Below are 118,955 nucleotides of genomic sequence, written 5' to 3' on the forward strand. Positions count from 1 at the left end.
TTCTGGATCTGGTCTCTTTCCCATTGGGAGTCTGCTACCTAGCATACCAAAGCTAGGGATGAGACATGAGGGATGCTCATGGAGGATACCTATGGAGACCTAGCCTCGCAATAGTGAAGTGATGCCTTTGGAACAGGAGATAAAATAGCAGAATGCGTGAGAATGAACTGTATTAACAAGTGCAGATATTGTATCTGGGAGACTCAAAGGAATGAAAGTGATTAAGACACAACATATAATACTGTGGGCCATTAAGCACAAGCTAATTTACTTTCCATTTAGATAACTTGGGTAGCTTTTCAATCTTAAAAAACACAAGGGGAGGGGGGAATCAGCCTGGTCACAGGCTACAAGTCTATTTTGAAAAGACCAGGTCACTGTGGGGGATAGAGTCCAGCCCCAGATTACCTGTAGGTCAAAAGAGTGAGGGGCACGCCCTGACTCGCAGTTGACTCTTTAGCTCCCCTACGCAATCTGGTCATTACATGTGGTGCTTTGGAAGATTTTCTTGTCAATATGTGGCTAGGGAAAGGTGTCAGTGCACCAAAGGATTTGTGTGTGTTTGCATGAGTGTGTTGTCCCAGGAGAAGGTTCTCCAAAGACAGACTGTTGGGGCTTTTGGGCTGTCTGTTCTGGTTTATGTTTATATGTGCTGGCGAGTCACAACTGACTTATGGTGACCCCAGCAAGGGGCTTTCAAGGCAAGTGAGCAGAGGTGGTTTGCCATCGTTTTCCTCTACAGAGACCTCCTTGGTGGTCGCCCATCCAAATACCATCCCTGCTTAGCTTCTGAGAGCTGATGAGATCAGGCTACATACCCTGTTGCCTTCCCTCCCTGTTCTGGTTTAGACTCTGCTAATATTCATGTGCCTAGAAGTCATGCTCAGATTATAGACTCCCAGTTCCTCTCCTCAATTTGGAATGGCCCCTCTTAGGGGTCAGAGGAGACTCGTTTGGGGTTTCCTAGCTGTCTTTCCACTGGAATGGTGTAGTAGTTAGGGTGTCAGACCAGGATCTTAGAGACCCAGGTTTGAATCCCCACTCCACCACATTGGAAATTCACTGAGTGACCTTGGGCTAGTCACTCTGTCTCTCAGCCTACCCTTCCTCACAGGGTTCTTGTAAGGATAAAATGTAGGAGGGAAGAATATTAAACAGTGAGGGTCGGGGTAAGGCTTGTGGGTTTCATTAAGAGCCCACTTATTCAACCTTCTCCTATAATCTGAACATGGCCTGAAGGAAAGGTGTGAAAGTAAAATTAAGTTTATCTAAACATTTGCAGGGGAGGCATTGGAAAGATTCAGCATGGAAGCATACATGGTTGAATGTGGGTCTTGGTTACAAACGTTGACACAACTGAACTTTGGGGTCCTTCCAACACATACAGTGTGATCCTGCGCATGTTTTCTCAGCCTCACTGAGTTCAATGGGGCTTCTTCCCAAAACAAGCATGCACAGAATTGCAGCTTGAGGCCAGCAAGTCCATAAAATCCCGCATAGTAGAAGGCAGGCTTGATCAGCTTGGTTGCTCCAGAAATCAGATTCCCATTTCTCTTCCAGGGAAGGGATCACCAAGCCAGCCAGCATTAGTGGACTGCCTGCAGAATTCTGCAAAAAGCAGTCGTGGTTTATACCGCAAGGATTCTTGAGAGGGGGAAGGTAGTTGCAGGGAGGAAGAGGGTGATTGCAACATTACTGTCCCAACTACCAGATTCTATGGAAGGTGTGCGTCCGCTGGAGAAGGTGCCACACATTGCATTTAAAGGCTCAGGCTCACAGGTGAGATCCAGCCCAAGTTAAGCCTCTTTAACTTATGCTAATTATTTCAATAGCAGAATTGAGCACAAGCTTAACTCTCACTAAAAAAATAATAATAATTGTGACTAGATTGGGTCCCTGCCAGATCTATGCCCCCCACACATTATAAATATGGAGTAGAGCAATCCTCAGCAGATCTTCCTGGAAGTAAATCTCATTGAGTTCAGATTGTGGTCCTGATCCTGTAGCACCAAGATTTGACAGATTTTGGCATCTGAACCTTACTACCTAAGATGTTCTTACGCACCATGCCACACTGATGCTTGGCTAAGAACAAACCATGGCAGGCTCCAACAGGTGACCGCATTCTTCTAAGACAGGTGTACTGCCTGGTTGGCTTCAGTTGTGAATTCTAGATCTGGGCCCATTACAGTAGCGAATAGACTATCTTCCCTTGCTGATTATGGCACTATATAATTTGGAAGTGAAAAAAAAAACTATGGCAGTGGAAAAGGAAGAGTAAAAACAACAACTTCGTTTATAATGGCTTTTTTTTTTGGTTCTATCTGTATTTTTAACTTTGCTTTTATATTTTCAGGTAATCTGCCCTGGGTGCTCCTGTAACAAAGAATGGTTATAAATATTGTAACTAATGGTTTAAAAATAAAACAATAAGCCATTCTCTACCCAAAGCCTTGTCCTTCTTGGCATAGCCTGGAAGAGCCTTTTAACACACAGCATTTTTAGGTAGAAAAGAGTAAGAGTCCAGTAGCACCTGTATAACAAAATTTGTGGTAGGGTATGAGTTTTCATGAGCCACAGCTCACTTCTTTTGATACAGCTAGAATGCGAGTCCATCTGTCCTTATATCTTGGAGAGTGGAGTGATTGCAGAAGTCAAATGATAATAGCCGGTGAGTGACAATGGAAGGCGTGATTAAATAGGGTGTGGTATGCAGAGGGGTAGTTGCTGTGGAGAAATTAGCATTGGTAATGTGTCTTGATTCAGTCCAGGTTGATGCATTGTCTTGAGTTTAGTTATCAGTCACAATTCTGCAGTCTCTCTTTCTAATCTCCCTTTGAAATTCCTCTGCAGGAGAACTGCTACTTTTAGGTCAGCAACTGAATGTCCTGGAAGGTTAAAATCCCCCCCCCCCGTTTTTTAAATGTTTTGGTTGCTGATGTCAGACTTATGTCCATTAATTCTTTCTGGAAAGGACTGGTCAGTTTGTCCAATGTAGAGAGTGGAGAGGCATTGCTGACACGCGATGGCGTAAATCACATTGAAGGATGAGCAGGAGTATGAATCGGACACTGTATGGCTGATGTGGTCGGGTCCACTGATGGTGTTGCTCGCATTTTTAGGTATTCAACCCAGACGAATGCAGCCACCCTCCTCCCATTCCATGTGAAAAGGGGGCCCTTAATATTTATCTATTTATTTACAGCCTTTCTCACTGAGACTCAAGGCGGATTATAAAATACAAAAAACAATTCCGCCAGGCGGCAGGAGGCATTCCGCGTCAATCCTGCTAAGAATCAGCCCAGCCTGCCCAACCGTAAAAGAGTTCTGTGTTGCTCTGGAAGCTTGCGCACTCCTCCAGCCTCCGGTACAGGGGCGAGCCACGCGTGCTGGCGCGCTCCGGAGCCTTCGGGGCCAGTCGAGGAAGCGCCCCCACCCCCCGAGTCGTGCCGCAGCGGCCGGGAGCGAATTCCCGCCGCGCCGCGCGCTCGAGGCTCCGAGGCGCCCGCCCCGTTCTCGGGCGGCCCCTCCCCAACAGGTGCGGTGATGTCAAAGGCGAGGCCGCCGCTCCAGTGACTTGAGCCGCCTCTTCTGGCGCAGACTCCGTCCGCCTCCCGGTGCTGCCCGCCGCCGGCTTGCGGCGAAGCGCATCTGCGAATCAGGTCACATTTCGGCGGGGCTCCAGCCGCGACTCGAGTCGGGAGAGCGCCAGGCGGCGGCGGCGGCGGCGGCGGCTCCTCGCTTAGCTCTGCTCTGCTCCGCTCCGCTCCGCTTTGCTGCAAGCCAGGCGGGCCGAGGGACGAGCCGCGGCGCCGAGATGAGAGCGGCGGGCGGGTGCCTGGTGCCGCTGCTGCTGGCGCTGGCGCTGGCCGAAGGGGACGGCCGCGGCGGGAAGGACGGCGACAGCCCGGGCAATTTCATGGAGGACGAGCAATGGCTGTCCTCCATCGCGCAGTACAGCGGCAAGATCAAGCACTGGAACCGCTTCCGAGACGTGAGTGGGCCGCCTCCCTTCCGCGCCGGGTCCAGCCGGCCGGCGGCGCGTTGCAGCCCCCGGGCGTGTGCCGGGCCGAGCCGAGCCGGCCGCCCTCTCCGCCGCGGCCGCTGGCCAGCTCGGCGGCTTCTGCCGGCGGCGCGGCACGAGCGGGCAGGTGCCGGCGGCAAGCCTAGCAGCGCCTGCCCAGCCGCCGCCCCGCCACTGGGGGGCTCGCAGCCCGCACCCGCCCGCTCCCGGGCTGCGAGGCGAGGCGGCGGGCAAGGCCGGGAGGGCCCGGGCCGGCAGGCGCGCCTCCCTGCCGGCCAAAGCAGAAGCCGCCCCAGTTTGCAGAGGCGCCGCCGGGCGAGGGAGGCGAGGGCTGCGGTCGTCGAGCCGGGCAGCTGCGGGCAGTCCGGAGCCGGACCGCTGGGGAGACTTCGTGGGCTTTCCCAGCCGCCTCTGGGGTCTCATCGCCGCCGGGGAGCTGTGGGAGCCTCCCCCCCCCCCCAATATTACAAAAGAAGTCTTCCCGGAGGGAGGGAGGGGTGTGTGTGCGCGTGTAGAGGGGGGTGCGGGAGAGTTGCACCTTTCCCGGTCTTGTTGCTGCAGTATTGGAGCCCCTCTCCGACAGAGTCCTCTTTTTGAAACGGGGGGATCAGAACACGCCAAACCAGCAAAAACCCTCCAGAGAGGGAGGAAGTCGGGGCAACTGAAAAGCAGCAGAGCAGGGGTGTCAAAACGGCGAAAAGCCCCCCCCCTTCCTCTCCTTTCAGAAAAGATCCCCGGGGTGGGTGGTGATCCGTGCAAGGGCAAGGCTTCCTCTCAGCCCCAGACAGCGGAGGCAGGTCAGGCTCCTGGGCTCCGCAGTCTGGGGTGGTGGCTGCCCAGCTGTGGGGATGGAGGGGGTGGACTAAACGTGGATGCATCACTTAGAGGGAATCATGAACAGGCTTGGAAGAAAAATGGAGGGTGCTGCAATTCCTCAAAATGGGGCTGCCTCTAGTCAAGGTTTTGTACTTTCCAGTATTTGCATGGAATGAGAATTCCTTTCAGCAGGTGCATCTGGGCCCTTCCCTTCCCTGCAGAAGGAGAAAAATTGCACCTGCTGAAACCCCTTGGACAATACAGCACAAGCCATTACTCCCGTCCACTGCCTGCAGTTGCCATAAGCCCAAATCAGCCTGCAAGGGATGCCCTCTGACCAGCAAGCCCAGTCCTGGGTGCTTAGGAAGCTGGCTGTCGCTGCAAAGTTAGAATGCACCCTGCCGATGTTTAGAGGCAGCCTGTTCTTGTTGGCTTTCACGTCTCCCGGTGAAATCTGAACCGGGATCTGTGCAAAATGAGTGGCTGCGGGCATTCAGTTTGAGGCACTCTTTCCCCAGATTGGCAAAGTGGTCTCTGGCACATGTATGCCCAACAAATCTGTTCGTCTTTTCTGGTGCCACAAGATGTTTTTTGTTCTTTTCCCTGTCACTGCCTAGCACAGCTGGAATAGGTTTGTGGCAGCCCAAGCTTGTGCATATTTACTGAGAAACAAATTGCATATGGTTTTTCCCAAGCCGACACGGTCAGGGTTCCCGTCACAGCCTTTAAGGTGCCTTTTTGTACAGCAGAACAGTGCATTCCTCAGCAGAGTTGCACCCGTCTTTGACTTCAGTAGACTTAGGCTCTGCATAAGCTTGCACAGTTGCACAGGCTCTGAGTTGGAGTAAATGCACCTGTCTGTCTTTGGAGAGCTCCTCTTCTGTTGCCGTTGGGACAATGGGTGGATGCTCAGCACTGGGCAACAAAATTGGTGTTTCTTTTTTCCCCTCCTCAAAGATTTATTCTATGGGGATCCACATGAATGTAGAAACAACCCCTGGGAGATCTACAGAAAACAATTCTAGGGAATAGCTGTGTTAGTCTGTTGCAGCATAGTTAAGCAAGTATCCAGCAGCGATGAAACAAAGCAGTTAGGAAAGGGGTGGTTATTGGCGCCCTCTGTTTTAGGCAGTGTAAGGTATGAGGGCGGTAGATCAGAGAGGAGAAGAATTCAGGATCCTTTACTACAGATCAGTTTCCCCAAAAACATTTCAACCCTCCCTTTTTATACAGGGTGGAAAGTAATGAATGCTCCCCTCTCCCTTGCAACACACACATTCAATGTGTTCTTATAGGCGCAGTAGGAATTTTAACCTGTGTTAGTGATTTTGAATCCGTAATCGGGGTGAAAGTTAATCCAGATGAATTCGTTCCGAGGAAAAGGCTGTGAGCTTTCAAAGGAGGTGCACAGCTTTTCTGACAGAGGCCTGCCATCTGCTTTGATACATCTAAAAAGAGGTGCGGACAGTTGGTGGGAGGGCGCCTTAAGAAGTGGCTATTGGTTCACCTAATGGCTATTCCATCAGTAGCAGAAGCAATTTCATTAAGCAGTAAAAACTCCGAAAGGCTGGCTTTTGCCCTCTTGACATCGTCTGAGGAGCCACTTTGTTCTTTCCACCACCCCTTTGGAAGATTTACTAGCAAAGGCATTAAATAAAGGTCGAGCCCCCCCCCTCCCAAAAAACATACCACTATCTGACCAGATTGGCTGGCTCAGGCTAGAAACAATGCATTCGCTAAGGATTATGTTCTGTCTGCTTGTAGCTCAAGTAAATAATGCAGAGCCTCCCGGGTGATTTGTCTCTCTCTCTGTGTGTTATTTATGTATATATACATGTACAAACGGTAGTATCTGGGGCCACCCAAATATTATCGATGGGCAAATTCAAGGCAGACAAAAGGAAGTGCTTCCAATGCACTATTTTTTGCCTCAAGGGAATGGCAGTGTTCACCATGGCTTTAAATGCAGGCTATTTATGGAGGCTAATGGCTGTCAGTGGTTATTTGCTGTGATAGCTCAGTGGGACCACTTTGCATGCTGGTGGACACATGGTGGGGCCTGGGCCTGTATGGCCTGCTTGTGGGCGCCTGACTGGCTGCACTGGACAAAAGGATGCCACCCTAGGGGAGGTTTTGATCTGATTCAGCAGAGCTCTTATGTCCCTGTACTGTACAGCGACTTACATGAAAAATACATGCTTTGGCAAGTTTGGATTTGCTTTGGGTGCTGATTCTTCCTGGCAAAAGAAGAAAAAAAAAGAATACTGTGCTGCTAGTATAGAGATCTTCTATAATGGAGAGGCCAAAGCAGCAATCCTAGGCATGCTTACTTGGGAGTAAATCCTATTAAGCTCAGCTGGAGTAACTTCAGCGTAACATACAATCCTGTGCCGTTTCTCCAGTCTAAGCCACCTGAGGTCTATGGGTTTAGACTGGTGTGAGGGTGCAACCCACTTACCAAGAAGTAAGTACCATTGAATGTTGTGGACATTACTTCTGAGTAGACATGCTTAGGATCTCACTGCATCTGTACATAAGATTGTGCCGCAGATGTGCATCAGACCGGCTTGCGAAAGGTAGCCTTAGGCAAAATACCATCTCGCTCTCTCTCACATTCTCTCAGTAATAATACTGCTCTATCTTACAGGGCTGCTGCTGGTGTTATATTAATTCTAAGTTTTATGATGATTGAAACATTCCACAACATGTAAGACAGTCCAGGGGAGTTACATGCTTTGGTTGAATGCTCGGCAGCATTCAAATGCTAGCTGCTGAGACTGGTTTAACTTTGTAGCATGTGACTGTGTCATGTTCTGTGCTTTGAGCATCTGTCTTTTCTACACCTCCCTTTGTGCACATTTGCCAAGATGGATTTTACTCCTCATTGCTTTGGGCGACCTGCGTTGTCCCCCCTTCTATTTACTTTAATTTGAGCGCAAACTGAATGCATTGCCATTTTAATGAAACGTTCAAAATGCACGCCCTCGGGTGTATATGTGAAACCTCCCAGAACAAGCAACCCTGTACATTGCAGGAGAAAACATGGAGGATGGACCTGCCAATAGTAGGACACGGAATTTTCATATTCAAAAAAATTTGGAATCTGATCCCCAAAGCAAAGCCAGGTTCAGATGGTTCACATGTTATATGGTCATGTAGCCACCCGTGTATTTAGATGCCCATGTGAAGCAGCACCTGTCATTTGGATGATTTGCTGTGACTCAAGGGAGTGCATGTATGTCCCTCGTAATGTGCCTTACTAGCACAAGGGATGTTACTGCCGCTTTGCCATTAACTGGATTCAGTCATTGTATCCAATGATGCTGTTGTTTTTGGTAGCTTGCCAATATTTTTTTCTCACTCCTAAAGGAATACAAAGGGAAACAGCAATGTTCTCCTTTGGATACGAGCTCTGTGTCTCCGCCAAATGTGCCTTTCTGCAAGATTGCAACCATGGCACGTGTTTGAAGCAGCTACATGTGTCTGTCTTTACGTTTAGTAGGGAACTCTGACAATCTGTGGCTCCCCGTTGCGTGTACAGACATTGAGGTGTGTGCACAGATGCTTGACATGACCATGTGCGCTCTTAACCAACAACATACAAACATATGTAAAGCCACCCTGAGGTGTGATAGGCTCTCATCAAAGCTATATTTGAAACAGGAACTGGTAGAAAGTTTTTATTTGCTTTCAAACAAGGTAGGTGGGAATGCTGGAAGGGTAACATTAACAACAGGCCAAATGAGAGCTCCCGGTGATGTTGGGTTGGCTCCCACCAACCGGATGAGTAGTTCACATGCTGTGGGCTGTGAAAGAACTGCTAGCAGGCTGTGGTGCATCAGTGATTAAAGGCTACTGTGAGCCCAGAGCACCTGGCAACAGTGGAGGCTGCCCTGTGCGTCTCTGTATGATCCAGTGTTCTTGCTTAACTTTTCTTCCCTGCAGTCAGCCTCTGCTTATAGCTGTGTCTGTATCAGGTGACTGGATGATTAAATCCTCCCTGATGCAGACTCTTCCCAGCTCTAAGAGGAGATTGCCTGTTGCCACTTTATCTTGGTTATTTTTTAAAAATGCAATTTAAATAAGGAATTATTGCTTAGATTATGTTTTAATTGCCTGAAAGATGCCTCAGGCGCCTTTGGTGGAGAGGGTGGGATAGAAATTATTAAAAGAAATACATACATAAATAAATTCTGCATGAGTCAGCGCTGTGAGCTTTCTTCCTTTCATTCAGCATGCAGGCTTTTAACCTGTACAAAAATACAGGATTGAGATTCTCCAATGGCAGGTAACATTGGGTTTTTCCCCTGTCTAAGCAGAAATCTTTTTGTATACCAACCTTGATTCATGAGGCGACTTACAGTGCAAATTAAAAATGACAGCCAAAAATAGAAATGGTCATAAAGCAACTAGCAGGAATCATGTGTTTTTTTTTAAAAAAACAAAACCCTAGGAAACAGGAAGGCTTAGAAGCAAGGAGTAAATCAGCCCTCAAAGCGTAAATGTTTTAAAACAGCAAGGCTGAGCAGCAAGAATCTACAACAAGGGCAAGTATATAAAACATCAAAGCCCCGCAGAATTTATCACGTCAGTGGACCAATAAAAGCAGTGATTAAAACTGATGAAGCAATAAAACATCTTCAGAAGAACCCAGAACAGAGAAGAAGGACACAGAAAATTGGAGGGGGTCGGGGATTAAAATTTTGGGATGGTATGAGAAGGGCAGGCGTCTTCCCTAGCAGATGTTCAGCAACCTTGACCGTTTTCACATGTCTCGGCATAGCGCTAAACTCACAGAATGAGGGCGTCTGGCAGGATTTCTGATGACATCGTGCCATGATTCCCTTGTTCTGTGCCCTTGTTCTGTGAGTTTAGTGCTATGCCAAGGTGTGTAAAAATGGCCCTTGTCAATTTTATCTGACTAACCCCCTCCCCCCCAGTATTTTGATGAACAGTCTCTCACGCTGGACACTGAGTGGGGCACCCGACTACTAATTTCAAAGGATGGATCCACTATCACCATATCTGCTCTTGTAAGGGCTCAGAAATGAGTCTCCAGATGATTTGGTCATTTGCGTGGCAACATGGGCTACACTGGGGGCCTCTATAGGCCGTTTTGCCTGTGTAGCGCCTCAAGAGCAGAAGACAAATAAAAGCACCATGCTCCTAATTGCATGCATGTATGTCTCTAATAATTGTGGTGCCTTATGTTTAAAAATTAATAGGAAAGGACTTGAGACACATTCAAGATACAGCTGGCTTCTGGGATCACAGTGCAGGAGCCAGTTTGGTGTAGTGGTTAAGAGTGCCGGGACTCTAATCTGGAAAACCGGGTTTGATTCCCCACTCCTCCACTTGAAGCCAACCTTGGGCTAGTCTTGGCTCTCTGGAGCTCTCTCAGCCCCACCCACCTCACAGTGTGTTTTGTTGTGGAGATAATTAGTGATTCCGCACACATTGGATAATGCACTTCCAATCCTCTTTATAGATCATTTGGAATGGATTTTTTCATGTGTGGAACAAAAAATCCACCTCAAACGATTGAGAAAGTGCTTTGAAAGTGCATTATCTAACGTGTGCGGAATCAGCCCTTAATAACATACTTTGTAAACCACTCTGAGTGGGTGTTAAGTCATCCGGAAGGGCAGCATATAAATCGATGTTGTTGTTATTATTATTAGGAGCTTCATGATAGGTAGGGGGCGTGGTTTTGTGGTAGAGCATCTGCTTGGCTTGCAGAAGGTCCCAGGTTCAATCCTTGGCCTCTCCACTTAAAATGTTCAGGTTGCAGGGGGTGTGAAAGACCTCTGCCTAAGAGCCTGGAGGTCTGTTACAGGTCAGACTAGACAACACTGGCCTTGATGGACTGGTGGCCTGACTCAATAGAAGCCAGTTTCATGTGTTCACTTGTGTCCTTCTAATGTGTGAAAAATGGATTGTGTTTATTGGCCTCTGGCTGTTCCAGAGATTAGCAGCTTTTTAAATTTAAAAAGTATATTGTCTCTTTTGCAACGTGCAGATGGATTTCCTTGAAGTGTTTCTGTTGTGAGGATGCTGCATTTGCTCAGCACTCTTTTGCTCTGTAACCAAAGGAGGTCTTCCCTGAGCCAACATATCCGTTGCAGTGTTGGAGGGAGGCTGCATGAATGTCTTGTCTATCCATTCGACAGAGCTTCTGAGATAGGGCAGTCATTGCAAGAGTGACAAAGGCTCCCCCAAAGGCCGGCTTGCCTTGCCACTTGCCCGTTCAGCCAAGGGCTGCCCAGCTTTGATGTCTTGCTTCTTAATACTGTCGTCCAATAGATTCATTGGATAGCATTTGCGCAGAAGGCAGTTAATAAAAGTTGCCCCAAAGTCTATGGAATTAATCACAACATTAAGAAAATTAAATCAATAAAACAATCATTCTAATTATATAGAAGTGGCAGTAAATACCCACTGGATTGATATGGTTTCCCAGGCAGTTTGTGGCACAGTGGTTCAGCTGCGAATCAGCACTCTGCTAGTTCAACTCCCACCACTGCCATGAGCTCTGCAGGTGGCCTTGGGTAAGCCACTCCTCTCAGCCTCAGTTTCCCAGCTGCATTGTGGGGGTAATAACAACACTAACTTGTTCACTGCTCAGGGTAGGGCACTAATCTGTCTAGAAGAGTGGTCTATAAGTACAGTTATTGCTATTATTGTTGTTATAAAAAGTTTTGTTCCTTGCGCCTGGTTGGACTTACTGTCCACTCCAAACCACAAAGGGAGCAAGCAACTCCAGAGTCTTCTCCTCCTTATGGCAGTAACTATTTTCCTTTCCAAGGGTTTTGTTTTTGTGTTCACTGTCAGGAGCTTCAGCTTTGGGAAACCTGTTGACTCTGAGACAGGGAGGCAGTGGGGAAAGGGAGCAGGCAACTGTCAGGTCTGGAGTACAAGGTCTCCCGGCTTCTGCTACCTCAGGCTTTTCAGTGGTACAGGAGCAAAGCTAGAAGGGCTGCTTTGTGTTGCGCATTCTCAGAATGCTGGGAAACAGGTGGTCTTTTATTTTTTAAAAGAATCATTTAAAGGTAACTCTGAAAGGTGCCATTTGCCCCAGCAAGAAGATCTGATCTTCAGTTCTAAATTTAATAAATAATTATAATAAACAATAATAATAATAATATTTGATTTATATACCGCCCTTCAGGACAACTTACACCCACTCAGAGTAGTTTACAAAATATGTTATTATCCCCACAATAATCACCCCGTGAGGAGGGTGAGGCTGAGAGAGCTCTGGAAGAACTGTAGCTGAACCAGGGTCACCCAGCTGGCTTCAAGCGGAGGAGTGGGGAATCAAACATGGTTCTCCAGATTAGAGTCCTGCCGCTCTTAACCACTACACCAACCAGCCCTGAAAGAAAAAGCTCAGGGGGCATACCGGATTCTCCCCTCCTCCATATTATCTTCACAGCAACCTTAAGAGGTAAGTTAGATTGAGGGTGTGGGTACTGGTCATCCCGTCTACTTCATGGGAGGAGCCTGGGTCTCTGCAGTCTGACTCTCCAACATGTAATATTCAGAAGTCCATTTCATGTTTTATCATAGTTCGAAGGTACCAGAATCTGCATCAAATTTCCAGACCAGGTTTTACTATTTCAGGTTCCAGGTAAGCAGCTAGGCAAGCTGCTAGAAAGCATTCTGTTTGGCCTTGAGTTCCTTTCTTTCTTTGTTGTGAATAAAGTTATATTCTGTTTACTTAAGAAGACCCTCTGTATATTCCTGAGTGATAGCAGCCTCTTCCACTAACCTCTGCTTCCCATTGGCTTGCTTTGTGTTTGGGGGCAGGCTGCAGTTCTGATTGCGGGAGCTTTTCTTTTGTATATACACGTGTGCTTCTTCAAAGAAAGAGTAGTGGAGCAGAGGGGTTACCAGCGAGCAAGGAGGATGGCGGGGGTGGGGGGATAAAACCAGCAGCACTGAGAAGACATTTCTTTTTCTATTTACACCATGCAATTTACGTTATTGTGAGAGATGGGGTTGTTTTACTTATTTCTACTGAGCATTGTGTGACTATAAATACTGGTTTATAGCCAACTCCAGAATAGAGATGAGCAATGTAAAAGCTTCTCATCAAAGAGACTACTGATGCATTTCTAACATTTGCACAAGGGCAGCAATCTGTGAAAGGTTAGTGAGTTCCTTCTGTCTCTGAAGCAACTGAAATTGGATTTATTTAATGTCCATCGCCCGCTTAATTTATTCTCTTGCCGTTTAATCTTGAAAGCTGTCAATGAACATACCAGCCGCCCGCTTCTCATTAGCTTGGTTCAAAATAGAGGTCTCAAGGTGCGCATCGTTGATTGTGCAAATAAAACATCTCAGAGATGAAAACTCCACTCCCAGACCAGCTTGACCCCAGTCCAAATAGTGTTCTGGTCATCTCCCCCTTCCCCAGCTGCACACCCATGGCTGATCGAAGGTTTGGATCCAGAGCTCTTGTACCAAGTTCAGCATTCTCCATCCACTTTAAGGACCTCTTTATTCCCTTTATTGCAGTGCTACAAATTAATTCAAAATAATGTAACAACAACAACATTCAATTTATATACCACCCTTCAGGACAACTTAACACCCACTGAGAGTGGTTTACAAAATATGTTATTATCCCCACAACAATCACCCTGTGAGGTGGGTGGGGCTGAGAGAGCTCCAGAGAGCTGTGACTGACCCAAGGTCGCCCAGCTGGCTTCTAGTGGAGGAGTGGGGAATCAAACCCGGCTCTCCAGATTAGAGTCCTGCCACTTAACCACTACACCAAGGAAGGAAGGAGCTCAGGGGGCATATCTGATTCTCCCCTCCTCCATATTATCTTCACAGCAACCTTATAAGGTTGGTTAGATTGAGGGGGTGGGAACTGGTCATCCAGTCTGCTTCATGGTAGGAGAGCAATTTGGACCTGGGTCTCCACAGTCTGACTCTCCAACATGTAATATTCAGAAGTCCATTTCACGTTTTATCATAGTTCGAAGGTACCAGAATCTGCATAATTCCAGAGCAGGTTTTATTACTTCAGGCTCAGGGTAAGCGGCTAGGCCTGGGTGTGAAATGGCCCACCCTTAAGGGATGGCTCTAATTGTCACGCTGTGGACCATGCTCCTTCAAAGACTTCCTTGCTTTACACCACCAAGCCGAGAAGCCCTTAAAAGGATTACACTCCTGAGGCCGCCTTGTGTTGAGCCAGAGAGTTGGTCTACCAAGGCCAGTCTAGACTCCTCTTGATTAGCAGCTGCTCTCCAGCAGCTCTGTCAGACCACCCGTTGCCTGATCTTTTTAACTGCTGGGGCCTGAACCTGGGGCTTGCCGCATGCAAAGCAACTGCTCTACCGCTGAGCCATGACCTCTCGCTTAATTAGGGTGGGCTGCAGCCCACAACACATACAGAAGCACACAGAAGAACTCCTTTAACCGGGCATCCAGCCGGGCACACAGTCCTCTGTGACAGTGAGATGCAGTAGGAAGCTTAACACCTGTGTGGGGAAGTACTTAATAGCAGGGTCATTTGTGACTGACACTGCTGATGTCGCTGCCTTGCACGGCTGAAGGGACAAGCCACTGAAAAGTTCACTTGAAACGTGCCTGCCCTCTTCAGCATGTGGCAGACACTTCAGAGGGATTTCTGAGTCATCTGCTTTTTCTCCCCTCACCCTGTTGTGCTTCATTTTGTCTCAGGCTTCAGAGAAGGACAGTTTGGTGTCCTTGGACTGCTGTTTAGGCCTCAAGAGGGCCTCAAGAGCCCAGTGGCTGCGTTTCCATTACAGGTCGAGCGTCTGTGGGTGCAGCTGGTTCTTGCTGCCCTAGGCTGATGCCCACCGTGGCGTTCTGTCACTGCTGATAACACTTGCTGACAAAATTTTCCTCTTAAAAAAGGGGAAGGGGAACATAACCCACAACTGTTCCCAGCAGCACAACATGCCAGCACCCCTCTCCGAAATATCCCTCCTGACAGCCAGCAAGGCTCCGGCTGGAGTGGGCCTTCATGAATATGAATCGGAGCTCTCAGTGAACTGCCGAGGGTGGGCTGTAATTCTCTGTTAAATAAACCAATTAGTTTAATAGATAAAGGGTGAGGATAAAAGCGAGAGAGACGGGGGGTGGGGGGAGTTCCCCTGCTTAATCCTCTCCACTAGGGACCTATTATGAGTACCATATAATGCAGACTTAGCAAATCTGGTTTGCTCAAGGAGGGCCTCTTCAGTGCAGGGTTTCATATGTTGACAGGAGTCCTGGTTTTGCTGGGGATGTGCTAAGGGAGAGGGAGTGAGCTCCTGTTCTCTCTGTAGTTGTGTGTGTGTGTGTGTGTGTGTGTGTGTGTGTGTGTGTGTGTGTGTGTGTGTGTGTGTGTGTGACATAAGAGGCAGGAAAATTATGACATTCCCTCTTCAAGCATGAGAACTGGCCTCTGCGTCTCCTTAGGTTTAGCTGAATAGAATGAATAGTATTAGCTTTGTCAGTTGCGTCCTACTATCATGTGGTTCATCCAAGGTTCATGTACAGAACAAGGAAGATCATGAACAGATCCTAAAGAATAACTAGGGTTTTTCTCTGTAGTGCGTTCTGAAGAGGAAGCTGTTTTCTTCCATAAATTGGAAAGGTGTGTCTTGGAAAGAGGAGGAGCAGACCTTACTCTAGTTTGTTTATTTACGTCCTGCTTTTCTCTCCAGTGGGAATCTTAAGCAGCTTGCATCGTTCTTCCCTCCTCCGTTTGATCCTCACAACAAGCACCGTGCGAGGTAGGTCAGGCTGAGAGAGTGCTTGGCCCAAGGTCAACCAGCGAGTTTCTGTGACAGGGTGAGGATTGGAATGTAGGTCTCCCAAATCCTAGTCCAGCATTAACCACGGCACCACATTGATTCACAGAGGGAACCAATTCAGAAGAGGGGGTCTGTATTCTTAATTGAGTGGCATACGTCTTAAATGGCCCTGGGACCCGCTCTGTCAGCAACAACTAGAGATGCAACCAAGTAAAGCTTTCCTCATCGCTGCCCCTGAAAACTCATCTTGAGACGTTTCTTTGCATTTGGCTATAGTCGAAGGCACAGGAGTAGGACCTCTAAAAATGCCCTAGCCATCCTTACTCTTCAGACCTCCAGTATATTCTTTAACTCCTTCCGGAAGCAGAGTTAAAACTTCCTTGTGATCTGTTTGCCTGAAATCTATGTTTATGCGTGGATGGCCTGGAGATGGCAACATGGCGATGTGTCAGGCAAAACAAAAGTCAAATTGTCCCTTGGGACACTGGGCTTGACTCAAGGCCCTGCCCCCTCCTGTTCATAGCGTCTGTGCAGCCTTTGTGCTAACAGAGAGAGGCAGATGCGGTAGGGCTTGAGCCATATCCTGAAGTGGACTTTCTAAATAGGCACAGATTTTAGATTTTGAGCGGAATGTACTGAATCGGTTCCCGGTGCTGGAGCACATCCTTCAGATTCAGCAATCTGAGTACCAGCTTTCTTGCTCAGGTACCAGAACTCACAAGTCCCTTTATACATGCAAACACACATGGCATGTGCAAAACTATTGAGGAGAGAGACAAGGCAAAGCCACTCCCGTCTTCTTTTTCAACCTTTGGAGCGTCTGTTTTAGAAAAAAAAGAGCAAAAATGTTGATGGTGCAGTGGGAAAATAAGTAGTTCATTAATATTATTATATGACTCCCCTACGCATTTCACTCATTGCTTTGTTGGGACCTGAAAGTATAATAGTCTCCAAGGCTTTCTTTTGCTCTTCTTTGTTTCAGTGTCTGGTGTCGCCCTCCTTTTCAGATTAGTATTTTTTAGTCCACTCTTCCTCCAGTGAGCTGAAGGGGGCATGCCTGTTTTTCCCCTCTTGGAAAACCATCCCATGAGGTAGGCGAGACAGAGGGAGTGGCCTGGCCCAAGTTCGTCCAGGATGTTTCATGACCATGTGGGGATTTGAACCCTGATCTCCCAGCTCCTAGACTAATTACTACACCACAGTGGCTCTCCAACCATACCAGTCTGGCTTCTGTTTGTCCACAAGGCGCAGTTGATGGCTTCCAGTTCCCCCTACATGCTACAGCCTCCCAGGCTTTATAGCTTTTTGTCCACGTGGATCTACATCCGCCCATGTCAGTGTTTCTGAGGTCTTGGAGTTGTTGGGGAAGACTGAAGAGAATGATATCTGCAAGCACCATTCGCTCGCATTCCATGATCTCCAGTCCTGCATGTTTGAGACACAAGAGGTGCCTATGTATTTCACAAAAGTACAAATGTGTGGTATTTTACTTCCCCTAAAAGGGATCTTTTATGGGGTATTTGTGTATTACTCATTCATTACAGAAAATTCTATGCTGTCTCTCTACCATTGGTTTCTAGGGTTCTAGGGCAGCAGACAGAGAGAGGGAAAGAGAGTAAAATCCAACAATAAAATAAAATCATCTGGGCAAAACCAGCAGTAAATGCAATCAATAAATCATAAAATCCCAGCAATACTAAACCAGAAAAGAAAGAACTGTGGATCTGATTGTAAAGGAAAGAGTGAAGAGACTGAAAACTGATATTAACAAAATCAGTCAAATGCCTAAGTAGATTAGTATGGTTTAAACCAGCGTATGAAGCTAAGAAGTTCAGACATCAAGTGACTGCCTAAAGAATGGCATTTCAAAGATAAGAAGCCACCAGAAAAGACTCTCTTGCTGGTAAATACCTCGTTTCAGAAGATGGAAGCAGGAAAATGTAGTTTAAAGCAGAGCATATCAAACTCTTTCATACAGCAATCCTAAAAAGGAACCGGATCACATGGAAACAGGTTACTGCTTTGTATCCCATTGAGAATATATGAAGCTCCCTTGTGCTGAGTCACGTGGCTCCACCTATCTCCCAGTGTTGTCTGCTCTGATTGGCAGCAATGCTCCAAGGCTTCAGAAATCCTTCCTTGCCTGGTTCCAGGAGATCTTTCTGCTGCTGCCGGGAACTGATCCTGGGCGCTCTAATGCTGAGCTCAAAGAAAAGCCCTGTTAAGCCACTTCCCATTCAGATAAGCTGTTTTCACCCAGGTTTTATGTATAGGCAGTTATTGAAAATAAGAGATTTGAAGGTGGTACTCAAATGCCCCCAAACACACATTTACTTCCCATCTCTTGACATGATCCAATTGATCTTGTGAGTTTTCGTAGCTGTAACTTGCCTCCTGAAGTATAACCAACACTGTTGCAAGGCACCCTGCTGTAAAGTGCCAGCAGTGAACAATACCATTCCTCTTTCCTATGTCTGGAGATATTTTAGCCCCGTTTTAAATGCTGATATACTTTCAGTAGGTGAAAGGATGGGTGCATATTTCCACAGGTACTCAGATAGTTGGGGGGGGGGTTAGAAAGGGGAAAAAGGAAAAGGTATAAGACCATAACATTCTGTCTCAGCAAGATGTTACCATTGAAGAGCTCTTTAAAAAGTTTCTGGCCTGGCAAACTTAACCAGACCAAAAGAGCTAGTCAATTTCATCATTTCAGTTGTATAGGAAGCAGATACAATTGGGAGTTGAGTAAAATGTTGCAAATAGATTTTCCCCCATTGTAGCAGGGATCTACTTTCACTATATTTGTTCAGTTGCTGAAGCTGGATCGGGTCTAGTGCCACAATAGTGGTAAGAGGGAAGTCACCAAAATAATAATTTATGTGCAACCTCAGCATAAAGCACGCACACCTATTTTTGTTTGCTAATTGTTAGATCTTCTACAAATGTGTGTTGGATTGCTTCTCATTGTTCTCCTAGCAATGTTTGCACTGCTCTGTCATTTTCACAGTGTATTTGCGCTTCTCCCATTGACAAGGGGAAAAGAAGTTAAACGATGCACCATGGTGTGTGTGTATGCATCTTGGTTGACAAGTTGATTTTATGACCGTCTGTTGCTCTTCACTGTTATGGAAGGCCAGAGAGCATGGGAGGATGGGTCTGGCTCAGCAGTTCCTTAGCCCATATGCATGCTTGAGGGTGCGTGGCTTTTTAGTCTGGGGGACAGTGAGCATTGAATATAACCTGTGTGTATTTCTGGCCCTTTAACGATCTGATCAGCCGCACAGTAGGCTCACACTGCAACATAAAGGTCTCAAGGCAGCCCCGGAAGCTCTTGCAGTAATGCAGGATTAATAAAGCAAGTCTTTTGGAACACGCTTCTCTGCTGAGAAGTGTACTGTGCGCGGTGAGTCACAATTAGCTGTGTCACCGAGAGCCATTTATGTGGCATGGAAAAAAATCCCAGCTAAGCTGACTGGCGCACGGTGCCCTTGTCCTCTGCAGTGCAGGATCCAAATGCAACGGGAGAGGAGCCATTTAAGAAGCACAGGCAGGGAGCACAGCAGCTCTGAAGACCCCTCTTCTCTCCACCTGCCACTCTGGGTAAACACCAGCCCTCTTGTTCCTGCAGTTGCTGGGGGGAAACATTTTTTTTTTGGCTATGTTAGATATCGTGCAATTCTCTTTCTGCTCTTAGAGAGCCCCTCCCTTGATCTGGGCTCGCTTTGAAAAGCTGCGGAGGCATCATGCCACAAAGCCACACCCTCCCGGGGTTGCTGAACGCAGCACTATGAATAATTAGGGCCTGGGAATGGACTGGATCGATTTTTCTTTTTTCTTTTTTGCAAGGAGAAATTAAACTTGGTTTCATTGTCTGCAGCCATCATTCTCCCTGCTTGGCTACAGTGGAGTTCCAGTCTCTCTAAACAGGCTTAGCTTATGATCCAGAAAACACTTAAGCTAGCATACTTGTCTGGCTTCTTTTATTGAGTCAACGAGATGGCTTGACTCAATAAAAGAAGCCACGCCTTCCAGTTCTGTTAATGATAGGACATTTTGGAAGTCTTCCCTTCATAGGGTCACCATAGGTCAGAGGCGACTTGATGGCACATAACACACACACACACACACACACACACACTTGTCTGGAAGCCTCCTGTCTTTCATTGATTTCCGTGGGAAGGGTGTTTATGGGTCATTTTCTCCAAACAGATGCCAAGGAAGAGAAGATTCCTGTCCCTTTTAATAGTTGTGAAGGGGAGGGAATTTTTGACAGATGCAGCTTTTACCACCACCCAAAATAAGCCCATGCTCAGTTGTCTTCTATATGTGATACATTCAAATGCTGATAAGTTTATAAGGTCTTCAATCCAGTGATTTACAGGACGTGGGCTTTTGTCTTTCCAGTGTTGTAGCAACTCTAAGGGCACGGTGAGTCCGTTTCTGTTGACCATTGGTTAGATTTTAAGAGACAGGCAAGTAGTTTAACAGTACATGAACATTCTCAAAAATAAATGAGTTTTCTAACACAAAATTATTATGACTAAACTTCGTCTCAAAAGGGCTGAATGACTAAACATGACCAAAGTATATGCTTAAGAGATGCATTATGTGAATTTCACTGACAACAGTTAGACTTCATGCTTAAACCTTTAGTAAAAAGATGCTGCAGTGTCCAATATTCCCTAAAACATCATTTTTTGCTGAATAAGTTGCAACTTGAGATCCATAGTAACAATAGGTATATGGCTTAAAGCCTTATCCCATTGCTGTGGCAAAATTGGATGCTCCAGATCATTATTCCATTCGTCTCTAAGACTCTGTGTATCATACATATTAACCAACCTCAAATATTTATATACAGATATTGTAGGTTTCGCTTTCAGTATTGATTCAATAAGAATCTCCAAAAGTGGAGGAGGTTCTGAAGCACTCAAAGTTGCCGGATCATATTTGGCAGCAGACAGTGGTATTTTCTTTATATTTTCTTTATATTTCAATTTATATACCGCCCATCCCCTGGGGCTCTGGGCGGTGAACAGTTTAAAATCAATAAAAACAAGAAAACAACAATACTAAAATCAATATACAAAACAATAATGAAATAAATTAACCAAGTGCAATGGTGGGGAGAACCCCCACCCCGAAGGTGCACCACCTTCATTGGTGCAATCTGGGTACAAGCTGAGCAGACTCTGAGGGGCCACCAGCATTGTAGGGTCACTTGGGCCAGCTCTCTGCTAGGTGGAGGCCCACCAGAACTCGCCCGGAAAGTTAAAGGGCCAGTTCACGCCTGCCTGTATGCACAGTGAGATCTGCAGCATGCCTGTTCCTTGGGCAGAGAAAGAGACATCTGAATTGGGGCACCTGGATCTATCTGGTTATACTGGTGGTAGGACTCAAATCTCTTTCCAAGTGTGGGCCTAGAGCTCTAAGGGTGAGATCCAACAAGCCTGTTCGTAGTCCTAGCTGCATCCATCAGCAAAGAGGCATTTGCTCATCCCATTTCATCCCCATGCATGGAGTTTTGCCTGTAGCCTCCCAGTTTCTTCCCTTTTTCCTGCATCAACCCCAGACGCATGAATGTGCTGAGCTGTTGGCAGGACATTGCCATCACTACTGGTCAGATGTGCCCAAAAGTAAGTAGTGAGGCTGAGACCCCAGGGAACCTCTATGAGGCAAAGATCCAGAGGAGTTAGCTGTGTTCGTCGGTAGTAGCAAAATAGTAAAATGTCTAGTAGCACCTTTAAGACTAACCAACTTTACTGTAGCATAAGCTTTCGGGAACCACCGTTTTCTTCGTCAGATGCATGGAGGGCATGAAGAAACTGGCTAGAGATATATAGGTGGTGACCCTCACCACCTATATATGAGCCAGTTTGGTGTAGTGGTTAAGAGCGCGGGACTCTAATCTGGAGAGCCGGGTTTGATTCCCCACTCCTCCACTTGAAGACAGCTGGGTGACCTTGGGCTAGTCACAGTTCTCTGGAGCCCTCTCAGCCCCATCCACCTCACAGGGTGTTTTGTTGTGGGGATAATAATGACATACTTTGTAAACCACTCCGAGTGGGCGTTAAGTTGTCCTGAAGGGTGGTATATAAACTGAATGTTATATATAACATATATAATATATATATTACCCTTGCTCATGCTTGCAGCAGAAGTTGAAGTAACATTCCTTCTTCCACACTTGCCTCCAAATAACCAAGGTCATCATCATCTTCTCCTTTGAGAATTTTTTTTTTTAAGAGGCATTTCCAAGGAGTATTTCTTTGATTAACAACACATGGATGAACCAATGTTGATGGTGGCAAAAAGGCTAATTCTATTGTATTAATCGCAAGGGCTTCATTTTCAAGCCCTAGAAAGCTGAACTCCACTTAGCACAGTGTGACCTCATTTGGAGGATGGTGTTTACTGCTGGGCCCTAATGTCTCAGAAGGATGCTGACAAGCTGAAATTATTGTGAGTGAAGCTTTGAGTGTGATCCATGCTCTAGAAAGGAAATCATGTTGGGGTCAATGGGGTATAAGTGTCAGAGACAGGGTAGTGTTGTGTGATTACCCAGCCTGTCTCCATCTTGGTTGTAAATGTGTGTTGTATGCTCAATTTTACTTTAATAAAAGAGATCATGGGAGGCCAGCTTGGGCTATCCTTGTTATCTATCCCAGCTGAGTTGTTCCTTAAGGGAACTGAAATGCTACTGGAATAAGAACATAAGAACATAAGCAAAGCCATGTTGGATCAGGCCAGTGGCCCATCCAGTCCAACATTCTGTCACACACAGTGGCTAGAAATCCAGTGCCATCTAAAGGACTGTCAGTGAGGCCAGGACACCAGAAGCCCTCCCACTGCCTTCCTTCCAGCACCAAGACAACAGAGCACCACCTCCCCACAAAGAGAATACCATCTATCTCCTGTGGCTAATAGCCACTGATGGACCTCTGCTCCATATATTTGTCCAGTCCCCTCTTGAAGCTGGCAATGCTTGTAGCTGCCACCACCTCCTGTGGCAACGAATTCCATGTGTTTATCACCCTTTGTGTAAAGTAGTATTTTCTTCTATCTGTTCTAACCCGACTGCTCAATAATTTCATAGAGTGCCCACGAGTTCTTGTATTGCGAGAAAGGGAGAAAAACACATCTTTCTCGACCTTCTCTAACCCGTGCATTATCTTGTAAACCTCTATCATGTCTCCCCTCAGTCGTCTTTTCTCCAGGCTAAAGAGCCCCAAGCGCCTCAATCTTTCCTCATAGGGAAAGTGTTCCAACCCTTTAATCATTTTAGTTGCCCTTCTCTGTACTTTTTCCAGTGCTATGATATCTTTTTTAAGGTGTGGCGACCAGAACTGTACACAGTACTCCAAATGAGGCCTCACCATCGATTTATACAGAGGCATTATGATACCGGCTGATTTGTTTTCAATCCCTTTCCTAATAACCCCTAGCATAGCATTAAATGATAGTCCTTAGAGGGCAAATGGTGTATTCGGAAAGTTTTTGAAGAGCAGTTCAGGGATGGAATACACTGACGAGATAGTTGCTGAACTTGAGTTTATTCACAAGTTCAGAATGATGGAACTCCTGGGGCTGAATAGAGACACAGGATTCTTACCTCACTACAGATGCTAATTTCTGCTCTAATCAAGCTTCATTGTACCTTTGTATTCTGACTCCCTTCTTTGTGTCACCCCTCCCACCTCATTGTAACTTTGACTCTCAAAGGGAACTTTGACTCTCGGAAGCTTATGTCCTGAAAATCTTGTTAGTCTGTAAGGTGCTACTGGACTCAAATCCTACTGACAGGGGAGAGGGAAGAATTTTAATTCTAAGAGACTGTAAAGGTGGCACTTGGGGGGGCTTTTGGAATTGGAAATCCTATCTCAGAATAGGTGTTATGCTAAGTAATGCATTCAGTCCATCCAATTATGAAATTCATCTGTCAGGATCTTTGCCTAGCGACTTCGGGAAAATCTAGACATGGCTCAGGATGCAGCTATATGAACAAGACTTTACTACATTTTCTTTGTAAAACAGGGAAGAAAACTGAAGTTGATGCACAGAAATGAGAAAGAGGTGAATGTTTGAGTTTCTTTCCAATGACAAAGGGCTACAGTGCCCCCACTTTAATATAGGGGTAAAAGTGACATGGAGACGTGCATTTATAAAATTTTTAGGAGGGCTGAAAGATTGAATGGACAGGGGTTTTCATTGCATAATATTAGAACCCAGTTGGATTTATTTGGCTTGTATACTATGGCCACACAGAAGGAAGGACTTCAAACATCTCATGGTCAACTACGAAATTCTCTACTATACAGGGTGTGGAGGGTTCTAAAAATGGAATGGGAGAGGTTCCCAGGACCTGCAGTAGCCAAAGGGACTGCCTAAACTCTTTGCCTTCTGTGCTGAGGTGGGTTTTTCTTAGTGCTGTCTGTGGTGGGGATACAGGAGCCAGAGTGAACTGTAACAGAAGTCGTATTTCCACGTGGGGCGTTTTGGAGACTGAATGGGAGGTGTCGATAGGTGGCTGCAAAGAGAAGCGTCCGCAGGAATGAATGTTGGTTTCTTTGTGACTAAGAACCCAGGATCCAAAGAGGTTTGCCTTTGCAAATGGAATTTAACTAACCAAACAAGAAAGCCCAAGTCTTGCTGCCACTGGCTTATCGGCACATTCTTGTTGCGGATGTGAAACACTTTTCATAGCGAGTGAAATGACCCCCTTGCCCCTCTTTTGAGGGCATTGCTCACAGCTTTCCAGGAGAGGTCCAAAGCAGAATGGATTTAATCTTGTGTCTCCCCACGTAGAAAGATCACAACTTTTGGCCTCCCTTTGCCACCCTCCATCTCCTACTGTGCTGTCGCTGTCATCTCGTGGCTCCCATTTTTTGATACTAATAATCTGTATGCATCTCTGTGGTTGCCATGACCTAGAAAAGTAGTAAAGAATAGGGAGGTGGCTCATTATCTTTTGTTTTGAAGGTGGGCGATATCCTGCACCTCTCAGAAGTAACTCTTCTTAAAGATAGTGACAACCCCTGTTCTAGTCTATAAAAGCTTATGTTTCTGGGAGAAGTGTGGACAAGGAACATGGTGGGGTAGTTGAAAAGTTTATCTCCCATCCCAGATTGTATTCCTTTGGAGACATTTCTCTCTCTACTATATATGGCCCCAAGGAAGAAAGCAGCAGCGTGGTGTCCTCACTGTTTCCCGTAACCCCTCCCAGCCTGCAGATCTAATGAGTTACTCTGTTACTCCCTCCTGCTGAACCATTAGCAATGATGCAAACACCAGACCTCCCTCTAACCTCCCCGGCTGTCTTTTCTCCGCTTCTGTAATTCAATAGACTCCCATTTGCTGCTTCTGTTCATAGTTTTTTCCCAACTGTGTGACTACGCATGTTTCTAAGTTTGCATCAGCCAACAGCACCGTGAACATTACAAGCAGGAGGGAGATACCAACGAGAATTAGGGGGCAATATTTCATGGTCTCTATTGGAAGAATATTTCTGGTCAGCACCACAATTACAATATTTCCCAATTAGCATTGCTAATCACTTTAGTACATTGGTTTATCTTTTCAAGGAACATCTCTTTCCTCTCTCACACTTTCCCATTCATAGGGTTCTCCTTATTTCCTGCCCACTTGACAGTGTAACATTTTGCCAACTGCTTCTAAGTGTCACTTCAGCAACCTTGTACTATACAGACAGAGATTGTTCCCTTTTGGGTATTGTGGGAGGGGAGCAATCTCCCGTCTTTTGGACAGGGCCGGCGCCACCATTGAGGTGGTGAGGTGGGCACTGCGGGCACTGAGGTGCCGAAGGGGGAACCAGAGGGGTGCCAGGGGCAGAGGTGCGTGCCACGGAGCTGGCGTGCCAGGCCCGCAGCTGCTGCAGCCGGCCAGCCGGCCCCGCTCCGCCACCAACACACATCCTGGACAGGCACAGCAGCTGCGGGCCAGGCACGGCAGGCATCCAGGGCAGTGCGCGGAACCTCCCCAGCCACCCACTGGCCAATGCGGGCGGCTTGCTGTGTGATGACGTCATCACGCAGAGATGTCATCACACAGTCCGGGGGCGCGTGCGCACGCGCACATAGGGGCAACCGTGGGCTCCAGGAATGCTGGCACTGCCCCTGCCTTTGGAATGTGTAGAAAGCTACTTTCAGTACCCCACACCTATTGCTTGGGACTTCTCGCAGCCTTGGGAGATTCTGCTAATCTAATTAACTTGAAGCAAGCTCAGTTCTCTTGCCGAGTGGTTTATTGCCCACTCCTTGTCCAGGCCTTTCTCTGTCTGAAAGTAACTATTCAGATCCTCCCATTTGCAGCTGGCTCCCCTTGTCTATCTGTAACTATTCTATGGTTACATCTGGCATGAACAATTCAGGAGGAGATTTCCCTTATCAGCCTATGAGTATGGCACAGCGTATAGTGAATGCAGGTGCATCTTCCTAGCAGCAAGCTTGCTTGATAGGCATCTCCAGTAGCCACTGCAAAACAGCAGGCGTTTCTCACTGATTGGCCTCAGCATTCCCAGTGCCTAATATACATTCATGTGTCTCCCGTGTCCATTCTCTGCATAATGCATTTGCATACTACAATAGAACCTGAGAATAAAGTATAATTGCATAGAAATAGTAAAGGCACATAAAATGTTCTGATTCATGAAATTCACTTCTATCAAGACCGACACAGCTACTCACCCCCTAAACGATACTCATTCCTACTTTCCCTTCTGGTAAATAGATGTTAAAGGTTATTGTATGGTTTCAAAAACTTATGAAACCTGTTTGACTGGAAGCAACATTTACTCATAGTGCGGGCATTACAATGACTTAAAAACCTAATACTCTTTTAAAGCCTGAGTCAGGAAACTGCCTTTTTGGAAACCGAGGGTTGGTTCTGGATCTTTATCCGTTTTGATTCTCCTGCCTTGAAACTGAATGTGATGCAGAGACCCAGGAAAGTTTTCTCTGCTGCTGGAGCTTTACTGTTGGTTTTGATAAAAGTAGTGTCGGGTCAACAATCCGTGGGGTTCATCTGGCATTGCTTTCCTTGATGATGAGGTGCTGAGCAAGATAGCTTTAAAGTCATCTGATGCAATAGATTCCCAGTAAGAGTCCGCCTCTCTTTGTTGCTTGCTCTCTGGCACTGTGAGAGAGCCTCTTCTTTCCCCCAGGGCCCTTCTTGTCTTCCAGCCCACATCATCCTGCAAAAAATAATTCTGGGAGGGCTTTCTCTGAGCTCCAGTTCTTGTCCCCCCTCCCTTTCCATGCTAAGGCTATCCCAGATTCCCCTACCACCTGTCACCATGGAACTATCTTAGATGCCTCTTTGGGCCTGGCAGTGGGGATAGAGCCATGTACAGCCTCCATAGTGCTGCTGGGTGTTAAAGGTAGGGCATCAGTATAGAGACAGTGCTCCGTCTGTTCCCTTTTCTCCTTAGAGATGTTAGCCTGAAGGGAAAATGAATACATCATTCATGCAACTTCCATAGCATTGCCCTCTTTCTCTTTCTCCAGTCGCCAGCTAGAAGGGAGCATGCGAGAGCACAGTCATCATTGCGCAACTCTATGTAAACAGTGCACTAGCAGTGGCACATGTAGCTCTGCCCCTGTGGCGTAGAGGATGCGCTTGTTTGTCTGGGCATTACTGTTGCTTGCCAAAGGCATGAGATGAATGCTATGTTACAAGTTTATTTGCTCCTATTTGCAGCCCCAGGCAATACCCTGTCCTCATTTGCTAGCTGTACTCTAATGCAAGCATACTAACAAGAGGATTGTGGACTGGAATGTGTGCTGCTTTCCTTCCGGAGATGCTCTTTGGAAGATCAGCATTGGTATGTGTCCTCTCTGGCCAAAGATAAATGCATAAACTTGGCATTGCCCTAGTAACCAGGAAAATGGCTCTCCTGAGCTTTGATTTGACACACAAACCAAAAGGCTTCCTGTTAAGGTCGTAAGATCAAAAGGCTTCAAAGGGAAAGAGAATGTTTAAATATAAGTCAATGAGGTGGTGGTTTTAAAAGAATAACTGAGCAAAGAAAGCTGTATTAAAACATTTGCTTCTTAAGCTTTATACAATAAGGCACTTCCTGACTAGTCCGAGAGTTGATGGTTAATGGGCTTGTGATCCAGCAATTTTGCTTTTGCTCAACAGGCTCAAAAAGATTGAGGACCCCTGCCCTGCGTCAACATCTGGTTTCCAAAAGTAACCAGTCAGATGGCTTTGGGGAACTTATAAGCAGTACATGGAAGTAAAGCCTTCCCCATTGAACACCCCCAGCTGCTGGTATTTGAGGTATCATGAATATGAAGGATCTATTTCGTGGTTAGTGCTAAGAACCATTGGTCGATTTGTTTATTGGATTAATTATGGCAATAGCAAGGCTGTGTTTTAATAAATGCAACCAGAAAGCTGATAGGAAGGAAGGATGTCAGATTTTGTGCCTGGGTGTGAAAATTGAGGACAACAGATGACCTGTGTGAGCATAAAAATGATGCTAAAATAATATTGTTGAAGATGAGCAAGGGCTAAGTTTTTGGATGACATACATCCATGTTGCAAAGAATGCCGTCTTGTATTTGTGAGAATCTTGTTCTCAAAAACAAGATTTGGATCTGTCGTTCCGATAGATTTGTGATCATTGGAAGAGTGATGGAAAAGAACAGGCGCTATGAACATGTGAAACAGTCAGCTGAGCCCTGTATTGTCTTCTGTCATAATTAGAAGCTCTCCAGGGGCTGTTCCAGCCTTGCCATCAGAGGAAATTGAGTCAGGGACCTTCAGCCTGCACAGCATGTGTTCTGCTTAGGGTTGCCATCCTCCAGGTGGTAGCTGGAGATCTCCCGGAATTACAACTGATCTCCAGGCAACAGAGACCAGTTCTCCTGGAGAAAATGGCTGTTCTGAAGGTTGAACTCAAAGGCATCATACCTCACTGAAGCCCCTCCCTTCCCCAAACCCCACCCTTTCCAGGCTCCACCCCCAAAATCTCCAGGAATTTCCCAACCTGGACCTGGCAACCCTATCTGCTACTGAGTTGCAGCCCCTCCCCTTACAATTCTGATTACCAGAAGGAACAAAAGCATGGTTTAGGAGTAAGCTTGTGTATGAACTGTGCCTAACGTTTTCTTTCTCTAGGTTTGGTGGCAAAATCTTCAGTTAAAGAACATGACTTGGCACAGTTGCTGGTGACGGGTTGCGCATCATGTAGTTCATAGGCCGCCGAAGGCAGCAGAGGCCCTTTTGCCAAGCACAGAATCTACATTTTCATTAAAACAAAAATGCAACTGCTAGTCCTCATTGCAGGGAGAGATACATTTTCAAATGACGGCTGAAATTAAAGGGTGGGGGAACAAGGAAGCAAATCAGAATAATTGGGGTTTTTTTTCCAGGTCATGTGATTTCCCACGCCTGCCATGAGCTCAGCAGGTGGCTGTGGTGGGTCAGCCACTCCTCTCAGTCCCAACTCCCCAGCTGTATTGTGGGGATAATAATAACATTGCCCTTATTCACTGCTCTGAGTGGGGTACTGATCTGCCTAGAAGGGCAGTATATAAGTACAGTTATTATCTCAGAGGGCAAGTCGAAATTAGTGTTTTATACAGAGAAATCTCACTATCTAGAAGTCTCTCGCATTCTTCCCTGTTTACTTGTTGATCTGAATATACCCCACAACTGGTGAAAGTGAAGTATGACCCAGTTGCTTTCCGTCCCTGTGGCTGCATCTCTCACCACATGGGGAACCATTTAGAAGAGCAAATAGATTTTGGCGAAGCATAAGGATTTCTTCTCACTTATGTGATCTTTATACAAAACAATTGTATAGAGTTTACATAAGGTCCCTCTATCCTGATGTTTGAAGCACCAGATCATGATTATGTATTTGAAGGCGTCAGTTTTGGAATACTAATTTTGGTGAATTAAGGCTCCATGTCCATGATTTGTATCTGCCAGACTTTCAAAGATCACATGCAAATTATGTTAGCTGCATGTAATCAAAATGGGCACGGTTGCTATAGTCCTCCCCAAATGATGATGTGCTTCTCCTGGTGGCCAGCTGTCCCTCGTTCTGCCTTTCTCCCTCAGTGCTGGAACAGTTGCCCGTCCAGACTGTGCAGTTTTGAAAAACCTGGATTGAAAAGGGCGAGATCAGAAAGATTTTTAACAGAGGCAGGAAATAGGAAAATAGAGTAATTTTTTTGTTATGGAACAGTTATATGAACAAAAATGAAATGAAAAGATAAGAGTTTAGAAATAATTACCTGGGTTATTTCAGTTTATTTATAAACTGTTGTTGTCTGCTTATCTTTGTATTGTTTAAATAAGCTAAAAGAATTCAGACAATATCATGGTGTACTGTTTCAATTATGCACGAGCCTGTGAATTTCCAATCCTGTCCTCTGATAAGTGTTTCTTGGAATAGGTCATGGTTAGGTTTGCCAGCGCGTAATGACTTGATATCTATCAATCCTATTAGTTGTCTGCCGGCTAAAAGGTGAGCAGTGCCAATTAAATAAGCAAGAATGAGGATAATGAAAAGAATGTAACCCTGTTCTGCAGAAGGCGGTTCAGCCCCACCTCACCTTGCTTCTCAGGTGAAGGATGGAAATTAACAAGAATCCTGTTATCTGGTCAGTTTCAATCCAGGGCAGACTGATAGAAGCCAATAAATGGAGCACATTACACTTTGGTTGTTGTGCGGCTGCTATTTCTGTTTCTGTCTTTGGATGTTACTTGTCCTCTTTCAGCCAGGCCAAGGGTCTGAGTACTGGGGAAACCTACCTGAGATAGAGCAATTGGGGTCAAAAGCAAGTAATAAAGACCCCATCAGAATAGGGCGCTGCAGTTACCTGAGACAGCAAGAGCTACTCCAAAGCTCAGGAACGCTTTTAGCAAAATGGCTGCTGGAGGGAAGCAGCAAAATATTTAAAGGTGCCATGCTCTGTTTTGCTGTGTGTAATATGGCACCATTGAGTTCTACCTTCTCCGACTGGAACCTTCAGAGGAGTAAAAAATCTTGACTGGTTAGTTAGTAAAGATCTGCTCTACCATTTCTGGAGTTGGAGCCCACTTCCTTGGAAATGACTTTGGGGGATTGCTCTTTAATATCTGTCTAGTGAACTTTTGGGTTCGGAGACCCACAAGCTGAATTATTTTGGCTTGAGGCAATTGTCATAGTAGAAGGATTTGGGGGCAGTATCACAGCAAAGCCTTGCTAGCATGCCGGATCAAGCTGTTCAGTTCCCTTAAACTTGTGCTATTAAAATTGGATATGCATCATCTTGGAGTGTTAGGTTTCTTTTCCTTCTTTTAAAATGACTTATTTCCCCCCAAGTCAACCCCTCAGTCATATTGCAATCTCCTTATCCCATCTCATCTTCACTGTGGCTCAGTGAGGAGATAAGCTTGACTGACATTCATACCACCCACTTACCAAGCCAGCTCCATTACACCACAGAATTATAATGACTTAGCTATTCTGGTCTTATGGGATCATATGAAATATCTGCGATGCAGAGAGGAATCTGGGGCTTTGTCCAGGAGAATATTTATCTGGATGTAAAAAGAGATGGAATTTAAAAACCTAGGAAAATTCTCTGTTGTTAGATTGGAAAAGGTGACACCTTTTCCAGGGTATGATTAAGCACTTGCTAGCTTTGCCCTTGAATTGTGTGACTTCTCTGACACCCACACTGACAAACAAATAGTGGTCCAGTGCATAACGGAAAGCAACCCCCAAGGAAAGATGGCAAGGATTGCTTGCTTTGTCTAGTGCTGTTGGAATTTGACTTTCTGTGTTCGTGGTTTTATTTAAAATGTCCAGCACACATGCCCATCCACATATTTGTAGGAAATCATGATTACTGGGAGCCAAGCTACAAGAGAAGAATTACAGGAGGAGGAGCATGTGAAGGGAGGCTGCAGAAGGCTCTGTCAGTTTCCCCTCTCCTTCTAAGAGGCTAGGAGGAAATAAACAAACCTTCTGAGCAGATCTCCCAGGCTCTGTAAAGAGGGGAAATTGACAAAGCTTTCCGATCTCTTTTAAAACTCAGCTTCCCAGCTAACATTGCGACTCCCTTCACGTGCTCCTCCTCATTCATCTCTTGTAGCTTAGCTCTGAGTGAGCAGCTAGGAGCAGGTTCATACATACATGCTCATCACTTAATAAACCATCACATATCAAATATCTTGGGGGGGGGGCGTTATAGAGCAAGAGCCTCAAAACTGTGGTCTTCAGGCCCTCGGTCATAGACCACGATCGCCTGCTTCTCGAGCCTGTATAGAGCCACCATAATTTTTTGGGCTGATCTTTGGAAGGATCTTCTTCTAGTGCGTGTGCGTAGAGGAAAAACTGGCATGCATCCTCCTCTCACATATTGAGAGGATTCAGATTCGGATTTATTTGGTCTATGACCAGTACAAATCGAAAGATCAGAAAAATTTACATTAAGACAAATAAAAGATACCAAAAAAGTCGATCCAGCTACACAGGAGAGGAGTGGCATGCTGGTGAGAAGTTACCCAGCGGTGGAAAAAACTAGTACAGGCAGATTCAGAGACTGATCCCCCCCCCACTGCAAATTATCTCTCTCCTTCTCTCCCCTCCAACGACCCCCCCCCCACTGCACATGCAGAGCAGAGCCTCCCAGTGAAGTCATAAATCTGGTTGCTTCCCTTTCTGTCACATGACTCTGCTGCCATGTGATTTCCTCTCTTGTGATGGAAGTTCAGTGATTGACAGGTGAAGACGTTTTTTCTTTCATTGGACATTCCCTTACTGACCCTCCTTCCTGTTTTTCTTTGTGTGTGTGTGTGTGTGTGTGTGTGTGTGTGTGTGTGTGTGTGTGTAAAATGCATTGTTTTTAAAGTTAGTTTTTAATGGTTTTTAGCTGTCTGCTGTCTTAAGGGCTATGATTAGTTGGATTACAGGTGGTTCCAAAATAGGAAGGGTTGACGGCGACTTAACAGCCTTAAAGCATGTAGCTTCCTTTCTCCTATCTATACTCCAGAATGGTACTGCTGGTGAAATGGCACCAGGTGACTCTTCTGACTGTGTGGCTTGGATGTGTGAGCCCAGCTCCTTCAGATCCAAAACGGGCCTTAAGCTTAGACTGATGTTTGAGAGCTGAGCTTTCCCCTGCAGTCCTGAAGGAACCCAAGGGGATGCGTGTGCTGTGCCGTCTGAAAGGCAGGCCCACTGCTGGTAATAAGAGACCTTCCTATGGCTAAACACAGGGGCTGTGACTTTGTCTTCGTGCCCCATTGTGCTTGAAAGACTGACAGTGATGCTTGTCTTTAAAAGCCATGGCTGCCATCTCTTCCGCTTTGGGGAGATGGCTCCTATTCTTTCTGTCACATGACTCTGCTGCCATGTGATTTCCTCTCTTGTGATGGAAGTTCAGTGATTGACAGGTGAAGACGTTTTTTCTTTCATTGGACATTCCCTTACTGACCCTCCTTCCTGTTTTTCTTTGTGTGTGTGTGTGTGTGTGTGTGTGTAAAATGCATTGTTTTTAAAGTTAGTTTTTAATGGTTTTTAGCTGTCTGCTGTCTTAAGGGCTATGATTAGTTGGATTACAGGTGGTTCCAAAATAGGAAGGGTTGACGGCGACTTAACAGCCTTAAAGCATGTAGCTTCCTTTCTCCTATCTATACTCCAGAATGGTACTGCTGGTGAAATGGCAGCAGGTGACTCTTCTGACTGTGTGGCTTGGATGTGTGAGCCCAGCTCCTTCAGATCCAAAACGGGCCTTAAGCTTAGACTGATGTTTGAGAGCTGAGCTTTCCCCTGCAGTCCTGAAGGAACCCAAGGGGATGCGTGTGCTGTGCCGTCTGAAAGGCAGGCCCACTGCTGGTAATAAGAGACCTTCCTATGGCTAAACACAGGGGCTGTGACTTTGTCTTCGTGCCCCATTGTGCTTGAAAGACTGACAGTGATGCTTGTCTTTAAAAGCCATGGCTGCCATCTCTTCCGCTTTGGGGAGATGGCTCCTATTCTTTCGCAGTGTGCTGTGACATTTAATGTAGGTTGCCGCTGTGACGGCCCCCCCACCCTGCTTTGGCTGCCATTTCAGCTCCCCCCCCCACCTTCCTTTTGTTAATGGGAATGCTGAGCATGAGGAAGAGGAGGAAGGTCCTTTGGAGACTACTGTCTGGGGAGCAGTGAGTATTGAGGCTACGCTCTGCCCCTTGGTCCCCTCTCTTCTCTCTCTCCCTCTCACACACTTGCACACATCCTCTCTCAAAGTCAATGTATTCATGTTTCCTCTAATGTGGCTGGCAGAGCATAGTTGTAATGGATATGCAGAGTGGAATGACCTCACTCCAGTGGAGCACGTCGCCTTGGATATATGCAGCTCTCGCAACAGGGTTAATTGCTTTCCCTGAACCGAAATTGTCGGCTGAAAGCTAATGCACTGAGCCAGCGTGCCCTTGTTTGCAATCTCTTCCTCCATTAAGAGGAAGAGTTTGGGTTTTGTGGTTTTGTTGCAGGGGAGGGCACTGAGGTTTGAAAGAGTTCCTCCAATTTCTCTCTCTCTCTCTTTTCTTTTTTTGCCATTTGAGAGCCAAGCCTGGAGCTCAGGGTAGAATAAACAATTAAGGGGCAATGAGATCCATTTCCGTTTTTTCAGTAAGAAGGTTATAGTTGTTCACTTAACCTTCTGCAAGAAGACTAAAGATAAGATGCCTTATCCCGTGTTTTCTTTTTGGATGCCTGATTTAATCAGCCCATCAGACCAAGGTCACTTAATCAGTTACCCAGTTACTTCCCTTGATACGAATGGTAAATCCATTTCCCAATTTTATAATCCATGATAACACAAGATTTGCTGTGTCACTCTCTGTTTTTAAGGCCAGTCAGATAAGAATGCGTGTGGTGTGGACCCAGAGGTTAGAGTGTTGAGAAGAACAGACTGGGGCATACGGTTTCAAACCTCAGCCATTAAGCTCTTTGGATGCCCTTTGGCCAGTCCCTCTCTCTCATCCTAGCCTACCTCACAGAGAAAACAGGGAAAAGAAGAATGAAGGATGCCACCCTGAGTTGCTTAGACTCAGGATAGGGTAAGCAGATGCAAGCATCAAAGTGTACGAAGACTAGATCCACCTCCATCTGGTCCCTCAGATGCCTCTTGAAGAGCACCAACATCTGTTCATGCAATGGACCTTAACTTTTCTCTACATGGGACCCACATTTAATGCCTCGGTGGCAGCCTAGAACCCACTCAGCTGCAAGCACAAAACAAGAAGTCACATGACATCAGAAGAGCATGACAGGAAGAGGAGTAGAGTAATGACTTCATTGGTGGGGAAGGGGGGGCTTTTTCCTGCAAGGGGGCACAGTATATTGGAGGACCAAGTGGGATCCAGACCTGGCTAGTGGAAGAGGAGGAAGGGAAGAAAGAGCTTTTGTGGGAAGGGGGTGGTGGTGTCTGAACCTGCTAATGCTAAGAATAATTTTTTTCTACAACTGAGTGACTTTCTCTTACTCTCCTGCTGCTTCTATCAGTGTGTCCAAAGAGGCAGGAAGTGTGGTTCCCCTGCTCCCTATACCGCTGCCTTAGGAACAGATAATTCCAAAACAGTTAAAAAATGGCCGCCTCACGACCCCATAGGACCCGTGCCTGAGGCCCTCATCTTTTGGGTTGAATACCACTGTGATAACCAAAGGTACACTGATTTTGTGCTGGGGGGCAGCGGGGGGGGGGGGGTTGCTGTCATTCACCTCTCATGGCCTGTATCCCCTGATATACCAGTGCTCTGCGAAACTGTCCTTGTTTCGAGCGAATGAAGCTGGGGCCATCCTCTCATCGCCTGGCAGTCATCTCCTCAGCTACTGACAATACATGAAAGCAGTAGCAGCCAGGCTTTGACACCAGCCAAGTACAAACAAATGTATATTTATTAGCTGTGAAAGGGTAACTGCTCCAAGATGACAGTCGCTGTTCTGTAAAAATAATCGGACCCCAAAACCTCTTCTCCCCTTTTATTTTCCTGATCGTTATCCTTTGTGAAGGTTCAGACCCCTTCCTTGATTAAAAAAAAACCCTCTCTCCATCGGAGGGAAGCTGTTGGTTCTGCCTTGTACCGATTAGTGAACTGTGGCATCTTTGGAATGAGAGATAATAAGCCCAACCACAAAAGAGCAGAATTAATAAGCACCTTACCGAGATGGTACGGGATGTCAGCAATACGGTCAAATGCCCTGAAGAGTGTCTCTTTCTTTTCTGCTTCTTTTGAAAATCAGTTGCACAAATAGAAGTTGAGAGTCTCGGCCTTGTTATGCATTCGTCAGAAAGTACCTGTGGAGGGACGCCTATTCCCTCCAGCTCTTCGGGCCATCCTTCAGTAACACGATTCCACTATATACTGCTCCACTGATGCCCCGGCTTTTTGGTGCTTATGCTACAAAGGAAAGTCAAAGTATGACTCTAGAGCACAGTACAGAGCCATGCTTCACTCTTTGCCTTGAGGCTACTGAGCAAACAGAAGCTCAGGGCTGAAGAGGGAAGGTGGGTCAAGGTCTGGCTTTATGCCATAGCAAGGCCCACAGCCCTCCTGTTCTTCTCAATGAATGAGACCACCATGCAAACTCTTGGCCTCTCTGCAGGTGTGCCTGTCTGCTTATCTGCATCCAGTGCTAGTGTGCTTGGTGGGTGCTTGGTGAGCTGATGAGCTTGGTGGGTAAGTTCTGCCATCATTTTAAGGGTTATGCGTTTGTTGGCTAAGCAAACAAGACCGTCCAGTTGGCCAAGCACTGGAGACGGGAAGATCAAAATGGAGAAAGGATGGGCTAAATGGAGGAAGAGTCAAGAGACATAAAAAGTTGTAACCAGGACTGGAAGCCAGTGGTTACATCGTAGGAATAATCCTGCTGGGTTTTTACCACTTTAGATGCAGGTGGGAGGATCAAATGTTCCCCAGGTTTTTTAAAATAAAACCTTCCTGGTCTTAGAAAGCTAGTAGATAAAGATCCTAGTGCTAGATTTCTAGGTGCAGAGACTTTTTTATCTTGGGGGGGGGCATTCAAGCATGTAATTGTCCACTTTAGCAAGCTAAAATGTGTGAAGAATTTCCCATTTTGAGCAGGGATGTCAAAGTTGTCAGTCCTCAGTGAAGCAAAACTGGCAAGTGGATATTCTGTACAACTTGGCAGAGCATCATGTCTTTCTTACATTGCTGGCTGAGGTACATAGTACTTTCCGTAACAAAGCAACTTTGGGGAGTACCCTGGTGGCGGTGGATAGGTGGAACACCTGTCTGAGGACCACATAGTGGTGTTAACTGGCACTTGCAGCCAGTTTGGTGTAGTGGTTAAGAGCAGCAAGACTCTAATCTGGAGAACTGGGTTTGATTCCCCACTCCTCCGCTTGAAGCCAGCTGGGTGACCTTGGGTCAGTCACAGCTTCTCAGAGGTCTCTCAGCCCCACCCACCTCACAGGGTGATTGTTGAGACGATAATAATAACACATTTTGTAAACCACTCTTAGTGTAGCATTAAGTTGTCCTGAAGGGTGGTATATAAATTTAATATTATTATTAATAAATACATTATTTATTTGGAAGGAAAATGGTAAGACAGAGACGAATGGAGCTGTGGGGTTCAATGGTCTCGAATGGCATCCCTTTAGTAGTACAGTGATAAGTTATTTCAGTTTCAGAATGATTGTCTGTGCAGGGCTGCTGTTAGGACTGCCTTCGTGGAAGAGTCCTCTCCCCAATTTTGTGAATGAGCTAGGAGTGTGCAATCGGGTTTTCCTGATCCAGCTGATTTGGCAACATCCAGCTTTGCTAGTTCACATTATAGACTCCCAGAAATGATCTAGGAATCCAGATCAAGATAGCTGGATTAATCTGGGTTAATTTGGTTAATCTGACAAATGCTGCTTCGGCCTGTTGGCTGGCTGCTCCCTGGGCTTTCGCCCAAGATGGGAGGGGGAGTGATGGGGAGTGAGACAGATTTTGGGGATATCAATTTTTTTTTTTGGTATCCATGAAACATGAATCTGGATGAACTGATTTGTGTGTGTGTGTGTGCACATCCCTAGAATGAGCCATATGTCTGAACGCACAGCGCTTTTTTAGCAGCATGATGCGGCAGCTGATCCTCTCTGCAGTCTTAGTCAGCATTGCAATAAATGAATCTTTTGATTTCAACTCCCAGTGTAAATGTTGCCTCCCAAATCTAGACTGTTTATCCTGACAGAGTTTGGGATTAGCTGCCTGCTGATTGCCACTATTTCCCCTACACAGAACAGAAAATGATGAAGACTTTAAAAAAACAACAACCTTTGTTCAGGAAAGAATGGGATTGGTGCAGAAGGGATTAAAAAGCGAGCCAGATCCTTTCTCCAGTATCACACTGCAGTTTACTGCCGCTTGCAGAGAATGGAATGCGATTGTTTCCATACTGCAGCAATGGCCAGCCTTAGTTCCCTGTGGTTATCTAGGGGAGCAAATTTGCTACAGTCACAGAGGAATAGGTTCTTTCCTCCCAACCCCGCAAATAGGAGTACTCAGAAACAGCTTAGGATGCTGATTCTCTCTCCCAGCCCTCGTACAATAGTGGAATCTGGAGAAAAATCAGAATAATTGCAACGTCCACTCAAATATCAATGTTGCTTATAGTCTCTGAACTCTGAAACACTGCCCAAAATAGACTCGCCCTGACATTGTTGTGCTGATATCAAAGAAATCGGCGTTTGAAGGGAAGCCATCGAAGGATTAGTAATGTGTATAGATTTGTACGTTTGCGGCCCATTTCCCTAAAAATACCTGATTTCTTTTTCTGGTTGTGCTGAGGAATTGAAAATTCCAGTTGGGGAATGCAAAAAAGGGAAGAGGGCACTCCTAGTAGTACTTTTCTGAATGTTTCCAGATCCTGTGATTTCTGCCCCTCCCCACCCCCATTCCTTGCACCACTAGATATCAGCAGGTGAAAGATGTTTTGCACGGGTGCATTCCAGAAATAAAAACCATGCCATACCTTTCATTAGGAATCACAAAATTTCACAAAACAGTGAGCAAGCAACACACATTTCTCAAGAACTCTGTGTGGACTCAAAACCTATATCTATTTAAAACATTTCTGCCTGCTCACCTACAGGTTCTCGAGGTGGCTTGCAAGTGGTTTTTAAAAAATGCAGTCATATAACACAAAATCAAAAACAAAACCAACAAGCATTTTACTCAAATCAGCAAAAAGGTAGTAAAACACATTACCCGTCCTCTGCAAAAGGCTGTATAAAGAAATGTGTTCTCCTGGGACTTGAAGCTTATCAACTAGACATTCACTGTTTTGAAGAGTTGTGTCCCAGTTCCCTGGACCCAATGCAAGTTCTGTTGTGCCGAAGTCGGCTCCCCTGTGTGTTTGCCAATCTCCACACGGAGGCTGGAGAAGGCAGAATGATACGAAAGCCTTATTGCAACAAAGGAGAGGAACAGAGCTCTCAAAAGCAAGCCGCCCTGCTCCTCTGAGAATACTCAGAGCTTTTATAATGCTACTACAGCAAGGCATACGGGTCTTCTTTGGTTGGGTATCATACTCCAAACTTGTGACTTCCCCTTCAGCAATGCATACCGCACGCCCCCACCCCCACCCCGTACAGCCTGTGGATTTTGTCATGTCTTGTTGCAAAGTCTATTACCATCATAAACCATTAGCTAAAGCAAGGCTGCTTGTTACTACATATTAGTACTGTTAGCTATGTTGCAAAGGAAAGCTGGTTGCTATCACATACCATTAGTTATTGCTACAGGAGTATCTGTTATTGCTACACAGTATTGACTAGTGGGTGATGGGCTATGCGGTCTCTCAGTCCCCCCACAGCCACACGGCAACTGTGGAGAAGGGCTCTTAGAAAATCAAGCAGAGTGCATTTGGGCTTGGAATGCCGCCACAGGATTATTTTTGTGCTGAAAGTGCTGTGGGGAGTTATTTCCCCATTTTTGCTGGAGTATTGTGTGCTGGTAGAGCAGCAAAAACAGGGAAATAATTTCCCTCAGCACTGTTTTGGCAAGGAAAATGGTGGGGGGACGGTAGCAGGAGCCTCCAAGTGGTGGCGTTCCAAGCCTGAACAGGCTTTGCTTTATTTTTTTAATAACCGTTCTGCTGATGCTGTGTGACTGCAGGGTTTCCCAGACCCAGCTCTTTCAAAAAGCAAACATCTAATTTGGCTGTTATAGATCAGGCGAATGAGTGAAGGGGAGAAAATTTCCGAGGCCTGTCTCTGGTGGCCACCACCCCTTCACCTCTCCCCAGTATATGGGCCAGTGCGTCTGATCCTTGGGTGGGGAGGGCTGAGGGGCGAGATTATGATTTGGGGACCCCACCAGAGTCTTTCAGGCTACATTGGTGGGTCTTGTCTGCTATGGGGCTAAAGGAGTCAACAGATGGGGAGAGGCTTTAAGATCCAAGAACTGTAAGCCCGGTGTAGGATGCCCGGTAGCATTTGGATATTTCTCTCAGGGGGCCTGCCTGAGGCTGCCTGTGATTTCCTACCTATATCCTCAGCCTTACCTTTAACTCCTACTACAAATTGTTTCTGCTGCAGTAGAAGCAATATGTTTCTCTTCAGCGGTGGTGGGGGGGGGGGAGGGAAACACATGCCAAGAAATACTTTATGATCCTATGTAATCACAGTCGAAATTTCAGGTTATTTTTATGTGAAGATGGGACATGTGTTATTTCATGATGATTTATGCCTGTGGGTTTTTTGTTTTGTTTTGTTTTTCTTTGGGCTTCTGATGCAGTAAAGTGAGAGAACAAAGAAAACATTTGTTCTTTTTTTCCCCCCCTAGTTGGTGACTTTAGGCAGCAAGCTGTAAAGCAAGCATTGAGGAGAGTCTCTGCTGAAGTCAGCTTGCCCTAGTCGTCATTGCTGTGGAAGCTTTTCCTCATCCCCCCAGGGGGCTAGAGGGGGTAAGAGAAGACCATCTGCACATGGTCAAAGGAGCTCTTCTCTATTATTTCATTCCGGGCTTGTAAAAAGCAACCTTCCTTTGTAAAGAACACTTCAGGGCATTCAGGCGAGGGAGCTTTATGAACATTGGTCATGAACACAGGTTACTATTTTTTTCCCCTTCAGGTCACACCACTGGTACGTGTGGGCCTGCCTGATCCTGAGACATTCTTGGGGGGCTGGTCCCTTTAGGGGCCTTCTTGCTCAGGCTGCTGCTTACATTTATGTTCTGAGCCTGGAAGCTGAGTGCAGGTGCTAGAGCCAAGCCCAGTTTGAGCCTGTTCTGGAATTGCCTCCTCACTGAGATTGTCCACAATCTGTTCTTTCATTCATGGGTTTATCTTGCCCTTCTTCCTGTGAACTCTGGGCAGTGTATGTGGTCCTCTCTTCCTCTCTTTTATCCTTGCAATGATCCTGTGAAATGGGTTAGATCTACAAGACAATGGCAGGCCCAAGGTCGCCTGGTGAGTTTCATAGCAGAGCGGGGGGGGGGGGGGATCTGAAGGGAGGGTGGTCTCTGCAGCACTCGGTTACCTCACACGCCTTCCTGTTCCCAAGATGCTGGATAGGCAGAGTGAGGGGAGGGGTCTAATGGCTGTGTTTCTGCTTACTAGGTGGTGACTTTTCAGTGAATGAATGGTACGATTTCTAATGGAACTGGATTATCTGAAAGGTCTCAAAGCACAATAGACTCCAGAGGACTTGAGCAAGCTCCAGAAGTCTGGCTTTTGGAAAAGTGGCATCTCTTAATATACTACTGTGATTTCAAAAGGGACAACTCTACAAGGTGCCATGGCCTGTGGTGATTTGTCCTTCCCCAAGGTTTTAATCTCATCTGCAACCAAACAATCGGCTAGTTAGTTCAAGCCAATGTCCAACACTTACCCTATTAGCATCCACTGATTTTTGTCCCTGGTGACCCTCTAAGGGTTGCCTGTTCACAATGTCAAGAGGACAAAATGAGCCACAGCTGGCAGGGAAGAGGCCTCACAACCCTTGACTCCCTCTCCTGTCTGCCCACTTCCTTCCTGGAAAAAGTGCAGAGCCTGTCCTGCCTCTGTGTATAGTTTTGCTCCAGACTTGCTTTCTCAGGCCATCACCTGCTTTGTTCACTTTCCTCGGCCACCTGAGGATTCTTTTTTCCCTTTCTCCCATCATAAAAACCCCTCCAGATCTTAAACACTTGGAAGTTCTTCTAGTGCCCTTTTCTGATTAGCTTCTTCCTTCCCCAGTTCCATGCCTACTTTGCTCTTTTCCTCATTTCTGATTTCCTGAGACTACATACCCTTCCTTCAGATTCCTTTTTCTCAATCCCTTACCCATTCTAAACCCCTTCCTTGCCTTTGTATCCCCTGTTTTAAACTAGAAGGGTGAATCTTTTCCCAGGCTTCAGCTGATCCCATTTGAGACTTTAATCCCAACCAAACTGACAATGTCCCCTCCACTCACAAAACCTGGACTGCAGCTTGTTTTGGACCCTGAGCAGCTGAATGTTCTGAGCTGTCACAGCACCTCAGCTGATCTGCGGCAATGTCATGCAATTTCTCTGATGTGTTGCATTTGTATCCTATCATCTCTCAAAGGCACATCAAAGTATTGGCCAGACCTAGACTGCTTTGCTCCAGAAGTAGAAGTGTTTCAATTGTTCTTTCTTTCTGATGGAGGAATAGCAGAAATATACCAAAACAATTACGTGAGCAAGCTAGGCTTGTTTAATACAATGGATGTTAACTGGGTTGTGTGTTTACTAGTAGCATAAGAAGGGTCATGGAAATGTCCATCCACCCCACCAACATGCAGTGTAGATATCAGTGTGCATCAGGGTATCATTTAGACCCAAATACGCATTGCAGTGTGAATGCCTATTTAATGTATTTCTGCATCTGTATATGAAGGGTCTCCCTTACTAATCTGGTCTTCAGGGGGAAGTGGACCCATGCCAGGGGGTCCACCTCCCCCTGGCATGCTCTTGATTACATATAAAAAGTAACTTATAATCTGTGATAAAGTATAACTTTTTTTCTATCCCTGAATACTCTTTTTTTTTCTTTACAAAATCTGTTTACAAAATCTACCTGCCCAAAGGGTGGTATGAAGCCAGCATTTTGCTTTCTCTTTCTAATAACAATTTTAGAGATCATTTTTGCCACACCCAAAATGGAAATCATCACAGAAACACCGCAGGGTGCTGTGCTGTGCCTTTTCTACAGAGCAAGTGCGATGTGGGGAAAGCAGACTCGGTCACCACTGATCTGCAGTGAATAGGAATCGGGGACAGCAATGAAAGGCTCTCTGACATCATGATCTTGCCTCCCTCGCTGTGCATGCATCACACCTCCTCATTAGATGGGGTCTTAACAGATTTTAGACTGTATGTTTGGCCTTCAAGTCATGCAACATAGAAGCTGATGGAGCAATGTTCAGAAGTTGACTTGGGGAAAATCCTGTTAGGCAGTTTGTAAGCCATTCTTGCACAAAGGTGATGATTGGCTCAATAACAAGGTATTGTATGCACTTTTCTAGCTCAGCTTAGATGATATTTGGAACTGACAGAGGCAGAAAGTTGGTATTGGTTCAATAACCAAAACCCGTCCCCAGGACAAATGAATTATAGTAAACAGGCCCTTCTTTCTGTATGCTAATTGCAGAGCTGCCAAGTTCTATCTTCTAGACCTCAAACTGCCAGTTAATGAAATATAACAACTGCCTTATGAGGGCAGAAAAGTGGGATATAAATTTTGTTAAATAAATATAAAGGTCGCTTCACAGATTTTTAGTATGTTCTTTTTTTGCATCTCACACCAAAGATGAAAAAATGCAAACTGTGAACGTGGCAAACACAAGTGTTCTGCAGGTGCATTGGTCCAAGGACACAGCCTGAAGGCACATGATGCAGCCACACCTCTGAAGCTAAAGAGGTCTATATGTGGTCATATGAGCAATCTCTTGGGAGCCCTGATGCCTTGATATCTATGGTGTACTTATAAATGATCTAGAGGCCAGACATTTCCCGTCCAAAGAACTGCTTTTCAGGAGGTAGTTTTGCTGGACAGCTCCATGGTCACACTGCTAGATCGAACACTTGTTACCGGGCAGGTTTGCTTACTATAGAATCTGGAACTACTCTGCGCAATCAAGTATAAGCACACTCCCCCATGCATATCATGTCATGTGTGAAGTGGGTCTATACGTGTACCATCCCCTTGATTCTAATACCTCACAGAACCTGGAAATCCAGCACACATTAGCTGTACCAACATACACATTCCAGCACAAGAGACTGACTTTTGCAATTGCCCTTTGACAAACAATACGCTTTGGACAACCCAGAAGTGGGGACTGGTGCCATGTTCTGTCTGTCACTTTCTTTGGAGGATCTCACTGACCAAACCCAGAAGACAACATGCTGAGCTAAAGGGGTTGCTGGGCTCAAGTGCCACTGCAATGTCTTCTTGAAGCCTTTTTGTAAAGGCAATACAGTGCCCTAATCCAGATCTAATAAGGCAACATACTAACCATCATTTGCAAAAAATTTCTCCCTCTCCCTCTTCTCATCCGTCTGCAAATTTGCCATTTCCCTCCTGTACCTTAATATAACTGTGCCGTGGCTTTTCAATGCCTCTTGGCATTGGCATTGCATGTTTAAAACTAACCAGGTTTGTCCTTGCAACTATGGTTTGAAATAGGTGTACAAAGAGTGGTTACAGCAGAATCCTACATGCCTGATCCAGTACTAAACCATAGTAAAGCAAACTGTGGGAAGGCGGTCAGGGAGTGCCCCCAAGAGGACCAGGGTCAGGTAAGGCTATGTAAAGCCAGTATAGTGGTTCATTTCTTCATTTATTTAGGTATTCACGCCCCCTCTTTTTTCCTCAATGGGTCCCAAAGCAGCTTACAGCATTGTTCTCTCCTCCACCTTTTACCTCCACAACAACAACCCTGTGAGGCTGAGAGAGTGTGGCTGGCCAAACAAAGGTCACTCAGTGAGCTTCCATGGCAGAGTGGGGGTTGGAACCTGGGTCGTGCAGATGTTAGCCTGTCATCTCTACACTGTGCTGAGTTTCCTCAATGTGGGAAAGATTCTTCCTAGCACCTGGGATTCCTGGATTCCAGTCTCCGCTCTGATATGAAGTTTGTTGGCTGACCTGCAGCCAGTCACACCCTCAGCGTTGCTGCATGGGGCTCTGAGCTCATCTGAGGAAGGTTGAGATAAAAATGCATTAGGTAGAAGTCATGCAGCCTTGCAAGTTGTGATCTGCAAGTCACACCATTAAATGTATTTTGAGTTTCTGAGTTAATGTCAAACTGGCTTTAAAAGCCCCCAAAGCAAAAAAAAAAAAATCTTTTTGTGGGTTTGGGGAAGACGTCTCCATCGCTCATTTAGCCTGAATTACAGGAGATAGTTCTTCTCTCTGGTGTCCAAGAGTGGATGAACAGCTGTACATTCCTGATAGGGTTTCTCTTCATGAAGCAAAGGTAACTTCTGGGTGAAGCAGATCTCCTCTATTCTTCTCACAGTGCTCCTCCGAGATCTTGCCTGCCTTTGGAAGGCCAGTCTATAGAACTGGCAAGCTATCATTGGTGAGCCCGATGTGTCCTGTGCTACAGCTGATTTGTCTGGAAGAAGGCAATTTGAGTGGTTGGTGTGTCTCAGAGTGGTAGCTAACCTTGAGGGAGACAGTCCCGAACAGTACCATGGCTGGCAATTCTATGCCAAAGACCTTCTCTCAATATCTCTCAGTCCTTGTTGTCTTTCCTGCCTGGCCCTTTTCTACAACAAGGACTTTTAGCTGCCCACTTTTTGAAGACCTCAGTTCTTGACAGTCTACGATGGGCCATTTTTCTTTGGCCCCTCGGTTAATTGCCTTTTATTTATAGCAGCAGAAATAGCAGCAGCATTTGCTGTGTTGTTTCTCACAGAGAGAGAAATCACGTGGTTTTATTTTTAGGGTGAGTCTGTGCCAAAACATTTTTGAGATGGAAAAGATTAACATATTTAGTACATTTCATTTTTTAAAGCATACATCAGCTCAGTATTTGTTTCAACAGCCTTGTAATGTAGGCCGATGCAATTATCCTCACATTGCAGAATGGCATGTGTTGAACCTGGGAGAAAGTGTACTGTCTAAAATCAACTAGAGAGAATTAAGACTGACAAGAGATATTCTGACTACATGTGTGTCAAGGCCTTTATTTTCTGAGTGGAAAATAAATCCACACTGACTTGAAATTTGGCCTGGGACTTGTACTTTTAACTAGACGTTACAGCTGCCACCCAAAAAAGGTGTATATAATTTCCTCTGTAACATCTGGAGACGTTTAGGTCACAATGATATTATATGATATGGTCATCCTCTGAGATTCTCTTCCCCTGCTTCACTTCACTGCGTTGGATTCAACCAGTTTTTCCATTGGTGAAAAAGAGAGGAAGGAGTCAGATAGACTGTGCTGTGCTGGGGATCATGGAATCTGCCTGGACAAAAGCCATGTAAGATGGGGCTGTGGTAAAAAAAGGGAACTGAAGGAGGTTGAATGAAAAAGCTGACTGAGTCTTGCTCCTCGGGTGCCACTGGAGTTTCCCCACCATGTGACGATGGTGCATTATGGCATGAATTTCAGTAGATGTCATGGGGGGGGGCTGGATGGAAGGCTGTTTTCAGTTGCTGTGATATCTACTCCTAGCCTTGGCTCCTTCCCTGTCGCAGCTCTGCAACCCTGCTGAAGTGAGACCTTGAGGGCCGGGTGCAAATCTGCTCTCAGAGTAAGTTATTTTAAGGGCCTTGTGTTTACCTAATCTTTCCCTGCACTCCTCCATTCCTCTCCTCTTTGATGTTATTGTGGTTCAGAAGCAGACACAATATAAAAGCAGTTGAGCTTCTAGGTTGCTCTCAGTAACTCTTGCTCAGCAAGCAGGCTTCTCTTCAATAACATCAAGGTCAGTTGCAGTCTTCTTTGGTCGTTTGACTTCCCCAGGGAGCCACAGTCTCCGGTGGCCTATGCTGGCAACAGTCCCCCCCCCCCACCCAACCTCCTCCTTCCATAATGCGTATGACATGTGGCGGGGGAGTGCTGACTTAAGAGGTTTATTTAATAATCCAAAGATCGTTTTCCTTTACATGTACTGGGTGGTATCTTACAGAGAGCGGGTGCAGTGTATTGATTTGGAGGGGCCTGGGTTTAAATCCCTCCTTAGCCAGAAAGCTGGCTGGCTGGCCTTGCCCCAGTCATTCTCTAAGCCTGACTTACCTCAGAGAGTTGCTCTGAGGAGTGAAGGAAGGAAGGAAGCCATTTCCTTCCTCCAGTTCTAGTTGTGCCAGTAGGTGAGGATCTGCCTTCAGAGGAATGCAACGCAGATGAGGGTGCAGGGCAGTCTCTGAGTTCAGACGTGCCTTTGAATGCCACTGATTCTGATCCAGCAAGTGATACCAGTGTGGGAGCCCGAGGTGGTCTCATTTGGGGGAAGTGAATCCTAGAGGGTGCCATAGGCTGAGTGAAGATTTAAGACCGTGCAGTCGATTTCTCCTTTTCGTTCCTCCTGATAGACAGAGATGTGAGTTCTTCTGATGAACAATCCTGTGTAGACTCTTGCTGTATGTTTGTGTCTTTCCCATGACATCATGGACAGATGATTGTGCATGTGTGACTTCATCATTTTTTAAAATGATAATATGATACAATTATCACAGATGTTGTTTTTTACAATTTTTCAGTCTGGCTCCCCCTGTTGGTTAAATATTAGAACTGCAAATTCAGTGTGTGTGCATTGGAAACAAACCAGAATTCATTATTCTCTTAACTTTGATTCCCCCCTCTGCTCTTCCTCTTACTGCCAGCATAAATCTGCATATACCACATGACTTCTGATGTTGTTACTATCTCTAGCTGAGAGATAAGAATAGCTATTTGCATATGTTATTGATTTAAATGTATGCTGTTTCAAAATTGCCATTTCTTTGCATGGTGCCTGAATTTAGAGGAGGAAAGAGTCCATTTTAAAAATGGCCACATATGGAGCATGTCTTTCCTAGCAGGGATACAGAGGTCTCTTAAGTTACTCTTCTCTTCAGTTCCCTGGTGATCAGTGTTTGTCCTAAGACCCCTGTTCTGTAGCTCCAAAATAATTAGGTATCTAATTCATATCCTGCATTTCTTCCAGGAAGCTGAGGGCAACATGCCATTTCATGCACCTCGCATCCTTAGAGGGTGCTTTTGCCTGAGCATGGGCTCAAGACCACGCAGTGAATTTTCCAGCGGAGGGGGGCATTTTGAACCCAGATCCTCCCTGATCCAAATCCATGGGCTCTCCAAACACGACGAAACCGTTCTTTTTCCAAGGGGGCTTCCCCCCCACCTCGCTTCCCCAAGCAGTCCCACAGTGGCAGGTGCTGCACAGCGCTTCAGCACCACCATCTCCAGTATGACGCCTCATTTGCTCTCTTGGCAGAGCTGCTTGCAGAGTGGCAGGGTGCCAGTTCCGACAGCGTGTGCCACTTCCTTTGAGATGGGCTGGGGGGGGAGGGAGAGAAGAGCGGGGAGGCATTGTTATGCTTTGAGTGCTCCCTTTGGTTGGCGCTATTGAAAATGCTCCCAGCGGGAGTGGAGGAATTGGAAGTCTTGAGCGGACTTTCATCGGAGAATAAATTGGTTTTGTTCTCCCGGCTCGGAATTGCCAGCCCCACAAAGAGCCAGGGTGGCAGATGGGGACACACAATGCCTTTGACTGTGATCTGAGCTCCACCGGGGCTTCTTCAACCTTTGGAGACCCTTGTCTCATCGCCCAGAGGTCCAGCTTTGCTGAAATTTTGTGTGGGCTGGGGGAGGTATGGGGGAGCAGCCCAGAGAGGCATTTTTGAAAAGGGAGGAAATGGGGGGGGGGAATGCTGTACAATGGTGTAGAAGGAGAGAGATAACAGCCTTGCTAGAGAATCCCACCTAAGGAGGAGACGAGGGGCAGGGGAATGCCTGAACATGGAAGGATTGCCACAGATGGAAAATATAGTGCTAGAGTGTGGTGGGGGGTGACTGGCAGGTGGGTATTGCTGATTTTCATATATTTATTTGTTTAAGACAGGGATGGGCAACTGCTGGCTCTCAGGGTGCATCCAGCCCGCAGAGCAATTTTATCTGGCTCCCACTAAATTTTAATCAAGGTATGATGAAAGATCAGCTGCCTACTATGAAGACTTGTGGTCTGTTAGGGGCAGGGCCATAACTCAGCGGGTCGCGTTTTTTGCTTTGGGAGCACGAGATCCTGGGCATCAGTTCAAGGATCTTAGGGCCAAGCTACAAGTGATGAATGACACTTGAACGATAAGTGAACAGACTCCTCCCTGTTCACTTGCACTCCACTTGCGCTCCACTTGATCACTACGTGTTCAAGTGTCATTCGTCACTTGTAGCTTGGCCCTTAGGTAGCTGGAAAAGGAAAGACCTTGGTCTGGGACCTCAGAGCACCTCTGGTCACTTCAGAGAGTACCAGGCCTGTGATTCTATCAAAGTGGCTGTATAGTTTTGTAAGATCCACCCTCAATTTCAGTCATGAACAAAACAATTTTGAATGATAAGAAAGATATTCCACACACAGTTTTATTTAACTCTCTCAGACTCAGGAAATAATAATTGCCTAACCTTTCCAGGGCAGCACCGGACTACATTTTGGTCTGGTCTGGGTTGGTAAAGTTAAAAATAAATGAAAGGATGTCAGAAGTTTCAAAAGACATGGCTCAAAAGGAACAGCTTGGGAAACCAGCCAAGAAAGAAGTGTGTGAGTGTCAAGGCAAACTTGAGAAAGTCTTAAATATTTAAAAGGATACCCACAGAAAGAAGAGGGAATAATTTTCTCCTAAAGATTGGGGAAAGACAGAATGCATTCATAGTATTGGAAAGTCGACTTGAGTAAAACATTAAGATGAGGAAACTTCCCCTTGTAGACTAGTTCACACATTTTTCTATATCAGTAAATGACAAATACTCAAGCCCTGTGGTGCAAAATGGTAAGCTCTAGTACTGCAGCCCAAGCTCTGCTCACGACCTGAGTTCGATCCCTGCGGAAGCTGGGTTCAGGTAGCTTGCTCAAGGTTGACTCAGCCTTCCATCCTTTCGAGGTCGGTAAAATGAGTACCCAGTTTCCTGGGGGTAAAGTGTAGATGACTGGGGAAGGCAATAGCAAACCACCCCGTAAAAAAAGTCTGCCAAGAAAACGTTGTGATGCGACGTCCCCCCATGAGTCAGTAATGACTCGGTGCTTGCACAGTTACCTTTTAAATGACAAATATGAAATCAGGGATCGACTTGCCCATGTGAATGGGCCATCACCAATGTAATGCCACATATGGAACTTTCATGTCCTTTCTTATCCCTTGAAATGCAATCTTTTACAGTGGAATGGAATCACACAAGCTGCTTCTGGTCATAAGGAGGACACTAAACAAGTGTTGTACCTTAATGTGTAAACTAGACTTAGGCCTTTTGTGTACAGGCAATTTTTGCCGTGTTTGGCCAGTTCCTCTTTGGGTTTTCTTCTGAATTCTGGACAATTAACTCTCCCTTCAGATTTCAATTTGGTATTTCAAGAGTTCTCTTCCGAGATGTGCGGGGTGGGGGATCGGAAGAGAATCCTTGAAATGCCGCATTGAAATCTGAAGGGGGAGTTAATTGTCCAGAATTTGGAAGAAAACCTCAAGGGGGAAGTGTTGCAGTAGGCTCTCTCTGGGCATGCCTGAGAAAATGAATGCCCTGTAAGAGTTTAGGTGAACAAGAAGAAATACTTCTGTTCTCATTCCCTTACGACCTGTATTGGTTGGGAGACTGAAGGCTGTGACAGCTGAAAAAACTTTGGAAAAAGATTAAGGATGGACTTCACTTGTATTCTATCTAGGGGCAATATCCCGATATGGGTTATTGACCGTGTGCCTCCCATTTCTCTGGTCTGTATTCGAATATATTCCTTTGCGGTGCATTGCAGGGGAGTTGATCTCACAGACTGCTGCTATAATGACAATAGCCTACAAATAGTCTTAATCATGTTCTTGTTTCAGGTTTTATTTGCAGAGGCAAATGGAGCATAATCAAGTGTATGTCTTGCTGGGAACGTCAGCGCATGAAATATGATGTGGAACCCCAGAGTAGCCTGCTGAGACTTTACTGTTCATGCCCCATAGGCAAGAGAAACCTCTGGAGGGAGACGTGGATGCTTAATAAATGCCTTGAATCATCAGCCCTCGTCATGATTTATATTCCTTGCAATCCAAATCTGCTGTTGCCATTGTTACAGGCAAATGATTTTAATGGTTGCAAATTGTGGAGGGGAAGCATTAGTGGAGTGGTTAATAAAACAGATCATTTCTCGGAAATGAATTCTAACATGACTGGGAATTTATACAGTGGTTGCGCTGCCTTGTTGTGATGCACTCAAGCTGCACTGTGCTGCTTCTTTATGTGTGTGAGTTGTTTACTTCTCTTTTTCTCTCCCTTCTTGTTGTTTCTGCTGCTCCTTCTACTGTGGTCTGCATTCTCCAGGAGGTGGAGGTTAGTACTGATTTTTTTTTTTAAAAAAAGGATCTGGTTTCATTTTCATTCTCACAAAGCATCTGTATCATCTTCTCTGTGACTCCCTCCACCCGAGTTCCTTCGCCTTGGGTGTGCTTTATTCAAAGAACATTGAGTGGTTGAACATGGTCCATGAGTGGTTGAGCATGGCCAGGCGTATTTCATGTGTGTGAATGAACTGGTACTTGCAAGTGGCTCTTTTGCTGGGAGAGGCTTTGGCATGGCTTAGCTGTTATGCTGACTAAACCCTTCTTCACTATAAAAAACGGTTCCTATTGACATCAAGAATGGAATAAGTCATCACTGAATTAAGAGCCAGACTGGGAGAGCAGACCAATTTTGTACTGCAGTCGTGGGGAAGGTGTCTGCGCATTTGAATACTTCCTCATTGGAACACTTTCTACATTTAGATATTAAGAGCAAAAGGGAAGGCTAGAAGTCTCTCTCTGACATGGTTTTCTGTTTACAAGGAGTTGCATATTAAGTTTTTAATGGGGGAAGCATCTGAAACTGTGGTTTCCCATTTATAGTCAGAGCAAGAGCTCAGCTGTGTCATCTTTTTGATTATATGGCTTGGTTCTTAGCTAGGACCAAGTTTCATAGAGTCATAAGCCTGGAACACATGCAAAATAATAATACTAATACTCCAAAGTCCCATACAGCTAAGCCTCTTATTGGTTGGTTCTATATAAAACCAGACCACACTGTGTTACAAGCCGAGGGGAAAGACCAAAAAAAGGGTAGAAGTGGCATTTTGCTCATTTTACTGGGGCAAAATGCCACTTCTACTTTTTAGCTGGAAGGGTGGACAGCAGGACAGCAGCATGTCCATACTCTGCCTTTAGGCAGCAATCTTCCTTTGATCCTTCATCCTCATTTTCTTCATTATTGCTTTGAGAACCATGGGGCAAACTAGGCCACTTTGACCAATAGTATCAGCCCTGTAATATCATTGACATTTGTGACAAAGGAGTTCAGGCCTGTAGCTACGGAGGGCACCCGGGGGCAATGGCAGCCCCTGAAATAGGTCTTGTCCTGCCTCCAAATTCCCAGTTTTCATTTTTTAAAGTAAGTTTCTAGCCTGCAAAGGAATGGAGGAGGGGAAGAGACAAGATTGCTGGAGCTGAGTTAGTTAACCCCTTCCTGCCCAAATTTGTTCTTACATGCTCTCCCACCAGTTTTGCTCCCAGAGACCTTTGTTTCTTTCTGTCCTCTTCAATGTCTACAATGACAATAGGCAGAAGAGCAGGCAGAAAATTATTTCTGTGGTATCTGGAGTGAGGAACTTGCCTCAAGAGTATGCAGGGCTGGGGCAGGGGGAGCAGAAAAGTTAATGTCTAGTTCCACTCTGCCTGGTATTTGATTTTCATCATTAATTACAAATTACCTTGGTATAACTTGCATGCGTAAATGAAAACACGCTTCTGAGCATTTACAGAATGCTTCTTACATATCAGTGAGTAACGCTCCTGTTTCCCCACCAACACCACCAGAATCTGGAATTAGGGCTAAAGAACAGGAGACATAACAGGCAGGTTTAAACTCTTTAAGCACCTTTCACAACAGAAAAAGAAGTATCATAAAAGAGCTAAAAGCCCTGTCACCTCTCATTACAGGAAAAGAAGGTGTTTGGAAGGATCTCAATAAATTTGTGTCAAGAACTATCATCTATCTGAATGACAAGACTCTGTACATGTGCAAAGTACATTCTCCCCATCACACAGTAACCACACTTATCTATCAGCCTGGTATCAGGGTTGATGTCTAAGACCTAAACTACAAGAGACAAATTACATGATGATGCACACGTGAAAGGAGTCATAATGTTAGCCGGGAAGCTGTTTTAAAAGACAGATTGGAAGACTGTCAGTTTCTCTTCTCTACAGAGCCAGCAAAGATAGCTCCTCAGAAGGTTTGTTAATTTCCTCTTTGCCTCCCAAAGGCTCTGGCAGTTTCACCTCCCCTTCTAGGAGGCAAAGAGGAAATAAACTGGGGAGCGATCTTTGCAGCTATGTAGAGAGGGGAAATTGACGGAGCCTTCCGATCTGTCTTTTAAAACTCAGCTTCCCGGCTAACATTGCAACTCCCTTCACGTGCGCATCCTCGTGTAATTCGTCTCTTGTAATTTAGCTCTCAGCTGGAGGAAGTGATTTGCAAGCAAGAGATTCTCCCATTTTAGCAACTGGCAGTCCCCCACTTACTCACCTACTTTCAGCTTTTCCAACACAATCCTACCACACAGTTTTATGGCCAGCAAAATCATTTGGAAGAAGAATGTAGGTGCACTGATTAAATCAACAAAGGACTCCTGGTATGTTCATAAGCAAATCACTTTTCCCTGGACAGCCTTTGGTGTACCTTATTGTAGATAGATGGTTATTAAAAAGGCTTTTATGCAGGCCCGATTGAGATAACCACTACACATGTAAATCATAGAGGGGGGCAGTAATTGGCACTAAAAGCTGAATTACATTTAGTACATAGATAATTTCCATGGTATGTTTTATTTTTTTAGTCTAGTAAAAGACTGGGGGGGGGGGAATTAAGTGCCCATCCCTTCAAAGCTCATGATTGTGACTACACACAGATATTATATGGCACATAACCAGTACTGGAAGAACTACTATTAATAGAACTATTTGGTGTGACGCTACCGAGCCCCACTGCATGACATAACTAGACATCACCCATGACGTCATCAGGCCCCACCCAAGGGAGACTTGGCAATCTCAGCTCCTCCCCCAATGTAATGCCTCCTCACCATAAAACTTCTGGCTATAGGCCTGAAGAGTTTCAGATATTGTCTTATATATCATTTAAATCTTAATTTATAATTTTTCAAAATCTTCAAGAGATTTTTGATCATACAGTGTTCTTATACTTGCTTTTTAAATTCAGGTCTATTATTTCATCGTACAGCCCATAAGCTTAAATTACTGAGACTTTATTCATTCTGCATTATAATTGTTTCAAGACCAAACAGCTATTCTGTTAACCACACTAGACAGTTTGCATAATAATATAGTTTTATATTTAGAACATTTAATCATGAAGCACTGTTTTGGCTAATTCTTGGCTTTTTTCCATTCCAAGTACATTTAGATATTAATTGCTTCCACAAGATTCGTCTCATTTTAAGTGGTATTGTTTGAAATAAGAAATTTAATTGTGAGTAGAAAGACATTCTTGATGGTTGCTCAGGAACCGTAAAATATCCTTCTGGTTTGGAGAGGAGGAGAGCTCGGCTGTGGGAACCCCCCCCCCCAGTGCATACATGCGTATTGAGCACCAACCCCACAACTTTCACCCAGAGGCAGTTCCTTCATCAACACCAACACCACTTGAGCAGGAGAGCAAGACAGCTGGTTCCTTCCTTGAGTAACCCTCCCAGAGGAAAATGGAGATCACCCCAGAAGTTGAACCCCCAGAAGTGATCTCCCAGTTCTGGCTGGGAGGGGTAACCCAGGGGAAAACAGCAGAGCATGTCTGCTTCCCTGAGCTGATTAAAGAATGGTGCTGAGACCTTGTACCCTGGCAGTTAGATATGGGAGGTAAGCCCTGGCAGCTGCCCCACCTCCCCTGCTGCTTCTGTCTTGCCACATGCAAGCCTTAGCATATGTGTGAAATCCTTGTAAAAGGGATCTGGGTAGGGATCTCCCTGCTGGAGGGATCTCCCTGAAAGGGATCTCCCTGCTGGAGAAATTGACCTTTCCTTCTACCGCTTGACAAATCAAAACAGGAAGCAACATTCCCAGCCACGCTAAGATCACCAATTTACCATATCCTAGAAAATGAGCATTTTGAGAATTTTGTTATTTGCAATTTTGCCATGTGGTTTTCATATGACCACAGTATCTGTGTCAAAGGTAAGGGAAAATTTACCTCATGGTTACTTACCCCTGCCTCAAAAGTAGCTGTGTGAATTTGGTCTTGAGATGCAGAATACAAAGACAAACATTTTTTGAAAATGAAAGATGGCTAAGGCTTGGGTAGTTTCCCCCTCATTTTGATAAAAGAGGTCAGCCATCTTGTTTCCTGAAGGCTCTAGCATCAAACCATTTTTCTTTTGTTTTTCTGGCTTCTAGGGTGTATTTATTTATGCTTGTGTATCACTTGAAAGCAGAATATGGTTCCATTGATTGCTGTGGATTGCTAACTCTTGGTTGCTTGCCAATTCTGGAATCTCTCAAAAACAATTTGGCATCAGGGAGCAGTCATTCCTAAATGTTATCAGTTCTTCAACAAGCTAAACAAAGGACAAATCTCTTAGAACCTGTTCTGTACTTTTTAATGGTTGTATGGAAGAGGGAATTTTAATAGACCAAATATTTTAGCAAACAAGTCATTCAGCTTTTGTACAGAGCACTTGCCAGACGGTGATGCCTAGAGGAAGGCCTAGATTATTATTTGCAGCTCTCTTATGGAGTATTCCATAATGGTTGAATTCTCCATATAATATTAATATTATATTTTGTAAGGATTGATTAGCCAGGAGTTCTGGGTGTCTGGATTTTTATAGCAGATATTTCCTTTGTCTAAGCCATTTATTTGTTTTATCTTTTTCTTCTTCATATTAGGATGACTATATCAAGAGCTGGGAGGATAACCAGCCAGTTGATGAAGGTAATTTTTTTTTTGCTCTGTTTACCTTTTAAAGGGCTGTTACCTATTGCAAGAAGAATATCATGCTGGCCCAATAGATTTTTTGCAAGTCAGGACAAATGGGAGCAAATCTAATATGTGTGACTTGTCAACTTGTGTTCATTTACTTTAAGTTATGACTAGTTAAGTCAGGATGTTGTGAGTTAGAGCAGGACTAGTGGTAGCAAAGTTGTGGAACCGCTTTCTCAGAAAAGCTCATTGGGTCACCTCATTTGTTACTTTTAAACAGCCATAAAGATTTGCTTTCTTGCTTGCTAATTTAGTAACAAGATTTTTACCCTGTATTTCGGCCTTCATAGGGCCACCAAGGCAGCTAACAAATTAAAACATACAAATTAAAATCTCATCTTAAAAATCATTAATACCAACACACAAATACATCATTTAAACAATTTAAGACCAGAGCTTAAAATAAAGACAACAATTAAAACATTGGGGAGGACGGAGGGATCACTGAGGGAATGCCAAGCAAAACAAAGAAGTCTTTACCCACTGGCGGAAGACAGCAACGTGAGGGAACAGGCATGTCTTCATGGGGGGAGAGTTCCGGAGTGTTGGTGCCACTATTGAGAAGCGACTCTCCTGGGGTGCCTCTCGCCTACTATCAGAAGGGAGGGCCGCCTGAAGCAGGACCTCAGAGATGACCACAGTAGTTGAGTAGGTTCGTAAGGGAGTAGGTGGGAGTATGGAGGTATGTTGGCCCCAAACGATATAGGGCTTTCAATGACAATACCAGGATCTTGAATGGTTTTCAACTTATTAAAGGGGAGGAATATGTAGATTCTGTACTTTCTCTGTAGTTATACATTTTTCAGCCTTGATCCATTTGCGTACACTCCCAGCAGGTGTACCTGCATTCTCTGTCACATAAAATGTCCCTTAAGATAAATGTCTGTTTGATGGGGGAAGGGTTTTTTTATATTAGAATTTTATTGAAATTTTAAATTTTTTCAAGACAATTTTAAAAGACACAGACAAAAGAAAAAGGTCATTGTTCAAATAATCAAAGAACTAATAAAAAAGAACAAAGAGAAAGATACATATATAAATAGGAATACCTATCAATTTTCTCTGAAAAGGTATACCAATATCATATATAAGAAGGAGGAGGAGGAGGAGAAGGAGGAGGAAAAGGTGTTAGATCTTGTGGGATTTCAGAATTCAAACTGATCAGCACCTTGAACATAATACACCAGACATAACAGTTGTGGAAAATCGAAAAGTCTGGATAATCGACATAGCAATTCCTGAGGATGCTCGAGTCAAAGAAAAAGAACAAGAAAAAATGATTAAATATAGAGATCTGGCAATAGAAACCACCCGACTATGGATGAAGCATACAACAGTAGTCCCCATTGTCATCGGGGCACTTGGAAGCATCTCGAAAAACTTTGCAATACATATGGAAAATCTGCAGCTTTCTGACATAACACCTGCAGAACTGCAAAAGACGGTGCTACTTGAAACAGCGTACATATTACACCGATATCTGGTTGATACTTAGGTCTCCGGCGGAAACTTGTATCAGTTTAGCAAAGCCAATCAATAATAATGTGACCTCTGCTTATAGTTAATTGTTTCAGATAATTTGAATAATACTAATAATAACAACAACTGCACTTATATACCCCTCTTCTAGACAAATTCGTGCACCACCCAGAGCGGTGAACAAGTTAGTGTTATTATTATCCCTAAGATGCAGCTGGGGAGCTGGGACTGAGGGGAGTGGCTTACCCAAGGCCACCTACTGAGCTCATGGCAGTAGTGGGATTTGAACCAGTAGAGTGCTGATTTGCAGCGGAACCACTTAACCGCTAAAATTGCCCTAATGGGGGAAGGGTTTGGATGGCCTAAATTCGGGATGCAGTTCTGGATTACTTTGGTCAGGCCTGATTCAGATACAGGCATGCACTTAAGAAGTCCTAGGCATCTAGTTAACTTTCCTATATCAGATAATTTAATCTTGGAGAACCAGTACACCTCAACAATGTTTTAGGTTCCTTATGGGTAAAGTATACAAGTAGAAAATCTTTGCATCCATTTTAATCCTTTGTTAATCCTGCCCTGAGCCTGTTCGAATAAATAAAGAAATAAAGCTTAGCTATTCTGCATATTTAACATTGACTAACTCAACAGAAAATTATACCATCCATTACTGCTTCATAGATAATTTAAAAAGAGCAATTACATGAGTCCATAAAAATATCTTACCCAAAGAAAAGCAGATCACAAGCAAGGAGTCCTTTCTAGGAAGAAGTTCCCATTTAGTTCAGCTTCCCGTATTTATCGTTTTTTAAAATCATCTCATAACAATAGCTAACTGCTCATTCTTGGCTTACTAATTATCTCATAACTTCAAACACCATACAAGGTTATTTAAACTTGAAATTTCTTCTTAAAATATATCAGAATTGTTTGTCCATTCCTGATACTTTTTATCATAATAAAATCTATTTAAAACAGTGATTCCAAGTTTCTCATACTAATATCTGTTGGCCCTCAACCAAGACACTCCACTTTTGAAATATATATTCACTCGGACGTTCTCTGCACCTGGGCGTCAACATATAATATTCATTGATGTGCGTTAGATGGTTTCTAGTTTACAAAGGGCATATTCTTGTGTTCCTCCTTAGTTTCTTGCCCCTCCCCATGCCTATTCTATTCTGGATCTGTAAACTCCCTATTTGGCATATGCTTAGCTGAACGGCTAGGACAGCTCTGCGTCTGGCATGCAGAAACATCCTCCGTGATCTTTTTGGTCAAGTCCAGCAGCTGCTCTTGGCCATATCCAAAGCTGTTCTTTGCCATATTCTTGGCATCCCCTTTCCTGTTCATGCTGATTGTCATAATTGCAGCAGGTTTCCCAAAAAAAGTTTGTGGAAATGGCAGGTTTTGAGGAGGGGGGTTGAAGAAAAAGAGAAAGATAAAACAACACTTGGGGAAAGAAAGGGTCTGGGCATATGACAAAGCAAAGAAGAACGGGCAGAATTGTTTTGCTAGCGCTGCTGAGTTACACACTAGATCTGTAAGCTCAACAGAACTGGGGTTTGCTCCCTGAAGGCTGATGGTTGCCACGATTCCTGATTATTTCACCTTCTGTTTCTTGAGCATTGTTGGCCATTTGAGAAACAATCATACACATACAACATTTTCAAGCTCTGAGACCCTTGGAGTGGGGGGGGGTGTTCATCAGTTACTAACATATGATCCTAACCAACTGATTTCCAACCATGGTCCATGCAAGAACGAAGGGTCTCCTTGCGAGTTTGGTGGAATTAGTATACAGGGAGATGCAGTGAGAGGGGGTAACTCGCAGGATCTCCCCCAATGTATGCCAGGATCGTTCCCTTTAGATATGCCCAGACCCTTTCTCTCTGAAAGAACCAGGTGGGTGTTCAATAAGAATGGTTTTTATTAAAGGGGCAGTGAAAGCAAACACACAGGAAAACACACACAACATGTTCACAGAGCTAACTGGAAAACAGGGAGGAAAGGTAAAAGAATTCGGGGGGGGCGATATTTACTAGTCTGGGAGGAGCAGAGGAGATTTGTAGAGAGTAGCAGCCTGAGTGACCAGTGCTTTGCAACAGTAAGAACGTGGCTCAGACATAATCTGAGGGTGTGTGGATGGGTCCTGGAACACACACACACTGAGCACTTGGCAGGGCAGTCCAGTTATACTGTGGAACATACCCTGGGGCGGGATCGCGTCTTCTGCCCAGAAACAATAGCTTAATGGCTGTCTCCGGAGGTGAGACAATAAAATGGGAAAGGCTTGATTGAGTATACCGGAGTGAAACTATAAGTAAAAATAGTGCTTGGTGACCCACAATTAGTGGAAGGGAAGAGTTATCAGGTCCCTGATTAATTCTGATTTGGAAGGAGGAAGGGAAGGAAGATCTGATGAGTTAGATTAACTCTGGAACTCCTGGAAGACCTCTTTTGTTCTTACATCTATGTACATCTCGGGGGTGTGGGACTGCTAGCCAGTCCTGCCTCATGACTCACGTTCCAGTAATTTCCCCTTCCAGGCGAACTGGGAACTGTTCTGCCTAGCCAGGCAACATGACCTGTGCTTGGAGCACATGGGGAGAAGGGGTTTATGATATCACCATATTCATAAACTGCCCTTTTAGTATGAGGGATGGTTGGACTGCTAACAACCTCATTTTTTTTTCACAAGAAAACTCATTTTTGCCAATAAAAATGGAAACAGCAAACACCAGTCCCCTCTCCGTTTTACTGAATAAATTCAATTCCATTTCAAGAATGCCTTGACTTGTCAGGGTTGAGAAGAATACTGATATGTTGACCTTAGGAAACCATGCGAGAGCAGTTTTCAGGCTGCCTTGCAGCAGGTTGAATTTCCATATTGTTTACTAGCTGAAATGCAGAACAGAAGCAATCTCAAGCCCATTGAAAGCCACCCTAAACTCTACACTGGATTCTAGCCTATGGCCCCAACCCAGCTCTAATCATAGGCAACCAATCAAATGTAATTAGTAACCCTGGATGGCGATACACATCTCTACAACAGAAAATTCACCAAGCCAGTTCAGTAAGGCTTGGATAAGCATCACAAAGCAGATGGGATTGTGCATCCAGACGTACAAATTTTTATCACAGCGTGCATGAGAGGTTTTATCTGCACAGAGATTTCTCTAACTAGTTCAATGGGAGGGATATGACTTTACTCTAGTCTTTTAGATTTGGACTGATAATTATTCACTGTGGTTAAAATCTCAAGGTCCTCAGTATATGCATGAATCTCATAGATCTGGGATTCATATGCACTTAATTGTGCGTAAAAGTGCTGTGTGCGGGTACCTACAAACCCAGGGGCTTTGGCATAATTTTTTAAAATGAATTTTTTTAAAAAAAAAAGTATGTTAAGTGTGAGAAAGGAGAATTGGTGAGCTCAGTTTGGACAGAGGATTGGAAAGCAGATTCAAAGATATGTTTAAAAAGTGTAGAGTTGTGATGAACACAAACTTTAGATGCTGTTATATGTAGGGAGAAAGGACAAATCCAAAGAGCTTACTCTATGGGTCAGTCAGCACTGGTTGGCAGTATACATGGGGAAGCAGGCCAACCTGAGCAGGTGTAAGTTTGAGAGATGTGCAAAGAAATATATACATGTGGCTGCATGTGGATGTGACCAAAGCAACAGAATCCCTCAGCATCTCTATGCAAAACAAATACAAATTCCTATGTTCCCTTTATCTCACTGTGGTTGGAAGTGTACAGTATTGCACGCTGATAAGTGCTGCTGCATCAGAAGACGGGTAGCACCCATGGTGTAGGTACAAAAAAGGATGCACTTACATGCTAATCACTGGTGCTCCTTTACCATTGTCTTCAGGTTTGGACACTACTAAGGATCCCTGCCAGAAAGTTAAATGCAGCCGTCATAAGGTATGCATTGCTCAGGGCTACCAGAGGGCCATGTGTATTAGCCGCAAGAAGCTGGAACACAGGTAAGGAATGCCAGGGGAGGGGAGTTGTGTGTGTTGAAATACTTGCTTCTGCTTTAGGCCCACAGCCAAATATTTGTGGTGGGATAGATTTGATGATGTGCTAGGGAGGAAGGGGCATCAGAACTTGAGGCAAAACATCAACAAAGTACAAAATGGAGAAATTTCCAATTATCAAGACATTTTAATGAAATCAGCTTTAAAAAATACTGCAATTCATCCACTTGTCAGTCAGCCTTTGCATTCATTGGTCAGATTGCTGGAAGTCAAGAAGACCAGGTTTATTTCATACTGGGTACAATATTGTCTGTGTATTTCCCCTGATATTTCTGTAAATGTGATGTAATGGTCAGAATGTCAGGCCTGGCTAGGGGATTCCCTCAGACTCTCCACTTCATCAAACACAGTTGTATGTGTTAAAGGTCTTTAGTAGGTAATGCTCCCTAGAAGTGCACTTGTAATTGCCTGGAATGCCAAAGCAAAGTCTTCCCAGAATGGTATACCCCACTGCCCTCCCACCAGTTCAAATGACAGTCCATTAAAATTGGCGCCAAGCTGCAAAGCATGAAAATCCTGGCAGAGATGAGTTCCTCAAGGTCATTCGGTTCCCAGATGCTGTCTTCCAGCTGCACTGATAAGACTGTTCAGCAGAGACAGCAAAGACAAAGCCTAACAAAAACACGGTGAAGCAAGAAAGCCACTACACTACTGCCCATCCCCCCCAACCGATAGACATCCACAGGTATGGCAGGCAGGTATGGCAGGCAGGCTGGCTTGCCAGCCTGTCTGACAGGAATCTGTTAAACCCAAGTTTGAATCCCCACCCTGCAATGAGGATAGTTTAGGTGAATAGCTGTGTTGGTCTGCAGTAGAACAGCAGAATTTGAGTCTAGAGGTACCTTAGAGACCAACAAGATTTTCAGAGTGTAAGCTTTGAGAGTTGAAACTCCCTTCTTCCGACACAAGTAGGGATGGCGATCCCTGAGCCTTTATATCCCAGCCAAAGGAGGGTGGGGTGTTACAAGGGAGGGCATCAGGATATAAAGGTATAATGTAGCTTGATTATATGAGAGGGGTATAACAAAGGGAAATGTCATGATGTAAAAGTACAATGGTACAATGCAGCTTCTTGATTAGAGCAGAAATTAACAACAACAACAACAACAACAACATTCGATTTATATACCACCCTTCAGGACAACTTAACGCCCACTCAGAGAGGTTTACAAAGTATGTCATTATTATCCCCACAACAAAACACCCTGTGAGATAAAAATTCTAAGTCTCTGTTCAGCCCTCGGGGAGGAGGGTTCCATTGTTCTGAATTTGTGAAAAAACACCATTTCAATAATCTCACATTGTAATCTCTTCTTGAAGTTTCTCTGTTTGAGGACAGCCACTTTTAGGCCAGCAAGGAAATGCGCTGGCTGTCATATAAAGCTCAGGGATCTCATTTCCTAGTTGTGTCTGACAAAGCGAGTTCTGACTCTTGAAAGCTCTGAAAATCTTGTTGGGCTCTAAGATGCCACAGGACTCAAATCCTGCTGCACCCTGCTATGGAAGCTCACCAGTTGACCTTGGGCTAGTCATTCTCTTTCAGTCCAACCTACCTCACAGAGTTGTGAGCATAAAATGGGGGGGAGGTTGTATGGTGTAAGCTGCTTTGGGTCCCTACTGAGGAGAAAAGCAGGGTATAAATATAACATTAAAAATAAACAAAAATGCTAGACACATTCTGACAGAGGAATGCCCCTGTTGTATGAACAAATGCTTCAATCCCTGCCCAGATGCATAAATGACAGTATAAAATCTAGGACCAGATCCTATGAATAAAAATCTGGCATCATATGCATTAGGCATAAGGACTAGCAAAGTCCAATCCACTTCCAACAAACAGTATGCTTACATGAGTCCCGTGGCTGGCTCGTATTTTGTTTCTCCTTTATTTATTCATTTAAGACATTTGTATCCTGCCTTTTGTTCTAGTTAGGCCCCTCAAGCTGGACACATGAAAATCCACTTTAAAAGAATATATACCCAGACAACAGCAATTAAAACAAACAGAAAAGGAGTCAATAATGGAAAGCCAATCGAAAAGTCTTCACCCACTCGCAGAAGAAAATGGGCCAAGCTACAAGTGATGAATGACACTTGAACGGCAAGTGAACAGACTCACATTTATTCCTCCCTGTTCACTTGCACTCCCACTATGTGATCAAGTGGAGCGCAAGTGAACAGGGAGGAATACACGTGTGAGTCTGTTCACTTGCCATTCAAGTGTCATTTGTCACTTGTAGCTTGGCTCAATGATAGATGGATCTCCCTGAGGAGGGAATCCCACATTTTATGATACCAATTAACCTAACGCTTGAAAATAATACCCAACAATCTTAGAGTGTGACTACAAGTGACTTTCTCCACATGGAGCACACTCGATTTTTCTCGCAAGGTTTCCTGGGAAATGAAGTCCAAGTGGTTCTTCCCCTCCGTTAGAATCGCTGCCTGAAGAGCCACAAGAGGGCTTCGTTTGGGGGTGGGCAGCTGCTACTTTCTCCCAGGGCGTTCTGCAGGCTGCCTGCTCCCAGGGATCTGCTCTGGAGAAAGTGGCTGCATCGGTGACGCTTCAGCCGCAGCGACAGCGGAAGAATCTGCAGCAGATCCTTCCACTGTCGCTGCAGCTGAAGCTTCACCGATGCAGCCACTTTCTCCAGAGCAGATCCCTGGGAGCAGGCAGCCTGCAGAACGCCCTGGGAGAAAGTAGCAGCTGCCCACCCCCAAACGAAGCCCTCTTGTGGCTCTTCAGGCAGCGATTCTAACGGAGGGGAAGGACTACTTGGACTTCATTTCCCAGGAAACCTTGCGAGAAAAATCTAGTGTTCTCCACGTGGAGAAAGTCACTTGTAGCTTTGCCGTTATTTGTCTCATCAGGACGCAAGGATAGGAAAAAAGTCTCACCTCTTACACAGTGGTCAAAGGCACAGAGTTTCTGTCCATAAAAGAGTGGTAACTTGAGTTCCCAGGGTTTGTCCCTGGGAACCAAGATGGTGCCCCTTAGAGACTGAAAAACAAAAGTGCCAGACCACACAAGGAGGGACTGTGGGGACTGGGAAATGTGTGAAGGTGAAGGTTTGTAGCCTAAAGGTCCACCTCCCCTTCTGTTTGCCCCGGGGGCATTCCTACTTTAAGTGAATAGGTGCGTGTCTTGAAGTTCCCCATTTCCCAGGGGCACACAGGCTCAGTTTGGATCAGGACAGTGAAATGCAGAGGGAGGGGTTTAGGCCTTCCCCCATAGTGTTCCTCTCTTGGTCTGAAACAGCCCCAGGAGGCACTGTTTGCCCCATTGTAGAAACACAATATGTAGCTTGCCAGTGCCCATGCACCCCTCAGCAGAGCAAATAGCATGCCCCCGGGGGTGTTTTGGGGAGAAAGCATAGGGAGGAGGTCTAAACCCCCTCTTGCATCAAAGCCCAGAACTTCAGAACGTCCTTTTGCCCCGACCAGGGGACATCCTGAGGGAAACCGTTGCCTATAGTTAGAGGGGCAAGCTGTGGAGTGTTCATTTGTTCAGGAATATTGTATGTCTTCATTGTCATTAAGTTTAATTTTTAAAAAAGGAAACAAAAGTCAGGGGGGATTATAGGTTATAGAATGGTATAATATAGGCCAATTTTGTCAGATCTCAGAAGCTAGGCAGGATTGGTACTTGGATGGGAGACCACTAAGGAAGACTGCAGAGGAAGGCAACAGCAAACAACCCCTGCTCCTCACTTGCCTTGAAAGCCCCTTGCTGGGGTTACCATAAGTTGGTTGCGACTTGATGGCGCATGTGCACACATGTGGACACACACATATACACAAGCATTGAGGAGAAGAGCGCAGTTTGTGGTTTGTTGTGAGCTTCACTCCCCGTTAACGTGAGCTCCTCTTTCTCCCTTGCATACACAGAATCAAGCAGCCTGCCCTGAAACTCCATGGAAACAAGGAGAGCTTTTGCAAGCCCTGTCACATGACCCAGCTCGCATCTGTCTGTGGCTCTGATGGACACACTTACAGCTCTGTGGTGAGGAGGAGAAAATAATGATAATGAGCATTGAAAATGAGATGAATGTGCGGGGCTGTGTTCTGAGAGAAAGAAGTAGCCACCCATTCCAGTTTTGGACGAGCATGGCTCTGGCTTGTTGTGCATGGGGTTGGAAATGTAAAGAGACCCAAAGACAAGAGGTAGTGAGCTATATAGGTTAAAGCGTCAGACTAGGATCTGGGTTGTTAGACTGGGTACTTCAAACCCCTCACTCTGTCATGGAACTTGTGGGGTGACCTTTGGGCTAATCATTCTTTCTCAGCCTAACCTACTTCACAGGGTTGTTGTGAGGCTAAAATGTGACTGGCAGAGCCCTGTACACTGCTCAGCGCTCCTTGGAGGAAGGGTGGGATAAAAAGATATTAGACAGGCAGTCAGTCAGAGGGATGCAAGTCCAAGCAACTTGTGGCACCCTGATGACTGGGGAGGGGCTTTTACATCAGTATTCCCTGGTTTCCTTGGCTTCCCCTTCCTTTCCCAAATGGTGGGGGCACAGTGACACCCACAACAGCCCCCTTGTCTTGAGCTAGACTTGGTGCAAACTGTGCCTCACAGGCAGGGCTTTTCTTCTGGGAAAAGAGGTGGTGCAACTCAGTGGGGGAACTCAGGACCGCACAATGACGTTACTTTGGGTCAGCTGGAACAAGGGGCGGGGGTTAAAGTTTAAATTGCCCTCAGTGAAAATGGTCGTTATGGCCAGTGATCCTGCTGCCAGTCGGTCAGAAGGTTTGTGGCTAGTCAGATCTTCATCCTCCTATCCAGTTGACAGAGCAGGCGCATGTAAAATAAACTGTGTTCAGTTTTGATTGTGTTTCCATTTTCTATATCATATTTATAATACATTTTCACTCAGAGAAGGAGCCATTCTGCACATGTTTTATGGCTCTGTGTACCCAAAGTTTTCTTTAAAGCTGCTACATAGACACCCTCCCACACACAAATGTATACATATACACGCTCTGACCTGGGTGGCCCAGGCTCCCCCAGTTTTGTCAGATCTCAGAAGTAGGGTTGGCCCTGGTTAGTACTTGGATGGGAGACCTCCAACGAAGACTAGGGTCTCTATTCAGTGGCAACCCACATCTGTTCATCTCTTGCCTTGAAAAACCTTATGGGGTTACCATAAATCCACTGCAACTTGACAGCCCTTTTACATACACACACACCACGAGAAAGGACAATGGGAGCATTTAGCTGGAGGTGCTAGCATTTCTGCTAACCAAAAGTGGCAAGCAACCCTAGTAGAGTTGGCTAATAGATTTGGCCAGGAATCAGCTTGCTCCAAGGACTGCGTCATAACGTTACATGCGTCCCATTTCTCCAAGCAGCAAGAAGTTCCGGGGAGAGCCCTGCCTGGGCTTCATTATCTTTACAGAAGAGAGCACTGGAGACTGAGGGCATTTTTCTAGGATTTGTTATAATTACAAATTCATAAGTTAGAGCACATGTGGAAACAAAGGGGCTGGTCTAGAGGGCCGGATATTTGTGACCCCACCTCAGATTCCCAGAAAGGGGAAAAGAGATTATGTCAAGTGTTTCACCTGCTTCCAACTCACGGCTCTCTCTCTCTGCCTCTCTCTCTGTGAGTTCCAAAACTGTTGCTTTTCTTCTCTCCTCCTCCCTCTCTCTGTCTCTCATGCACAAAACTGCCTCAGCTGAGGGAGTCATCTTTTCTAAGCTTCCATGATAACAGTGCCAGGGTAGCCATGTTAGTTTGTCGTGGCAAAAATAAGCAGGACATTTTATTCCAGTGTAAACTTTCATGAATTAGAGCCCTATTAGTGAGCTCTTGTACATGAAAGCTTATGCTGGTGTAAAAAATTTGCTAGTCTTTCGGCTGCCACTAGACCCTTGTTTGTTTTTGCTGCAACAGATTTATCTGGGCTATCCCTTGGGAATTATTTAGGCATACTTTCATGGATACTTTAACGGAGCCCATCAAGGGACCATCTCCCAACAATTAGTGCCACTGAAGAAACATCAGCCAACCTGGGTCATTAACCTAACAAAAGAGTAGGTCAGCCATTTTGAATCAGCCTTAGCTTCAATTAGAAGTTCATGTGAGTGATCTACACCACACTTGAGAGGATACTTGTGAATTGGGGCCCATTCCTCCATGCCCTGAGGGTGCTGAAGCAGCAGAGATTGCCTTTCACAAGCAACCTGCAGCATTCTACCCTCCGGTGCACGTGAGGTAAGACTAATGTGGCCAGTTTCTTTTTACTACTACAACTCCTGTGTCTGTCACTACAGCCTGTAACAGAGAAGGCACAGGGCATAGGAGCAGGATCCGTGAAATAGTAGAAACCTTTGTTAGATGAATCTACCCTGATACTCTAATGTGGTCTTGTCTAGTTTGTGCTGAACCCCTGGTGGCTCCTGAATCATGCCCCAGGAGCACACACATTCAGTATAGGCCTGACAGGGCTGGCTGTGTAAGGAGGCAACCTGAAACGGCTGCCTGAGGCGACAGATTTTGTGGAGCAGAAATGTCCTGTCCTGACACCTGCTAGGGTAGCCAGAGGAATCAACCCTTCTTATTTCTTCAGTTTCTCAGGCGTCTTTAAAAGCAGTGGCAAGTTTTGTATACCAGTTTCTAGACTCCAAAAAGCTCCTTACTTCTGAGTTTTGCCACCATTTTTTGTTGGTAGCTGCCATGACAGTTAACATGGTAGCTCAACTCTTGTGAGATGAAGCAATCTCATGAGAGCTCAAGAAACCCAAGGAAGGCATATGTGGGTTGCCACTCTATTTTTAGAGAGGGCAGAGGCAGGAAAAAGGTCAGGAGACTAATCTCCTTTGGCTTCTGGCCAGGACAGCAGCTGTGAGGTGTGAGGGCGGCGGCAGCAGTGGCTCTTGCTTCCACTTCAGGTGGCTAAATACCTTGAGCCCTCACTGAGCATGGCTTGGGATTCATATATGGCTGTGAAATAGTTCAAAAATGGCTCCTGAAAAATTCAGGAAGGAGATTAGAAGTCAAGCACATTGGCCATTAGGGACCGTGGCTTGCCGTTGTTCTTACCATCTTGAAACTAGATGCTTGTACTTCTGGACTAAAATGAATATGGCAGAGGATGTCTCTGTGTGTGGAAAAGAAAAGCCTTGGTTAAGTACTGAGAAAGGAAGCATGACTGGCTTGCATGTCCTCTTCCTGTGTGGCTTCTGGCGCTTGCTGAGGTGCAGAAATGCACACGTCCTGCTAAATCATCAGGAGGACATTGTGTATGTCTCCTCCCTTCAGATAGGACCCAGAAGTGTGGAGTAAGGGAGTGTGAGAGCCAAGCTACAAGAGAGGAATTACACAAGGAGGAGCACGTGAAGGGAGTCGCAATGTTAGCTGGGAAGCTGAGTTTTAAAAGAGATCGGAAGGCTTTGTTAATTTCCTCTCTCTTCAGAGCCAGGGAGATCCTTACTCAAAGCGTTTGTTAATTTCCTCTTTGCCTCCAGAAGGCTCTGTCAGATTCACCTCTCCTTCTAGGAGGCAAAGAGGAAATTTAAAAACCCTCCCAGCAACCATCTCCATGGCTCTGGAGAGAGGGGAAATCGACAAAGCATTCTGATCTCTTTTAAAACTCAGCTTCCCAGCTAACATTGCGACTCCCTTCATGTGCTCCTCCTCGTGTAATTCCTCTCTTGTAGCTTAGCTCTAAGTTGCTTATGCATCTGCTGGAGGCATCTTTTGACTGTTCAAGGTAACTCAGAAACTTAAGCCATCCAGCTCACTTTGATCTGACCTGTGCATGTAAATGTTTCCTCCACTCATGGTGATGGTATCACTGGTTGGTCTGCAGGGAAATCACCCCCACTCTGTATTGCTTTCCATCTGTAAAACAGGAACAGTACAAGCTACCTTCTGCAAACGTAGCATGCATAAATCACACAAAAAAACCTGATGGAGCACTTTTCACATCAACAGTGTTAAGTAAATGATTATATATTAGCGGAAGCACCAGAGGTGGCGTTACTGTGAGTGATATCAAAGATAATCACCCAATAATAACACCTTTTGTTCTCCTGCTGAAGTATAACCAAGGCATGGACTTATACAGAAATTATATAATTGTATACAGCCAATTAGTGGAAACACTAGAGGAGGTATAATTGGGTAATTTTTAAAGATAATATCAGGTAATTATGAGATGGTACTTTTTATCTTTTGAGAGTACCTACAATATTCATTGCTAGACACTAGACATCTCTAAATCGCTCTAATGTTACTATGGTTAAAACAAAGAGAAACAGATAAAGAAGATTATCAAACAATGTAAAACTGAAGACCACCAGTAATTTTAAAGACCCCTGAAAATGGTCTTAGAGGTTTCAGTTCCTATAGAATGTATACACACTTGTCTTGTCTCACTGTTACCAGGTTTTTGAAACAATGGCCATTTTCATATGTCTTACAGGATGTGCAAAATCGAACAAAACTCCCGGAATGATGGCGTCTTCCTGGCGTGATTTCCCGTCATGACTCCAGTTTGTGGCATGATTCATGCCACAAATCAGAGCCATGATGGGAAATCGCGCCAGGAAGATGCTATCGTTCCGGGAGTTTTGCACGATTTTCCGTGGCCGGTAAGACATGTGAAAATGGCCTATATGAGAACTTGCAGTAGCCATTCGTTAGAGGTGAAAGGGGGATAAATGTATGCATCATGAGCAACAATCCTTCTTTCAGATCACTTTTCACACTGAAAAAATTCTTCTCTCTCTCTAGTCTTGACGATGTGTGTTAATATGCTGATGTCGTGATGGCAGGCCTGGTAGTTTCTAGAGAGAACATGTCTTTGATTCTGACATTGTGAATGTGTTTGATCAGAGTGTGGCACATATAAAGAAAACCTGTAAAACCCGCTGATGGTAGCATTAAAAGTTAGTCTGGAGGTCAGCTGACTTTCCTTCTGGGCACAATGAAGCTCCCCGGGGCCTTTGGGTGATGGTGCAGTGCTATAACAATTAGATGGGGGTGTTGTATGTGTTACATTATGCACAGTACAGTGAAGCTCTACAGGGAAGTGTGACTCACTGAGCTCATTTGGATAGCCCTTGTTGTGCAGCACTGACCTACTTTTTCTGCCTTCTGGCTATTGAACTCAGGGAGCCTATTTCGGCTCAGCCTCTTGCCTTTTCACACATATAGTTACATTTAACTCTCTCAAAATAGCTAGTGAGTCTTATGAAGAAATGCCCTTTCCTCCCACCCAGGAGGAAAGTGATTCACAGGCTTCTTCAAGCATCGTGCTGAGTATCCAGTCCCCTGCTGCAAATTAGATACGGCCACAAAGTCTGCCATGAGCATGCGAGGAATTCAGAACTTATTGCAGCTGGGCAGGAAGCAAAACCAGTTGTCAAATTGTGCTGTGCAGAGGGGCCAGGAGAGTATTCAACAGGCTAGAAATATCATGATAAGTTAGATTTACCTTCTTTAAGGATTAAACACTCATCTGGGGCATTCACACCTGACCAGGTTTAACAAACTTTTTGAATTCACCACTCTCTCTGGTCTCTTTGGAGTTGTGTGAATCTTTCCTTCACTTTCCCACCAAGAAAACCCAAACCATCCTCTTTTTCTTAGGCCCTGTGTGATGTTTCCTGAGTAGGGTTTTGAGTCCAGTGGCACCAAGCAGACCAACAAGATTTTCAGGGTATTTCAAGCATCACAGCTCCATTCTTCTGGTACCTTCTTCCAATTCCTGACTGGATTCACATCTTCCTGTGGCTGAGCCTTCCCCCACCCCCTGGTTTTTAGCCGTTTTCACACTGCTTGCCAGCCACAGAACATCGTGCCAAGCTCCCGGAACGATAGCGTCTTCCTGGAGCGATTTCAAGCAAGAACTGCTGTCATTCCAGGAGCTTGGCGCGATGTTCCATGGCTGGTAAGCAGTGTGAAAACAGCCAATGTTTCTGTACATCCTGTGAAATCACAGCAGGTCTGCCAATGGATGGGAAACATTTACAGTTTGCAGGATACAGGCAGCCAGTCTGTATGTAGCCTATTCTGTATCTAAGAATGTTGGGAAGCCTTAGCCTGATTAGTTCCAAACCAGGACACAGCAGGAAATTTCATTCAGGGAGATTAGCACTAAGAAGATTCATTGTTATTTGTTTTATTCCTCATTGCCCGAAGAGTTAAAGTTTCTTTTTTAAACAACCTGTAACAAGATCAAAATACTGGCCTGCCACAAAATCCTTCTATTACAATTTGCCCTTGGAGTTCATCAGGAGAGGCAGAAAACTCCCTTGTTGCTAAGATGTAGAGCCATTTGCCTCGTGTCCTGAACTCTGGGGCAGGCTTCAGTTTATGCAAAGGAAGCAGAAAGCAACGCTACTGTATATTGGGTCAATAGCACTTCAGAAGCCAGTCGCAAGGGCCCTCCTGGGGTTCCAAGTGAGTTAGAAGCCAGGCTTGTGCAGTCTGGTATACCAGGAGATCGAGTGTGGTATAGCAGACTGTCAAGCTAGGATTGAGGAGGCCTAGGTTCACTGAGCCAGTCATGTTGTCTCAGCCCAAGCTACCTCACTGAGTTACAAAGTTAAAGTGGAGAAAGGGAAAATCGTGTGCGCTACCCCGAGCTCCTCAGAGGAGGAGTAACAGATGCAGAGGTGTGTCTCATTATTTGTATGGGATGTTAGGACAGACTGTTGTTGATTCCTTTGACTGAGAGCCAAGCTACACGTGACGCCTGACACAGGTTGGACACTTGTCAGCTTCCCTCAAGTTTTGATGGGAAATGTAGCTGGTCTTGCAGCTTGGCTCTCCGACTGCTGTCCAATGGACTTTTCAACTGTCACTTGCCCAACATTCCGCCAAGCTGCCTACATTTCCCATCAAAACTTGAGGGAAGCTGACAAATGTCCAACCTGTGTCAGGCGTCACTTGTAGCTTAGCTCTGGGATATTGTTCTGAACCTGGTTGATGAATCAACCTGCTATCAAGGAACATTGTTCAGGGCATTTGGAATGGTTAAATGGTTAAAGCTATTGTATTCATCTTTTGCATTGAATATTCAGATGAATGTTTTTCTGTGTTCACAGTTTAGGTGCTGTACTCTTTCTTGCCTAAGGAATTATGCCCTTTATTGGGCAGATTAGATGGGGACTGGTAAATGAGGAGAGGTGTGTGAAGAGCCAGCAGAAGAAGGCAGAGCTGCAGCATCTGCATCAGAGGATGTGTCTAGGGTGTGTTTCTTGTACCCTCCTCTGACTCCTCATTTTCTGTCTTGTAGTGTAAACTGGAGCAGCAGGCCTGCCTGACCAGCAAGCAGCTGACAGTCAAGTGCGAGGGGCAGTGTCCATGTGCAACGGAGCATAGCCCAACCTCAGCCACAGACGTCAAACAAGGTCAGCAAGAAGCTTGTGCAAATTCGATGGCTTTCACCCTCAGCTTCCCTCCTGACACAGACGCAGATGAATGGAAGTGGGCGTGAGAGTAGCATTGTGACCCACATTCTAGACCCTTAGTCCTCTTGGACCACAGGACTTGCTGTGCCACAGCCTGCACAAGCACATGAGGCCATCATGCAAACACTGTCACAAACATCACATCATGGGCTTTCCATCAGCATGTTTTTTCCATCAGCAGAACAGAACTTCCCTGCCTCTGCCCCTCCCTGCAGTCCACTCATCTCCACAGAATGCTGCTCCCGAGGGTCATAGAAGACCCTGAGGAATGATGGGGGAGTGGTGATCTGCAGCAGGAAGGGGCAAGTGGTGGACATTGCCAGTTTAGACTGGATCCATCTCATAGTGTTGTGTTAGGAAGGTTAGTGCATCTCCCAACAGCCTCCAACATGGCTGCTGCCTTCCATACCATGTCATTAGGAATAGCCGTCATGTTCTGAATGGCAGGAAGTTTTAAAGCTGGGTGGGCAAAGTTTGATCTTTTGGTTCAGTTCCAGAGTAGACTCAGAGCTAAACTATAAGAGACGAATTATACAAGGATGCACACGTGAAGAGAGTCACAATGTTAGCTGGGAAGCTGAGTTTTAAAAGACAGATTGGAAGGCTCTGTCATTTCCCCCTCTCTACAGTGTCAGCAAAGATCACTCCTCAGAGGGTTTGTTAATTTCCTCTTCACCTCTGGAAGGCTCTGTCAGTTTCACCTCCCCTTCTAGGGGCCAAAGAGGAAAGAAACAAACCCTCTGAGGAGCGATTGATCCTTGGGGCTCTGCAAAGAGGGGAAATTGACAGAGCCTTTTGATCTGTCTTTTAAAACTCAGCTTCCCTGCTAACATTGCGACTTGCTTCACGTGAGCATCCTCGTGTAATTTGTCTCTTGTAGTGTAGCTCTCAGTTGTGACTGAAATTCAGTTCCTGTTCAAGCAGCAACAGCTCAGATACTGGTTCAGCACATCTCCAGAATGGGCTCAGTTCTGCTATATCTCCTGCCAAATCTACTGCAAAGGCGTGGCATATTATGTTATGTACAGCATGCTCTGAAAAGAGACTGTTGCTCAAAGGTACGACTGTGGGAAAACCCCAAGATGCCTGTATTGCATACCCATACACAGAGTGCACACGCTTCCTACAAGGACTCTTTCCTTCTTCTCCTACCTCTGTTCTTTCTGTTTGGTGTCTTTGTTCTCACCCAGCTTGAACACTCAGTGAATAGCATTTGATTTTTCAGAGACCTGCACTGGGCAAGACTTGGCAGACTTGGGAGATCGGCTGCGTGACTGGTTCCAGCTGCTTCATGAAAACTCCAAGCAAAACAGCTCTGGAAGTGCAGGGGCCAGTCCAGTGAATGGTATGCAGATTGCTTCTCTTGCTGTTGGAGCCATGTAATCCCCAGGATTAGTCTCTGCACAGTCAGTTTACTGATGTTTGTGCCCCTAGTTCTGTTCTTCCTAAGGGAATGGAAAAGGTAGAATCCAAACTGCGTTCAGAAATATCATGCAACGCTGCCCAGTAGGACCGTACTACTTCAAAGTGCAGATGGTGAGTTGCATTAGGGAATGCAGCCCAACGTCAGAAACTCCCTGTCCATGGAAGGCTTGTAATCTAGACTTCTCCCTAATGTACTCATTTTTTACATATGGGGAGCTTTAGATGTGGCAGAACAATGAAACATGTAATCTCCAGGGCCTTTTCAGGGGGTATGTGTGTGTCAGTACAGAGTAGGGGCACCTATTTAGGTAGCACTGGCACTGTTTTATGGAGTATCAGCACCTCTTGGGCATTCTGAATGGGCTGAGAGGGGAGAACATCATGCGTACCGTCGTCTTTTTTTTAAAAAGAAAAGAAGGATTGATGATCCCTAAACTTCAGCCTTACATTGGAAAGTCCAGGATGAGCGTTCTTTCTTTGAAATATTTACATCCATGCTCTCACTAAAAGATCCCAAGGTACCTACAGGGCTCATTTCGAGGGGGAATGCACAGGAACACAGTTCCGGCAGTTCCCCAAAGAGGTCACATGTCAGGTGGCCCCACCCACCTGACTGTCAGCCATTTTGGGCCCATTTCAGCCTGGATTAGGGTCGAAACAGCCCGGATCGGGCCTCTGACGGGTGGTGGATCACTCTCCCACTCAGCAGCAGCCTGCTCCTGACCATTGTGGGTCCCTTTTTGCCATTTTGGGCCCAATTTCAGCCCTGAATGATGAAGATTGGGTCCAAAACAGCCAGGATAGGTGATGTCAGGGGGTGTGGCATATGGAAATCAGTTATGCTAATGACACACTTCTGGTGATGTCGAGGGGCATGGCATATGCTAATGAGTTATGCTGATAAGTTATGCTAATGAGTTCCTCCAGCTCTTTTTCTACGAAATGACCCCTGGGTACCTAACAAACACAATGCTTAAAACCATAAACAAAACCAACACAAAACATTTAGACAGCACCCAGAAAATGAAACCAAAATCTCCACTAGTGTATAAAATCTGCTGTAACTCAAATATCAAAACTTAACAATAAAAAGGGGGAGGGGAATATACTCACTAGCGAAATGCCTGGCAAAAAAAGAGATTTTACTTGGCACCAGGCGTGCCGCTGTGGAGAGGGGGTTCCAGAGCTGAGCTGCAGAGTTCCTGTACTTGATCTTAGCTGATGGGCCGGTTTGTATGGAAGCGTGCAGTATTTCAAATACGTGATATTTTTGACTGTGTCGTTTGACTTAGCCTCTCTTTTCCCCCTGAAATAAACCAAGAAGACCAGACCATTTGATATACATCTAAATGACTAGGGATAATGGTGTTTAATTTCGACAGCAAAGGACAGTTCCTCCATTTTTCCAGGCTAAACGTTGAGCAGTCGCTGCAGACTTGCCTTTTTGAATTGGGCAGAGTCTATTCATAAGATGAGACCCGTAAAGCATACATGGAATGTCTTATGGCCAGGGATCTGATTTTACCCATCGCTTTCAGCCAATAGTTTTTTCCAGGAGTTCTTGAACCGCAACAAAAACTTTTATAAGCCCGGTTACCATGTGAGATAAAACTTCTGACAGCTGGCTTTACCTCAACCCAGTACATCCGACACTGCTTCCACACAGCAACAATTCTGTTTTGCTTTTGTCAAGTGTCACAAACGCAGAGGCAAGTGTGTTTCCACACAGGTGTTTTCTTTGCCCTCCGCTCCTGCAGGCGCCATTTCCCTTCTATTTTTTCTTTGTCACACCACTAGAGGGCTTGGAGGGGGGTGCTCTTTTTAAAAAAATCCATAATTGCTATAGCACTTTAATAAGTAGTGATTTTTTTTACAGACCTCAACAGCCTTTGTAGGGAAAATGACAGCTGTGAGGGGCTTATGGTGGGAAAAAAGATGCCAAGGGGGGTGGGGGGTGGGATGTTTACAAGGCAAGAAATTGTGTACCTTTCTCTCCAAATGGCATGATAATGTGCTTGACTGAGATTTTTCTGAAAAAAGCAGAACAAAGTAGGTTTTGGAAAGATCATTCTAAAACAAGGAAAAGGCAATTAGAGCATGACATTATGTAGGTGCACCAAAAAAGAAAAGAAAGGTACCATACTTTGGGGAGCCAATGTGGGAAAAAAAGAAACCTGTGTGGAAGTAACCTAAAACAGTCGTTTCCATTGGCCTTTAGTTTCTTCCCCTTCCGCTGAAAGACTGGCCCAATGTTTTGAGTTTTGAAGTACTATGGCCAAGCTCTGTTTTGAAGGGTCGAGCTTATGTGTGGGAGGCCACGTGAATGTAGTATCCTGGTCATTGGAATGCTCTGGTAACAGGTACATGAGGGAGGAGATCACGGCACACCATTTCTCAAGAAGGCCTGGAAAGTTCATCAAATCCAGCCCCTTGCGATGAGGCAGATTTATTATTTAGATGGTGTGATCAGTGTCTGATGTAGCAGCAGAGACTAAACACAAGAGAGAGGCCCATGTCTCAAAAAGCATGTTCTGAGAGACAGGAAGGCATTGGGAAGAGCGTGCATGAGTGAGAACGTGGTGGCCCTCACTTAGTCATTCTCCCCAGTGGAAACAGAGTTTACATGGTTAAGCAATAGGCTTTCTGGAAAGGGGGCAGGGGCACTGAGAATGAATTTTTGGGGATAGAGTGCGGTGTTCCAGGAGGGAGTGCAGTGGATCCCCTGCGCTCAATGTGTCTGTGCAGATGAGCCCGTATGATCCTCCAGAGAGTGCGGCACAAGTAGGAGAGGAGTGCTCGGGGAGTGAGGATCATGAAGGACAAGAACAGGTTTAGCTTTAAAAGGAAATTAAATCCCAATGGCAATATGTGATAAGCTATATATTTTGCGTGCTAAGCGGGGTACCCTGACTCAGCAGCTATTCTGACAAGTCTCTTAGAGACAGACGACCCTGTTGAAATGAATGGGTGTATACAGGAGCCCAGCTGCTCTCTCATATGAGATTCATTTATCTCAATGGAGCTTGGGCCCGTTCTGTCAATCTTCATGCAGGCTTTTATTTTCCTTTGCGAGTCTTAAATAGTTCTGCTTTGGCTCAGTGGCACCTTCCAAGTTCCCATCCCAGATGCAGCTGCATTTTGACGCCACTTCATCTGTCATGTGACTGTGTTTGTTTATATGTCGTTAAAGAATTCTTGAGCCACAATCCCTTTAATCCGCTGGGACCAACTGCGTTGAAGTGGATCTTATATTTATTATTCGCTGTGCTCTCCTGGGCTTTAAAGACACAGTAACGTGTTTCAGTCAGTTGCAGAGGAGCTGTGGAATGTTTTGGAAAGGGTGGTCTGCATCTCATCACAGAATTGTGGCTGGCCCATACACATTTTCCATTAAGAGAGGTAGGCACATACTTACTCATGGGCCAGATGGAATAAAGAGAGCTTTATTATGTGTGGTTTGCCCACTTATTTGATTGCTGTCCATGCAAGGCAAACATTTTTGTGCCCTTATTAAAAATAAGCCCCCGGTCGCTGAGCAGAGTCGGCAGATTGGTCCCAAGTGTGATTGGTCAAGAAGAAGATCATTAGTTTAAATGGCAGCGGATAGAAACCTTTGAGCCGAATGCTTCTCCCAGAGGGTTTGCACTGGATGAAGTCAGCAGCGCTTGTGTTTCAGGCCGATGCTTCTCTGCAACCCTCCTCTGTGAGCTTTCCTGTCTCAGCTTTCATAAGTGGAGCAATGGGCCACAAGAGTTTCCCCCCCCCCCCCTATATGTTAGAAAGTTTCATGTGGAACCAAACTGCTGGGAACATCAGGAACTGTGAATGGGGGTCAAAGGGGAAACAATCATTTGTTGCTTCCACAGAGGGATTTTTCCTTGCATGGTCAACAGGGAGCTCCTCCATTTAAAGGGAATGTTCACGTGACTTCATGTGCATTCTAAGGAGGACTTATGAGCTTCTTGGGGCTTTCCTGTTTGAACTAGATTTTAAAAAACCCTCATTTGATCCAACTCAAAGGGTAACTGTGGGGTGACTGTGGGAGAGTGACCATACAGAAACTACCCGCAGTCATTATGAGGAGGGGGTGGAGCTAAATTCTGCATTTCCACCTTCCCTTTCCCGTCTTTTAAAGGTTTCCCGCCCCCCCTTTCCCAGCTGTGCTGCACTGAGGAGTTACATTGTGACTTGGTAGAGAAAAGGGGAATTCTGGGATGTGGGGGGGAGGGGTCCCAAAATGCTGTTGTCTGTGCTTTTATGCAAACACAGTGGAGAAAAGGGGAAGGAGTGGGCCAAAAGGGACCAGCAGGGACAGAAGTGTGTAGACACCATTCCCACTCATTCCTGCCCTTCTTGTTCCTACTATGCTGGTGGCATGACTGGAAAATGTCAACGCCCCAGTCAGTAAGTGTTCGGTCAGCAGCACTGCAACTTCAACTCTTTCAAGTTTTTCAGCATATCCAGCTTACCCCAGATGTCATTTTATTTACTTATGCATCTATAGCCATTTCCACACAGATTGTTTACCCCAAGTTTGATGCTGTCGGCAGGGGTCATTTCATAGAAAAAGAGCTGGAGGAACTCATTAGCATAACTCATTAGCATGTGCCACGCCCCTTGCCATCACCAGAAGTGTGTCATTAGCATAACTGATTTGCATATGCCACCTCCCGCCCCCTGACATCACCTATCATGTCTGATTTAGACCCAATCCTGGCCATTCAGGGCTGAAATTGGGACCAAAATGACAAAAAGTTGCTGACAATGGCTGAAAAGGGGCCCAAAATGGTCAGGATCTGGCCGCTGCTGAGTGGGAGAGTGATCCGCCACCCATCAGAGGCCCGATCCAGGCCGTTTTGGCCCCAATCCAGGCTGAAACGGGCCCAAAATGGCCGAGAGTCAGGTGGGCGGCACCACCTGACATGTGACCTCTTTGGGGAAATACCGGAACTGCGTTCCTGCGCATTCCCCCTCAAAATGAGCCCTGGTTGTATTATATACAGCCAGTTTGGTGTAGTGGTTAAGAGTGCGGGACTCTAATCTGGGAAAATCCCGTTTTTCCAAAGGAAAAATTGAAAAATATGAGAGAGCACTGAAAAAAACTCCGTTTTTTTCTTTGAAATGAGTGAAATATTTTTAAGACAAGCTTTTATTTATACAAAATGTATAGCATTACAGTCAACCCCCCCCCCCCCGCCGAATTTTCAAATGGAAATTCTGGGAGGAGATTGATTTTTTTTTGCGTTTGTAATTAGATAAGATGCTTTTGAAGTCAAGACTTTTACTCAATCAATGTACAGTATTTAATATTTCCATTGGGGAATTTGGGGGAATGAGGAAAAAACTGTTATGAAATAGATTGTTTTCCCTTTTTGAAAGAATTAAATGTGCTAAAACATTACAGTGTGCAGCAGTTTGCAGTTCTCTGTTACTTTAGTACTGGGTATATTTTCAGGTTCTTTGAATTCCCAGCTTTCATTTTTTGAAAAAGTAAGTCTCTAGTCTCTTTCATTACAGAGATATGCCTTTTCTGTTATATCTCCACAATGAAAGAGGTTTGGGTTTTTTTTAAATGGAAGATGGAAATTCAGAGGACCTGTTACATGGTTTGTTATAATAGTCTAATGATATTAAATTGATGGCTTTAAAAAAAACTGTAAAGGCCTTGGTGTTTCCGGGGGGAGGGGGGTGGTAGCCACTGCTGAGGTACTGGTGCAGGAAAACTATGTGAGAAACTGCTGTGTGTAAGCCCATTGCCACTTTGTTGTATCAGCAGTAATGACAGGGACTCAACACAAGCCTGTCCCTGAGTGGAAAATGCCTGGGTTGGTAACAGAAGTAGGAGGGGATGCATCCATGTAGGGGAAACAAAGTTGGTCCCAGGCTTTCTACTTCTTGACTTCAGTCTTTGAATACATGCCTAATGTATTCTTTTTGCAGAACTCTGCAGATTTCCAGAGCCATGTTTGTAATATTTGTTTCAGCATCTGAATCATGCTGCAATTTGTGTCAGCAGTCAACTTTTCCAGCAGTTTTTACTCTGAACTGTATATATGCTACACTTCTAAAATAAAGTTTGCAAAGGATAGCTAAATCCTGTATGAATTGTGTGTCATGAGCTGCATCCACACATCACTGATTGTTGTGCTGTTGCTGTAGTTACAGCAGTAATTGGCAAATGGATTTTCATGGGTGGATAAGACGATCCAGTTGCAAATGTTTACTACACCGTGCAGTATCCACTACTGTGTGGATGCAGCCATGGTAAGTGGCAAGGCACAGCACCTATCTCTGAAGAACTGTTTCTGTTTAGGCCTCTCGTTCAGCTTCTGAAAAATCATGGCGTTTTGTCCATTTATTTTGAAGGTTATCTTCATCTAGACTTGAAAACTAGAGGCTAGACTGCTTCTTTCCAAAACAAAGGCTGAGAACTCTGGGTACTAATTTTTGTAAATGGTATGATAATGAAATTTCAGAATGTTGCAGCCCTTATTATCTTTCTAACCTTTGCTGGAAAGAACAAAGGCGCCCTTTTGATGTCTCTCCCTTTTCTTTCCCTTTATTATGCCATCTGCCTGCAGTGCTGGACAAGAGCCTGGTGGCCAGTTGCAAGGACTCCATTGGTTGGATGTTTTCCAAACTGGACACCAACGGCGACCTTTTCCTAGACCAGACGGAGTTGGCAGCCATCAATCTGGACAAATATGAGATTTGCATCCGGCCTTTCTTCAACTCCTGTGATACCTATAAGGACGGACGAGTCTCCACTGCAGAGTGGTGCTTCTGCTTCTGGAGAGAAAGTGCGTCACCACGAGGTTTCCTAGCAAGTCGGCCCTGCCATGTGTTAGATCCTCTCTGTCAGTAGAGCTCCGTTCCATATGGAGTGCTAATCATTATCAGAGATGCTCAAAGGCGTGTACTGACAAGTCAATCGAGTGCTTCTCCCACTCAGTCAGTTTTGGCACCTCTGCTGCCACATTTCAGGGAACTAAACAGAGGACTTCTTAGCCAATGTATTGATCATGTTTAGCCAAAGTTGATTTATTGAGGAGAGAATGGAATATGATGCCGGGCAGTATTTATATAGTTCATGTACACTCAGTATATTTAGAGCTCTAGCGTACAATATGATCAGCCTGTGTTTCTTTTTATTTACTGATTGTTTGAATGCATTATGGTTGCTTTTGTTGAGTCTATGATGTTGTCTGTTATATTTTGATACTTTTTGGAAATTACCTGGGAAATCTTTTGGCGATGAAAGGCAGGATAGGAAAGTTTTAAATAAACAAACCTTATATTAAACATGAGGAAGGGGGGAAGCAGGTGTGTGTGACAGAAAGAAGGAGAAGAAGAAAGCATGCTTTGAGTTAGAGAGGTGCTGCTGCTCCCGTACACGGGTTTCCTTCCACACGAGCAAGGGGAAGCACTCTCAATAAGAGGGAGCATCCAGATATCATGCCCAGCCTGTGCACAGCTTGCCTAGCTCCTGTTTCTTCCAATTTTACTCTGGAAAAATTTTTAAAAAAAATATCTAAAGTAATAAAGATGCTTTAAAATGGGTAGCTGGAGATTGAGCATTCTTTTGGATGCTCCTTCTGTAGCTGCTACAGAGAAAGGAGGGATGTACATGACTATGCAACACAAACACGGCCCTGTTCACAGATATTTGAGCTATTATGGAGGATTCCACTTCACATCCTTACGTTATAGTCCAATCTCATGGATCAGTGCTCCATCCTAAAAGCACATTGGACTGAGCATACAAGTCCTCTTGAAAGCTCTGGTTTCAAAATGGCACGGCGTATGGAAGATAAAAGGTGGGGGGTGGTTCTAGGCCACTGTCAGATCCACACAAACATGAGGGAGCAAAATAGAGAAAAACAGGGGTGAGGATGGCAGTAGAAAGTAGTGTGGAGACGGGTGTGTGTGTGTGTGTGGATACCATTCCTGCCCTGCTGTAGGAGGGGGCACGTTTTCCCATCCCATCTGGATGCAGCCAGAGAGAGCTTTCGATTAGTTTGACAGATGCTGGAATGAATACTCTGCCTGTATTACAGAGCCTCCTTGTCTTGCGGAGCTGGAAAGAATTCAGATCCAGGAAGCTGCAAAAAAGAAACCTGGTGAGTCATGAAATACAAACAGTGAAGATAAATATCTGGTGATTTGGCAGAGGAAGGGAAGTAGTTCTTGTTTCCTGTCACCATTTTGAAGGGCCGTTGCAGGTCTTAGCACTGCAATTGCCTCCTCAGTCTAGAAATCTTCATTTATTAAGTAATTAAATGTTGGATATGACTGTTATGGGATGTTTCAGATGTTCAAAGTGCTTCACAAGAAACCATTTCAGTAATTCGTGTTATCCTACTGTAACATAGCCCAGTATAATTATTCCTGTATTGCACATGGCAGGCCAAAGATGAACAGTAGCAGCTTACCTAAATTGGTGGCTGAGGACCAAAGGACATGTTGCTACGAGGACCTGTGATCAAGCTCCTCAGTTTGGATTGACTGTGGTGCTGTGGGGGAGGGTGTTAAAACCTGTTCTCTGTACTTTGGGCAGGCTTTAAGTGTACAAATGCAGAATTTTTTCCCACGAAACAAGAAAGGAGGAGGTTGAACTGAACGTTTGCATGTATGTCCATCAATTATACTGGTTCACAGGGCTTTTTTTTCTGGGAAAAGAGGTGGTGGAACTCAGTGGGTTGCCCTTAGAGAAAATGGTCACATGGCTGGTGGCCCTGCCTCGTGATCTCCAGACAGAGGGGAGTTTAGATTGCCCTCAGCACAGAGGCCAATCTAAACTCCCCTCTGTCTGGAGATCAGGGGGCGGGGCCACCAGCCATGTGACCATTTTCAAGAGGTTCTGGAATTCTGTTCTCCCGTGTTCCCCCTGAAAAAAAGCCCTGCTGGTTCAGTAATGGTTTTTACACAATTGTTTCTGTCAAGACAAATAGCACTGTGTGTGGACTTACCCACTGCCATTTTCTTATGCTTATATGTGAAGGCACCCCAGTGATATCAGATCATACCTAATATAGAAGAGGATTATTATTTTTGAAGTAGTTGAAAACATGGTTAAACATAAAAACCCCTTAGTCAATTATCCCTTAAAATCAGAGGTCTTTTCTTATACACAGTATTTATAGCTTGCTTTAAACTGTCCATTATGGCGTAACTCATTTTCCAAAGCAAAACAGTTGCTGTTGTGCTCCCTCTAAGTAGATTTTAGTTGGGTCTGGTTCCAGTGGCACCCTATTTGTGATGGTGTTTTCTCCGCAGGGGTCTTCATTCCCAGTTGCGATGAGGATGGGTACTACCGGAAGATGCAATGTGATCCGGGCAGTGGGGAGTGTTGGTGTGTTGACCATCTGGGCATGGAGTTAACAGGAACACGGATGCATGGGACCCCAGACTGCGGTAAGGAAAATACAAAGAAGAGGAAGGGATAGCAGGGGCAGGAAGGGGCATACTTCTGTGCGCTTCTTTTAGAAACTGGTATGCTGAGGCTTTCACATACCACATGGAAAGGAAGAAAAAGGCAATGAAGGGAAGGCCATAAAAACCATCAGTTCTTTAAATCTAGCAACAGGAGTCTGCTGAATCAAGCAGTCATTGTTTTGCCTTGAGTTTTGCTTCATGCTCCCCCTTTGGGGTGAGGCCATGTCTTAGATGGAGAGCATTTACTTGGCATGTGGACAGACTCAGTCCCCGGTTCAGTCAGGTGGTAGGTGATACAAGCACCCGGCAGCCCTCTGGCAACTCCAGAGGGCTGCTGCCAGTCATAGTCAACGATACTGACTTTGATAGACTTCTGGTCCAATCGAGTATAAAGCAGCTCCTGTTCTCCCTGGTCACCAGGAGATTTGGAACGGCCTTATGGCCTATGATTCCTCAGCAAGAGAGAGCTCTGGAGACTTTACAGTGTCTTTATGTAATCTGCTTATTTTCAAAGTCAAGAGTGAGCAGGCATTGCAGAGGTGCAGCACACAGGCAGACATTGCTAGTTGCCAAAGGAGCCGTAACCTTCTGGAATCCACAAAGCTCTTCCTCCCCATAATTATTAGCCATATTAGGCAAAACATGGTTCCATCTTAGTAGAGAATTGTAAAGGAAAAAAAATGTAAGTTAGGTGAATATTTTCCAAGTCGTGATTCTCTCTGTGTCTCTCCTCTGCCCTTTCATTGCTGCAGATGACATAGTTGGGTTCTCGGGGGACTTTGGGAGTGGCGTCGGATGGGAAGACGAGGAAGAGAAAGAGGTGGAGGAAACCGGCGAGGAGGCTGAGGAAGAGGAAGGAGAGGCAGGGGAGGCCGATGATGGAGGCTACATCTGGTAGAAACAGCAACAAGCACAGTTTGGTCGGGATGCTGGCTGAAGGGCTGGGAGGCGGCATTCAAAACTCAAAGGAGAGGAACAGCTTGACAAGATGATCAGGAAACACAGTTGAATGTAACTCACTATGGCAGAACATGTTGTGTGAGGGGTGTGAGTGAGTGTGTGAGTGTGTGAGTCAGTTCCCTTTATGTGGCTGTGGGGACGATCCACTTTCTCCCAGCTTAGCAGAGATCAAAGCTTTTGCAAAGCAAATTGGAGGGGGACAGTATTCTGCATTCTAAGCCAGGGGGGTCTTTCATTTCATGTCATTTTATGTTTTGAATTGCTGGTGACAGATTTCAGCTCCTAGCCAGATGGAGAAATACATACCTGCCTCCCTCATATCTCTAACTGTGGTACCTTAGCAATATCCTCCAGTAATTGATGCACCGTTAAATATAAATACCCTGGTGTGACAAAAAGCCCCTGGCATATTGCAGCCACATGTGAAAACAACCAGAAGATCTGCCTCAGTTTTCATTAAAGCAGAAGAGGGGGGATCACCAGGAATTGACTGGCAAGCCAGGGACTAGGAGCAGCCCTTTTGACTCAATGTTAGGCCAAGGACAGGATTGGGCAAGGCCAGATTGCACATTGCTGGCTCCAAATTTAGCTCAATGGCTAACATATCAAAGGCCTTTTAAGATACATGTAGGGGGTTTCAAGATCCTGGGCTTCCTAGAATGCACTTCATGTGCATCCTAGTATGGGTTTAATTTCTGGCTTATGATCTCCTTTGACAGCTCACACTTGCCAATTGGAGCACTCTGGGGAAGGACTTTTGATCTTTGCTCAAACTTCTATCTGGTTGCCGTTCATTTAACTGATGTGCCAGCCACAGTTGTGGAATGAAGGGTCTCCTTAGTCACTTCTGAATGCACAGTTTGCTGATGGAAAGACTGAGGAGTTCTGACACAGAACTGGCTGGGGTCATTAGTTAAAGGAATAAGATCATTGGTGGTGAAAGACATCAGCAGAGCAGAGAGAGATGAGTAACTGAATATAAAGGCCATCCCTAACTAGAAGTGATGTTGCTATCACTTCTAAACCATCAGCCCATAGCGCAACAGCAATCCCTAGACTGGACGGTGTGCCTGCAGTTGGTTGATTTCTTTCTAGCTAGGGGGTAGACACAGTACACTGTTTTGGTAGAACTGATGCTGTTCTTCTGGGCAGCTGTTTTGGTTGAGCCACCATGAAAAATTAAACTCTCCGTTGGGAAGACTGCTTTTGCACTTGCGCCACATTCAGATCTACTCACTGCTTTGTAGAGGGGTATGTTGTCACAGCTATATGATTGCATCCATGTGTGCATGTCCTGCCAACATGTGTGCCCTAGTGTAGTATAAACTGATGGCGTGTGCTTGTGCACGCAGGGGCGTGCTGTGTGTGTGTGCGTGCGTGCGTGCGTAGAGAATGGGGGTTGGCCAGCTTGGCTTACCTTGAGCATTCCAGAGCTTAGCAAAACCTGAGCTTCCGGTACTGCCATTTTGGCGTGGTGTGCCACTGCATCTCCTTAATGTAAACAAAATACTCATTTCTTCTAAGCAAGCTAATCGCCCAGTCAGCCCAGCCACTTGCTTGCAGTGGGACCATACAGAGAACACTGTATCCCAGCTGTGGTAATAAATGCGCCTTGCTGTGTTAAAGTCTCTACCTGCCTTCTTGCCCAGGCTTACTCTTTCTATAGGTCTCTGTCTAATAACACACACACACTTTGCCTCCTTCCTTTATTCAGCTAGTTCTCCTGCAGACAGAATAATAGATTGTGTCCAAGGAAAACTCAAATGTGTTGCTACTGGAAGCTAATGACTTTCTTGGTCAGTGCCCTACAGGAATTTTTCCCCCCTGAGGGACTGTAGTTTTATATAATTCTTCCCTTCTTTTTTCCTGCTAAGAGTTAGTTTGCATCCTTCTATGATGTAATCAGCCTCTGGCTTCTGGAATACCCTCTTGGAGAATGTCACCTTATTTCTTTTGGTGTTGCCTTTGGACTTTCCCTCTTTGGTTTGCATCATGCCTGTGTGTCTGGTACTGGGTTTGGTAGCCCAGTCACGCATGTTTTAATAACCTGTAAATACACTTTCAAATTTGGCCCTATTTGGAGCAGCACCCCCAAATGAGTGCAAAGGAAGATAAGTGATTAATAGACCTGGAAAAGATGAACATGAGCGTTTGTTTGGGCTGCGTTACTTGTTATTTCTTTTATAACAAACTTTGCATTCAAAGACACTAAAACAGATGCATTCATTTTTACACAACTTTACACAACTTCTAACTTGTATAAAACTGTGTTCTGTCTTTGAATAATAGAAATCCAAACCTTATCAAGCTTTCTTTAATTTTTTATTTCAGATAAGTTGTCCATCTGGTCAATTTATACAAGTCTTTCAGTCTTCTATCCACTCCCCCTTCCATGGTGCTGACTGTTTTTTCCAATATCATGCAAAGACTGATGACATAGCCACAATAGCATTTAGAATCAATTTGTATAATCTCTCTGGTACAGAGTCTGCATAATTAAAAGATAATGTATCTGGTGTATATGGAAGTACCTGCCCTGTCTATAAAGTAATTGCTTGTGACATCATATCCCAATATTCTTAAGCACGATTGCCACATGTGGAAAAGTTTCACTTTTTCTTCTTTACAATACACAATATTGTATTGTTTTAACTACATTAACAAGCCCTGTGATTTACCATTGCTTTTCCTCCCTTCCACTTCATTGACTCTATGGCTGGAGAAATTTTTTCCTCTAAGCAATTAAATACAGTGTATGGATGTGGCTGGTCATCCCATTCTGCTCACAAGTTTTGCCAGGTTTTGTAGGCAAAATCTGGTCAAAACTCGCCCCTTCAAAAAACCATACAGGGAAAAGGAATGGACATGCCACAGTCAGCAACACTTCTGTCATACTGTGTTAAACTTCTTTGAAAGCAAACTTCTGTCTCTGGCATGAGAGAGGTTTCATTGGGCTCACATCTGTTTCCCTATCCCACTGTTGCCCCGTATCAAACAGATTTTGCAGAAGCACAGGTGCATGACAAAACCACTTTAAAGTGATCAGCTGCCCTCCTGCCTTAGCAAAAATGAAGAGAGGCCTGCTGCAGCAAGTGTTCTACTTAGATATACTATTCCATAACATGTTCTTTATCTCCTTGAGTGGCCAAAGTGGAACAGAGTTCATCCTAATTAAGCTCCAAGGGAGAAACTCTAGTTTATCCCCGTTAGGTTCTCTTTCACAGCTTTCCAACTAAAGATGTCCTGCCTTTACTCTAGTTGCCGACCAGTTTTCCAACAGTGTCTCAAAAAATTCTGTAGGTGCAGGCATCCCCTCCACTACATCCCCAGGACTACCCACATATCTGAGGTGATGCCATTTACCTTTCAGGTCAGAAGGTTGACTTCAGGGCCCTGCTGGAATCCCAGGTCCTTCGCATTCTGGAAACTAATCCCTTCCCAAGGATTTTAAACAGCAGCTTTGATTCGTGATTTGGATTGAATAAAGATTGATTGAATCAATGCAGCTTTTAAAATCCTCTTTTTTCTCTGTGCTGGCAAGCTAGTTTTAATTTGTAAATAAGGAAACTGCATTTAAGACACACTTGCTGCCCTTTCCTTTTCCTAGCTTTGTTTTGCACTGCAGATTCCTCTATCAGTGCTGCGTTTTCAGTAAACTGTCTGATAAGCCTGACAATTCCATACTACATTTATGACCTTAATAAGACTCTCCGTTCTCTTGGGAACAGGCCAGGATATCATCTCCCACCACCATCACCATATCAAACATCAGTTTCCATCACTAGCTGCACATATCAGGCATCTGTGACAGCTGCACCTGCTCTGTCTTCTTTGTGCTGGCAGACAGTAAGGAGAGATAGGAGAAGAGGCCTCTTATCATACTATTAGCATCTGTTAGAAAAAGAGGAAACTGGCCATTGGATCCCAGACCGCATTGATACAAAGCCTTGAAAAACATAATAGCAGCTCCCTCTTAAATGCAACGCGTGTATTTAAATGAGCATTGTGCACATAAAGAACATTATTTCCTTTTTTACTGTCACCAACTGGCCCGAGTGGCAAACCGAGATGGCACTCTTCATTGCTTATCTTCATGCATTCATTTGTAGTTGTACCCTTGAAAGCGTGAATGCAGTGTGTGTCTGCAAACACCTTTGCAAGCCCCATGTATGGTGCAGGCACACTGGTCAGGGAGCTGTGATTGGGTGTAACTCACTGTCTGCTTGCCTGTGCCGTAATGTGTGAAATGGCTGTATGGATCAGAGCCTTGTAGTTTTCTGGCAGTGCATATCCCACTCACTGTTCAGATTCTGAAGATCTGGATTGTCTGGGTCTGTTCTCTATTTCTTATGGTGAGAATAGCTTGGTCGGACCTTGAAAGGTGAGATATTGCCTTGACTGGACACTCTCTTCAGACTGATGGGCACAGCATAAATGGATAGAAGAGAAAGATCAATTCGATCAATACGAAGTACACACATCGTTAGCTGTGCCTTTCTTTTCTTGATATATACAAGGATTTCCCTTCGCTGATCTCCATCCTTCCAAGGGCTGTCCAGGAAAATGAACCTTTCCTCCTTTGCAGAGAAAACCCAGAAAGGATGCAGGGAAGGAATATCCTTGTGTAGATGGAAGGGGAGGATTAATTGCCAGTAGTTTCTAAAACTGCAGCGCATCATCCTGAATGCTCCCCAAAAGGTGCTGAATTCAGTGTTCAGGAACGACTCAAGCTCATTTTTAAACGTAACTAATTTTTAACCTCTTTCTCAAAAGTTGACCATTGATGCTGGGCTCAGTGACTGCATGAATGCTTCTACCAACTTCAGCGCAGCTATTCCAAAGCAAGGGGCTTACAGCGCAATCCTAAATGGAGTTACTCCAATCTAAGCCCATTGAAATCAGCGGGTTTAGACTGGAGTAACTATGCTTGGGATTGCCCTGTTAGCGTATTGCCAAGTTGCAAATGCTAAAGACACTCAAAAGGAGTCGGAGCTGGCACGTGTGCATTGATCCCGCATGGGTCACTTTGGGACCAGGATGGGGGGCAGGGGGCACATCCTAACCTGTGACAAAGGAGGGGATCTGAACAGTTCAGTGAGGCCCAGAGGAGCACGAGCAATGCAGCTGCAAGTGTTTATCCAGCTCTGCATCTGCATTGACTGCACTGGGAAGCCTCCTTCTGAACGCCTATTTCCTTCTCTGGAATGCTTTTGTTTACAAATGGGAGGCTAGGTTAACTAATGTGATGCTTTAAAAATCTGTCCTTATACAAACTTGTGCACACCTCTTCTTCATTTTTTTTGCACTGAACTGACAAGCAAATCATTTTTATATTTACAGGCTTCCAGATCTGCCTGTCTCCGAACAAGCACAAGTAGATCTGTGTGCTCCATTCTATTTATTAATCCCGTTTTTCTCCTCTGTCCTGGATCTTGGCTTAATGTTGATGGAAAGACTGTGTATATTTAAAACCACCGATAGATAAGTATTTTAAAGGTGTTGAAATAAGTTGTTTGGGTTTTTTTTTTTAGAAAACAACAGCAAAATAATATACTTAATAAACCAGAACTGAGAGAGAAGCAAACACTTGCCTATAGCCTGAAAAACATATTTAAAGAGTCTTATGTGCAATAATAACTTTTGAACTTTAGAGTTAAAAATTGTGTTCAAGTGCTTCAATTTCAGTTTGTATATTTAAGTGCTGCAATTGTATATCAGTAATTCTAGATGTTTAAAACAAAACCAAGTGTTAGAATGTATGTGTGCATATGGTGGGCGCTAGAACACCCAAGGCACGGTCCAACCGAAGTTAAGAGCGTAAAAGGGAAGTCCCGTTGGTTTCAGCGGGCCTGTTAAGCACTTGCTCCAAACTGTCCCACTGAAATCAGCACGGTGCTTGACTTTGCTTGGATCTTGCCCCAAGGGGTTTTTTGTTCCTAGGGCCCCTTTCCCCCAGCTGTGACACTCCTGTACTGCTTCCCTGGAAAATCTGTTTCACATTGTCAGTCTCTGCCTAATACTTACTTACTTAACTTAAGAAAACAAGTACACACATACACCATTTCAAGAAATGAAATACAACATTATTTTTAAAAAAAGAAATAAAAATTTATAAACACTCTTCGTTTTTCTCCTCTCTCTTCTTTCAGTTGTGGTTTTCTGGCCATGTAGGGTTTTTGAGATTTTAGAGGATGTTCAGAGCTTGGATTAGAATTCTGCCAGCCAGAGGCTTTTTCTTGGTTGGCCTGAGCCTCCTGATAAACGCGGACTTCTTCCTGCCTGAAGGAGTAGGAGGCAACTTTCTGAAACGGACGTCATTTGAACTAGAGGGCAGTCATAGGACATCATTTCTGTGTCGTAACATTTCAACTGAGATAGGAATCCATATGGATAATGGTGGTATTTCTCTTTTCCTAGAAGTCTTTCACCATTACTGAGGTCACCAGAGTTCATAGGCCCTGGGTTTGCAATATGGATCTTAGAGCTGTGTTATATCAGTTGCCTCCAACCTTGCTCTTCCAGACTGCTTTTCCACCTGAGAAGAGAAGCCTCAGAAAGCCTGTGCTTGCCTTCCTTGCTCGGCAGCCCCGATTTGCCAGAGAGCGGTTCATCCTCTAGGCCCTGGAGGAATGGAGCCCTGCCAATGGGGAGAGGGAAGAATGGAGCCTCTGCAAAATGCCGAAGTATTCTTCCTGTTGTGACGCGGGTATTGCACACTGTTACTCTGTGATGGCAGTTCACAGAGTGAGCCAACAATTCACAGCGATTATCTCCCCACCCCCTTTCCCCATTATTGTCAGGGCATCCCTACGGCATGGGCATTTGCCAAGACTCTGCGAGCTCCAGCTGTCCCTTCAGCTGCCTGCATTTCTAGGCTCCCTTCCAGAGCCTGACAATGCTGGGCCTGTTCATGAAGGTTTTGTGTGCGCTGCACCTGCTGGGAGATTTGGTCCTCATATTCTTAGACGCTTTTCTCACTTTACATTTTGCACTGGTATATTGATACCCAGCTACAGAATAGGTGCACTTTCTGTATATTTAACCGAATGCATGTGTTATTCTTCCTAATTGTCACCTCCTGGGGCACCAGACTTTGGGTGCTTGCTCACTAGAAGGCAGGTTCTTCAAAGACAACGTGGCTCAAAGGAGGCCCCTTCTACTTGCTGGCAACAACCTGCTCGGCCTCTGTTGGAAAAGGTTCTATTGCCTGAGGAAGCCACAAACACTTGGGTGATGCTAACACTGCACTCCTAAACAGAGTTACTCCAGTCTGAGCCCGTTGTTTTCAGGGGGCTTAGACTGCAGTAACTCTGCTTAGAACCGCTCTGTAAAAGTAGGAAATGGAGAGATCTGGCCCATGCTGGGAGACCAGCCCCATTGAACAGAATGGGAACAGACATGGCATCTCCATGGGGCCTGTGCAGAAACCCTTTGAAGTGGCACAAGAACACATTGTTGATTAGCAAGGAGATGGAATACTATTTGGATCTTCCATTTCAGTGTCAGGACATTTGTACCAGAGTACAGAATCTAAAATGAAAAGCTCTGTGTGTGCCTGGATAAATACCCGCAAAGCTCCCAGGCTGCCTGGTTATCAAGATTTCTTTTGTTTTCAGGGGCTTCCCTGTGACTCTGCCTCTCAAAGATGAGGTAAAGTTTGCCCCTGGTTTCCCTCATCATCATGCTTCCAATGGAAACCAGGTTCCAGCCATTTTTTTCTGGCATCAGCATTTTGAACACTCACTATGCCAGATAACAAAAATAGCCAGATAAAAATCATCAGTTTAAAAACAATAAGCCCTGCCAACACTCAAACAAAACTTTCAAAAGCCAGCTCTGTGTAAATGTCGGGCATAATGAGAACGACCCTTCACAAGCTGCGAGGCAACCCCCATGAAGGCCCACACATGAACCTCTGCACCATGTTGTGCATACAGCTGATATGAATACCTAGGGTTGCCAGCCTCCAGGTAGTGGCTGGAGATCTCCTGGAATTACAGCTGGTCTCCAGGCCATGGAGATCAGTTCACCTGGAGAAAATGGCTACTTTGGTGGGGGTGTGTGTGGATTCTATTATGCCATGCCAAGGTCCTTTCCCTCCCCAAACCCCACTTTCTCCAGGTTTCTCCAGGTTTCACCCCCCAGATCTCCAGGAATTTCCCAAAATGGAGCTGGCAATCCTATGAATACCTGTTGGCTGACCCCAGGGATATCACGGGTGCCTGATGCACATCTGGCTCCAAATCAGAGAACGAGGGACAGCATATGTACATAAATGTATATGTGGCTTTCTAAAAAAGAAGTTTTAAAATAGGGCTTTGCATATATGAATGCATCAGGTTTGCCAAGAGCATGCTGCCCAGTCCTGTTGATGAGCGTGTGCTTCACACTGTTCCAACAGAGCATTGCTGGGCACTGAGGATTATGGCATCCAAAGGCAGCAGATGCCAGCCACTAAGCAGCTGCACGCTTTGCTCTCCTGGGGCTGCTCTGCAGAGTACCCGGCTCAAGGGACTTTAAGGTCATGCGGAGCAGATATGATTCCCCTGGCCAGCATCCAGGTTGACAAATAATTTTTGTCTGGTCATTATACAGTTGTGGCTGTGGGAAAGAAATGTACTAGACTTAGCAAAGCACTGCAAAAGTCTTAAGAGACTGATCTTGCCACTATAGTAGCTCCTGCTCCTGCTTTGCAACAAAACCATCCTCAGCAAGTTCTCTTCAGGCTGTGTTGTGGTGGTATTGCAGCACAAGTGGGCAACACGAGTTTTGGGTTGCATAGCTAGTTCTCTCCTTCTCGAGCAGATGGAGCCCTTTGAGCCCCAGTTGGCCTTGCATGTCACCATCTCAAGGGTTCTGTCTCTATTGCCTGAGTCCCCTGTCTAGTCTGCAGCCAGATTACAGGACAGATCTGAAACAAGCACATAGCCATGAGCACTTGACGGCTCCAGCAGTTTCCTCCTCCAGGACTCCTAGGGTGAAACTTCTGCACACCTCTTACTGGTGGCACACGTTCTCGTTTTTCAAATAGTTTCCAAGTCATGGGGGAAATGTCACAGATATATGGGAGCTGTAAAGGCCTTTTCACACGGCTTTCTACTTTTCTAGTGATTTCAGTAGATGATAGTTGGGAATTAGAGGTCCTTCTCCTCGTCCCCCACCCAAGAATAAGGGCCCTCCCATGGACCAACCTCCAGTTTGGACTTCTACACATGACATTAGCAGCATTTGGGAAATTGGGATGATAGAAGTTTTGTAAATTTTAACTGGTTGATTAAATAACTGGTGTACATTCAGAGGCTGAGTAGCCAAGTTTACATTTAGGGAGCTCTTACCAAAAGTTTAATATTTCATTCTAAAAGCCCTGGAGGAGAAAACTGCTGGGGCCATTAGTGGTCATTCCAATGTGCTTGTCTCAGATCCCTCCCTTAATCTGGCTACAGATTGGACAGGGGCCTTAGCGAGAGAAGGCAATGGCAGCGAGGACTGGTCCCTGTCTCTGCCTGTCAGGAACAGCAGAACTTTAAGGGGCAGCTCAGCTTCACTTGGTCCTGTCCTCCGGTGGCCCTTTGGGAACTTTCTCACCAGCTTGAATTCTGGGTAGTTTGCATTGTTTAAGTATTTTTGTGATCTAAAGGAATCTGTTTTTTTTTTTACAGACCCTTTTTATTTAGATAAGCCTTTGCATATTGTTCACCTTCTGTCTGTAGGTCATGGCTTTCCTTCATTGGCTGGGCAAACACTTGTTCGAGCCCTTCAACCATCATCATTTTCTCAAACACTTTGGAGTAATAAGTAAGACGTGACCAATATGGGGTTGGCCCTTGCAAAGCAATCTATAGGACAGAGATCTAAAAGGGAAAGGCACGGGTGTCAGCCTTGAATGCAAGGGATTCATCAGTCCCAACACCAAAAGCATTCTTTATACGTTCCCAGTTGTTATTTGGAGATGTGGGACACACTCGGTTGCCTACTTCTCAAAGGATTCCAGGCTATCCTTCATCATCCTTCCTGCTATAATAACTTTACAGCCTATTTAAACATCAAATGCCAAACATACTCTCCTCCCAGCAGAGCACAGTGAATCATTGGTCTATTATAGACAATAATGCCTATTCTGCAGTTCATTTCTAATCTTAAACAAAAAGATACTTACTGGCCAGAACCCAGGGAATTAGCTTCATAAACATAGCAGGATTTGTTGCTGACAGATATGGAGCAGTGGGGAATTTGGCAGTGAATGCTGGAGGAGCCCAGAGGAGCAGTTACGGGAGCCAGCCACACCTCCCTACAACCTTTCAAATGCATCCTCCATACCCTTTCGAGAGTTGCTGTAGCACAGTGGTTAAGTGGTTTGGATGTGAATCAGTACTCTACTGGTTTGAATCCCACTACTGCCATGAGCTCAGCCTTGGGTAAGCCATTCCTCTCAGCCCCAGCTCCCCAACTGTATTGTGGGGATAATAATGACACTAACGTGTTCACCGCTCTGGGTGAGGCACTAATCTGTCTAGAAGAGCAGTATATAAGTGCAGTTATTATTATTATACATACCCCTCCAAGATAACAACTGATCACACTGGCTCGCTGAACTTATCCAAGAAGCTGACTTCGCCATCTATTTGAACCTCCATCAAAAATCAAATTGACTTCAGGTGTAGGAAAAGACAAGTCCACATCTGAAGAGATGAGTAACAAAAGGTTGGGTCCAATATTTACTGGCCCAGTAGTAACTGGCACACAGCATGTAATAAGAACCATGAGCACCTAAAATGTACATGCAATTTGCCTTGAGGTTCTTGATGTCCTCAGGAAAACAACACACCTGTGTGTTTCCCAATGTTTTTTCCATGGAGGAACCTCTAAATTGTTCAAATCCTGAGAAACCCCTACCTATTGAAATGTTTACAGGCTAGAAAAAGTTGATGGCAATTTAATTACAGCTAAATTATTGTCAAGAAAATTTATTTGTAAAGAGCTGCTCTGTGTGTGAGACCTTAATAATTGTGGTATTTTGAAGGATATTTTGATTTTTTCCTGGTATTTCAAAATCTTATTTATTTGTCCCACAATTTCTCACGGAACCCCTGACCATGTCCTGTGGAACACCAAGGTTCCATAGAACCCTGGTTGGGAAACACCACATCAGAGCCTCAATGCAGAGGGGTGCAAAATTGGCAAGATTCATGCATAAGAGAGCTAGACCCAATAATGTATGGAACTTCCTCAAAGATGGCAGATTGTAGTTGACTGTGCAGTCCACGGGATATCCTTAGGCCTGGTCTACAGATGCAACAGAATGAGGTGCATCATTTCTAATTGCAAGTGAGGTCTGCCATTTTTAATACCCTCCATGTTAACTTCCCTGCAAGTAGGAAGCCACAACATCTGGGAGAGAGGTTTTAGCCCAACCTGCTCCTTGCTCTGCTAATTTTCTACCGGTACAGCATCTTTTCATACTGGGGGAGGACATTAAAAACGACACACACCTGCAGGCTGAAGTCATAGTTTTTCGGAAGTCTACCCCTTTGTCCCAGCCTCAGGCACTCTTAAGGTCTGAAAGACCAGACAGCCCTGCAAAAAGTAGATTTGTCTACTCTCTATATATTGCCTCTTAATTGTTATGCCAAGGTACACAACGGCATTACTCTAGATACCTAAGAGAAAGTCTGCTACTAATTACTGTCCAGAGATCCTTTGCTCAAGATAAGCAAGAACTGTCAGGGGGTTACCACATCCTACATTTAGCCAAACGTCTGAAGTACAACATGAGAAATATCGCCCTGGGTAAATGCTATAGGAACAAAACAAAACAAGCAGTTTGAATTATGCACAAGCCCAGATAACGGAACAGACTGAAACTAGGACCCTTCCCAATGTCAGTGTCAGGAAGGGACCATTCCAGGGCCCTGCAGATTTAAGGCCCTGGGGTTATATTTAGCCTCCACCCCGTCCTCAGGGAAAGGCTGAGGCTAATTCCAGTTTGGTGCATCAATGGGGCTTTGTGGAGAAGTCACAGGTGTGCTGCAGCCTCCAGCAATTTGCCTGTTTGCTAGAGCCCTGCTATTCCCCAGGGCAAGAGCTGCCAACACCTTGACAGCAACAGCGGCTTCTGGGCAAATGTGCTTGTTTGCTGCTATAAGGGAAAACCTCTGCAGGCCAGGGTGAGCCAAGCAATGGGCAGGGAGGGCTAAAAGCCTTTTGGAGGGGGGGGGGGTGTCTGTCCAATCAGGAGAGGTGGCCAGGCAGGCCGTTGCACAGGTATGTGTGCTGGGATTGAGGAGGCAGACAGCAGCATGGGATTAAGGCAACTGGATGCAACATAATCTAGGGAAAGGCCCTTTAATAATTATATAGACATGGTTTTGGTAGGTGCAGCTTTCCTCACCTTTTGCAGAAAAGTGCGCCTTTGCTCACCTTATTCCAACTGACAGGAGGATCCCTGTCTTCTACTGCACCTGGTGGGCCCTATTTTGGGTTAAAACAAAAAGCCAATAAATAAAAGAGTCCCTGTACAGATGGCCTACTATTCTGACCAGCTAAGACTGAATCCACATCACCTTTCTATACACACACCTGTAACTATGCAGGGTACAATTGCAATGACTCTCTCAATCAGTGTTTCCCCTGCTTATTTACAAATCAACCACTGATACGTAGGTGAGCCACCAAGTAGGGTAGCTGCAAGAGTGACCTTACTGATGTCGAGGCATACAATAGGATTCATGTTGTCTGGATTCAAATAGACAAGCATCTGTCAGCAAACAGGACAGAGGAGGCAGTGGCTCAAAGGCAGATGCATGCTTTGTATCTTGAAGGTGTCGCACCCCCCACCCACCCCTGCCACTGGCATTTCCAGCTTCAGACAAGTATCAACAGTCTGTGCCTGAGACCACGGAAAGCTGCAACTGGTTGAAGTGGCACTTGACTGCATTCACAAATCATGGGATATCACTCTTGCCTTGCACTGCAGCAATCGGTCGCAACTAGATGGGCTTGTCTACCAACAAAAAACCAGCTGTGAATGGCTGCTATAAGTACAGTGCATCCTAGACTCCAATGGCTTGATTCAGTACTAGGCAGCTATTTGCATTCTAACTGAAAACCAGAGTATGCCCAATTGTAAAAAAGGCATTCCAAATGCAAAGATCTACTACGGTAACAATTCTGTAATGAGCCTTGATGAATTTTTGCTAGCTGGCCGTCTGATGATAGCTTTATAATGGCAAAGCCCCCTCCCACCTGAGCTGCTGTGCAGAATGCTGGATCCGTGCCTTTCCACTATGCAACTGCAATGTAAGCTACTAATCCTCCTCCCTGGAAAACCAGCCAAGAGAGAAGCAAGCTAGTAGCAGTGACTACAACCCTCAAACAATGACAGGCTGTCACTGTCTGAATTTTTTCCTCCTGGCTGACATGAGCCCAACCCTCTCTGCTGCCTAACATTGATCCAGCAAGGTGGAAGCCACAAATAGCCATGCTAGCTGGGCTATAGGGCCTCAGCACCGTGCTGCTTTCTGGGCCACTGCCCAAACAAAACCAAACAAAGGTGTGTGTGTGTTTTTTTTTTAAATCCACCCGAATAGAGATCAGACATTCATCTCCCAGGATTCTAGATATGACAGGGGAAATGGAGATTTGACTGGGTTTCATTGGCATTGACTAGGATAAGGAATGTCTTTGTTGTTAACAGAGCATATCAATGGCATGAGACAGTTTTTGATTCTCCAGTTGCTTACCCTTAGCTACTGCAGTCGAAACAAACTGGACTGTTCTGGAGTATAAGTCTGTAGCGTTGCAGAAAGATAGTGAAGCCCTGCTCCTGTTTAAATCAATAATTAACAGCATAGAGATTAAAACACCAGAGCAGACACAAGGGATCTAGGACCACAAATGTGCATGCTCAGCTATATGGTCAACTGTGCTCATGCAACGCGCCATCCTCTTGGCTACCATCAGGAAACTAAGAGATATGATGGCAGTCAGCAGTTGCCAAAGTGATGTGGTACAGGATGGGGTCAGAACACGGGAGCCAAGAAGGAATCGGAGTTCTTGACTCTGAGACAAAGCGTTCAAACGTCAGGTGCAGGATTAAGTGCACTCTCTCCTAGTTAGGTTATATGATAAAGTTATATCAATATAAGAGCTGATTTTTTTTAAAGATTGGAAATGATTACGTGGGGAAGACTTTGCATGGGGAAACCGAAAAGGGAGCAGCTCCTCTAACCATTCCTAAGCCCCTCCCCAATGGTCCTGTTGCCAAGTAGGCCCCCTCCCCTGCTTTAAAGCCTGCCATGAACTGTGTTAAAGTTTCCTGCGTTGCTGTTTTACTGCTACACCCAAAGACTGCTTTGCACGTGTGTGCTCTGATACACGTGTCAGTTTCCTGCCTGCGTGTCACTTGCCTTGCTGCTGCTATAGACTGTGTAGTTTACTGACTCCATGTTTGGTTAACTGCACAAAGGACTCTCTTTCTGGGCAGCCCTGCCCAGACCTGTATCTGGATTCCCAGTGTGCGTGTGGACTTTATTACAAGTGTGCCCCGTGCCTGCATTGCCATCTGCCACGGACCGTGCCTGTTCCCTGCCTTGGACTGTGTTTTAAAGTGCTGTTCCCCCTGCCTCCATGGAAGCCTGCCTCATATGGGCCCAAGCCGCTGCTAGCAGCCGGGCGCCTGCCGGGGAAACCTCCAGCGAGCCTGGCTAGGCGCTCCCTGGTCAGTTCCCGCCTGGAGCCTCCCGCGGGCCGGTCGCCAAGCTTGCCCTTGCTACCGGGCAGCCTGCTATCCAGCCCCAGCTATGCCCAGCCGGCATCCATGTTCTCAGGCACCCAGAAGACCCAGAGGAAGAGACTGCTTTGGGAAGCCATTTCGGCGAAGCGGGCACACCACGTCCGCAGCGAGAGCCCCTCGCCCCGCTCTGCATATCTTAGGAGCCGCCCCGGAGAAGGAACTAAGTGCCGACCATCCCAAGCACTTAAAGAATGCATCTCAAAGAAACCTCCGCATTCCAAAGCTGATGACATCAGGACAAGCCCTGTCCGCTGGAACATCCTTTCAGCCCACTTGGATTTCCCCCCTCCCTCTTTTGTCCCCTCTTCCTGAGGTGTCACTTATCACAATCTGATTACTAAAGTGGCCCATCCAAGCCATTCAGTGACCCATTAGACCCTTTGTTTTAATCTGTGAGAACCACCAAGTACAGCACCAGCCCCAGGGTACGTTTTGGGGTATTTAAGCTGGTCTCCCAGACCACTCGGTGCCTCGGCCATTCCCTATCCAGACCTCCTTGCTGTCCGTCTGTGGTTCCAGTGCTGGCATTGGGCCACCCTCGCTGTCGTGTCTCTGCTTCGCTCCAGGATTGTGAGTATTTCCCTTACCATCGTTGGGAACCCGCTAATGCGAACGTCTCTGTATTTCCTACGCTATATTTCTTAGACCTTGTATGTTCTTTGTATGATTGTGCAAGCTAGGCTTACGCTACACTCAATACACGTGTTTGGACCTTACTCCTTGTCTGCCTCTTTTTCACTAGAGTGTCTGGGATCGGGACCTCCGTAAACATAGGTTATGATCCTCGCTTAATATTAATAGTTACAGACTGCTACAGCTAATTCCCCATTATAATAAAAGAGCAGTTCTGGTAACAGTTTACTGGTGGAGAATGCGGGCATAACCCAGTTCGTGTGAATACACGTGAGTCGACACGCGTGTCTTCAGCGAACTGACTTAGAGGAAAATTTTCCAGACCTCAGTGTAAAGAGCGCAATTTAGCTCAGGGAATTAAAAGTGTGAGTGTGTGTGGCTCTAGTGAGCATTTCTATCTTGTGGGTTGGCTTTTCCCCATTTCCTCCTTCAGCCAGCTTTGGACTACTTGCCTTTTGTGGTGCACCGCGAGGCCCTCCAGCCGTTATAACCGGTGTACTGTGGGTGAGGACCTCTGAACTGGTGAAGTTCCTGGCCACCTTCCGGGCCGCCTAAACGCGTCTATGTGGGTGGGATCCCAGAAGTAGGCTCTATAGATATATATATCCTGAAGCAGCACATATAAAACTCTCTTCCGCCCTCCCCCGTCTCTCCTAAGTCCGTCCAAACCCCGTTCCTGCCAGCACTTAGGCTTCAGTCCCCGCTCCGGAGGAAACGTGAAGGGATTGTTAGTCCGTTTGGTCAGTTTAGCTTTGGGAATCTGAAGCCAGGTTCCTGAAGCCCCGCGGCAGCCTGCCGCACCGTGCTTAAGAGTTTTAAGTTAGACTCTTGGGCGCCTTTCCGCTTGCGAGTTTTAAGTTAGACTCGTGGGCGCACCTCGCTTGGGAGTCAGTGGGACTCTTGGGCACACCTTTTGCTTGGGAGTTGTTAGAACTCTTGAGCGCTTTTTCCGCTTGGGAGTACCGTAGTTTTACTCCTGGGCACTTTTGCTTGGGGACTTGCAGAGGCAGTCCTTGAGCGCATTTAGTCTTTTGGTCGAGGCTTGGAGACAGTTTAACCGTCTGTCTCTGAGCACGAGGCCTGGGGACTTTTTGAGTTTAGTTCTTGGGCAGAGAGCTTGAGAGCATTTGTGGCTTCTGAGCAGAGGCTTGGGAGCATTTGCAGTTTCTGAGCAGAGGCTTGGGAGCATTTCTGGTTGCCTGAGCAGAGGCTTGGGAGACCCCTTAGTTGCAGTTTCTGAGCAGAGGCTTGGGAGACCCCTGAGCTTTGGTTTTCCGAGTAGAGGCTTGGGAGACCCCTGAGCTTTGGCTTCTGAGCAGAGGCTTGGGAGCACTGAGCGTTTTTGGTTCTTGGGCTTAGAGAGCTTGAGAGCACCTTCTGAGCCAGTAAACTTTTCCTGGTCCCGTGGCTTGTAGGCAAGCTTGAAACGGGAATAGGAATTTTTCCTTCTCCCCCGGTGGAGAAGAACCGAGTGTAGGACCCTTAAAAATCCCCTTGTGACCCTAAAAGTAGAACCCTAAAACCCCCTGGTAAAAACCCTTGAGGACCTGAGGGAAGGATAAACCTCCCAAAAGGAACATAGAGAGGAAGAAGTTGTTAAAACCCTTGAGCAGCTTTAATCGCCCCACCCCTGGTGTCGCTGATCCACTCTGTAACCTCCCCCGTGATCAGCCTTAAACGAAAGTAAAATGTACCGGGCAGCCCCCACCGTGCCCCGCCTGGAGAAGTGGCTAGTTAAGAAGGGAGATTGCCCTTGGGAAGCCGGTTCCTTCAAGGGACCCGACCCGCTCCAGATAGTCAGAAGCGCCTTCCAAGATTTTTGCGAAAAAGAGAAACCTAGATCCAGTAAGAAGGACAGATACGGAGCTTGGGCACTTTTCACCGCCCTACAGGACAGCGTGTCCCTAATTAATAAGCTACAGGTAGCTCAGGAAGAACAGGAACAGGAGATAGAGCAGTTAAGGAAAGAAAAGAAGGAACATGAGGCGAAAGCAGCCGAGTGGCGTTCAGAACGCGTTAACTTCATGCTGGAGAAGCAGGGACTAACCACTGCCCTCTAAGACGCCCAGCACAAGGCTGAAGTAGCCACCGCTCGTGCCGATATGGCTGAGCACGCAGTAATTGAAGGACAGGAGAAGATTGCAAAATTAACCCATGCTGCCCAGTTCATGGCAGAGCAGAAAGTCGCAAAGATAGCCGCAGCGGACCACTCCGCTTGTAAGAGGGAGCTAGAGGCCCTAAAGCAGCACCTGGGGATGCAGCAGGCCGTAATTTCTGCCGTGCATCCCGCAGCCCTCTTGGCCCTCCCCGAAGGTAGTACCGACAGCTGGTCACCTCCTTCGCCCCAGCCCGAGGAAGCTCCACAGCCCCTCCATCCGATAGCTACCAAAGAAATTGTCACCACAGACGATGATGGCAGGAAGACAGACCGAATAGTTAAAGAGACCCGCAATTGGAGGCCCGATGAGCTCCAAGCCATAGCTGACCGCATGGGACCCCTGAACCGAGACTCAGCTATACAATGGTTTGCTCACGTGACCATGTCCCAGCCTTCCGCCAGTGGCTCCGATGTAGCTCAGCTGGCCCGCCATTGTGCCAGCCCCAAAATAGTCACCTCCCTTAACGCATATATTTCTAACCGGAGACTAGCCACTCGCAGTCAGTATGGTGCCATAAAAGAGTTGTGCGCCTTCCTCTGGCCCACCAAGAGCTTGAAGGCCTTATACATAGCAGAATCTCAAAAACCCGGAGAGGACCCAGAGGCATATTTAGCCAGGAAACAGCTCCTAGCCGAACTAGCAGACGAGGTAGATTTAGACTTGAGCGACATGCCAGACTTCGATGACTTAGAATTTAGGAGGGCAGTCATAGATGGACTCAACAGCACCACTCGCCTAGCCCTAGCAGGAGTCGAGCCCGGGAGCATTACATGGGGAGAGCTGGAATCCCGCATCAGGAGCATTGCTGGCTTGTTGCGGGAGACCGGCGCCATCCGCCATGTGAAGTCCCCGGCCTCTCGTAGAAAGGAGAGCGAGCCGATAAGTGCAGTCACCTATGCCAATCATGGCCCCCACTCTCAATACCGACCGCAGGGACGCAGCCCGTACCCGGAGGCAAGGGGAGGGATCCTGAGGGGAAGGAGCAGTAGCTTTAACCGGGGAAGAGGACCAAGGGACTACCGCCCGGGAGTTTCCTTTGCGCCCACCCCGAGTTACAGTTCCTCCTCCCAGCAGGGACCCCACGAGCCCCGATTACAGGAGGCGCCCCTAGCCCCTTCTCACTCGCGAGCATCACACCCGTACAATCATCAGGTCTACCCGCCTCCAGATCAGTCTAATGCTTGGGGAGCATCGCAGGGCGACCACGAGGGCTACCGGGACCGCGGCAGCACGCCCCAGTCCAGGGACTCCCTCCGTTGGGAACTATGGATGCGCCTCAAAAACATTGGAGCGAACATGGAGCTATTCGATGGAAAGCCCACGTCCGTTCTAATGAAAGCGATCATGGTGTGGGAAGACCAGCAACAGCCCCCAGTACCTCCGTCAGCGCCCCCTTTACCGCCGGACCCTCCCTTCTCGAGTCCCCCGATAGCTGCGGTCCGGGAACGACCGAGCCCCAACAACCCCTTTAGAGGAAGCGCCGCTTCCACCGACCAGTGTGCAGGATCAGAATAGGGTTGCCCCGAGTCCCAGTCTCCCTCCGTGGGCATAGTTGCCAAACTAAAGCCGGACACATGGGGGAGACCGACAGTGAAGGCAGGGATCGGGACTCCCGGGGAAAAGAAGAAGCCTGCCACTCTCCTCATAGATACCGGAGCTTCACTTAATATACTCCGGCCCACCTTAGTCACTAAGGGAACTCAGACCCCCACCACCATGCAGCTCGCCGGTTTTGGAGGCGGCATGCAGGAATCCCAGGTCTGGCAGGATATCCCCCTCTCCGTTGGGAACCTGGCCACCAGGATTTCGGCATGCGCAAACCGGGGAGAAGATGATGGACTTTTGGGCATGCCATTTTTCCGTGCCGAGGGACTGACCATTGACCTAGCAAATGGGCTCCTGTGGCGCATCCCAGGAGGCCCAGACTTCGTCAATGCAATCCATCGGTGCGCAGCCCTTAAGGCCCCCCTCCCTCTCGCCCCCATCACAGGAGACCCCTGGGTTCAGGACTTTCCCGAAGTGTGGGTGACAGACAAGGCCGAGTGTGGGATAGTGAAGGGCGCCTGCGTCCTGATTGAAGGAAAGGACCCCCCTCCCCAACGACAGTACAAGTACCCAGCGGAAGCTGAGGCAGGGATAGCCAAAACTATAGAAGGACTCCTTGAGTGGGACGTCATACTCCCGATGCAGTCCATCTGCAACGCCCCATTGTGGCCAGTTCTAAAAGCAGATGGAGTGACCTGGAGAATGACGGTCGACTTCCGTGCCCTGAATGCCACCACCCCTCCAGTTGCCCCGGTTGTGGCCAAGTACAATGAGATCCTAACGGCCATTGCCGCTGGGTCCCGGTTCTACTCGGTCATAGACCTGGCCAACGCTTTCCACTCCATCCGGTTGCATGAGTCTTGCTGGTACAAGTTCGCGTTCACTTTCCGCGGCCAGCAATACGCATTCAAACGGACACCCCAGGGATTCCACTCCAGCCCCAGTATTTGTCATGCCCATGTGGTTCAGATGTGGGAACGCCTCCAACCCTCCTCGAGGCCCCACGTACTGAGCTACGTGGATGACATTTTGGTCCACGCCCCCACGGAAGAATTAGCCCGCCAAATCACCAGGGAAGTCCTGGAACTCCTCCGCGAGACTGGGTTCAAGGCAAGCAGGGAAAAGGCCCAATTGGTTCAGACCAGCGTCAAGTACCTGGGTCTGACCCTGGGACCCGAGGGTCGCACCCCAGATGCCCAGCGAATGGAGGTCATTTCCAAGCTGCCTGCACCCACCGATGTCCCCTCCCTCAGAGCCCTTCTAGGAACTTTTAACTTTTCCCGAGACTTCATCGAGTCCTTTGCAGACAAGGCTCGCCCCCTTTATGCTCTCCTCAAGAAGAACACCCCCTGGGAGTGGGGACCGGAGCAACAGACAGCCTTAGCCGAGCTAAAGCGCAGTCTGGCCGCAGCCCCGGCCCTAGCCCATCCAGATGTCACCCAGCCATTCTTTATTCAGTTAGCAGTATCAGACAAGAGCATAGGAGCCACGCTCACCCAGCAGCAAGCGGGAACCGCTAGAATAGTAGCCTATGCCTCGCGCAATCTAACTGCAGTAGAGACCAAGTTTAGCCCATGCGAAAAGACTTGCCTTGCTCTAGTTTGGAGTCTGACCCATTGGGAATTTATCATAGGAGGGTCACGTACAATAGTTCAAACCACTCACACGCCTCTCAAATATATTCTGTCTGGAAAGATACAAGACGGACAAGTCTCGAACGCCCGCATAGCGCAGTGGACCCTGGCCCTGGTCAACCGCGGAGTAGAATTTAAAAAGGAGACCACCGAGCCTCCAGCCCCCTATGGCCTATTGGTAACCGGGACCGAGCACGAGTGCCCCCTGGACCCGCCACCGCAGGTTGTCTGGCCAGTCACTTGGGGAGTCCCGCTAGAGGAAGCCCGACAGAACGGCTTCACATGCTGGTTCTGTGACGGCTCCTCCTTTCACGTTGGAGGCTCTCCTCGGACAGGCTATGGCGCCGTGCGAGTGAGTGACGCCCATACTCTCAAAGGTCCAGCCCGCCCCCATTCCAGCCAAGCGGCTGAGGTGCAAGCGCTTCTGGCAGTGCTTGAGTTTGAGCCCCCAGAAAGCCCGCTTGCCATTTACACAGACTCGGATTGGACGGCCAAAGCCGCCACGGTCTGGCTCCCGGTATGGCAGAATCAGGGGTGGAGAGCTAGCGATGGGAAACCCGTAGCCCACCTACAGCTATGGCAGCAAGTAGCAGCACTCCTTCAGTCCCGCTCAGGCCCAACGCAGGTTACCCATGTCAAGGGACACCAGAAGACAAACTCAGAGACCGCTTATTGGAATGACCAGGCAGACCTCGCAGCCAAGGCAGCCGCCACTGAAAATGCTCCCCTACCGGAACCAGCCACCGATTGCCCCTTACACCCTGTCACCACTCGCGCACAAGCCCGCAGCCAGGCTCAGGGAACTACGGGAACACTAGACCTAGCGCAACTACAGCTATCTGACCCAGAAATAACTGACCTCCTAACCGCAGGGAGAGATCAGACAGGAAGACTAATGATCCGAGAAGAGGAAGGCATAGTTTGGGCAGTAGATGCAGCCGGTGAACGCCACTGGGTAGTGCCATTGGAAGTTAGGGCTGATTTAATTCAGTTTGTCCACGAGCAGGGACACCGAGGCAAGGACCTGACTCTGGAAAGGGTAAAAGAGGTTGGATGGTGGCCTGGCATGCGCACCGAAGTAGCGCAATGGGTGGACAACTGTCTGTCCTGCGCTATGGTCAATGCAGACCCCACCGGACCTAGAGCTCCCCTCCAGCATCAGAGAATTAACGGACCCTGGGCTCGCATACAGATTGACTTTATCGGCCCCCTTCCCCCCACTCCACGCGGCAATCGCTACTGTCTCACTGTCATAGACCCCTTTAGCAAATGGGTCGAAGCGTTTCCGTGCAAGCGCAACAATGCAGCCACCACAGCCAAACTATTGTTCAACAATGTCTTTTCAAGATGGGGCATCGTGAGAGTCATGGACTCCGATTTAGGCTCACACTTCATCGGAGAAGTCACCCAGGAGCTTTGCAAGGCGCTAGGCATCCAGCAGCGCTTCCACATAGCCGGCCACCCTCAAGCCTCGGGCGCCATAGAAAGAACCAACCGGACCCTCAAGGAGGCTCTCCGCAAAATGGTTCGCTCCTCCGGGAGAGACTGGGATGAAAAACTCCCCATAATCCTAATGGCCATCAGAGGCACCACCGCAGTTCACGGGCTCACCCCCCATATGGTAATGACAGGGCGAAGAATGCAGCTCCCGGAAGCCTTCTGGCTAGATACGCAGCTCCCTTCTGATATGCAGCCCGTAGTGATTAATGACGCCTGGGTCCAGGATCTGCTCTCATCCATACACGCTGTCCACATGCAAGTGGCCCAGAAGCTGGGCACCGCTCAAAAAGATATGGACCGCAAATTAGGATGGGTCAGGAACCCCAGGCAGTGGGAGGAAGGACAGCTCGTTCTGTACAGGAAGTTCTCACAAAAGGCGCATTCACTAGCAGCCAAATGGCAGGGCCCAGTCCCCATCACGAAAAGAGTCTCCCCAGCCGTCTATCAGGTAGCTATCCAGAGAAAGACAGGAGGCACTTGGTTAAAATACTTTCACGCCTCTCAGTTAAAAGAATGGAAAGGGAAGCCGCTGCAAACTGCCCCTCCTGTGTATGACCCTGGGGGAGCCGCCACCAGCCCAGCCCCCCTCTGCCCAGTGATTCGCCAGATATCCCTTCACCCTGGGCCAGAGATACCCTGTGTTCCCTTAGACCAGACCTTTGTAGCCTTAGTATAAAAGAAACAGTAGAATATGTAGATATAGGTGTGAATGTCCAAAGTTTTTCCAATTCTATTCTTTAACTTCGTTAGGCGGGCCCCACAGTTGGGACCCTTGGGGAAGACACGGCAACCAAAGCCAAATAGGACCACCACCGAGAGTGATTCTTAATTGGATTGTAAGCCGCATGTTCGGGAAAAAATTGCACAGGCAAAAGAGATTTGCTGTGTGTGAAAGTGTTTGGAGAGGCTTTAGCCCAAGAGTGAATGCATTTCCAATATTGGAGACACACCAATGAAGGTGATCTCTGTATTTGAAAACATTTCACCCGCCGTGCTGGTGAAGATCCCGCATCTACGTAGATTCGGGGTCTCACCTGCCAGACCCACGCTTTCGCATGATGGTCGGCTTTGGCTTTGAGGGCCGTGCCTCCCCTGGAAAAGGACCCCCAGATAGCCCAACATCCCTCTTTCACTAATGTTCATAGTCGTCATGGTGAGTTGCTATACGGCGCCACCAGTCCGTACGCTTTAGTGCAAAGGTAAAAGACCCGCCAGTATTTTGTAAATATGTGCCCTCTGGAATATGTTATTGGGGTGCGTTCGCCACGCACAAGGGGCAGCGTGCCTCATTTACATAGCCAGGATCCCCCGCGCCAAGATGACCCCCGAATAACCCAGACCCAGTGGCGCCGGCAGATCTCGGCCGCCTCCGCCGCTTTTCGATAAACGCCGCCGAGCGCCCTCGGCTCCACTTCGGCCCTTTCCGCCAGCAGCCGCCCGCCCCACGTAATCTTTTCCCTTGCCCGTACCGTACAAGGGAAAAGAAGGGGGGGAGACATATTGAAGTTTTAATGAAGCCATGCCAGGCCTTCCAGGTGAGGGCAACCCGAAAGTACCCCACACCCGTATGCTTCTTGCTCCTTATATTTTTCTTGCTCAGTGTATTTTTCTTTTTTGCCCGGTGTACCTTTTTTTTAAAAACCAGAAAATGGGGCCTCCCGAGGGAGTCCCTCCAAAAATTGGTTGTCCTGCAAACATATGACGAAGGCCTATTTTTGAAAATTAAAGCGAGGGCCCCCGTCTGCAGCAACCCTTATAGTTAATGGAAACCGCTCTCTAGTTTTTTTCCTTTTTAAAGCGGCAAGGCCAGGCCGAGCCGGACCGATAGCTCTCAGCCTGCAAAATAAAAGCAGCCCGCCACCGAGCCAGGGGCACCTGGAGGTCACATAGCCTAGGCATCCAGGGACCCCTGGGGCGAGTTTGCATAATCCCGCCTAACGTACAGCCGACCCTTGCCCGACGCAAAGACGTTTCCCCTCTGAAATATACATGCTATAGGAAGAAGCCCCCGCACAGGAGTTCCCCAGAGCAACAAGCTGGAAGGCTCGCTTAGTGCTCCGGGACTTCTCGTTCGAGCCCCACCTAACATACAGTGCTGGCAGAAAAACGCCCTCCCTTTTCTTTTTCCCTACTTCACCTCACTCATTTATTTTTGCTGCAATGAACTCAGGGAGCCTGTACTTATATCCGCAGGTCTCCCCAGGATATTTTCACTACAGAAAGGAAAGGAAGGCCAGGAGATGAGGCACCTGGCTACTCTGTGTTTGCTCGTGCTGGCAGGCACCCTAATAGAGGGACGCCCGTCCAAATTAATGCCCTACCCCCACTGGAGATGCATCAATACCCTGGCAGGGAACGAAATGATGGTCTGCAAAGTTGTACAGCAGAGCAATATGACCACCCCCACGGATCGCACAAACTTCCGCAGTTGCGAAGAGCAGTGGATCCGGCCCCCAGAGCTTGTTGTTTTATGTGTGGGAGTAAAAACTCTGTCCCAAGAGCTAGTATGCTACTCGCCTACTGACACAGTGTCACCACTTGCTCCGATTCCATGTATGTTTCTTCCCCGCATCAGGCCAGCCCCCACCGCAGTCCCGGTGGTAGACAAATATACCACCCCTGCCAACTTCGAAACCTCGCCATTTGTCACTGAGGCTTTCGGACCATACTGTGAAGTTATTCTAGTGTCGGCCGCAGTATGGAAGGCAGGAGACCCCTTTAGAATGACCATCCTACTAGGCACCACTACCACTGAATCTGCATCAGTCACTATCACGCCCCCTTCAGGCACAGTTCTCTCCTTTGCTATAGAACGCTGGGAGAACCTGACCTGGATTGTAAAAGAAGAAGACCTAGCCAAACACGGCCCACCCGATTGGATTCTGGTTCAACAGACGCCCGAATGCCAAACCAAGCCCCTAGTAGAGAAGTTTCACCGGCTTGGGCTGCTCTTTGTAAATTTGACTCATGAACCAGGCAATTATTCCCTGCTGATCCGGACCCAGGAGACCCACACCATCCAAATTGACCCTTTGATTGCTAGCAATGAACAATTGAGCCAAGGCGGCACGCATATAGTGGGCTCCCATGTTTTGAAAACTGACATTCGAGAGAGAGTTCTAGTCCGCCCGCAAATGTCGTTAAAAGAGATCCGCATAGACTTAGCTGAGCTAAATGTAACCCAGAGGCTGCCGCAGTGCGCTCCCTATCTGGAGGCCGGTAGCAAGGGTTGGAATGCATGGCTACAACTGTGGATCGATCCCTCTCCTTCTCTCTCGCGTGCCAGACGAAGCATTGCCGACTGGACTGCTCCTGCAGCCGGAGGCTTAGCAATCATGGATTCGGTCAACATTGAGACTCTCGCTAATAAGTTTGCCCATGTCACGACTAGCATCTCCGACTTAGGTAAACCGGTGGTGCAGTCCCTAAATTCCATTTCGAATGGGCAACACGAGATCAGCTCCATTTTAGTTAACTGGGAGAGTCAAATTGAAAGAGATTTTTCTCTGCTGCTCAAAGGGACACAGTCTTTTGAACGCAACGTGTCAATAGCCATGGCATGTATGCAAGCCCAACAATTAAACCAGGCTGTGGCCATGGGGCTAATTCGGCAAGCCATGGATGGGCATTTGCCCCTGGAAATTAAAAGATTGATTATGCCCAAATTGTCACCCATTGAACTGGAGCTTGAATCCTGGTGGTCCCTTGTAAATTCCTCATTCTCACCGACCACCCAGGAGCTTAAATTATTTTTATTAACGGCCAGTGCGCACGAGTCATTCCACGTGTATCCAGTCGTGCCTCTGGGACTCCAAGTCAGCGACACCGAAGTCCTCTACGCCCGCCACCCCGACCATTGGGCCCGCTTCACCCCGACCGGATGGCAGCTCGTCAGCCTCCAAGGGTGCCAGCATCGAGACCAGACCGGCTTCATTTGCCAGGACCAAGCCTTTGCACCTCATCACCCCTGTGTAGCCCCGCAAGTCGACGCCCTCAACGAATGCCCTTTCGAGGTCGTCCGGGAGAACAGCTCCGCTGTCGTCTACATTGGGAAAGGATGTGCCTGCGTGCGAACGGCCTGCGACTTTGTGGTCTTGAACTCGTTCCAGCTCAAGCCCGTGATCCCGGGAGTCAATCGCTGCTTTTGCAACCTGTCTTCGGTGGCAGCCTGCGACTTCACTTACACGGTACCGGTCTGGACCCAAGAAGAGATCCTGGTGGCACCCTCCATCTATCGACATGTGAAGCCCATCTCCCTTGGCATCGGTCTGGAGCTAATCCACGAGCTCCTGGCACACCCGCAGCTCCACCGCACCCTCCAGAGCATCCAGAGGGACGGGGACACTACTGCTTTGGTTGTGTCCCACAACGGAAAGGAGATTTTGGATCTTGTCCAGCGGATTAAGACCACGGGTGAGCACTCGTGGTGGGAAACCCTCTTTGGCTGGAGCCCCACTGCCACTGGAATTTACAATTTGGCTTTGCACCCGATCGTTGTGATTTTGGCCTTTCAAGTTTTGTTGTGTGCCTCACTGCTTTATTTGGGCTGTTGGAGCCGCCGACAGCTCCAGCAACTCCAACTGTCCTACCGTCTGGACCATTACAATCCAGACCTCCTCCTGCCCTAATGGTTATTCTTGGCGCCCTCCTTTAACCCTTGTTTGTTTTATTGCTTGTGCTGGTATGAACTATGCTTGTGTTGTTATGATTATGTGTACGGATCCTGAACCAGCCCCATGGACGCTTTGCTGCCGGACACCGCTCCGAGGCCCTCTTGTGGACTAGGGGGGGACATATCTCTCTGCCTCCCAGCCCACGGCCCGCCTCCAAACGACCGCCAGCAGCGCCACCTCCATGAGGACTAGAACTGTGTGCCTGAAGCCCTTCTCGCCGCCTGCCGGCCCTGCTCTGCGGATTGACGCAGACAGCAAGGGGGGGTGGAAGTGTGTTTTGGAACACATGGACTAAGTTTGCTTGTTCCTGTAAATATGCAACCCAGTCCAGCAGCTGTACTGCGGACTGAGCCATCTGTGATCTTTGTTGCTCTATTGTTTTATGAATTCCTTCCCATTGCTTTCATGAATTTTACTCCCATGAATTTAGCCCCGAACTAGTCCCTCCCTCTATCTACTGCAAGTGCGCCCATGAACTTTATCCCGATGAATTTGATTTTAACCTTAGGAATTGCCTTTTTAACCTGACTCCCTCCGCCGAGGTAATTCTAGCATATCTATTATTTTATGAATTTGGTTTTAACCGGGACCCCTTCTGAAAGGTCCCTTTTAAAGGTTATTTTATTTCTGATTTTAAGCTCGATGAATTTGGTTTTAATCTGACTATTGATTTGGTTTTTAATTGCAGAGTGTATTTTTCTGCCCCCATGAGCCCTTCCGCCGCCTACCCCTCATGAATTGTTTCCACGCACTTGCTTTTATTCTTGCTGCTTTTGACTTCATGAACTATTGCTGTTAATCACATATATGTATTTATGATTTTAGCCATTTATGAATTACTCTACCCTTGATGAATTATGCCATGCTTGCACATTTCACTTTACCCTGTATGAATTGCTTTTAATTGTCCCTGCTTTTAATCCTATGTATCTATTTATGATTTTAACTATCCATGAATTGATCCATGTATATTAATTGCTCCTGGTTTTTAATGCTTTTAACCTGTCATGAATTCCGTATGAATTACCTTCATCCATGAATTAATCAATGTACACAATTATGAATTATTGCTATTTATATGCATGAATTGATCATTGCTGCTTATTATGAATTATTACTATTTATTCTGACAATTGCACTTAGCACACCCCCTGGTGTGAACCCAGAGACCTGCAGCCCATTGGCTGATCTAAATTGCACTTATTCGGTTAGGTGGTTCTCCAAACTAAATTTTCGAGTGACGCCTCCCCCTCCTTCCCTTCCCACTCCTTCTTCGCTCGAAGCTCGACCATCGGACATTGCCGACCACCTCGCCTTTGAAGCCAAGTTCGGAGACCCGCGCGCCTGACGTCCCGGGGTCTCCGAGGGGGGGAATTGTTGCCAAGTAGGCCCCCTCCCCTGCTTTAAAGCCTGCCATGAACTGTGTTAAAGTTTCCTGCGTTGCTGTTTTACTGCTACACCCAAAGACTGCTTCGCACGTGTGTGCTCTGATACACGTGTCAGTTTCCTGCCTGCGTGTCACTTGCCTTGCTGCTGCTATAGACTGTGTAGTTTACTGACTCCATGTTTGGTTAACTGCACAAAGGACTCTCTTTCTGGGCAGCCCTGCCCAGACCTGTATCTGGATTCCCAGTGTGCGTGTGGACTTTATTACAAGTGTGCCCCGTGCCTGCATTGCCATCTGCCACGGACCGTGCCTGTTCCCTGCCTTGGACTGTGTTTTAAAGTGCTGTTCCCCCTGCCTCCATGGAAGCCTGCCTCATATGGGCCCAAGCCGCTGCTAGCAGCCGGGCGCCTGCCGGGGAAACCTCCAGCGAGCCTGGCTAGGCGCTCCCTGGTCAGTTCCCGCCTGGAGCCTCCCGCGGGCCGGTCGCCAAGCTTGCCCTTGCTACCGGGCAGCCTGCTATCCAGCCCCAGCTATGCCCAGCCGGCATCCATGTTCTCAGGCACCCAGAAGACCCAGAGGAAGAGACTGCTTTGGGAAGCCATTTCGGCGAAGCGGGCACACCACGTCCGCAGCGAGAGCCCCTCGCCCCGCTCTGCATATCTTAGGAGCCGCCCCGGAGAAGGAACTAAGTGCCGACCATCCCAAGCACTTAAAGAATGCATCTCAAAGAAACCTCCGCATTCCAAAGCTGATGACATCAGGACAAGCCCTGTCCGCTGGAACATCCTTTCAGCCCACTTGGATTTCCCCCCTCCCTCTTTTGTCCCCTCTTCCTGAGGTGTCACTTATCACAATCTGATTACTAAAGTGGCCCATCCAAGCCATTCAGTGACCCATTAGACCCTTTGTTTTAATCTGTGAGAACCACCAAGTACAGCACCAGCCCCAGGGTACGTTTTGGGGTATTTAAGCTGGTCTCCCAGACCACTCGGTGCCTCGGCCATTCCCTATCCAGACCTCCTTGCTGTCCGTCTGTGGTTCCAGTGCTGGCATTGGGCCACCCTCGCTGTCGTGTCTCTGCTTCGCTCCAGGATTGTGAGTATTTCCCTTACCATCGTTGGGAACCCGCTAATGCGAACGTCTCTGTATTTCCTACGCTATATTTCTTAGACCTTGTATGTTCTTTGTATGATTGTGCAAGCTAGGCTTACGCTACACTCAATACACGTGTTTGGACCTTACTCCTTGTCTGCCTCTTTTTCACTAGAGTGTCTGGGATCGGGACCTCCGTAAACATAGGTTATGATCCTCGCTTAATATTAATAGTTACAGACTGCTACAGCTAATTCCCCATTATAATAAAAGAGCAGTTCTGGTAACAGTCCAAACTGGAGAGCCTCACCTGGGCTGACCCAGAACTAGAAGGTGGAGGCCAGCACTGGTGGGGGAAACCATCCTCCGTTTGCGCTTTTCAAACCTCACTGCTTTTTCTGGCACCAGAACTGGCCAAGCTGCCCCTCACCAAGAGCCCCAGGGCTTTTGTATTCCCGCCCCCCCCCCCCCACAAAAATCATCATTTCGTAGCATTGTATTGACCTACTGTTGTAACAACATATGCAGCAGATTCTCTGAATTCCCAGCTTTCATTAAAAAGACTCTAGGCCCATCCCTAGATATGAGGGGAAAGGCCTATCTTTGCAATGGAAAAGGGAATTTGTTGCATGTATTGTTACAACAGTAGGTAGATATAACACTATGAAAATGATAATTCAAAAAGACAGAAAACAAAACCAGGAGGGGGGAAAGGAAGGTGGAAGGAGTAGTTTGATGATAGTGAATGTTCAATCATTGAAAAGTGGGTTGGAGGTGGGTGGAGTGAGCAGGACAAACAAAACTAAAAGAAACAATACGCACAAGGGAAAAATCAACACAAAATTGGCTTCCAGACAAAGATCAGGGTAAAAGTGGTCTCAAAAGAACTGGGCAAAGGGATGGGGCGGGGGACAAAAAAAATCTGAAGCGAAATCTAAAGGCAAAAAATGTGCGTGGAAATTAGGGGATAAATCGAAGCAGTATGGGGCCAAAACCAACTGAAAAAAACATGCAGAAAACCCCTGGCTGAAAAGGCAGGGTCTTTGCTCATCCAACACAAGTGTGCTATGAGCTTTGGGCAGTAAAGGATGCCTAATGCCTGTTCCCCATCTGACCAGTCAGATGAGGTGCCAGTAAAGAATGGGAGACTCCCTTTGTACACAGCTTTGTAGCCTAAGCAATGCAAGCGATGATCTCACATGGGTCTCCAAACACAGGCACAATTCCAGCACAAGCTAATGCCTGTTTACTCAGAAGTATGCATGTTTATTTACTGAGTTCAGTGGGGTTTATTTCAAAGTAAATTACCACCTTCAAATAATAAGTACTCATTAGGAAGTCACCATTTATGGGAGGATACTGCTTAAGGGAGGACGCTGCTTAGAAAATGTGTCATACAAAGTACCCTGAGATTTATTAACAATGGCATGATTTTGCTAATAAATCTGTAAAATCAAACATGGATAAAAAGGTAAGCCCAAACCTGCCTGGCTCTGACATGCTCCAATTAAAGTGGTTAGCTATTCCTCAGCCTTTTTGCTACTTTTGGCTCCGTACTTCTTCAGGTTTTCTTCCAAATTCTGGACAATTAACTCCCCCTTCAGATTTCAGTAGGGTGCCAGGTCCCTATATCCTCCTAGTGGGAAGGTGGGGGACCTGGCACTTACTTCTAGTTTTCTTCCTGAGTGCGCTTTGCGTGCCCTCTCCCAGTGCTGGTGCAACAATGTCATTTCCAGGAAGTGACATCATTGTGCTAGCAGCAGGTGTGCTCCCTTGTTTTCCATAGGGGCCAATTCAGCATGTTAGGGCCCAGATTGGCCCCTGCAAAGTAGAGAAATGTCCCCACTGGTGGGTGAAATGACATCACTTCAGGAAGTGACATCATCATGCCTGCCAGGAGTGTGCCCATTCCCCATGCCTTTGCTCCACCGTCAGCCAGGTAAGTGGTGGTGGGGGGTGGAGGCTGAGAGCGGGGGATCCCAAGCCCATATGGGCAACTGGCAGCCCTAGATCTGAATTTTCTACCTGCGCTTTTTCTGTGTGGGGAGAAAATTCAGAAAAGAACCCTTGAAATGGTGCATTGAAATCTGAAGGGAGAGTTAATCGTCTGGAATTCGGAAAAGAGGCATGGGACCAAAAGCAGCAAAAATTGGCCATGCAAAAAACGCCCTCAGCGCTCTGTCACCTGTTACCATGTTCATAAGCAGACTTCTCTTTTGAAAAGAAGGCTCCTTCCTTTTAAGCACACAGTGACTGCAGTAGTAAGCGATAGACATTCTGTTCATATTTATGCTTTGTTTCACTATGAAAAGTTACTTCAGGTTTGCCTCAGACTTTCTGAATTTAAATGAAAGGTTACTCTGGGTTAATTTGTTTGGGGTACAGAAATGTGCTCTCCTTCCCCACCTGCTCCAAGGGTAGTTGTAGGGTTGCCAGGTCCAGGTCGAGAAATTCCTGGAGATTTTTGGGGGTATAATTCCATAGAGGTATACCTCAGTGGGATATAATTCCATAGAGTTCACCCTTCAAAGCAGCCATTTTCTCCAGGGGAACTGATCTCTGTTGCCTGGAGATCAGTTGTAATTCTGGGAGATTTCCAGCTATCACCTAGAAGCTGGCAAGCCTAGTAGGCCGGCCCACACAATCAGCTCCCACAACCTACTTTCATTTGCCACTCATGGCTAGGCTCTTCCAAGTAGCTGTTTGTACAGGGGTAAGGTGAAATAATACCACATCATTCCTCAGTCCGGGCTAACTCTTGTCAGTAGCTATTTTCTATCTCCTGCATCAATATTAATACAAATCCTGCTTGGCTCTAGAAATAAACAGTGAGGTCTGACCAACTGCAAGAGGATGAATCAGTTCATCACCACACACAGTATCCCCCCCCCCACAAAGTAGGCCTTCTTCCCTTCTCTTCCTTCTGCCCAGGCCAGCAGGAAGGAGAAATGCAAAGCTACACAGCCTTCACTTGAGTGTGTTCAGCAGCTGCAGGTGCTACTGACAGGAGACTCTACAAACGCATCAGATAGAATAATATCTGCACTAAAAAGTGGTAAATTCACCCGTAAACCTAAACTTAAAATAGCACTGTCAGGCAAAAAAATACTATCACCCTTTCTTTCCTCTGAGCATAATCCCACCGCTCCCTCCTCAGCATTGTATGAGCCACTCAGCCCAGAAATATGGCTCATGAGAATGAGAAAGGGGTACTCAGAAACAAGCGGGCAAGGGCAGAAAAACCCCATTAACTCCATAAATCCAGGCAGCGCAAGGCAGGTGGGACAGACCCAGGATTTCATAACAGCAAAAGTGTTTAATCTTTGTCAGAGATGGGAGAATGGAAATAGGACGTGACCGAAGACAGCCCTTTGGTAACATGACAGGTGGAAGCTTAAATCTGCTGCTGTTTCCCTGCAGCTGCTGAAGAGCAAGCTATTCAGAAGTGCAGGTTCAAAATTTGTTTCTGTGGTAACGCTTTCCTTAAAGAGATCAGAGGAGGCCTCTTCTTCCTGAGGTTCCCAATGGATAAGGAAAAAAAAGACCAGCCAGAGTCTGACTCGGTGTTGAACTCTTAGCTGTAAGCTGATAAGCTGAAGAATCTTTTTCCAGCTCAGACATGAGCCCCTGATAGCATCTGTAAAATGCTGGGAAGAGTTTGCATCTTGACACTGGGAACGGTCTGAATGAGGACATCTATCACTTTTCCTTGAGTCATACAAGCCTTGAAAAAAATGTGGTCTGCTGTTGCGTACTACCTCTTAAAGAGGCCAACAAGGTAGGCAGAGCAAGCAGGAGAGAGAGAGGCCGTTTTCACGTGTCTTTACATGAGGGCATCTTCATGGTGCAATTTCTGATGCCATTGCGCCATGAAAATGGAATTGTGGCGCGATGACATCAGAAATTGCACCATAAAGACACCTTTGTTCCATGAATTTTGTGCTATGCAAAGACGTGAAAATGGCCACAGTTTCACATTCCCTGCCAGAAGCCTGCAGGAGTGCAGAGCTTACCAAGAACTCTTCAAAATCAGGCCAGGACAACCCTGGGCCTAGTGGACAAAAAACAGCCTTCAGTTAAGTACTGTTATGTATTTTCTTTCAAATCAAGTTATCCTCCCTACAGTTACTTTTAATAAAGAAACCATTGAATTAAAGGTAACTGGGTGTTTGTTGTTTGCTCCACAATACAATAATCTCCTTCCTGACTCATAGGGTGGCCAGGTCCCTGGGAGGCCAAACTGGGGGATAGGAAGGCATTTGGGGGGGGGTCACAAAGGGGAGGACTTATCTTGAACCAGGAATGACATCATTCCTGGCATGGTGCAGGCACGTGTGGGAGCATGCTTCACCCCCAGCACCGCGTTCCAGCATCTCTCTTCCCTCTGACCGCCAGGGAGAATGGCAAGCCTATTCTTGAAACGCTATGCAAAGCCATTGGCAAAATAGCCACCTTTACTTCGCATGGGAACAGGTTGGAGCTAAAAAGAGTATCAGGAATGTCCCACTTGTCCGAAAATTTGGTTTCCCTTCTGCTATTATGTCTGTTCTTTCAATTTCCCTGCTCAGTCAGAATGTTTGGAATCTAGAGCCTTCCATCAATATTTTGAATTTTTAAAAAATTACTGTTATCTTTTATTTTTTAAAAAAAACTCTCCTTCTTCCCTAATGGCCTAAGCAAATCACAGTTTGCTCAGGCCGCTAAACACTTGGCCATCAACACATTGGGCAAGGCCATCGAGAGGCATCCCTCAATCAGGAGAAAGAGGATGCTGCATCGAGGCTGTTGAGCAAGAGGGACACGGATGGGTGCGGTTGTTCATTCCAAGGATTTGGAGGGCATCCCCTGCAGCATTTCATGGTGGAAAGGATCGGTTTATCTAAAAGCAAAATGGCAGCCCCCATTATGTCAATGGAAGCAGCAAAACGAGATCACCCACAGAAAAGGCAGGTGTTTCTACCTACTGAGAGGA

General features: G+C 46.3%; 1 protein-coding gene across 1 annotated transcript; it reads left to right on the forward strand.

Moving 5' to 3' along the window:
• The first annotated feature begins 3,817 nt into the window (after positions 1 to 3,817).
• Positions 3,818 to 85,221, forward strand: SPOCK2 (SPARC (osteonectin), cwcv and kazal like domains proteoglycan 2). Its single transcript, XM_054983212.1, has 10 exons — positions 3,818 to 3,994; positions 55,706 to 55,751; positions 61,156 to 61,270; positions 65,213 to 65,327; positions 72,575 to 72,689; positions 73,975 to 74,094; positions 80,756 to 80,974; positions 82,232 to 82,294; positions 83,451 to 83,588; positions 84,362 to 85,221. The coding sequence occupies exons 1-10, from the start codon at positions 3,818 to 3,820 to the stop codon at positions 84,505 to 84,507; spliced, it is 1,254 nt and encodes a 417-aa protein (XP_054839187.1). The 3' UTR covers positions 84,508 to 85,221.
• Positions 85,222 to 118,955: the final 33,734 nt, after the last annotated feature.

Source organism: Eublepharis macularius, chromosome 6 (genome assembly GCF_028583425.1).
Source record: "Eublepharis macularius isolate TG4126 chromosome 6, MPM_Emac_v1.0, whole genome shotgun sequence".
Taxonomy (NCBI): Eukaryota; Metazoa; Chordata; class Lepidosauria; order Squamata; family Eublepharidae; genus Eublepharis; species Eublepharis macularius.

Bases quoted from the DNA above. Each gene is read 5' to 3' on its own strand.
- SPOCK2 (XM_054983212.1), top strand. From the start codon at position 3,818: ATGAGAGCGGCGGGCGGGTGCCTGGTGCCGCTGCTGCTGGCGCTGGCG. The intron at 74,095-80,755 runs GTATGCAGATTG...ATCTGCCTGCAG, and splicing joins AGGGGCCAGTCCAGTGAATG to TGCTGGACAAGAGCCTGGTG. The intron at 82,295-83,450 runs GTGAGTCATGAA...TTTTCTCCGCAG, and splicing joins AGCTGCAAAAAAGAAACCTG to GGGTCTTCATTCCCAGTTGC.